This window comes from Vitis riparia, chromosome 7, assembly GCF_004353265.1.
Source record: "Vitis riparia cultivar Riparia Gloire de Montpellier isolate 1030 chromosome 7, EGFV_Vit.rip_1.0, whole genome shotgun sequence".
NCBI lineage: Eukaryota > Viridiplantae > Streptophyta > Magnoliopsida > Vitales > Vitaceae > Vitis > Vitis riparia.
This window is the reverse complement of record NC_048437.1, coordinates 23,610,088-23,731,983: the sequence shown is the minus strand read 5'-3', so window position 1 is coordinate 23,731,983 and position 121,896 is coordinate 23,610,088. Positions and strand designations below refer to the sequence as shown.

General features: G+C 32.6%; 7 protein-coding genes and 1 long non-coding RNA gene across 10 annotated transcripts; 4 read left to right on the top strand and 4 right to left on the bottom strand.

Moving 5' to 3' along the window:
- The first annotated feature begins 2,218 nt into the window (after positions 1–2,218).
- LOC117917905 (CRIB domain-containing protein RIC6-like) lies at positions 2,219–4,322 on the top strand. 2 transcript variants are annotated; one of them, XM_034834375.1, is made up of 5 exons: positions 2,219–2,504; positions 2,625–2,701; positions 3,027–3,112; positions 3,354–3,408; positions 3,522–4,322. In XM_034834375.1, exons 2-5 carry the CDS (start codon positions 2,644–2,646, stop codon positions 4,004–4,006), a joined length of 684 nt encoding a protein of 227 aa, XP_034690266.1. In that variant the 5' UTR covers positions 2,219–2,504; positions 2,625–2,643; the 3' UTR covers positions 4,007–4,322. The 2 variants fall into 2 exon arrangements, with proteins under 2 accessions (XP_034690266.1, XP_034690265.1); XM_034834374.1 differs by having other exon boundaries at positions 3,027–3,130.
- Positions 4,323–4,396: 74 nt separating this feature from the next.
- LOC117917904 (piriformospora indica-insensitive protein 2-like) lies at positions 4,397–6,240 on the bottom strand. Its single transcript, XM_034834373.1, has one exon. The coding sequence runs from the start codon at positions 5,986–5,988 to the stop codon at positions 4,591–4,593; it is 1,398 nt and encodes a 465-aa protein (XP_034690264.1). The 5' UTR covers positions 5,989–6,240; the 3' UTR covers positions 4,397–4,590.
- Positions 6,241–19,350: 13,110 nt separating this feature from the next.
- LOC117918877 (glutathione gamma-glutamylcysteinyltransferase 1-like) lies at positions 19,351–27,302 on the top strand. Of its 2 annotated transcripts, none has more exons than XR_004651967.1 (9): positions 19,351–19,570; positions 20,842–20,998; positions 21,825–22,063; positions 23,569–23,732; positions 24,362–24,413; positions 25,460–25,687; positions 25,801–26,307; positions 26,646–26,806; positions 26,915–27,004. XR_004651967.1 is itself a non-coding variant. In XM_034835835.1 (9 exons), exons 1-9 carry the CDS (start codon positions 19,496–19,498, stop codon positions 27,029–27,031), a joined length of 1,593 nt encoding a protein of 530 aa, XP_034691726.1. In that variant the 5' UTR covers positions 19,351–19,495; the 3' UTR covers positions 27,032–27,302. The 2 variants fall into 2 exon arrangements, 1 of the variants encoding a protein (XP_034691726.1); XM_034835835.1 differs by having other exon boundaries at positions 26,646–26,699; positions 26,915–27,302.
- A 1,193-nt stretch (positions 27,303–28,495) lies between these two features.
- Positions 28,496–35,145, top strand: LOC117917812. Its single transcript, XR_004651773.1, has 3 exons — positions 28,496–28,718; positions 29,724–29,789; positions 34,946–35,145. It is a non-coding gene; the product is annotated as an uncharacterized LOC117917812 (long non-coding RNA).
- Positions 35,146–42,291: 7,146 nt separating this feature from the next.
- LOC117919336 (long-chain-alcohol oxidase FAO2-like) lies at positions 42,292–45,814 on the top strand. The gene is made up of 3 exons (XM_034836509.1): positions 42,292–42,671; positions 42,828–43,100; positions 43,760–45,814. Exons 1-3 carry the CDS (start codon positions 42,438–42,440, stop codon positions 45,500–45,502), a joined length of 2,250 nt encoding a protein of 749 aa, XP_034692400.1. The 5' UTR covers positions 42,292–42,437; the 3' UTR covers positions 45,503–45,814.
- A 1,690-nt stretch (positions 45,815–47,504) lies between these two features.
- LOC117918693 (succinate--CoA ligase [ADP-forming] subunit beta, mitochondrial) lies at positions 47,505–64,409 on the bottom strand. Its single transcript, XM_034835524.1, has 12 exons — positions 64,210–64,409; positions 63,692–63,802; positions 63,268–63,379; positions 62,889–62,953; positions 54,900–54,977; positions 50,575–50,649; positions 50,311–50,463; positions 50,072–50,206; positions 49,745–49,909; positions 49,223–49,345; positions 47,951–48,022; positions 47,505–47,844 (listed from the first exon to the last, which is right to left on the bottom strand). The coding sequence occupies exons 1-12, from the start codon at positions 64,309–64,311 to the stop codon at positions 47,764–47,766; spliced, it is 1,272 nt and encodes a 423-aa protein (XP_034691415.1). The 5' UTR covers positions 64,312–64,409; the 3' UTR covers positions 47,505–47,763.
- A 15,094-nt stretch (positions 64,410–79,503) lies between these two features.
- Positions 79,504–82,768, bottom strand: LOC117917637 (thioredoxin-like fold domain-containing protein MRL7, chloroplastic). Its single transcript, XM_034833978.1, is given in 6 exon segments — positions 79,504–79,926; positions 80,043–80,156; positions 80,250–80,361; positions 80,507–80,591; positions 82,032–82,524; positions 82,527–82,768. Coding segments are annotated over 5 exon segments (978 nt in total). The 5' UTR covers positions 82,714–82,768; the 3' UTR covers positions 79,504–79,926; positions 80,043–80,055.
- A 5,383-nt stretch (positions 82,769–88,151) lies between these two features.
- LOC117918861 lies at positions 88,152–88,932 on the bottom strand. The gene is made up of 2 exons (XM_034835810.1): positions 88,561–88,932; positions 88,152–88,519 (listed from the first exon to the last, which is right to left on the bottom strand). The coding sequence occupies exons 1-2, from the start codon at positions 88,816–88,818 to the stop codon at positions 88,391–88,393; spliced, it is 387 nt and encodes a 128-aa protein (XP_034691701.1). The 5' UTR covers positions 88,819–88,932; the 3' UTR covers positions 88,152–88,390.
- Between the last annotated feature and the right edge of the window lie 32,964 nt (positions 88,933–121,896).

The window sequence follows — 121,896 nt, the reverse complement described above, 5'->3', positions numbered from 1 at the left end:
TAAGTTGAAAACAAGAGTTGGCAATCAACTTTAAAAAGGAAACAAACAAAAAAAAAATGCAAAAAAGCTCTATAGAACATTTTCTAAGGAAAATAATTTTGACAAAACATCAAACACATGAGCCTCTCAATCTTCCTTTTAAAATCAGTTGAGACATCTCCCAAAATCTTTAAAATTAGAGAAAATGAAATTCGCAATGGGTAAACAAAGAAAATCCATAGGTTACAAATCAAGACAACACTCACATCATGTTCTTAAACTTAATGGGCTCCAAATAGAAAATTAGTCCAAGAAATAAATAAATCAAAACTAGGCAAGGCATGAAGAACATCCAAATATCAATTTAAGCAAATAAACAAACATTTAATGAGCATCCAAAGTGAAAAGAATGGAGAAAATCATATTGGCCCCTAAGATGAAGAGAAAATACCCAAAATTAACCATATGATCTTTCAATACCCACAACCCATGTAACTATCATCTAAAGAATCAATAGACAAACCAAAAATGAAGTCGGAATTAAAAAAGACTTACCAAAGAAACTCCCCCCAAGTATGATACTTGGCTTCTAGTATGCACAAATCTTCTTCTTCAAGCCAAGCTTACCTTTAAATCTTTCAATACTCTCTTATCTTTCTTTTCTCTCTTAAAATGGGTAGAGTTTCCCCTTAAAAGAAAAAGAGATGTTGAAAATGACCCCCAAGCTCATATTTATAAGTCAAAGGAGGGTAGAGACCTTGACACATGTCATTATCTCTACCCAAGCTCAAATTTATCTTTAAAACTTTTTCAAATTAAAACCCAACCAAGGAAACCCAAAGCCTTAGGTTTAGACCTTCAAAATTCCCCCTAAAAGGCTTAAAGGACCCATTTCAAACAGATGAAGCCCTATCTAAGCTCCAAACACATTGAAACTATGGGGACTCCTAGGATGCCACTAAAATCATACTATGGATCCAAAACTTCCTCCAAAAGGTCTCTAAAAGTGACTCAAAAAATTAGTATCAAGGCCGAGTAACAATTAGACCACTAAGGAGTACAAGAACAAACAGGAAAAAAAAATGGAATCCTACATGCATACTAAGCAAGGGCACAAAGTAAGTGGACACCAGGTAAGATAAAAAATATATGTTATGAAGACAAAATGAAGGATGTACAACACTAAAAATATTTTGATGTAAAAAATAAGTCACCTCTCCCCAAAAATTAACACCCTCAAAAAAAATAATTTTGATATAAAAGATGAGTCACCCTCCCCCAATTAAAAATAAAAATTAACACCTCCTTAAAAAAATAATTTTGATATAAAAGAGTCAAAATAGATAAATTAAAGAGACGGGTTATGAATTAAAAATTAAAATAAAATTAAACTCTCCAAAAAATAATATTGAGATGAAAAGAAAAGTTATGAATTAAAAAAGCAATTTAAGATGAAGAGAAGACTTGTAATTAACATTTTGATTTTATAAAATGAAAATTTTCCTTATTATTTAATAAAAGGCAATAAATGTAATTTTTAGTGAAAAAAAATTATTTTGATGTAAAAATATTAAAAGGCTCCATATAAAAACCAAACAAACAAAATTAACACCCCCAACAAAAAAATAAAAATAAAAAAATAAATAAATTGATGTAAAAAAAAGTTAAAATAGATTAGATGAAAAAAGAGTTATGAATTAAAAATAAATAAAATTTAAACCCCAAAAATTAATTGTAAGATTATTTAATAAAATAAATAAAAAGATTGATTTTATAAAATAAAATAAAATTTCTTGTTATTTAATTAGGTCATAAATATAATTTTTTTAATGAAAAAACTCATTTATATTAAATAAAATAAATTTTAGTCTTTTATATTTAAAAACTAAAAAAAAAAAAAAAAAAGGTCCTCGTATTTTTTCAAATTTTTTATACCATTAATATATGTTTTTTCCTTTTGTTTTTTGTTTTTTGTTTTTGGTTTATTGGCATGGAATTTGATCATAATTAATGAACTTATTTTTCATGTTAGTTTTTTTTTTAAAAAAAAAAAACACCAACAAACCAAAACCAAACATCCACCAACAAGAGTCAAACAATCTATACCTCCCAAACAAATTGAAGACCTGTTAAAACTTTTCTAAACTTGTCTTTTAAAGATATTTTCCTTCCATTATCACACCTGAAATTTCGTAAAACTTCTGGTTTTGATTAACGGGCATTACCGACTAACAATTCATCGCCTCCAAACAATCGAAAGCTTTGCTTTAAACACCATTTCTCTTTGCTATTCCATTCCTTTTCTCATCATCATCATCTTTTTTCCTAGCATCCAATCACACTAATGTAATTCTTTTTCTATTTCCTTTTTTTCTTCCCCTTCTGGAGTCGTTCTCCCACAGTAAACCCAAAAGATGAGCATATTTGTTGACCTCAACTTGCTTTGTGAGACTTCTCATTGAACTTAATCTGAACTTCTCTTCTGCATCTCATGGATTCGTTTTGGACCCAATTTTCTTCTGCAGGTGTGAATTTTTTTTTTTCCCTTTTTTGATACTTTCTTAGATGGGAAAATAATAGAAAATGGAGATTATTTTCTGTATTCTATAATTTTTTTTTCTCTTATTTTTCTTTCTGGGTTTCAGATTTAAATCTTCACATATCATGAGCACAAAGATGAAAGGCCTCTTGAAAGGCCTGAGATACATTTCACAAATATTTGGTGTGTAACTTCTCTTCTCTTCCTCTTCCTTGCTTCTACTTTTCTCTCTCGAACCATTTCATAGAGGGCAAAATGGTCATATTTGGTGATTTATGAAAATTAAAAACTATTTTTTTAAAGTTTAATAAGAACTTTTATAAAAATTATATTTTGAATTATGAAAGAATTTATTTAATATTTAATAAAAATTTTACAGTACCAATATCATCATTTAAAATTACGACTTTGACTTCAACTTCAGTTTTTCAATTCAAATATAAAACTATCATGACATAATCGAAGTTTTAGTACAAAATCAAGACTAAAGTTTGTAATTATGTTGCAGATAATGAAAAGGAACAAGAAATGGAGATCGGATATCCCACAGACGTAAAGCATGTGGCTCATATAGGCTGGGATGGCGGTCCATCGGTAAATACACCTAGTTGGGTAAATATTTGTTTAAGCTCAATTTATCAAGCCCTTGGAGATCATAACATTTTAAGCAAACAATATCATCAATTTCACTTCTTTTTTGGTTTGTTATAAGTGATAGTTTAAATGAGTCTTACGATATAGCCATGAGGTGAAAATTGCTTAACTCCATGATTGGGCTGGAAAATACAAAAATGCCCCCTATGTAGTTTGAATCACAGCCTCATAAATTGTGCAGATGAATGAATTCAAACCCACATCGGAAGCGGAAAACCATGAGCCAAATCCCGAAGGTCTAATGCTCCTTCTTTTTGCTCCCATTTATTTGTACCGTATTTTTGGAAAAGTAGTTATGGAAGTTTAGGTGGCAACACCGTTTTTTGAATGTTTTGACGTATGAGCGTAGATCCTGGATTGAAAGACGGCCAACCTCAAAATTCTCAGGCTCCACGCTTACCGGACATGCCCAGGTCATCGAGACGCCAGTCATCCACAGGCGCTTCTGCCTCCGTCACCTCCGAGCAATCAGACGTACAGAGGCGATCGAGGAGACATCATTCTAGCTCTTCAACTAGTTCCCTACCAAGGGAAGCAACCGGTAAAACCAAACCCAGGCAGCCCCGGGAGGGAAGCCAAGGCAGTGAGTCGCCCTCCCGTAACCCAACTGATATACCCAGGAAAAACCGACAAAAGAAATCAAAGGACTCGTCCAAGGACGGTGGGGGGTCGTCGAGATCGAGAGCGAGAGCGAGATCTCAAACTTCTAACACTTACGCCCCATCACCCTTCTCGGATCCAGGGTGTGGAACCGAGTCTAGATTCCTGAGCAATGAAACGTCATCTGGTTTAGAAGAAGTTGGAGAAGAAGGGAAAAAATGTAATGAAGTTTGATGAAATCCTCATGCACTGCAAGAAGAAGAAGAAGAAGCCCGAATGCTTGAGGTGAAGGAGGGTTTGTTTGGATGCCATGGGAGAAGCTTTGGATAAAATCAAATGTACAGAATGGTGTTTTCCTCGACTGGGTTACAGCCTGCAGTTCAGAATTCCCCTGGGCTTTGTTCATAGTTTCAATCCTTAGCCACTCTGTGTATATTTCATGGTATTTTCAATTTTGGCCCATCACTTTTTGTTAGGCGTCAATTATTAATGCTTCTTCTTCAAAGTCTTGTATCATCAATGGTTGGAATTCTCTCATTTTTGGCATGCTTCTTTTTACGTCCCAATTTCCTCTACCAACATGCCCCATAATTCTTTCTATAGAACTTTGAAAAATTACAAATCTAAAACCATGCACACCATTCAATATTCATGTCATATATATGCAGTTGCCATTAACAGATTGCATAATTACATATTTGCCCCCCATCCCAACTCAAATGACTTACAAATCCCAAAAATCCGTATATAATATTGTCATTTCTGCTAGACCTAAAGCCTTGGAACCCTACTCTGAACACCCTAATTCTAGCAAGCAATCATGCCAACACAAACAAAAACCCTAAAACCCCTAAAAGCATCAACTGATAAAAACAATACAAGTGAATTGTAGAAGAACCCCCATGAACCAGGACAGGGCTGGGAAGATCTGGCTTGCTGCAAATTTTCAAAGTCCCCAAACTACCCCTACTGCCCTTAAAAGTGAGGGTACTCAGTCCCTCATCCACACAAAGCCCAATGTTCCCTTTTAGCCTTAGCTTCCCCCCAATTCTAGAGGCAAATTTGGAAGAAAATGGGAGCCTGCCGCTGAGCCCATTGTTCTCCAAATTCAATTCATTCACTTTCTCCAAAAACCCAAACTCCTCAGGCACTGTCCCTTCAAGCTTGTTGTTGTCAAGGCCTAAGTAACTCACGTTTCTCAGAAATATCCCCATTGAAGCTGGGATTTTACCAATTAGTCCCATACGAGACAACCCTATTCCCAAAATGCCCCCCAGCTTTTCCCATATTTCCGGGATCTGCCCTCCAAGCTTGTTCCCACTCAGGTATACCTCCCTCAACATGGGCATTTGCCCTAAAAATAAAGGCAACCCAGGACTGGAGAACTCATTATAGCTCAAGTCCAAAAACGCTAACCTCTGTAAATGCTTTATATTTTCTGGGATTTTTCCGGTGAATCGATTCCAACTTAAGTCCAGCTTCAGAAGCTGCGACAGCCGCCCTATTGTATCAGAGACGTTGCCTTGAAAATGGTTGTGACTGAGATCGAGAATCTTCAGCTCCTTCAAGTTCGCTAGGTTGAGGGTGAGTTCGCCGCTGAATTTGTTTTGGGAAAGTGTGAGCTCTTCGAGGCTGGTCAGGTTGGCAACCTCATCTGGGATTTTGCCATAAACCCCCGTTCCCGTCAGAACCAGCCTCCTCAGACCGGTGAAATTTCGGATCATGCCACTGAGAGAGCCGACCAGAGATGGGTTCTCGACGAACACGAGTTCTTCTAACGAAGAGCCGAAACTGTCCGGAATTTCGGGGACCGAAACGTTGGTCTGGGTGAAGCATTTGTAGAAGAAGAGCTTGCGAAGGTACTTGAAGGAGGAGAAGATGCGTGGGTTGAGGGTGGAGTAGGGCGAGCAAGGTGGGTTGGGGGAGTAGTCCGAAACGTAGCCAAAATTGAGCTCGGTAATGTGCGGCGTTTCAGTTTCGTTATCGCCTTCGCCGGAGAAGTAGTCGCAGACGACGCCGTGCGGGGCGGAGGAACAGAGATCATCGGGGAAGATAGAGCGCCAAGGAAAGTCGGAGTTGATGGAGTCCAGGACCTGGTAGACCGAGTCTTGCTCCTCCGAGTTGAGAGCGAGTTGGGACTGCGAAACGGCGAAACTGGAAATGAGGGTGAACAAGAACCCAAGACCACAAACAAAAACAGAAGAAGAGAGAGCCATTGGAGAAGCCTCTTTGCTCAGTGGAATGTATGTGGATATTTATGAAGAACCCAGAAGATCCAAAAGGGGTTAGAGAGAGAGAGATAAAGAGAGAGAGAATAGGGGAAGGAAGGAGCAGAGGAGGAGACAGTGGGGGAAGTATGGCTGAAAGGGTGAAACAAAAGATTTTAGTACAAAATGGATGAAGCATGAGTCGATTTTGTTTTGCCTTTCCACTTGCATTGCCTGCCTCTCCTACCATTTTTGGCTCACTTACCAAAATGGCCTCGTCTTTGGAGGGTAGGGTAGCGGCCCTTTGGAACATCAGAAGTGTCCCATTTCCATCTTCTCCCCACCTACCTCTTCCCACACCATTCCATTATACAGCACAAAACGAGGTAATTATAAAAAACAACAAGGGCATTAAGGACATTTCATTCACAAACATCAGAGCTTCACAATTCCCACGTTGAAACAGTGATGTCTGGGACCATCAACCAATGATCAGCCACCCTCGCTTAACCCCCGAACACATTACTGCGCCACCCTAGAGCTAGAGCTGTCCCATATTTTTTAAAAACGCCCATAAAACCGGTCGAGCTTTAACCTCCCCGAAAAAGATGGCTCTGTGTTGCAGAAAAAGGCGCCGTCGGAGCCGACAGAAACCTGCGGACAACGCAGCCGAGAGCCGACAGCGATGCGCCGGCAGCCGCCGACTTGTCGCAGGGTCCGGAACGAAAGCGACGTTCAACTGTTCAAGTGTGGAGGGGTATGACGGGACACGTGTCGACAGTCGAGTGGGTTGCAGTGGACACGTATACAGGAGCATGGAAAAAGGATTCCCGGGATTTGACAGATCATGCGAAATCCATTTTCCAGGGACAGCTTTGTCTCTGTGTCCAATCAGGGGCCCAGAAGTTGAGTGGGTCCCTTGTCAAAAATGCCCTTTTAACTTTTTGACCTTTTTGTTGCAGAAGGGGGAGTTGTACAGGGGCTTACTTGTCCGAAAAGAAAGGGTGGGAAAATAATTAGAAAATGGAATTTGATATACAAGACTAATCACAGAACCATCAAAATTAGCTTTCCCGAAATCGTACTTGGGAGTTTTCACGATCGAAGGTCTGACATTTACATACGAGTAAGTGAAAAATTTTAACTTATAGGATCAAAATAGTAATTCTCCTTTGGAGTGAAAAATGATGCTAGGACAGTTTACCATGGTGGGGACATTGGGTGAAAAAGTGAAGAATTGATGCAACATCATGTTAATTGTTGTGAAATAGTAATCTTCGATGCAAATAATTATATAGACGGTAGAGTTTTATCGGAATTCGATTAATCATGACTACATCAATAAACGAGAAAGAATCTTTTCAATATATTGAATATTATAAAAAACAAAATCAGATAAAATTATTGAATTTCCCGAACATCTTATATTTTTTTACTTCTTCTATCCATATCCTTAACCATAAGCTCTCTCGCTCCCCTTGATTTCTCACATTCTTCCTCATATTTTTATTCACCTCATATAGTCTCTACAAACTCATTTCTATCTCACAACTTTTTCATCTCGTGATCTAAAATATATATAAAGATATTTCCAACAATTTTTCTTTTTCTACAAAAAAATCTAATATTATAATAATATATCAAAAAATGTTTTATACAATATTATTTATAAAAATGAATCTTTACTAATTTGAAATTTGGGACACTTTTCAACATTAATTAATATTAAACAACATTTATGGTTCATAACTCGACCATAAATGTGGACGAGTTTTGATGTTATAACACCGTGTTCTACATGTTTTCCTAAAAAAGTAAGCTAGCTTGCAAGAACAAATTTCTCTCCACTAAAAAAAGAAAATTTTCTCTTTATTAACAACGTCAATAATAATGAAGAATTATTGTCTTAGCTATCTCATCCAACTCAAATTGTTATACATTTCGATTTTAATGTTGTAATCTCTTATCAAATGCCTAAAAGTTGAAGTGATAGTAAACCACACATAGTATACCTATCAAGTATAATTGTTTCAATCATATTTTTAAGAATTATTTAATTAAAAGATATGAAATAATCTTGATATGGTAAAAATAATGCTTCACATATTTCAACTTGAAAATTAATTCATTTTTTGTATAAATGGTCTTTGATATTTGGATTGTTAGAGTTATTTATTTGAGCTATTTATTTATTTACTATATTAAAATTATTATCTTTCTTTTTAAGAGCGAGGATAAGTTAGTCTTTTTATTTTCTTATTTTATTTTATTTTATTAGGTCTATTTAAACTCTATTTGCATTATACTTATTTTTAAGAAAGCTCATAATAAGAAACTGTATATTTTATTTTCTTCATTTTTTTCTTTCTTTCATTCTTTTTGGATTTCACATGGTATTAGAGCAAAATTGATTTTTAATGGAACTTTTGATTTATGATTGAAGAGAGTTTAGTCTCATACATTGTTATTGTAGTTGTTTTTGTTCGTCAATGACATCTATCTTAGTTGGATGTTAAAAATGTCATTTTGAATAGTGATATTTAGGAATAAGTCTACATGGTCCCCCTTCTTAGTGTTTATATTAATCGAGGAAAAGTTTTCATGCTCAATAAATCTTTGTATGGTCCCAAACAAAAATCTCATACTTGGTTTGCAAAATTCTTTAATCTGGTTACTTCTCTTGGCTTTCGCCTCAGTTATCATGATCCTACACAATTTATAAAATGCACTTTTGTTGGTTGTATTCTGCTTGCTTTCTCTATATGTTGATGACATGATTATTACAAGTGATCATGTCAATGAGATTACAGTGTTGAAATCATATTTAGTTTCCCATTTTGAAAAGAATGATTTAGGCTTTCTACAATATTTTTGGGATAGAGGTTTCGATCCGCTACTATAGAGCTAGGGATAGCTAGTCATCGGCGAACTAGGGCTATTTTGAACTAATGATTTTAGGTATTAAGGTAGTCTCTTCTCTGAAAGGTTACCTTCTCTCAGAATCTAAGTACACGGTTGATATCTTCTATCGTGCTCACAACAATTAATACTCCTCTTAAGGTTAATGTTCGATATTATTCTTTGTTAGAATTGAGCCCTTAAAAGTAAGACATGATGTGATAAGGTTAAACTTGATTGTTCTCTAACCATCCATTTTATGCATTGACATTAATTTGAGCATTTAGTCTATATCTCTTATATTGTACATAAATTAGGTACATTAGGAGTTGTACAGAAGATACGAGTCATAGATTCCTTGTAAGTAGATAAGTTGTTCGCAATCAATTCATGGATTTGGGTAATCTAATAGAGACTGTAGTGCACCACCTAATTGGAGGGATGACTTATCTTAGTTGTCGAGATGAGTTTTTTATGGTGAATACACTAGTATATGTAATGCACACTGGACATGACCTATAGTGAAGCATAACGTAAGATTATCAATTGTCATAATTCACCAAGTTACTATACTACATAAACTCTTTAATGGAGACTAGTGGTAGCAAATATTCTCAATAAAAGCATCATGATATTTCATAAAATTAAGACAATATGTCACATTGGGTGATTCAAAGGACATTTGATCATGAAATTTATGGTTGCAACAATTCTTTTAGTGAAATTTGACTTATGTTCCTTGGAGTTAAAGAATCTCAGTTAATCACATAATAAGTGAAATATGTAATTGAAGGATTAGAAAGGTAATCTTGATAGGTGATAGAAGTACTTTGTTAAATTATAGACATCAATTCATGAGGAGTCTGCATGCATTGGATAGTAGGTTACAAACCTGAGCTTTATCTCATTGTTATTTATATAGGGTACTAGAGTGTAGTTAATTATTTGTAATGAGATGTTGAATCAACTTTAAGATTGGATTTTGAGGGAGCCAATACTCCTATGGGTCTTAGTGATCCTTGTTTTAAGCTCATATACCATGTTTACACGGTTTATAAGAGTTAGATTGACTCTAGGTTTCCTCTTGTGCATAAGGGTGTTTTAGCAATTACACAAGGTTACACCAAGGATAGTGAACAAGGTCTTTGGATTTAGCGAATTGATAAATTAGACAATTCCTTATTAGGTTAATTAATTAATTAGGACCCAAGTTGTACTAGATTAAGTGACTCAAGCCTTGATAGGCTTAAGTCACTTAAACCTGGTGAGATAACCTTATAAATGCCCTTTAGGGGTTAGGGTTAGGATTTCCATGACTTTAGATAGTTGTCTTCGACCTCCAAAGAAAGAAAAAAAAAAGAGTCTAGATTTCCACCATTCCAAAGCCTACAATTTGGAGTGTCAAAATTATGGTTCGAGTCATCGGACAAAAAATCTTGGGTAAACAAGACCTCTAAACTATTCAAGCACGTTATTCACCATGAGGAATTAATCTAGGAACATCCAAACGTAGGTATGAGTACTATATCTTTAGATCTATAGTTAATAACGATTCATTACCATTTTATTATGTTACAATAGATTTAGAGATGTATAGAGACAGATGCATGCACCATACAAGATCTAAGGATGGGAAATAGAGAAATTTAGGGTTCCCAACATTCTTCTAATGGTAACCCCTTGTCAGGCCTTACTTTATATTATATTGTTGTTGGTAGCTTGGTCTATCTTACTATCACACATTCAGACATTGCTTATGTTATTCACATCGTTAATCAATTTGTTGTTTCTTCTACTATAGTTCATTATATTGTCGTTCTCTGTATTCTACAGTATCTTCAAGGCACTATATTTTAAAGTCTTTTACTTTTGTTCACTTCCTCTTTAGAGTTGCATGCCTGTTCTAATGATAATTGGGCCAATGATCCCAAAGATTACAAGTCTATTATTGAGTTTTATACATTTTTTGGGATTCTTTGATTTCTTGAAATGGTAAGAAATACATTATCATTTCTTAATCTTCCACAAAAGTTGAATATCGTGCTATAACATCTACCACCAATGAGATAGTTTGGTTACATTGGTTACTTATCGATATAGGTATTTCTTTTTCTTGTCTCACTCTGATGTATTATGACAACAAGAGTACGACTTAGATTGCTCACAACTTTGTTTTTTAGGAAAATACCAAGTATATTGAGATTGATTGTCACCTCACTCGCGTCATCCCATTCTCTTTTGTTCCTTTTTCCCTATAGATTGTAGACTTGTTTATTAAGTCACATTTGCTTTTATGTCTTCTTGCAATCGCATCATGAGTTTAGGAAGACATGATTGTTATTTATTTATTATTTCAAAATTATTTTCCAACATTTTAATACTTGAGTTATTTATTACCTATTAAAATCAAACCCAAATCAACATTTCAACGAGTTTAGGCAATTATTTTTAATAATTGAGTTGAGTTTGAGTTAAGTTTTTCCAATTCAAACTTAATTTAGGTTGGGTTTAGGGATAAAGATATAAACAACCCAACTCTAATTCGAACTTGATCTCGATTTAATATTTATAATTTATATTATCCTATATAACAATATTTATTTTACTTATTTAAAACATTAAGGACAAATATTAAATTATAATTATAGGATATAATATATATATATATATATATATATATATATATATATAACCTTTGGTATAAATATATAGAAAAAAAATTAAAATATTGTGGGTGGATTTTAAATTATACAACTTGATCGACCCAATGAACTTGAATCTAATCCTACTAACCTGAGTTGAGAAAAATGAGGTTGAATTAAGTTTGTTTTGAATAACTTTAGTCAAAGATTAGGTTAGGTTGAGCTCAAGTTAATTGTTTCTAACTCGAGTTGAACTTGAGTTAACTATCAATCCGACCCAATCCACTAAGTTGCAACCGTAGTCTTATTGGGTACAAGACCTAAAATGTACCAATAGAAAAACCCTCATCTTATTTGTCATTGCAATATCTCGTATGCCTTTTGTTTAAATAATCTTTTAAAATTAGGGAAGGCAATAAAGTAGGTTTGAGACAACTTACCCCTATTTCAACCATATTTTGTTTATTTATATTGATTCCTACCCCACCAAAATAAATAAATTAACGACTATTGGCGGGGTGGGGTAGGAAATTCCCATACTTGCCCCACTCATTTAATTTATTTTTTCAAAATTTTCAAATTTTTTATCTTAAAAGTTTTAAATTCTATTAATAATAAATATAATTTATAAATAAATAAGTCTTTGTTGTAAAATAATAAAATGGAAGAAGAAGAAAATGAAAAAGATAAATTAGAATGTAGGAAGAAAACAAAATGAATTTTCATTAGAGGTATCTCTCTTTTAAAGGGAAATATGAAGAGATATACATCAATATGGATGATCATCCACAAGTTCTCATAATCCGATAAATTCTCATATTTTATAACACTCCTCCTTGGATGATCATAAGAATATGCATCATTAAAACATTACTGAGAAAAACCCTAGTGAAGGAAAAAGAGTATAATATTATTTTGGATTATTATAACTGCCTCGTTAAAAACCTTGTCAGTAAAACCCAATGGAATAAAACCTGGACGAAGGGAAAAAGAGCACAATGTAGTGATATTCTTATCAATTAGCCCCCCTCATGTTGACATGATTGTATTCTCTTTAATAGCGCAGCATGGAGATATTTGAGTCAACATATTCCAATGAGCTTCTTGAGTATTGCAGTTGACAATGCTTATGTGAATAGATCTGCAAAATTATCACTTGATCTTACTCGTTGAATAATAATTTCATCACTCTTCTGGAGTAATGAAAGTAAAAGACTTGGGCAATATATGCTTAGTTCTATCACCCTTAATATATCATTCTTTAATTTGCGCAATGCATGCAACATTATTAACTTGGTAACATTACCTCTAATAGAGGGGTAGTCTATATGCTTCCATTATTTACTTGATTGATCTTCACAATATTGTTGTACCACCATAGATAAATACATATCTCATTTGAGATCAAGCTTTGTGGGGGTTTGAAAGATAATCAACATTCATATATTCAAACAATTAAGATTATGATTCTTTGTAATAACATAGACCCATGTTATTGTAGTACATGATTGTTTTATTCCAATGTCTCTGAGCTGGTGCAAAACTATATCTCACAAGTAAATTAACAAGGAATGCAATATTTGGTCATGTGTAATTTGCAAGATTCATCAGTGTACCAATAACACTATAATATGGTACTTCTAGACCAAGTAGTTCTTCATCATTTTCTTTAGGACAGAAGAGGTCATTTTTCACTTCAAGTGAATGAACTATCATCGAAGAAATTAATGGATGTGATTTATCCATATGAAAGTGCTTCAATATTTTCTTTGTATATGTTGACTAATAAACTAATATTTTGTTTGAAAACTACTCGATCTACAGGCCGAGGAATTTTTTTTTGTTTTCTAAGATCTTTCATTTTAAATTTACTTTTCAAATAGTCAACTATTTTTATAAGCTCTTCAGAAGTTCCAACAAAATTCAATATTCCACATACTATAATAATTACAAATATTCAACAATGAATATGCATAAACAAAGAAGGTAATATATACATATTTCTCACTTCAAATATTCATTGAAGTCGTCGTACCACATGCCTTTGGATTGCTTAATTGATACAAGGATCTTTGTAGCTTAATTGAGTACATGCTACAATGTTTTGAATTAGTTGCTTTAGGCATTTGAAATCCTTGAGGGATTTTCATATATATGTCATCATCTAAAGATCCATGTAAATAGGCAGTAACGACATCCATCCATGAGATGCAAATTCAGTCTTTCTAAGACTGCTAAACAAATTAGATATCGAAATATGGTTGCATCTATCACAAGAGAATATGTTTCCTCGTAGTCAATACTAGGTTTCTGTAGGAAACCTTGAGCTATGAGTCACGTTTTATATCTCGTGATTTCATTTATATCCAACAAGTTTGACAACTTCAGGCATTTGGACTACAGGTCTTAATAATTTTCATTTTTCCAACGAGTCTAATTTTTTTGTGATGTATTCTTTCCATTTTGGCCAGTCTTTTCTATGTTGACATTCATTCATAGTTTCTACTTTGGGATCCTCATCATTTCTTATAATGTCAATAACTATTTGGAAAGAAAATATATTGTCAATGACAATAGTACTTCAATCCCATTTTTCTTTATAAATAAGTAAATAATTGAGATCTCATCAATATTAGGTACTAATACCTTTTCAGGAGCTAATTGTAAAATACATGCCTCTCACAGGGCTACTTGTTTAAACCGTGTCTCTTCAGGGGTTGCTTGAGACTGATTAGTAATTTTAATAACTCACTTTATATGCAACTTTTTCAAGAGTGCCACATTTCATATATATTTCCATGTGTTTTCCTCTTTTAGGGAATGTGTTTACTTTTTTAGGGTCTACCATGCTTCAAGTGTGCCTTAGACTTATTATTTAATTGTTCTTCAGGGACATCAACTCATTATTTAATTATCCTTTAGGGACATCAACTCATTATTAACTCATTATTTAATCATTTTTTAGGGACATCAAATCATTTTCAAGCATACTTTAGACTCATTATTAAATTGTTCTTCATGGACATCAACTCATTATTTAATTGTCCTTTAGGGACATCAACGCATTATTTAATTGTCCTTCAGGAACATCAATTCTGACTAGAATATTCTAGGTCAGTGAAAATGATTTTGTCACTTTCTTTGCATCAATGAAAGCATTTGGTAGTTGATTTGCAAGTTCTTGCTAATAAATAATCTTTTAAACTTTCAATTCACATTGATTAGTACGAGGATCAAGATAAGTCAAAGTCAATGCATTTCAAATAATTTCACGTCGTTCTTCTGGAACTGGTTCTTCTCTCCCTAACGGCGAGAAAATTGTCTCATTAAAATGATAATTTGCACAATATGATATTCTATCTTTCAAGTGCATAGGTGAACTAGTTATTAAATAAAAACTTCCAGTTTTATAATAAACACCCATACGACTTTTTACCCCAGTGGACCAAGCTGGTCTTACAAGATTCTTCTGGATCTAGCATCATATCAAGTGTCATTCACATGGAATCAAATACTACTAGTGACATAGTATAAGCTCTCGTGGAGCCTTTAATCAAGTTTCAATTACCTAATATAGTATTAACATTGTCTATCATCAATGTTGTGTAATTAATGAGACAAGAGTTTCATCGAAATAACAAGTCATAAAACATGTCATAAAGACCTCGCCTTTATAGAATTGAAAAATTATTATTATAGAGAAAGAGTTAAAATCAAATGGAAAAATATTAGTCATCGATGATGATTTAACTTAATAAGTTGTGTAAAAGCAATAAAAACATATATAACACAATAAAATAAATATAAAAAAGATAATTTAAAGTTATATATTTCTTAAATATCTCATACATTTGATTTTGTAAGTGTGGAACAATTTATACATGAAATAACTAGGAAGTATTTCAATAATCAAACTAATTGTAGTGATAGATCAATAATTTTATTAAAAATATTATTATGATCTAAATTAATGTGCAAAAATTAATTCATAAATCAAAATTTCAAGAGAACATATATATCATGATTTAAAGCATCTTGTTGTCTTAAAACTTTAATTGAAATACTACAAATTCATATAAACATATAAATAAAGATATAATATGATATATTGAGAACAATAGTTGAACCTATTATAATTTCAAAATTATTTTTGGATAATGAAATTATTGCATTAATAAAAATACCACATGTGACAACATGCAATAATATATATATTATTTTATATAAATAAAAAAAATTTCAATCATAAAAACATGTTATAAAGAAAATTGACACGCAAAATCAATTTATTAATCATATGACCAAGTCATATATTTCACATGTATTCAAAAAAATCTCAATTTTCTAAATCAAAATATTATTGTGTATTATACAACTAGAATAAAAAAATATTCTAAACTATCACCTCTAATACAAAATATCATACTTTCATGTAATCCAAAATTCCACGTCTATATGTAAAAATTTCTACTAATAACAGGATAACTTATACTAATAAAAGTTCACTAAAAAATATATGAAGCACTTACCTATTTGTATAGTTTGATATACAAAATATTAAGTTTTTGATAATATGTAATTATTATCTATATGCTTGTTATCATAACTTTAGGTTATAATATATTTCATTATAACTTTTGGTTATATAAATTTCATAAAGTTGTACAAAATTGTTAGTTAATAATTTTGTTCTCTATAACTTCTAGTTATAAGAAAGTACATATTAACAAATTTGGCATAACTTTTGATTAGCACAAAGAATATTAATTTTCTTATTTTCTTAACTTCGGTTTATGAATAATAATATTTATATAACTTCTAGTTATATAATATAAATTTATGATATATCTGGCTATATGAGTTTTAATAATTATTAATTTATTAAATTTTTCTTCATAGCTTCAGGCTATGAATAATTAAAATTCAGGTAATGTTATAATAACATTAAACAAATGACAATTATGTTATAATATAACTTTTGGTTATATAACAAAATTAAAAAAAAAATTATGTATCTTCTAGGTACATAGTTGTTCATTAACAATTTTGTTTTGTATAACTTCTGGTTATATAAGAGAATTAGAAATTACATGCATAGCTTTTCTATGAAACAATTGTTAATAAAAATTATTTTTCATAATTCCTGTTGTGAAAAATAAGTGAATACGAAATAAAAATTAAAAACCAATATTTTTCATAACTTTAAGTTATGATTATTTTGTCAAAACAAAAATATATGCAAATTTGTATATAGTTTCAGGCTATAGACTATTTTTTATGTAAAGTTGTACATAACTTTAGGTTATGAACTGTTTATGTATGACTTTTAGTTGCACAATATAATTAAAAGAAATTAATGAAATTAAAAGTTAATATATTTTATAGCTTCAGACTATGATTATTTTGTCAAAACAATAAAATATTTAAATTTGTACAAAACTTCAGGCTATGAATTTTTTTTTATGTAAATTTGTGCATAACTTCAGGTTATGAACTATTCATTGTGTAGATTTGTGTATAGCTTCAAGTTATGAACTATCCATTTTATAGCTTCTGGCTATATAATATTATTTTTTATAACTTCCAGTTATATTGTATAATTAAAAACAAATAATTATGAGTTATAAATATAGCTTTTGGCTATGTATTTGTAGTTTTGGATTTGTACATAGCTTCAAACTATGAACTATTCATTATATAACTTTTGGTCATATAATATTGTTTTATATAACTTCCAATTATATAATATAATTAAAAAATAAGTAGGGATCTTATGCATAACTTCCGACTATGTATTTGTAATTTATTCTATAACATCTGGTTATGAAGATTATGCATATTTTTCATAACTTCTAGTTATGAAATTTTTTTCTATATAACTTATAGTTATTAAATAATTAAAATCTATAATTATATGAAATATGATTCACATAGCTTATAGTTATGAGATAAAGTAAATAAAAATTATAATAATACAATGCATACTATTCATATTTTATTCGAAGAGAATAATGATACATACTTATAAGAAATTTTGTAGATAAATTCTTTTATTTTTCTTTTCTACCTCAAATATTCTTCTCTTTTTCTATATACTTAGAGCGACGTCCTATAAGAAATTTTGTAGATGAATTCTTTTTTTTTTTTCTACCTTGAGTATTCTTCTCTTTTTCTATATACTTAGAGCGTTGTGCGTAGATAACATGTTGTAAAATAATAAAGTGAAAGGAGAAGAAAACAAAAAAGAGATATTAAAATGTAGAAAGATAACAAAATGAATTTTCATTAGAGGTATATCTCTTTTATAGGAGTCACAAATAGATCTATACATCAATATGGATAATCATCTGCAAGTTCCCATAATCTGATAAATTCTCATATTTTATAACAGTATTATAAATATTTATAATTTATTTTATGATAAAATATATTTTATATATGTTAAAAAATTGAAGAATGAAAAAAACCGGTTAACATATTTTTTAAATTTAATATTATATATAATCAAAGCGAAACAAGACGAGATAAAGTCATACTCAAATATGTCCTAAGGTTTAAAAAATTATCCATGCATCTCGGATAACAAAAATTAAAATAAAAAATCAAATTTATCTTGAATCCATTTATATTTATTCCAAACTCATTCCATTGGGAATGAGGTAAAATAATTGCAACATTGTTGTCATTGCTTTAAACTATAAATAATAACATTACCTTATTAACACTTATGTCATGCATGGGTTAGTCTGTTCTACCAAATTCTAAAATCAAACAACACCACAAAACTTTAATACAATTATCTATGGATAAATTTAAATAATTAAATCATTAGAACAACCTACCATTCACAATGAATCCAAATCTCCTTCCTTCTGTTCCTGGTCCAGCTAGACTTGAATTTTTAAGTCAAAAAGCAGGGGCAAGCAAGTTATACTAAACTCAATTTAACAAAACTAAATTTTAATCACTTGAAATTAACTTTGCTTACCAAAACAGAAAGGATTTTGATAAATATACATTATTTTTTAAAAATATTTTTAAAATAATCATATTTTAAGATGAAATTAAAATTTATCTTTTAAAATAATAAATTTTAGTTTGATTTTAAAAGTATCTTTTTAAAAATAATTTTTAAATTGATTTTTTTATTGTAAATTTGAAAATATTTTATAATTATTGTATTTTAGAAAAATATTTTCTAAAATTAATATATTTTTTCAAAATCATAACATGATGTGCAACCAATGTTTTCAAAATCAAATCAATTGATAAATCGAAAAAAATTATCAATTTATGATTTAATGATCAAACTGAGGTCAAATCAGTGATATCATAAATATAATTTACATATTATATAAATTTAAATATATATAATTGAAAATTTTAATAATATTTTTTAATATTTGATATACCAAATTATATAATAGAAATAAATATAAATGTAATAAATTTTATTAAATAGAATATATATTTAAGATGAAAAGAAAATTATATTATTTAATTGTATTAATATGTTTATATATTTTATTATTTTAAAATTTTAAAAATTAATATATTAATTAATTTATATTATTTTCATATTTATAATTTAATAGTTGTTATAAAAATAAATGTAAATATAAATATCTAAATGATTGTTTGGGGTGTATAAATGTATGGTCTGCAAGCCTTGGAAAGATCAGTTGGGCCAATTGGGCCTAGTAGTTGATGGAAATGGGTTGTTTGTGATGAATAGCTAAATGATTCCGCCTAAAGAAAATTTAAAAAACGAAGGGAAAAGAAAGTATCCAACTACTTTTCAGAAGTTTTGACCGATACGCCGCCGAAAGAAAGACCACTTGTTTGGCATCGCACTACTATGACATTCCGCAATGATGAAAGGAGAGGAAAATTTTAAGGTTTTACGCGGGCGTAACGTAAAGTCCTCTAGAGAGAGAGAGAGTAGAGAGAAACAGCAAAGCTGAGAGCGAAAACAAATGGCCATGGCGGGTCTCTACCGGAGGGTCCTTCCCTCTCCTCCGGCCATCGATTTCGCTTCTTCCGAAGGGAAGGTCTCTTCCTTTCTTCTTCTCTTACTCCCTTCTATTATCATTGAAACTGTTTTTTTTTTTTTTTTTTTTTTCATTTTTTGTTGATTTAGGGTTTGGTTGTTGGGGTTTTGGAGCTGGGAGACTGAATTCTTTGTGTTGATGAGATTGTTACTTGAATTATGAAATAATTATGTTAATGTATTTTTTTCTTTGTCTTGATCGAGGGTATGGCCCTAGTGATGGTGTAAGTTGAACAGTGAGAAGGGGTTTGGATTTTGAGTGATGAAGCCGAAAGAGGTGGGAGCTTGAGGGTTTTTCTGAGCTGGGTGAAATGTTGGGAAAATGTGCATATCTGGTTGCCCAATTCAGTGTTTTGGTGCTACGATGGTTTTTTTTTTAGTTTGAGAGTGGGTTTATGGCGTGCTTGGTCATCCCTTGGTTTTGAATTGTCCCATTTTGTACGCGTTTGTTGTTGTTTTTGGGGTTTTGGAGTTAGCTCACATCAGGTGATCGGTACCCTTCATCTACCAAAATGATTGGAAATGTTTTACTATGGGGGCTGGCCATGCCTGAAGTTGGTACCTTAACTGTTAGGGGGGTTTATGCTTTATGTACAATTGCATCATTTTACTTGGGTCCAGTTCTGAAAAGGGGCTGGGAATTTGTAATTGTGCCTCTTTTGGCATGTTATATGACCATATAATACATTCAGGATTAGAATTAGGGGTGTGATTGAGTAATGTCTGGATGTTGAAGGTCTGCATTCTGTTTTTCTGTATGTAGTTGTTTTTACAATTTCATCATGTTTATTGAGGGCACCATGGAAATGGCAGTGATAAACTCAACTGATATGTTACACTTGAAATAGTGGCATTTTGTGAAATATTGATACGGATAAAGCAGCACAATTTTTAGGTTGGATGCAATTTTCTTTAGTGTCATTTAAGATGTGATGGGTTTATGACATGAAATGCTATGTGAGATACAATGGGTTTTCAGTGATTATGGGACATCCATACATACTGTCAGTGGTTGAATTTATTGTGAGGTAGCCATCTGCCTATCTCCTATTTCAGGCTATTTCTCAATATCACAAGGGTAGAAGGAAGTATGTCTATGAATCGTTTGTTTTAGTGCAATGCTTTCTTTAATAAACTTATTTATTCATTGTTTGTTTGCTTCTTTTTTTTTGTTTTTTTTTTTTTCACATTTCTCTAAGGGTGATTTTTTAATGGCTTAAATATTGAAGATTTTTATTGTTCATTAAGCTCTTCTATGTTATGGAATTGCAGCAACTTTTCATTGAAGCCATTCAAAGTGGAACCATGGAAGGTTTCTACAAGTTAATTTCCTACTTTCAGACACAATCAGAGCCTGCATATTGTGGATTGGCTACCCTTTCCATGGTCTTGAATGCCCTTGCCATTGATCCAGGAAGAAAATGGAAAGGTAACTTCTAATTACATTTGTTAGAAGTGGATGCTTGTTTCTAGTTGTTTCCTCTGTTAAGAGAAAACTCTAAGATTCGTTGTCTCTTTCTTGAACTCAAGCCCTTATTTGATTTTAAGAAAAGTTTCAAGAGAACTCAAACCATAACAGTTAGCAAGTAATTGAATAAGAATCATGTGAACCTGTACTTAAACAGTTATACAGCACCTCATAGATTTTCAATTTTATTGGAGCTGATGTAATCATTTAAGCAGGGCCTTTGCTTATGATTGTGTAAGATGTGATGCTTCATATCTTTTAAATATGACACCAATCCACACATCATTTAGTGAATTTTCTCATTTTTTTTTTGGTTAATTATTTCTAGTTTTAGTATAAGTTTAGAATGATTTTGTGGTTTTAATAATTAGCATCTGTTGCTTATTGGATGTTAATGGCTCAACCATATTAATAAAGGTCCAATTTGCATAATTGATCACTGTTAATTTTCCAATTGGAATATAAGAGGCCCATTTCATCAAATACAAGGCTTATTTCTCCTGTTATAACATCATATGAAACTCCTAGGTTTGAATTTATGTATCTATTTGTCCTTTTGATACATGGCTTCTTGAATATGGTTTTATAGTTTTTATTCTTTAAGTGCATGCATCATATGGTTGCCACAGTTTTTGCCCCTCTTAATTTTTTGTGGTGCCCTTAGGTGTATGTTGTATACTTCCTGTGTGCTTTGGGATGCTCTGTTGGCATTGCCTTTTTTATAATATTCTTTTGCTTTACCTATCCAAAAACATAAAAAAGAATGTTGCCACAATGTTTCTTATAGGACCTTGGAGATGGTTTGATGAAACTATGCTCGACTGCTGTGAACCTTTGGAAAAAGTTAAAGCTGATGGTATCTCATTTGGGAAGGTTGTCTGCTTGGCTCACTGTGCTGGGGCAAAGGTTGATGCTTTTCGGACAAATCAAAGCACCATTGAAGAATTTCGTAAGTATGTGATGGCGTGTTCCACTTCTGATGATTGTCATGTGATTTCATCATATCACAGAGGAACTTTCAAACAGGTATTATCAAGTTACAACTTGTTTGTTTTACCTTTGCATAATTATTTTTTGATGGTTTTTTATAGACTCGCTCTTTTGTAGAATTGTATGTAATATTTTAGTATCATTTTCTACACAAATGGAATATTATACTGAAATTTTGATCAGGATCACAATTTTTATATGTTGGTTGTTCTCTTTATTTCCTATTAGAGAACAGGAAATTCTGAACTAGATTATGCATTGTTGACATTTTCTTTTGATAGGCAAACACAAAACTATGATAAAAAGTGCCTAACAGAAAGAGGGCACACCCTATACACAGGGGCTTATGCATTGTTGACAGTTATGCTGTATGAATTCAAAAGAGTGTTATAATATTGTTTATAACCTTTAAAACATTGTGATACCATATGAGGAAGTATTAGATACATTAGGCATCGGATGGAGGCAAGGCTAGCAAGTTTCTTGATTGAACTTTCTGCCAATTTGAACCAATAAATAATTTATTGAAAGAGTAAAGAAAAAAATATGGACTGCAGGCATATTTTCATTGGGCTTTTGGCTTAGTGTTTTTTTTCTTTTTCTTTTTTGTTCTTGGAAATGTAATATTTGCTTTGCCTTTTGGAGAAACTTGAGTTCAAATACTTAAGGAATTTATAAGCATCCTTCTTTTATGTGTGGCTTCTTGAGGATTTTTTAACACACACAAAAATGGGCCTAATGGGGAAGGCAAGGAAATGAAATTGTTAATTGAATGTCCTAGTAGGACAGGGTTTATATAAGGGCCAGGGAAAGCAAAAGAATGCCTTTACTTACTGTATTTTGAAAGCGCTAGGCACCAATCAATCTCCCTAACAGCGAAAAAGGCGAAAAGACTAGCATCGGATTTTTCTACTTCTCTTCCTCAACCAACCGGGGATATTCCCCTCACAGCAGATTCAATAGCTGCGGGCGCAGAATGAATTCAAGATGAATGGTTGATTAGGCCTATTGAGTAAAAAGTTTCTTAAAAATGCTAGAAATGTCTTCAAATAAAATTTGTATATGTCTTTTTTGCTGGAGACACATGCACACACACGGAGGAGCTTAGGGTACTTGGATGATGGTTTAGTGATAGTGACTTTGGACTAGAATACTTAAAATGAGCTTAGAGTTCAAGAGAGCAACATGGATCTAAAATGTAGTATAACTACCTGGATCATCCACCAACAAGAAGGATCTTTGAATGCTTCAAAAATTGAGCTTCTGGTCGTCTGTTCCATTTCTGGCTTCCTAATTGCTTCAAATGTCTTCCAAGTGATTATTTGGCCTGTGTATTGTTTTTTGATGATATTAATTTCTTGGCCTGATCCAGATCAAGTTGATTATATTGTTATAAAGTTGAATCTGTGTTAATAAATTAGGGTCCATCATCTGCATTTCTGTGCACTACTCAGTCGTTGAAATAGCTATAGAATGTTGTTCAGATCCTTCCTCATGTGCTTAAAATGCTGATAGGAGAGTCAACTAAACTTTTATTGCAGACGGGAACTGGTCATTTTTCACCTATTGGTGGTTATCATGCTGGAAGGGACATGGCACTTATTTTGGATGTTGCACGCTTTAAGTACCCTCCTCACTGGGTTCCACTCCCACTTCTTTGGGAGGCCATGGATAATATTGATGAAACAACCGGGCATCGTAGAGGGTGGGTATTTATTTAAGCTTTCTTCTGTAAAATATTTTAATTTACTGTATCACAATGGTACAAGAATATGTATTCATTCTGGAAGCACTGTATCCAGCTAGGGAATTCCTCCCCAAAGAAACTGTGTTGATTGAATTTGCTGTCTATTTTTCAACTGATGTTCATTATCCTCTAAATTTTATCTCCCTGGTTGATGATTAGCATTAAGGCTGCATGAATACACACTCAAAAGCAGTTGATCACACAAACTAGAATTTTTAGGAGTTCATTGTAGAGCAACGTGCCACAATGATTGTGATGCCGAATGCTGAGGCACATAAGCAGTGATTGGAGATCAGCACTTGTTTGATAGATAGTACAACTATTGAAGTCTCAAAATTATCTCAAAAAGAACATGTTGCTGTTTTAATGTGCAATTGGCAATATTATATTTCAGCCAAGGCATTTTAACAATTAAATAGTCTGGCTGTCCAAATGAACAACTGCATGTGACTCTTTTCTCTCACATATATTGTGCTCTTTAAGTCCCTTCCCAGTGGATTTGCTTTCTTGATTCTCATGATAGAGGTCAATTTTGATTCTCTTAAATTTGCTTCTGTCTGCTTCTCATGTTTGATCATTTCTTCCAGGTTCATGCTTATATCTAGGCCACGAAGAGCGCCAGCGCTGCTTTATACCTTGGTATGGTCCTAATTGGTGGTATGCAAGGATAAAAATATCAGTTTTTGTGAAAATATCAGTCGTTGAATTTTACAAATATATTTGGAAATATCGATTGAAATTTTTAAAAAAATATTAATATAATGAAAATTGATCAAAACTCATAAAAGTATTGGAAAAAACACTAAAAATGAAAGAAACAAATAATATACATTAAAATTGTTTTATTGAAAAAATTGATATATACAAAAGATAATATACATATTTTAAATTTATTTATAAATTTATATGTTTCATATATATATGAATTATAGAAGATCTAACATTAAAAGTGGGGTAGCCTGGTTATCAATTGATCAAAAAAAAAAAAAAAAAAGTGGGGTAGCCTGGTTATCAAGGTGAATCTTTTCAATGGAAGTGGTTACAGGTTCAATTCCCTGCTCCCTTAAAAATTTTGGAGCCTTTTGAGCTTTGATCTTGATGTTGAGTCGTTGACCATTGATTTATCCAATCATATTGGGAAATATTGGAATTTATCCGAAAAAATCCCTATATATTGGGAAATAATCCTAAAAACCAGATGGGAGATATTTCTTTTCACAAAAATCTTTCCAGTTCCATGGATATCCAATATTTCCCTGAAATTTCGGTGAAAAATCGGGATATTTTTGTCCATGGTGGTATTACAATGTCAAACTTTGCAAAGGCACACACGCAGACACTTAATATGGAGGTCTAATTATTTATATTGTCCTCATTAATCAGTTCCCATGAGGTAGAAATTAAACCTTTAGGCATGAAATTGCTGGTCTTCCTGTGAAAATAGTCTAGGGACTGATGAAGATAAGATGAGAATTATCAATGAATGTATCTGGTTGGAGCTTACATGTATTAATGAGTGTATTTGTTTCACACCTGCATATGCCTCAATTGTTGAGCTATCATGTAGTACGTGTGACTGGTACATTCTTCATCCTTGCATATGATTTATAGGCTCAGTCATCTCAAATTGTGAACAGCTCATGACAATTATATTGATAAAGGATATATCATGGAACTTTCTGCAGAGCTGTAAACATGAGAGTTGGGTCAGTACCGCTAAGTATTTAATGGATGATGTTCCTGTTCTCTTAAGGTCAGATAATGTGAAAGATATTGATAAAGTTCTCAATGTCGTTTTTACGTCTCTCCCTTCAAAGTTCGGGGAGTTCATCAAGTGGATTGCAGAAGTTCGGAGACAAGAGGATGGTGGTCAAAATCTAAGCCAAGAGGAGAAAGGAAGGCTTGCTTTCAAGGTTTTTGTACATTTTTTTTATGTCTATTTCTGTTTCCACTTTAGCTCATAGTGAGCCAGATATTTATTATTTACGCTTCAAAAATCCAGAGCTTAATTTTTTGTATCTGACAGGCAGAGGTTTTGAATCAAGTACAGGAGGTTGGCCTTTTTAAACATGTAACAAAGTATTTATCTTCAGGAAATTCATGTTGCACAAAGCTACCATTTTCAGGCCATAAGGACAATTTGCCTGACATTGCGGCAAGTGTCTGTTGCCAAGGGGCAGAGTTTTTGGCTGGGAAGTATGTATCCTCTAATGGGTTTTGCTGTAGAGAAACTTGTGTGAAATGCTTCAAAGCCAATGGTGATAAGCCCATTACGGTTGTCTCTGGGACAGTGGTTAATGGTAACAGTGAGCAAGGGGTTGATGTGCTGGTTCCTTCATTTCCAACAAAAGTGGGTTGCTGTGGCTCTGGAAGTAATTGCACCGGAATTCACCCTGCAGGTGATGATGTTTTAACAGCACTTTTGTTAGCCTTGCCTTTAGACACATGGTCTGGTATCAAAGACGAGAAGCTGCTGCAGGAAATGTATAGACTTGTTTCAACTGAAAATCTTCCCACTTTGCTTCAAGAAGAGGTATGGTTTACTTTCTTTTGTTATTCTTGCAATTTGTTGCAGTATTTGTCCAGAAAAAATAAGACTGCAGATTGTTTTTATTCCAAGCATCATAGTCTTGAGACATTGAAAAATAAAGCATATCTTTCATATTGACAGAAAGCCAAATCTGAATCTATAGATGGGCATACAAATCAAGTAAAAATTAGTTTCTCCTTGAAGTATGGCAATGCATATTGATCAGTTAATACATTATGGATCACATGTGGCAATGTCTTATAATATGTAGCTGCTAAATGCTATTCTTGATCTGACCTATACTTGGTGGATTTTTCATATTCAAAACATCTTTATGGCAGGTTTTGCACTTGCGGGGTCAGCTTCTTGTTCTCAAGAGATGCCAAGATAATAAGGTTGATGACGAACTTGCTGCACCTCTCCTTTAGCATCCTGTGTCATTTTATAGTCTATTTATTCTGATACTATAAGCATAGAGCATACTCTATCGTCCAAGAATCAAGTATGTATAATGTTCTAAGTGGCAAAATATTTTATACATACACTGCAGAAATGCTATTGATTGCCCTTTTTAGATTACACTTAGAGAAGCAAGAGGTGTCTCTGTCAGGTTTATCAAGAAATAAGAGGTGTCCCTCAAAGGTCGAATCTACAAGGAACCAGGAGTTGCCTCCCACAGATAAGGAACCACTACATGCTAACATATTGGAAGAGGAACTGCCTTTGATGTTATACATCAGCTCAACTACAAACTTCATGTCTGGTCCGAGGGTTAAAGCTTCTGGATTATTAAGCCTATGGGCTATGGCTCGCTCACAATTAGGTTTGTGGAAGGAGATATTTGTTAATTCAGTGCATATATTTTATCAGATTAACACTCATGTTGGTTCTTCATACTCTTCTCTTAGTTGTTGGGACTTCCCAATGTATGTTTTTTTTTCCCAGTCGGGTATGAGAATATTTTTATGTTTTAGTAATTTTGACACAGTTTGAGGCAAGAGGTAAATCTGTTTATCTCCTTCCCTGACAGCAACTCTGAAAACAGAAATACGAGGCTGAGAAGAAGAGAAAGCCATTAGAGAAGCCTCTTTTCTCAGTGGACTGGATGCCCAGATAAATGAAGAAGCTAAAACCCAAAAGACCCAGAAGGGTTTTAGAGGGAGGGAGAGTTAATAGGGAATGAAAGAGCAGAGGAGTCTGGGGAAGTGGGGGCGGTATGGCTGAAAGAGTGAAACAAAAGATTTTTTAGTGCACAATGGATGAAGCATGAGTTGATTTTGTTTTTTCCTTTCCGCTCTCATTGCTTGCTTCTCCTCCCAGTTTTTAGCTCACTCACCAAAATTGTCTTCTCTTTGAAGGGCAGTGGCCTTTGGGACTTGGGAAAATGTCCCCTTTCAATCTTCTGCTCGCATACCTCTTTTCCACCCATTCACTACAAAAATTAAAAAAGTTATATTCCGTAGGCATAGTTAGGAATAAGACTGTTAATATATTGGGATTTATTTAATTGAAAAGTTACTTTGAATGGTGTTTATAATTAAGCAAACTTGGTTTTCTTTATAAATCATTAGATTAATTCAATAATTTATTGATCTTGATTAATGTCTTTGAAAAATTTTATACACAAATTGACTATTGGAAAGCTAGAGTAGATTCCAAAAGTTGCAGCCATCTAATTCATTTTCAAAAGCATTAAAAGTATAAAATAAAGTGGATGTTGAATCTTGATACTTATTATTTAATGATTTAAATTAATTTTAAATTAAATTATTTTTTAGTTAAATTTATTTCTTATTTTTTTACTTAATATTGTTTGATAAAGTTAATTTACAATTAATTTAAAATGATGAAATCGACATATTTAACCTTTAATTTTAACTAATATAATATTTCATTAATCTTAAATAATAAATTTATTTGTAAAATACTAATATTTCAAGTATTGTATATGCCTAGTATAATCGCAAAATATTTATTATAAAAAATGAATAATGTATGTGGAAGCAAAACCGAAGTTTGCATGACTGAAGAGATGTCCACTATTTCAATTTTTTTTTTCTTTTTCATGCACTATATACTATTTGTAATTGCATTTCCGAAAATACCCCTCCTTGCATCCCTATCAGCAGCCAGCCCACTCTCCATGTCACCGGACCTTGTGCGTTTAATAAACACAAAAATCTAAAACGTAAAAGTTATCAAATTTGCAAAACCCAGCCAACCCGATAAAGTTAGAAATTTGGGAAAACACTGTCACTTCCTCTAATTTTGCCCTAACCCATTTGCATTTTCCGAAAACCTTCAACAAAGCCAAAGTTGAGCCATTTCTTCATCTTTGTTCATCAAAGGTGCAATATTTTGAAGGTTTCTGGAAACCGAAGTGGAGCTTCCTCTTCCTTTTGGATTAATCGCAGGTGAGTATTCCATTTAAGGATTTGTTTGGCTGTTGAGAAGAAATTTGGGTTGAATGTTGTTTTGCATTGTTGACGACCCTGTGATTTAGAATATTTGGGGTTTTTATTTTTTTTAAATCTTAAATATTTATGTTTACAAGAAGGTTGTTTGTGGGGAATCGTTGAGGAAAAAAATTTTGAGAACTACCAGTGTTTGAAATATGGAGAAATATTTCGGTATTTATGGGTATTTTATTCCATATTTTCAGGAAATTTCCTGATATGTCCTACCAGCCGAGGCCACGCAGGATGCAAAATCTGTCCAAAGTTTTGTTTTTTTTTTTTTAAAAAAAAACGTAAGATGCTATTTGGTAATCTGATCACAATTTGTAGGCAAATCTGGTATTTTTCAGCCTGGCTAAAAAATCGTGGATTTAGGTTTTGTGAAATTTAAATCCAATGGCACAAGAGCAAATAAACTCCTAGAACAAATCCAGAAAACACAGGGAGGAAAAAAAAAGCAATTTTTTTTTTGTTTTCCTTGGGGGTTTGCATGGATTTTCTTGGAAATCAAACGAGGATGAATTATTCCGGAAATAAAATGAGGGATGGATTTTCTTGGGAATCAAACGGGGGTTTCAAAAAAAAAATAAATTAATAAGGTGATTAGATTAGTACCTGTGAGGATTGAGAGTGGGAGAGGAAAATAGGGCCTTTTTAGGGATTCTGTCGTTTGGAGGGCAACTTCAGAAAATGGCTCCTTCATGGCTGAGCGAGAGAAGTGGGTCACCCTTTTGAGTTTTAGATTTAGTATGAAAAAAAAAAAGGAAAGAAATGATGAGAACTATTTGCTCCATATAAATAATTATTATTTATTAATTATCCATCTTAATTTTTATTAAATCAGCTGATAATATATTGTGTCTTTTGCTTTTTTTGTGGTATAGATTCTGTTGGTTTTTTATTTCTCCTTATTTGGTTCATTCTATATTTGTCTGTTCAACTAAAGCCCTGGTTTCCACGCAGAGGGGTGCATCAAACAGCAAGTTCCTCAACTATTTAAACAAACACATACTACCTGTTTTTGATAAGGTAATACTTTGACCTTGTGTTCTCTGATGATATAAACATCTTGACTTGGATTTTCTAATCTTCCATGTGATACCTGTTTTGTACTTTTTGTATTAGTTTTGAAATTTGATGATTCTGTTTGCACATTTTTTTTGGGTTGGCAAACTTTTGAATGCAACTATCATGCAAGGGATATTGAACTTTTTAGTGTCTATGGAATAGGTACTGTCTGAAGTGTTTGTCTTATATTTGATAGAAACTGAAATGGATGCATGAGCCATTTCTATTTACGTTATGGTAATAGCTATAGATACAATATATGTTTTTCTAACTACTTACAAGTGTTCAAAGGTACTTAGAAATGCATACACAATTCATGTTCATGCTGCTGCAAATGGTGTATTCAATTCTTTTTCTATTATATACATATATTTTCCCTGGGAAAGGATAGTACAATGTATTCCATAAAGAAAATGAAAGAATTCAACTTACAAGTGGTTTGCGCTGTCATTAAACTGGAGTAAAAGGAACACTAGATGTATAAACTACAAACAAGAAGAAATTCCTTGAAATCCCAGCTCTTTAGAAGCCCTTGTGGTGCATGGACAGTTGTTCCTGTTTTGAGGGAAAAAAAACATGAGAAATGCCAAAAGCGCCCTAAATTACACAGGGAGTGTACAAAGGGCGCCTAAAGCACCACCAATAAAAACAAAGGGAGTTTATGAGTCATAGGAACAAGGTTCCCACATGGTAAACCTTGTTGTTTATGAGTCATGGATTTTCAGAATTCCATGTCATACCCGGTATAAGTGTTTCTTCATTGATAGATGTTTAATTATTAGTGGGACCTTAAGGTCACAATCATAGTCATCACCCACTGATTCCTTCCAATAACAGCATTAGCTGAGGATTCTTGTAATGTGTATGTGTGAATAAGACACACCCATCAATTTATGATCATGGATTTCAAGCTTAGTGGGTGAAAGCTAAGATTGAAATTATTTTTAGTCTAGAACCCAATTATCTATTAGACCATTTTGTACATTGGTGAAAATGCAAATAGATGATAGTATGATAAATAAATGGTGGAGAGGAGTGTAGATTTGTTGACAAAGATTTTAGGGTTATAGGATGAGTTAGTGGACTTTTTGCGCATGTAGGGAGTTGGAAGAGGTTTATTTGGATACTGCATCTTGCACTCCTACACAACTGCATATTTGTCAACAATTTCTTTAGTCACTTCAAATAAGTGGAATGTAGTAAGTGCACCCAAGACTTTTTCTCTTCTTCTTTCTTCTTCTCCTCTTCCTTCCTTTTCTTCTTTTGTTTTGATAGTGAACTACCATTCTCTGCATTATTGCTTAGAATCAGTCCCTAATTCATTCACTTCATTCGTTGTGTTTGAAATCAAAGTAAATTCATCGAAGTCTTAATTATGTTATGTTTGGTTGTCGAAAAAATAAACATGCAGAAAAATTATATTTTTTGTGTTTGGTTTTTGAAATATGAAAAATTAAATATAATTAAAATTAGTAAAGAGATTTATATATTTTAAAATTATTTAATTTTCATATAAATGAGGAAAAATGATAGTTATAGTTTTGATATATATATATTTTTTTATATATATGAGAATTTTCGCTATATTTTGAATATTTTTTTGTGGAAATTTATAATTTGAGATAGTAAAAATATTGGATATCTCAATTTATTTAAATAATTTTTAAAATCATTACATTTTTAAGAACTTTTGTATCTCATATAAAAAAAATATTAATATTTTTTATTTTTAAAATTTATGACAAGAAGTATAATTAGATGGATATTAAGTTAGGGGTGCAACTTGGGCAGAATACGAACCCAACCTGTAGACATGGACAATCATTTTCAGTTGGGCAAAAATTAGGTTTTTTTTTTCCCGAACTTAATCAAGGCTGGGTTTGGGTCAAGGTTCAAACAACCTAAGCCTAACTTGAACTTGATTTAATGTTTTTATAATATTTATAATGTTGTGAAACAATTGCCAATAAGAGGGCACTTCCCTAGTACTTGTGATGTTCATTGCTCTCAACGTGAAAAATAAATAAATAAAAGAGAAAATATTAGAGAAAATAATTTATAATCCATTAGATATGTATATCTCATTGCTCTCAACAATATCATTAAATCCTTTTTATAAAGGATAACGAATGAGGTGGATATGTTATTTCAGTTATTATTTTATTTAATTCTGAAACGAAGATGAGAAATGATGGGAGGTACAATATTATATCGTATCTCATTGTTAATCAAACATGGCATAAGGTATAAGTTCCATATAAAGGCCCCTCTCAACCTTTGGGCACCCAGGCCATTCTTCCGATAAATTTAGGTTGTGGCACCCATGGCATACCAACCGTTGAGTGAGCATTTTCTGTTTACCAAAGCTGATAATAATAATCACAGAGGTCATTGTTTGGGAGTTCTAATAAATACAATACTACACATTGATATTCATAACACATTTCTAGCACCTATGTTAAGCTAGATATTACAATATGCAAAACACATACTACAAAGAAGCCAACAAAGAAAGTGATTACATATGGATATGAAATAATTTGGAAGGAATGTTGATCATCATCTGGAAGTTCAAACTTTGGTTTGCCAGGTGCTGAACTTTCATCACATCCCTTCCATCTCGGTGCATAGAACACCCAAGCTCGGACAGCTTCCTCTCTAGAAGTATATGATTTGTAAACACTCCCCTTATAAAGTAGGACATTCTTTTGACATTCAACCCATGAATCGTACACTCCATGTCTACAACCGACAAACACTACATAGTATGTTTGATTGTTCGTCATTTGATGACATAAATGCGGTTGGTTAATATTTGATAATGAAACAAGATATTTATAATGAAAATCATAGTATAATGAAATTTATAATGCAATTTATAATGAACGTATGTACTTCACATATGTGTACAACATTCGAGGATAATAACAGTCATAATAGGTAAAAAATTTAAAAAAAAAAATTAGCACATAAGGGCCCTTAAGGTAGTATCTAAGGAACAGTAGCAAAAAACCATTGGTTGACAACTTGAAGACTCAAGAGAAGCACATAATGGCATGGTCTAAGGGTCACAAAGGAAAACCCGAGGCTTGGGAGAGGTTGAGTTGAAGTTTAGCTAAGGTAGTACTTAGGGGCCTTTAAGGTAGTACCTAAAGGCCACTAAGGTAGTACCTAAAGGCCACTAAGGTAGTACCTCAAGGCCACTAAGGTAGTACCTAAGGTACAGTCCCTAAAAAGCACTTGGGAACCACTTGAGAGCTCCAGAGAAGCACATAAGGGGATGGTGTAAGGGTAGGAGAGGAAGGCCTGAGGCTTGAGAGGGGTTGAGTTGAGGTTTAGCTAAGGTAGTACCTAAGGGCCCTTAAGGTAGTACTTAAAGGCCACTAAGGTACTACCTAAGGTACAATCCCTAAAAAGCACTTGGGGACCACTTGAGAACTCTAGAGAAGCACATAAGGGAATGGTGTAAGGGTAGGAGAGGAAGACCCGAGGCTTGGGAGAGGTTGAGTTGAGGTTTAGCTAAGGTAGTACCTAGGGGCCCTTAAGGTGGTACCTAAGGTACAGTCCCTAAAAAGCACTTGTGGACCACTTGAGCACTCGAGAGAAGCACATAAGGGGATGGTGTAAGGGTAGAAGAGGAAGGCCCGAGGCTTGGGAGATGTTGAGTTGAGGTTTAGCTAAGGTAGTACCTAGGGGCCCTTAAGGTAGTACCTAAAGGCCACTAAGGTAGTACCTAAGGTACAATCCTTAAAAAGCACTTGGGGACCACTTGAGCACTCAAGAGAAACACATAAGGGGATGGTGTAAGGGTAAGAGAGGAAGACCCGAGGCTTTGGAGAGGTTGAGTTGAGGTTTAGCTAAGGTAGTACCTAAGGGCCCTTAAGGTAGTACCTCAAGGCCATTAGGGTAGTACCTAAGGTACAGTCCCTAAAAAACGAGACTACTTCCCAAAATTACCTTCTAAAATATTATTGTTGTGCCTAAACTTGAGGTGGGTCATTGGATGAATGGTTCTATAATTGAGAAGTGCTCACCAAAATCATCAAATCAATTTTGACCTCATATGTAAAAGAGAGCCTTTATTTATCTACTTTCCTAAAAATACATTGAAATGTTCATGTTGTTCCAAAACTTGGAAGTGGGCCTTTGTATGGATGGCCATGTATCAGAGAAATAGTCAACAAAATTATCTAATCTAAGACCTTTTTTTCCCATAGATACAGTCAGAAGTTTACATGGGTCATTTCATGAGTAGCCATGTAGTTAAGAAATGCTCACCAAATCATCAATCAGATTCAAACCCATGTGAAAAAATGAGACTGTCTCCCAAAAACACATTCTCAAATTTACTCGTTATGCCAAAACTTAACCTAGGTCATCGGAAGAATGGGCTAAAAATGTTGAATTGTTCATCAAAATCCTCAAACCCACACCTAAAAGGGAGAATTTTCCCTCAAAGTTTTGAGGAAAACAATGTGGAGGCATCCAATAAAGGAACAAGAAAGAAATAGGAAATGGTATTGGAAATGACTCAACAAAAGCAGTAAGAAATCATAATATTGGAATGTTCAGCAAAACTATTTTATGTAGGCCACTTCCCCCTATGACTGGTTAGCCTGTTGGATGCCTGCCTATAGAATATTCATGAAGAATCCATATCCATTTCGAAACTGACAAAAATCTTCATATTCTACTCTACTTATGCAAAAGTAAAGTTTATTATTTTTCTAGATTATTTGATATTTTGGGATGCATTGCTTCCAATGATATGTTCACAGGAAACATGCTTGAGAAATGACCATAGATGATTTCTCAAAATGGAACTACACATGAGGAAATGATTTAGAAACAAGTATGGAACGATGTTGAACTATCTAATATGGATAAGAAATCTGGAAATTACAGTGAAAAAGCTAACTCTTTTATTTTGCTATCTTTTTATCTAGGTTGTGGTTTAGTCTCATGCTTCAGGAAGAGTGTTCAGTTAATTTGCAACCAATATTTACTTAGATAAGCTTCCTTTTTTGTTACACAATGAGGATTCGGTTTAGGGAAACTTTAAGAATATAGCGTTCAAGAGTGTTATGACTAACAAGTTAAGTGTTCTTTGTTTACAGGACCAAGATAGTGAGTTGAAAGGGTTATAGAAGAGTCTTCTGATTTGATTTGGGGATGAAGTGTTGAATTTAAATGGTTTTCTGCTAGTACCGTTATTATTAATTTTTCCTAAAAAAATGTGAAGAAGAAGATAGGATTACTCCTTGAAGGTGGAAATTCGTACCAACATAAATGGTCTTCTTCTTCACCTTTTTTGAGGGGCTTCTTCTCGGTTTATATTTGAGTGCTTATTACATGGAATATTTTGGAGACCAATGGCTGCTTACATGGAAATCGTGGTGGCTGTTGACAAGGAAAACAAAAGGGCAATTTTGGAATAACTTTTTAAAGCAGTATTTAGTGCATAAAAAAAAAAATCTGATCATTAATGGACAAAGCCCATATTCCACTTTCTATGGGTTTCATTCCCATATAACCTTCAAATGGGGCTCCCCAAACACAACTTCCCCATACATTTTTTAAAAAGGGGTTTTCTTGCTTCATCATGGTCTCCACTCTCAAGTAGCTAGTGTTGCCGGAAAATATATGTGGTGCCTTGTTTTTGTCTCAGCACTACAACAAAGGCAATAAATATACATAACTATATATATCATTTAATGATTTATTCAAATAGATTTTAGCATTTCCTACTGGGATGTTATTTTATGAAGGGTTAATTCTCGAGGTTTTGATTAAATACATTTTTAGTTTTTATAGACATGTAATTTTATCATGCATCTCCCTTAATGAAAAGGACGAATGAGACATTTAATGAAATTTCAAACCTATAACGGTTAAATAGTTGAAACCTTAGGGAATATGAATAAAATTAATCATTTCATGAAAGATTTATAAAGAATTTTGGATGTAATTCATATTTTCCACTGCATGCATTTTATTTTATAAAAATATTGAATTTGTGGTTTTTATCACGGTAAACATTAAAGTTATGTTTGGTTCGGAAAGAAAAAAAGGAAAATGATTTTCTCATATTTGGTTGTCCTATAAAATATTTCAAAGAAAATTAAATATAATTAAAATTAGTTAGAAATTTATGCATTTTAAAATTATTTAATATTTATATTGATGAGTTAAAATAAATAAAATGAGTTTGAAGTAGCAAATAAAAATAATTTATCATCTCAAACTCTTTTTTATTTTCCTTCATTTTTTTTTTTTTTTTACTTTTTCTCTCTATTTTCTTTTCTTTGCATTTTTCCTCAAATTTTCCAAGTACCAAATATAACCTTAAAGAAATGTCATGCTTTATAATGTGAAAAAGTTTGATTATGCTTGCTACTTTCAATACTTATATTTCCTATTGCAGCTTGGGGATTAGACTTGGTGTCGTTCAACTCACACTTAGAAAGTAAAATTTTACTTGATGTCTATGAGAGTGACTTATACCCGTGGGTTGATTGATTTAGAGTGCACTTGACCATATTTCTATTTAAAATATTTTTAATAAAATAATATATATCGAATTTTCAAAAATTTTGCAAGTGGATTTTAAATTTTATGAAACAATTTTTTTTTTTTTTTTTTACTTAAAAATGTTGTTTAAGAGTATTATCAAATATACTTTTAGTACGGAGACGATAGGGTTAGGCTTGCCCAAGACAACTTTTGTATCGCTTCTTGTTGATGAGCCAACCATATACTTATGTCCTAATATAAATAGATTAAGATAAGACATTTATATCTTATTATATATCATATCCCAAATAGATATGGATTTCCCAATATGATACCTTTAAATATTATATCTCATAAACATTAAATCTTAAGATGATATATGCACCGGATATATTATGTTATATTTATATTTAGTTTGTAAAATAAAATGGAATATATATTATTTTTTAATGCCTATATTTGTTTAAAATAAAAATTATATTGCATTTTAGTATATGGACTTAAAAAAATATGAAAATTTTCTTGTTAAACATATTCATGATTAAAATATTTAAATTTTATAAATAAAATTTTTTATATTATGTTATTCAATATATAAATAATAATAATAATAATAATAATAATAATATTATTATTATTATTATTATTATTTTATAAAGATTTTTTTAGTTCTTTTTTAATCACAAATTTAATTTTTAATCATTTTTTTATTTTTTTAAAATAATTAATATAAAAAATAATAAATAATAAAAATAAAATGGTTTATGATGCATGATATATATATATATATATATATATATATTTTTTTTATAACTTAACTTGAAATTAACATATCAATATATTCAACAAACATGATATCATAGACTAACATAACCAATAGGATATATAATATTATATTTATATTTAGTTTGTAAAATTAATAAAAGATAAAATAGAATATGTATTATTTTTCAATATTTAAAATAAAAATTATATTAAATTCTAATATTTTCTAATAAAAAATGACTTTTATTTTATAAGATTTAACAATATTCATGATGAAAATATTTAAATTTTATAAGTAAAAATATATTAATATTATTTTACAATATATTTTATAAATATTTTTTAATTCTTGTTTTTAACAATAAATTTAATTTTATAATATTTTTTATTTTATAAAATAAGTAATATGTAAAATTAAAAATTAATAAAAATAAATAAATTTATAATACACAGGTGTAAGACTTCAAGCGCTACCAACTTTCAATTGGTGCCAGGAAATGCGTATATCCTAATCTTATAGTACATTTACATTTACCCACAACATTCGAACACAAGGGGAATTAATGAACGTGATCAATCCTCTAATCTGCCAACAATGGGAAATATACATCCTATATTTTAGTTTAAAATTAACATATTTTTAAATAAAATGAATATAAAAAAAATGTGGATAATATATCTTACCACTTATTTTATCTCATATTTAGTTGAACACAAGATAAAATTAACGATGAGATAATTTATTATATTCTATGTTATATCTAACTAATCAAGTATGATTTTAAAATAAAAATTATTAAAAAAGTGAGATATTACAAAACTTTTACTCTCTCAAATTAAAAAAAAAAAAAAAAAGTAATTTCTAAGAAGTGATATCTTAATTTGAGCCAACCATGGGATTAAATATTGTGTTGACTAAATCAACATGTGAAATAAGAAAATAATTTATGAAATTATTGATGGATTATATGCTTTTGTGGAAAATTGGAATGGGAGACAGCCCACTTTGACTGGTCCTTGTAGTGGACATATGGAGGGGGGAAAAACAAATTTGCATTGAAAGACATTTGCTCATATTAGAAGAACCCTTCATGATGGCAACATTTTTGGCAATTTTTTCTCAGAATAATAATAAGGTTGTGTTTGGTTTTAGAAAACTTTTGAGGGAAAGAAAAGAGAGGGAAAATAGAAGAAAGGAGAAAGTGAAATAAAATAAAAAAATAGATTTAAATTTAATAAATTATTTTTATATATCTTTTCAAATTTATTTTTACTTATTTTCTGTTATTATATAAAAATTGATAATTTTAAAATATAGAAACATTAATTATATTTTAATTTCTTTTATGTATTTTATGATAAAATCAAATAGGAAAAAATCATTTTTGTTAATTTTTTTTCTTAATATTTTCTGAGAAACAAACATAACTTAATAGTTTTAACTTTATTTTAATATTTTTGAGAATTTCATTGAATAAAAATATTCTTTCTTACATGATGTTAAGGTGAAATCTTTTTATCATTTCAAAAACCTAAGATGACAATTTTGCTCAAATATTCATTCTCTGAACTCTGAATTCTTCACCTTATTGGATGGCAACCATACAACTTGTTTGGAACAACAATTCTTCTATCATTGTTTTTTAGTTTTTTTCAATATTAATGAATTTTGATTAATTTTGGTTCCACCAATTTTTTTTTTTCAATTTTTTAATGATATATCCTAATATATCCATAAAATCTAATTACGTATATATGGCATGGAGGCAAACATAAAGATTTGTTTAAAGAGGAAACAAATGGAAAAATTAACCTTATAGAAAGTATATTTTCCGATTGTACATGAGGCCGAGGGGGAGCATGTGCCCTTCCTAAGCGTAAGCTACCTCTCGCATTACATATATACATCCAACAATTTAATAATTAGGACTATTATACATAGGAGGAAAAAAAAATGAGAAAAAACAATTTTTTTTAGGAGTGGTTGGTTTAATTAGGGATGCAACTGGAGTTGAATGGTCGAGTGAATGACTATCCCGAGCTCAATTTGAATTAAGAAATAATTAACTTAAGTTATTTGAATTCTAATTCGATGTATTGAACCTTAACTTAATTCAATCTTATTTTTCTATTCTTAGATTAAATTCGAGTTTGTTAGTACTTTTTAATTTTTTTTTATTTATAAGAAAACTTGAATGGTAAATAAGACAACAGTTCAAAATAACAAACTAAAAATAAAAATAAATTAATGTATCTTTTTTAAAAAAATGCTATAATATAATTATAATTTGATGTTAATTATTATATAAGATAATAAATATTATAAAATATTATATCGGATTCGAGTCATTTTGTGTTCGGATAGATAAAACTTAACCTAAAAAAATATTTATGTAAACCCGTCTCAACATCCAATTGAATCCGGGGAAAAGGTTAACCGAAACCGAGGGCTTAGGGGGGGGGGGGGGGGGTTTCTGGTTTTCTGGTATGGTCTGCGGAGCCAAATTTAGAAATGAAGTACACCCCCCTCATGCCTTCACTTTATTATATAACAACAAAACCGACCCCACTTGTTTTTTTCCCTTCTTTCTACTTTCTGCCTCTTCAATTTTCCCTTCCACTGAATTAGAGTCTGGCTGACAATACATTACCCATCCCTTTTATCACCTTTATTTTTAAAAAATATCATTAAAAATATAGGTTGGATATTGTTTTTCTACTAGCAAATTTTTTAATCTAAAATAGTTTTTTAAAATATAAATTTATTTTTATATTAAATTTGTCTTTTAAAAAATAAATTTATTTTTTAAAACAACTTTCCAGATTCAAGCTCACTTATTTTTTTTAACAGACAAGTTATTGAATTATTATTATTTAAAAAAAAAAAAAAGAATTTCATATAGAATTTAATTTCACACAAATTAAAATAGTTCTAGAAATATTTTTTGTTAAACAGTCTGCCAAAGGCTCCATTTACCACATGTGCCAAATTCAATGATTAATTTTATTTTTATTTTTTTAGTATATTTTTAGGTCTCGAATTTGGATGATTTTACAAGGAAAAGTTATAAAAATAAAAAATAAAAAAAAAATCCCCGAGAAATCATTTCCTTCAAAAGTCATCATGTTTACAAATTCTTATCAAGTTGTCGGTGATGATCTAAAAAATTAACTCTTTCAAAAAATCTAGATCTATCATTTTTTATTTTTTATTTTTTATTTTCTTCTCTTTTATACTTTTTGGGCATTATTATTATTATTATTAAATATTAATATTACTCTTATTATTATTATTTATGATATTAGTGTTTTAAATTATTCATATTAATATTATCTATTATTTTTATAATTATTATTAATATTTTTAATAAATTAATATTATATGTAAGTTATAGGTATGATAAAAATGCATTGATGTAATATTTTTTTAATGCATTGATATAGAATACTTTCTAATGCTATTAGATTTATTACAAAATATAGGTACAACATTTATGTATTAAACTTACAACATGAATATGCTAAAAGTACAACACATTACAACATACCGGATTTTAATGGTTGTAAAAATATTTTTTAATTATAATATTTTTTTAATAATTATATTTCTAAAACTAGTAATGAATTTATGAAATCTATATAATAAATAATATAATGACTTTCTATTTTTAATTATTGGAATGAAACAATCATTTTTAAAATTATTATATTATATATTATCATTATTATTATTTTGGATAAGTTATTTATAATTTTTTAAAATAATAATTAAAATAATTAATTGTTATATTATTTATATGTATTATTATTAATAATTTTTTTATTTGATAGGTTATTGATGATGACGATAATGATGATAATTAGAAAAGAAAAAAGACGTGAATGGTAGTTATAACACTTATATATTAAACTTATAACATAAGTATACTAAATGTACAATACATTACAAAGTGCATTTATTTCATTTTTTAACAATAATAAAAATAATTTTTTTATTATAATGATTTCTTAATAGTTATATTATAAAGTTAAAAAATTTAAAAAAAAAAATAAATCTATTTAATAAAAATATAAAAAAGATTGTTGTAATATTTCCTTACAAAATATTTATAATAAAAATATAATAATTTATGATTAATTATTATATCATTTATATATATATATATATATATTAGTATTAATGTTATTCTTATTTAATAGGTTATGTAATATGATGAGATAATAATAATAATAAGAAAAGGAAAATAAAAAATAAAAAAAAGTCAAAATTAAAAAAATACAAAGTAGAAATATGCTTGATTTTAAGAGTTTTGGGTCAAAATGACCCTTTTAAAAAAAAATTGTAACATCTATCCACTATTTCATATTTATGTTTAAATTTATCTTTATCGAAATAATAGTATACTTTTAAGCCGCAGTTGATAACTGAAATTTCAATTATAATTTTTTTTAACTTTCAAATTTAATTAAAAACTATTAAATTACAATTTATGACAAAACTTGAATGGTAAATAAGACAATTGTATATATATCTTAAATTAAATATCATAATACAAATAAATTATATTATTTATATGTTATATAAGTTTATTATTTTAAGATTATTAATTTATTAATGAATAAAATATTCATTTATAATATCTTCCATTTATCAATTTATGTTTATTGAAGTAATACTAGATTTTTAAATTTAAATATAAATAATTTATTATTTAAGTATATTTTAAAATTTAATCATAAATTATAATTTAATAATTTTTAATTAAATTTTAAATTAAAAAAAAAAATAGTTTTCAAAAATAAAGCCGTAGTTAGCAATTGTAGCTTTAACTAAAATGACGAAAAAAAATATTTTTAATGATATGACCATGATATAAAGAGGTCAATTTAAATGAAAGGGTGGATCGATGTTACAATTTTATTTTTTTTAAAGGTCCATTTTGACCCAAAACTATGATTTTAAAATCAAAAGTGGTAGAAAATATTTGACTTTTTTTGTATTTTAAGGAATTTGAAGAGTTGTAAAATATCATCGTTATCACAACCAACCCACCCAACACGGAAATTCTGGCAGATCCTTTATATTATGAAAGGACATAAAATCAAATTTATTAAATTATTGCAATAATAAAGTTGTCGTCATCAATGGAAGATGAGTCAGACGCAGTGAATAGGCCAAAAGAGCAGGAAAGGAACTTCTTTCTATATAAATTATAAAAAACAGCTTCAAGAAAAAGAAAAGAAAGTTTCAATTTTGGTATGCTGGCATTTGTTTTCCCAAACATTTGAGGAGGAGATAGTGAGGAAAAATCTGAAGAGGGTGTTGGAGAGATGGGGAAGGAGAGCAATAGAGAAGAGGGGCATGGCCATCCATTACTGAGAGGTGGATGGAGGAAAGGCAGTTACAGCCATGGCTTCTCTTCGTCTCAGATTCAGGCACTGGCTTCCATCTGTGAGACTCTCATTCCTCCTCTGCATTTGGAATCCATCAGCAAAGAAAACCCACCAGAGGCCCTTCATTCCTTCTACAAAGCTTCTGGGTCTCAGTTTCCAGTCCCGGATGAGGTGAAAATTCATAACCCAGTTCTTTCTTTTCTGGGTTGGTGTTTTCAAAGTCTAAAACTTTCTGGGCTGTGGTGAATTTGCCTGTTGAGACTGGGTGTGTTGTTAGTTATTGAACTTGAAACTCTTGTTTTTTTTTTCCTTTTTGGTGAAGAACAGGCTGCAGAGCTTTTGAAGAAGAGGGGTTTGCCAGAAGGTGTGATGTTAGTGAGCATAGTGCTGAAGATTCTCTCAACCAGATTGGGGACATTGTTGCTTTGTGGGTTTCTTTGTTTGGGTTGGAAATGGCCATTCATTCTCAAGTTCTCTGAAATTTCCTTGGAGAAGAGAGAACAAGTTCTCAAGAATTGGTCACGCCAAAGGTTTCTGTTTCCCTTAAGATTATTCTTTGCGATAATGAAAATCTTCTGTTTCTTCATCTTCTTCTCTCGGGTAATGCTTCTGATCTATGCCCATATGTGTAACTCTTTTCTGCTTTATGAAGCTAATTCCTCTATTCTATTTTCAATCTAATTACTTGCTTCTGCATAGCCTGCAATTTCCATGAAACCAAAGATAGAAGTATACTAAGGAAAAGCCTTAAGTGTAACTTATTTCTTAGTATATCCAATCTTCTTATAGGTTTGTGCTTAATTTTGAAATTGATTTACAAGGGTTATCATCAACTTGTGTCACCCTCATCAGGTCGCTAATAGGATTATTTGTTTTAGGAAATATGAAGAGTGATTTGATCATGGTATATTAGAATGAGAATGGAACAGATATAACCATGTGTAACTCCTTCCTCTGATAATTGATAACTAGAGGGGGTACCGTGGGATGAAGGTTGCTAAACATGAAATTGATGTGATGACAAAATACAGAAATGGGACTGTAACCGTTGACCGATAATTCAGGAAAAGGGAGTTCAAATGAAATGAATAATTTATTTCAGAAATGTGTTAGATACCAAGCCCATGCATGCCAGTACACTTCACTAAATGAGGGACTCAATTTGTAAAAGTTTTCATGTTTGTGTGAAGGGTAGACTTCAATGTTTCGTCTGATCTGTTCTTTGTTTGTTTGTTTTCCTTTTCTTCTGTTCATGGCAGACTGATGATAATTTGGAAAACCCTGCATGGGAAGCAATTGGATACCATGTGGAGACCAAAGAATATGCAAAGAAACCTCCAAAGGAGAGGCCTATTCGGAAGGGGATTGTAGAAACTATGCATGAAAATGACTCTACCCTGGTCCAATCCCTCTCCCAGAGAGGTATCAAAGTTATAGAAGATCAAAAAAATATCTGCAAGATCAAATGTGATGTTGTAATCATTGGCTCTGGTTGCGGGGGAGGAGTTACTGCTGCTGTTCTTGCAAGCTCTGGCTATAAAGTCCTCATCCTTGAGAAAGGGAACTATTTTGAACCAGAAGATTATTCGTCTCTGGAAGGCCCCTCCATGAGTGAGCAATACGAATCAGGCGGGATTATGTCAACTATTGATGCGAAAGTGATGATCTTGGCAGGATCAACAGTGGGTGGAGGCTCTGCTGTAAACTGGTCTGCAGCCATTAAAACACCGAATTCCATTCTCAGGGAGTGGTCAACAGATCATAAGCTCCCTCTTTTTGGGAGCTCTGAATACCTATCTGCCATGGACACTGTGTGGAAGAGGATTGGTGTGACAGAGAAATGTATAGAGGAAGGGTTTCAGAACCAGGTTCTGAGAAAAGGGTGTGAAAATCTTGGCTTGGACGTTGAATCAATTCCAAGGAATTCCTCGGAGAATCATTACTGTGGTTCTTGTGCTTATGGTTGTACAAGAGGAGACAAACAAGGGACTCAGTCTACTTGGCTGGTTGATGCCGTGGGCTGCGGTGCAGTGATCTTAACAGGATGCAAAGCTGAGAAACTCATCTTTGAGGAGAAAAAGAATGGTAGAAAAAGAAGGAAATGCTCAGGAGTGATTGTAGCATCTTCTAGCAAGAATGTCACAAAGAAACTGCAAATTGAAGCTAGAGTAACTGTTTCAGCTTGTGGATCTCTATTAACACCCCCTCTACTTCTCTCCAGCGGACTGGAGAATCCACACATCGGCAAGAACCTTCATCTCCACCCTGTGCTAATGGTTTGGGGATACTTCCCAGAGTCCCAATCAGGAATCAAAGGCAAATGTTTTGAGGGAGGACTCCTTACTTCACTCCACAAGGTGGTTTCAGAGGAATCCAGAGTACAGGCAATAGTAGAACCTACTGCACTGGGACCTGCCTCATTTGCTGCAATACATCCCTGGGTTTCAGGACTTGACATGAAGGAAAGAATGGTGAAGTACTCCAGAACTGCTACACTTTTTGCGTTGGCTAGAGATAAGGGTGCAGGAGAAGTAAAGGTGGAACGCAGGATAAAATATCGGTTACATCCAGCTGATAAAGAAAATATGAGAGTGGGGCTGAGGCAGGCTTTGAGGATTTTGATAGCGGCAGGAGCTGTTGAAGTGGGCACCTACAGGAGTGATGGACAGAGTATCAAATGTAAAGGGGTTAAAGAAGAGGCTGTGGAGGAGTTTTTGGATGGGGTAGTGGCTGGAGGAGGGCCGTACTCGCGGGGAGACCACTGGACCTTGTATTGTTCTGCCCATCAAATGGGAAGTTGCAGGATGGGTGCTACAGAGGAAGAAGGTGCAGTTGATGAAAATGGGGAAACTTGGGAGGCAAAGGGCCTATTTGTATGTGATGGAAGTGTTCTTCCTAGTGCAGTTGGGATCAATCCAATGATTACCATCCAGACAACTGCTTATTGCATCTCAAAGAGGATTGCAGAGTCCTTGAAGAAACAAGAATTTCTGGCAGACTGAATGACTGATTGATTTCATCCCTTCTTTTTTCTGCCCTTCTTTGTCCTCTTTTAAGGGTTCTTGATTGTAATAAGCTGATTGCATTATCTTAAGAAGTAAGGTAAAATAAAGGAGAAGCCTAAGAATAAGCTAGTTGGGAAAAGATTGTTCTGCAACTTTATGTATCACTGGTGTCAATAATCATAAATTCTATGCAACTTTTTAGAGTTTTTGAGCAGGCCATTGTCTTCCTCACATACGATTCCTAGACTCTGAAATGTAACTCCCATGCATGTTCCAAGGTAGCACTTCTACTTCCAAAAGCTTGGTCTATGCCCACTTCCTAGTTTCAATTTAGATAAGTGATGGCTTTATTGAATAAGAGTATCCTAAGAAATTTATAGAGAGGCACTAGAATGTTTAGAGTGATTTTAATTAAGATACTTTTATTGTGATGCCATGAGAAATGTTTTTAAAGAGGATCACTTGGGTGGTGTTTGGTTTTTTCCTTTAACTCTAAATACAATTTAATAATATTAAGTATTAAGTTATTTGTTTTTTTATTATTTTATTTTTATTGAGTATGAAGTATGTTGATATTGTGTTTTGATTATTTTAAATAGAATTTTAATGCTTAATAGTATTAAGTATTAGATTATTTGTTTTTTTAATATTTTATCTCTATTAAATATTAAAAAGAAAAGAAAAATCAACATGTTACTTTTTCTATTTAAAAAAAGTTAAATATTTTGACTTTTTTTATTTAGAATTTTTTTTTAATAAGTCATAAAACAATAAAAAAAACAAACGACTTAAAGCTTGAAAGTAAATTACTTTCAACAGAAAGCTAAAAAAACAAACGCAATATAAATATTTTTGTTTTTTTATTTAATAATTTTTTTTAAAAAAGTAACAAGCAAAAAAAAAAAAGTTAAAAACAAATCATTTAAAATTTGAAAGCAAATTACATTTAACATGAAATTAAAAAGCCAAATACCAACTTAATAGCCACTTACTTATATTTCTTATTTTTTGTTTTTAAAAACAAATGATAGCAATAACTTCTATATAAAAAGTAGAACCTATTAAATAAAAATATAGACTTGCCTTGTAATTTTTGAAATTTTGAAGAAAAATCATATCCCAAGTGATTTTTTTTTGTGTTTTTGAAGCAAGTGTTTTGTGCTTTTAACCCATTTCCAAATCCCTTCCAAACACGTCTTTAATCACTTTCTTCTCAACTTAGAAGAATCCTAAAAAATATCTTTTAACATGACTTGTATGTTACGTGATGATGATATATGACATACAAAAATGATTAAAATGAAGACCATCACTTGTGTTTTTCTCTTGCTTGTCTTTTTTTCTCACTTGCTTCTCCATGTTGATGATAGGAGGAGGTGGTACCAAATTGTGGGTCACAAACATTTCATGTCCAAGTCATTTTTCCATTTCTTCATCAATTAAAATATTAGCAAAATTGAAAGCTCTACTTTCTTGATCCCTTTGGTAGGTAATACCTCAATTCCCCATGGTTTCGTGACCAGACACCAGGGCCTAATTGCACGTTACATTTAAAATCACATGATATAGTAGTACTACTTTCTAAGGGTATCAGCTAACTAGTCATGCTACGACTTGTCTTACTCCTAACCAATCATGATTTTAATCATGTGGAAAGCTTTTAAGCCACATCTAAATATCTAATCAAAGATGGGTTATTTATTCAATCAGTCAATAGAACATGTAAATGGATTCGTTCCTTCAACAGAGCAGGCTACACGTGCTACATGTTGTCCGAATTAATGGCCTCAGACCTAACACCACTAAAGGGTTCCAAAAATGTCCAGACTAAAAGTTGGGGGAACTTATTCTCTGAAAGCTGTTTTCCAGAAGCATCTCCGGATTCCGAATATGTTTTGACGGGAATGATTTTCAAATAGCAAAATCTAACTTTGCCAACCTGGGTGAACGAGTCTCTAAATCCACACAGAAAAGATGAGAAGGAAAAAAAGATTCAAAATAGAACATGAACAGAAGAATTCCCCTTTATAATGGAGATAAGGGGCCAGGCTTATTCAAAAATGCTTTGGGAACAATTACAGCTCCCATTGGATCTTTTTCTCGTTATCAGTTTCCGTATTGTACCATTTGGTTGAAACTAATGTCTATGCGTGTTTTCCACAGAAACATGCAACCAAATCAGATTGGATTTACCAAAAAAGAATCAAACTCAAGCCAAATAAAAATGTAACTCAGGTAAGGGACCAACAGTGGCATCCTCAACAGGTTCCTGATGCTTTAACGGCTTTCTCAGCTGCATCATCCAGATCTTCTGCTGTTATCAATGCCATTCCACTTTCCTGCAATATCATTTGTGATCAACAACTCGTATTATGTTTCTGATTTTTTTTCCTTTTTGGAAACACTCGAAATAAAATGAATTCCATCCAAAGGTTTTGCATTTACCTTCAGAATTCTTTTTCCTTGGTCAACATTGGTGCCTTCAAGCCGAACAACCACCGGTACTTTTAGTGAAACCTTCAAAATCCAATCAAACAAAAGTTAGAACATATTTGCAGAAAATTAAATTATCTAAGTCAAACTTAGGTCAGAGGGTACCAAGAAACTGAACCTAAATGAAAAGTTGGTATGAAGAGCTTTTGGTTCAAATGATGAAAAATTCTTTTGTATGTAATTTTTGATCTTGGACTAAGTCGGTTATAGATGAAGGACCTTTACCTTTAATCAACCTTTTTTATTAGTTGGGTTCTAGATGAGGGTTGGTGAGATGTTTTGTATCCCCTCTTCCTTTTTATTCTTGCCTTTAGACGCCTCTTGTATACTCCTTGTAACACCCTTTCTTCTTTTTATATATAAATTTTTTTTTGTTTACCAATTAAAAAGAAAAAACTGAACCTAAAACTTACACAGGAACTCTATCCATTAACAATAACCAAGCTACAAGAAAGTTTGCTTTTCACTTTTTTTGTTTTTTATTTTTTATTTTTTATTTCCTTGCCTATAGTTCTATTCCTTATAATTATAATTGTTAAGCTTTCCTACTGCCAATGAATTTCTCCATTGTTTAAATTGGCAGTCAAATCTTCTCTTAAATTGGCAAAATTTTCAGACTTCTCAAAAACCATCTCATGATTCAACAACTGTGGAGCAAAGAGGACAAATCATTGAATCTCACCGACCACAATTTTTCACCAAACTCTTAGGGGCAGTTTGGGACTATTTTTTAAACTATTCTATGATGTTTTCTAGAACAAATGCCTATTCAAGAAATTGAAATATTCTCAACCTATTTTTTGTATTTCCAAATATTTCTTAAAATAACTTTCATTCGTAGTGTTTTATTTTCAATTATTCTCCATATTTATAGAATTATTTTTCAAAATAACCCCTAGAAAACAAGTAAAAACAATTAAAACATGTTCTCAGAAAACACCCAATTTCCAAAACGAGTTCTTAAAAGCCTGTTTTCTATCAAAAAAATTACCAAACGTGTTTTTGAGTCTAGAAAACAGTTTTCCCCAAACAAGCTCTTAAATTCCCATCCTGAGTTGTTTGTGAAGTTCATTTTAAATCAGATCTAATCTAACATGGAAACAAGGATAAGACTACGAACTAATACTAGAAGACATAATTAGAGAGCATGACAAGATTTAATGGCCACTATGAGCAAAAGTAGGTAATCAACAGAATCTGAACCAATCTTGATGCAGATCTTACCTCTTTAGCAGCATTAACAATTCCACTTGCTATTATGTCACATTTCATTATTCCTCCAAAAATGTTCACTAAAATTGCTTTGACCTTATCATCAGCAGTCAATATTTTGAATGCTTCCACCACCTGTTTCACATAATTTAAGAATTAATAAATATATATCTTTATTTATAATACAGTAACTTGAGTTGTATTTAAGTGCATCAATGTGAGAGAAAGAGCAAGAGTTGTCAGCCTTGAAATATTTGCAATGCTAAAAACAAAGTAATATTAATGTAAAACAACCAGGATTTAAAAAGAAGATCTGAGTATAGAGCAGGAGGCCAACAACATAAATGCATGCATTCAAAGCATGAAGGAGACAAACAGAGAGAAACACTTCTTGGCCTTGAAAATTGAAATATTTACAATTCTAAGAACAAGCCAAGAAATATCATATGGAATAAACCAAAATAAGAAAAGGATTCTAGTACAATAAGAAAGCCAATGCCTAAATATATGCATCAGAAGCAAAATTCGCATTACCTGACTTTCAGAAGCATTTCCTCCAACATCTAGAAAATTGGCAGGAGTTCCCCCATGTAGCTTGATTATATCCATGGTAGCCATTGCTAAGCCAGCACCATTCACCATGCAACCAATTTCTCCATCTAAGCCGATGTAGTTCAAATCTGCTTTGGCAGCAGCCACCTATTGTACAGTGAAACCACAAATGGAATATTACATATTGTTCTTTAGTTTTACCTTGTTGTTGTGAAGAGAGGGGGATTGCCTTTATGGTATGTACATGTGCTACTTTCCACTTACATCACAGATAAAACAGGGTCAAGAAATTAAAAGAAGTAACCCAACCTCTCGAGGATCCTCCTGTGTTGCATCACGAAGAGCAAATATATGTTTCTGACGAAAAGCAGCATTATCGTCAAAGTTCAACTTTGCATCAGCAGCTACTAATTGGTTATCTGAAGTCTCTGCGATGGGATTGATCTGTTCAAACAAAATAGAATAAGATTCTTTCGATAAAAGAATCTAACATTATCAAACAAATGGTCAATTTTCATGGAGTTTGAAAATAGGGAGTTTATGCTCACTTCCAATAGTGTGCAGTCACATTCACAAAATAGCTTATATAATTTCTTCACTTGCTCTATCGAAGCATTTCTATCTGCCACCTTGGGAGCCAAACCATCTACAACCTTAGCAGCATCTTCATCTGTAATTCCTTGAAAAACATCAATAGGTACCTGATCAGAAATAAATGGTGAGTCAACTGTTTTAACAATATAACAGGGTAAAGAAGAAACTGTCTCGATAGCAATGTCAAAGCATGAAAATAAAGCATTGGGGACAATAACCTTGACAATCATGTCAGGGAATTTCTCTGCAAGGTCTTCGATGCTGGTTCCTCCCTTTCTACATGCAATTATGATCTGGAGAGCAGAATATGTGAGTAAACATCTTAAATTTAGATCAATATTTTCTAGTGTAATTTCATGATAAAATGGTAAAACACACAAATATGGGCAGGACCAAAGCACTGATATGAGCCATCTGTATGTGGTGGTGTACAAAATTTGTGTCTAAATTAAATAATCATACAAATAACAACACATCCAGTATAAGATCAATCCAGAACAGTGCTATTGATTCCTATCTGTAACCAGTTTCAAGGGTTAAGGATCCTCACAAATTTATAACACAAACAGCTTGTAGATCAGTTCAACTGGAAGTCATCATGCAAACTAACACTAGCCATAATTTGTTAACAGGTAACATCAAAGCATGTTTGGTGTATAATAAAAATGATATTTCTTCTATGGAGGAGAAAAGAGATTCCAACTAATTAAAGGAACAGAGATCATCCCTTTGGAAGAGATTACTACTAATTAAAGGAACAGAGATAATCCCTTTGAATTCCATAGGACCACAACCACTCCTTGCTTGAAATGCAACAGTAGCCAAGAATGCAGTAAACATAGACTTCACGAACCTGCAGACAAATGCAGCCCATGAATAACTTTATTCATATAAGCCATAGGCCGCCAGACACCATCCCATGATTCATTCAATCTAAGGCCAAGTTAAACTACCAGGTCCCAACATGAAGTCTGTCCTGACACCCAAAAAAACTACAGCAAACAAAGCAATCTGCATGCCCACTCTTGGCTTGCACAAGAAGAGGCCAAGGGGCATCTCCCACTGTTGTCTTTGCACAACAAGAGGAGCAAGCTTAGTTTACCCTTGCAGAATTCTTAACAGATCAAAGTGGCTTCTCAGCCTTGTCTATCCATATAGGTTTCAAGGGTGCAGAAATCCTGATTGTCTCTTCTAATTCTCACATACCTATCAAATGTCATTTGAAAGAAGAAGATTTTCAACATCACAAGATTGCTACACAAAATTAGTTCACTAGCAACATAAATTGCTAGGCTTTGAATTAGTTGAATGTGGGGCAATGCGACCCAGTTTTTAAGCAAAATGTGTTCTCAAGGGTACTTCTGGCATGATTGTCTCAAAGCTTACTTCAACTCTCTAGATATTATAGAAATTAATTGTACAATAGTTGGAATATTTGCTTTATTAAGCTCAATATGACTGTTTGAGCAGTGGTAATGATAGTATTTCCAGATAAGGAGAAATACTGTTAATTGGCAGCCAACCTCCAAACTACCATGTTTTCACATCAACAAAATCACCCCCAAGGCGATTTATGGGTTTTGGGCATTCTGAAAGGCATTCCTAATCTTCGTATTACAAAAGCCCTATAGGAGGTTGTAAAAAAGGCCACAGAAATGCCAACACTGTGCATAACACTCAGAACCAAGGGTTGGATATAGTTTCTTCATGCGAAAAATAATACATGGTGAATACCATGGCAACTCCAATAACAAGTATGTGGACGTGCCTTGCTTGAGTTTGAATAGCTACACTTGAGAGTCCTTCCAAACCATTCTATCACCTTCATCCCTTCTCATTAAACTCATGTTCAATTTATGAAAAAAGGTCTCAACTCCTCCAAGCTCTCAATCATGGAACCACCTTGAAAAAAAAGGACTTCAAAAGCCTTTGTCCCTAACCTGTTCCCACACCTCTGCTACCAATGAATCTTTTGCAATGGTAGTAGAGAATAACCCCATAAATGTCAACATGATGTTTGCATAGCAAAGAGGAGCTACCATGGATACATGCTCTCAGCCAGATTCTTGGTTTTTGCCATTACATATTTATGTATCTGGCTTCTTCACGTGATAGATGTATCTGTACTGGGTCACAAAAGTTGCATGGTGTGCAAGGAGGAAGTGTAGTCCTTTCAGTGATGGAAGTGAAAAAGTCATGGTGGAGGTCCTGCTCAGTTCAACACAGCCTGGCAGTAAGAGCTGGTGTAATTTGAGGTATATGATATTGATGAGGATGAATTTTCAAGATATATATCAAGAAAGGGAATTAGTATTAGTTGTAATTAAAGTAGGATTAATATTACTTGGAATTAAATTAGGATTAGCTAGTTGAGTTATAATATAATTAGAATTTGAGTCATGATAGGTTATTAGAATCCTAGTAGACTTTGGATGCTATAATTAGAATTAGAATCATAGGTTATTAGAGGCCTAGTAGACTTTGGATTTCTTAGAGAAGCCTATAAATAGGCTAATCAATGTAAATCAAAGAGATAATTTGATATGAATAATATCATATTTTCTTTCATTGCAAGGTTACAACCCTCAATGGTGAGACTCCATTGATTTTCTTCTAGGTAAGACTCCTAGAAGGCCTTAGTGAGACTCTAAGGTTTTCCATCTTTTCTTCATTACTTCTTCTTTTCTCTCTATTTCTTATCTTATAATTTTCTCTACCATAAAATTGATTCTTTGTTCCTCTCCTTACACCCTAAAAATAAAACCCTAGCCCACCTACCCTTGAGTGTAGGCAACCATCCTAGGGTTGTCCTACATCAGATATTGGATCAGAACAACACTTTATTGCTACAAGCTAATTGATGCACAGTAGTGACCCAATAGGTGCTGTATGCTACCAGCTTGGTTGAGGACCTTGGGCTGCATTGTCATGTATGCTGTAGGCCATCGAAATATGGGATGCGATCAACTAGACAAGTGTTGGAGTAGGATATATTTTTTTTAAAAAAAGCACTCAATAAATAATATATGTAAATATAAAAAGAGATAATACAAAAAGGCCCGCAGCTAAGGCATGCCAAAGTACACAAGAAGTAAGGGCACCAAGCAAAAAAGAACAGCATAAGAAGGGTACACCACATAGAACCCATTCCAATTAGCAAAATCAATCTATTTGAAAAGTGCATCATCCAATGTAACCTGAACACAGAGAAAACCAACTATAACAAATTTCCTGGTGAAGCACAATGAAGAAGCATGTGATCAATGGATTATTCTTCCTTCTTACATGTGTAACATCTATTCCCTAAAGACACCCCTCTCTTTTTCAACTGGTTTATCATCTACATCCTTCCAATGTTGCTTCCTATGCCCAAAAAAAAAAAAAATGAAAGAAAGAAAGAAAGAAAACCACTCTTGTCGAGACCATGCTTTCCAAATAACTCCAGTGGCAAAAATCTCTGAACCCCATAGTGCCAAAAAGGAGTAGAAAGCTTTAATTGAGAACTTACCACACCTTGAGTGCAACCAATGCCAAGCTTAAGATTAGATAGCATCTATGCACCTGGTAAGCAAGATGCATGATCCATGGGACTCATTAGAGAGTTCAAATGTTGATATTCTGTATGATCTTAGAAGATACCCCAACAACCTGACCTTGACTTCTACAAACCAACAACAACCAGGCATTTCACTCCAAAAGACCTTCAAGCCATCCCAACATTCAAGGTATCATGTTTAAACTGACATCAAGAAGTGGAATCTTGTTCCCAGTTTCCTGGACTTACTCCTGAACCAGGTGTAAGATCAAGCATCAAGGTGCCACACCATGTTGCATGGCACTTTCAAGGATGCCTGGGTGGCATAGTAGAACAATATCCAACCTAAAGGCAGTCATTTCACTCATGCAGGCATTTCATCAAAAATGAGCAATGAGCATACAACAACAAGGGAGCAGATCGAAAAAGCTTAGCTAGTAGGATAATGATGGGGTGATTTGGTGCCCTACATTGTGTTCTCCATCTAATTCCATGTCATAAGTCAGACAGTGTACATATTTCTTGTTACATTTCTGCCAAAATCCAGAACACAGGGGCAATAGAAATGAAATTAGATGCCCATGACAATTTATCCATATAAAATGGAGAATTAGCCAATGGCCTCTTTCAATTTACAATGGTGCCACTAAAATGAAAATTCCAACCGTTATTATACTAATTTTTTTCAAAGGCACACAGATCTTCTAGCTCGTATACTTAACAGGGAAATTAACCATCAATCTGACATGATCATTCTAAAAATAGTGGAGTTCAGAAGTCACTCTTTCATTTGTCCCTATAAGAAGTTACAAAAGAACATTCAGATTATTCATCCAATGCCATTCATAACTGTTATTTACAACTTTCAAAAGGCAAGTATTAACATGACTTGCAGAAACATGAAGATACAGAAAGAGTGGGAAATATAATTTAAACTTCCTATCTGAAATAAAAAAAATCATTCACAAAAGCAGACACAAAGATCCAAAACTGAGTTTGGGAACGTACTGGACCCGCAGATGAACGATCCAGAGTGATAGCAAAGTACATCTCATTGACAAGTGACATCTTTTCACACAAGTAAACCTGCATAATAAAAAAAAATCACTAAACAATTTCCTTCACAATAGTCAAGTATCAATTAAAAACAAGTTTCTTTATGATAGTTGATTACAAACAAAATGAGGTTTCTATGCTGCACACAATGTGTAACAGAATATAAAACAATAAATATAACATAAAAATAAATAAAATTGATCAGAAACAATCAATAAATATAACATAAAATGAATCAATCCAGATATAGAATATGCTTCAAAAGATTCAGGAGATACTCAAGGCATGATGATGATGCCATAAATAGCCATCAATGTAATTTCATAATCTTAATTTTTCCCTGGAAAACCAAGATTAGGAATTTCAAATGAAGCCTGGCAGGTAAATATGCCTTAAAAAACTAACAAAAAAAAGCCTATTTAATCAAATGTACATCAATATGTTCTAAAGGACCAGTTGTTACTTAAGAGTAAAGAATAAATCATACAATGTTTTAAAGGGCAACAGTGGCCTTGAGGTATGTTTCCCAAATGAGGCAAGGCATAAGCTTCACCATCCGAAAACCAAAAATAAAAATAAACAAATAAATCATATAATAATACTAATAAAATATCATAAAATAGATAGAATAATAATAAATCATTTTTAGTTTAGTTCCTTTTTCACTCTCCCACAATCGAACCCTCTCTCAAGGCTCCAGCAAATAGCTCTTAGTACCACCATCATTATCACTATTAGGATATTCTCAAGAATCATTATCATACATGATTGTTCTATCATCCTTCCATTAGTTTCTATATTCTCCCTTTCCTCTTCTTCATCCACCAATTACAGTGGTCTCTCTCCTAAATCTATCAATAACCTTCCTGTAACTGTCAATAATTAAATGATGATTATGTATAAGTATATAAGTTAGTAAATTGAAAAATAAGTCTAAGTTAATTTATAAATTATACTCATAGGGTTTCATAAAAGCCCAAGCCCTACGTATCAAAAGTTGAACACCCATTAAACTAATGCATATTTAAGGCTTAAGCCTCAATTCCTTTGTGTTAAGGCTACAGCACCTCATCTTGAGGCATGCACCTAAAATGCCTTTTGGAAGGCAGGAAATTACCTTAATGCAATGAGCATACAAAAGTTTGAAAGTATTACCCATAAATCTATTGGCAAAAGTTCAACATTAGAAGTGCAAGAGAAACTGTAAACTTTCAAGTTAATATCTCTAGACGCTTATACAGATAAATTAAAGTTCTAATGAGGATGTTAAGAGAAACAGCAATTTTCATCTTTGTCGCAGAACTCAAACCATGGCATCACTCATCCACAAAAAATTTTCCATTTTGAAATGCTTTAGTAGATCAAGCTACAATAAAAATTTCCCATAGTGTACAATGACAACTTCACAGCAAAAGCAGGAAAACAGTTAACTTGAGTCTCATGACTCTCGTCTTCACATTCCTCATGCACCATCTATCAAAAAAAAAAAAAAAAAAAACATTCCTCATGCACCATTCTCATTGAAGGAACTAAATAACATTGTAAAATATTCAAAACTCTTCAATAACATTGCAAAATATTCAAAACTCTTCAACAAGTTCCTTTTCAAGTTAATGGGGAGAAGTCGTTTTGTGGTAGAGTCCAAGTTGTTTGAGATTGAGGTTGAGGAGTCGGGTGGAAAGTTGAAAGGATGCATATGGGAGAGATGCAGGGGCTTTGATTCTTGGATTAGATTTGGGGAGGCTAGTCTTCGTTGTCTGTTGGAAGGCATTGAAACCTGTTGTAGAGAGGCGGATGATCAAAGATGGGCTATTGAATGGTTGGAGGGAAACAAAAAGTTTAGAATGGAACGACGGATGAACAAGGCAGGGAGGTTCATCCTATGCTCAGTCCGATATATGGAAGCAAAAAGATACAGCATCATCTTCCCTGAAGGGAAGGGTTAGGCCAGTGGATGGAATTTGTTGGCTGTGAGGTTGAGAGGTCTGGGAGTGACACCGTCAGAAGGATTAAAGCTCACCAATATGCCAGAGGCTCCGTTGAAGCCGAAGGGAGTCCTAAAGGTTCAGTGGAGGGAAAAGAGGGTGGAAATGAAATCTTTTGCAAATGCTGTTAAATCGACCCCGAGAAGGGCGGGTGAGTCAGTGTGGTTAGAGGTAAGGGAAAAAGAGGTGCGTGGTAGACTTGAACATCTGAAACATTGTCTAATAAGGAGGTGGGGTTCCATCTCAGCTCCATTACCTGAGTTGGATTACGTTAGATTTTGGACCCGCCAAAACTGGGAGGTTAAGGGGAAGTTGTCGATTGTCGGGTTGGGTAGGGGTATTATGTTGTTTGATTTCGAGCAGGCTCAAGAGGCTGAGAGAGTTTTGGCCAGAGGCAAAAGAAACATTAAGGAAAATTGGCTTATCTTGGACAGATGGAATCCTGAGGTGGGGTGTTCCCTTAAGGACTCTATTGCCGCAAAGACATGGGTTAGGGTGGTCGGGCTCCCACTCCATCTCTGGAGTTTTGAGGTGTTTAAAAATATTGGAGATGGGTGCGGAGGATTTATAGCAATGGATGAAGGCACCAAATCCATGTCTGAGTTGCAATGGGCGAGGATTTTGGTGAAGCGTGTGGATTGGGAGGTCCCTAGCTCTGTTCATATAGTTTTGGGGACGGGGTGCTTTTCCCTTCATCTATGGTGGGAATCTGCACCTTGGTTCTCGCAGGTGGTTCCGACGGGAAGCTTATCCGGGAAGGGCTGGTTAAGGACAGGTGAAGAAGACGTTGGGTCTCATCGGGTGGCTTGCTGTGGGAGTCAAAGGAAGGGGGTAGAGCAGTTGGGGGTGCAGGTGGAGGTACAAAACGTGGCGCGTAATGAAGGAAATCCCCTCTTTCACTCTGATGAGGCCTCTGCAGAAGGGACTGTTGAGAGGAGATGGGTTGATGGATCAGTCGTCCTAGTGGGAGGGGGTAGGGAGTCCTATCCTATCAGTATGGACATTTGTGGCAGTGGGCTGGCAGGCCCAAGCAGGAGCTGCGGCCCTTCAGCTTTAAGCTGTGGGGAGGCCCAAGACTGTTGTCTTGTTAGCCGGGTGGACTTGGGTCGGGTTCCAAGGCCCATTCCCCTCTCCTTAAGAGATGGAGTGTCGAGTGTGGCCTGTGGGCCTGGTGATGGGGCCTTTTATGGAAACGAGTCCCCAGTCTCGCTTCCTAGGGCTCGGGTTCTGCAGCCACATCCCACATCCAAAGGTGCAAGTCAAGATGCAAGAGGAGATGTCGATCCCCTCGTCGGGTTGCCGCGGGACTTGTTGACGTGAGATTCCTCTCAGTTGATGGATCGGGGGCTCTTGACTGACAAAGCTCTATGCGAAGAGGCTTCCAGGTATGTTGATCTCTATCATATTCCTATGGGGGGTCGGGATCTCTCTTCTCCTTCTCCTTCTTCTTTCGGAAGGATGCCGTTGAATGAGGGGTCCATCGGTGTTTCGGCTTCTGAGGTCAACGAAGAGGAGCAGATTCCGTTGAGTATCATTCTGGCTGACGGCAGCAATGGGGTGCTTGCCTCTAGGGGAGAGAAGCCAATGGCTGGAGAAGGTCCGGGGGGGGAGTTTGAGGGGATGCTTCAGGATCTGGATGGGTGCCGGTGGAACGACAGTTACTTGGCGAGGTTTAGTAAATTCTTGGGCTTCTCCACGGACGGTTTTGAAGGCGAAATTCTAAATCTGCTCCTAAGGACTAAGAAAAGAAGAGAGCAAAATTTGAAGAAGGGCACGTCAGGGACCACTAAGTTTGATAGGGAATTGAAAAAACTTGAGTGGTCTATCAATTACTCTGGGGCTAGAAAGGAGAATTCTGTGGCCAGAGTTGGTGGGGATAGAATCTCGACAGTTAGATGAAGCTAAAGATTCTATCTTGGAATGTCAGAGGGGCTAATGACAAAAATAAAAGGAAGGTTATCAAGGCCCTAATCAGATCGCAAAAGGTGGATTTGGTGTGCTTGCAAGAGACCAAAATCCAAGAAATATCCCAAGGGGTCATTCACAGTCTTGGCGTGGGAAGATTCTTAGGATGGGGAGCTGTGAATGCAAGAGGGGCAGCTGGAGGGGTGGTGGTGTTCTGGGATAAGAGAGTGTTGGAGTTAGTAGGCCTGGAAGTGGGAATTTTCTCAATCTCGTGTCGATTCAAGAACTGCGAGGATGGGTTTATGTGGTTTTTCATAAAGGTATAGAGAACCTTTTTGGGAAGAGTTAGGTGCAATTCGAGGTTTGTGGTCTGATCCCTGGTGCATCGGCGGGGACTTCAATGTTATTAGATTTCCCAGTGAGCGGAGTAGAGCAGGAAGACTGTCTGGCTCTATGAGAAGGTTTTCGGAGGTTCTAGATGAGCTGGCTTTAAGAGATTTGCCTCTTCAGGGGGGTCCTTACACGTGGAGTGGGGGGTTAAATGGCCAATCCAGGTCAAGACTGAATCGTTTCCTGATTTCGGAGGAGTAGGAAAATCATTTTGGTGGAGTGACTCAGTGCACACTCCCGAGGGCTGTGTCTGACCATTCCCCAATCCTGTTAGATGGGGGTGGAGTTAGGAGAGGTCCTATTCCTTTCCGTTTTGAGAATATGTGGATGAAGGAGGAAGGATTTAAGGAGCTTCTGAAGGGCTGGTGGCAAGGCTTTAACTGCGGTGGCTCATATAGCTTTGTCCTCTCAGAAAAACTAAAGGCTTTAAAAGTTAAGCTGAAGAATTGGAATAAGGAAGTCTTTGGTAAAGTGGGGGTGAACTTGAGGATGGCTTTGGGCAAAGTTTCTTTCTGAGATGAGCAGGAGAGGCAGAGAACGTTAAACGAGCAGGAGTTAGAGGCTAGAAAGGAGGCCAAGGAGGAATTTAAAAAATGGGCGATTATGGAGGAAATCTCGTGGAGGCAGAAATCAAGACAAATTTGGTTGAAGGAAGGAGATAAGAACACGGGATTCTTTCATACGACGGCGAACTCTAACAGTAGAAGGAATTGTTTGAAAAAGATTAAAGTCGAAGGTATCTGGCTTTCAGACGATCAAGATATTCAAAGGGGAGTGGTGAGGGCCTATCAGGACTTGTTATCGGACCCTGGTGGCTGGCACCCAAGTATGAGTTTGATAGAATTGGTAGAGAGGAGGCTGCCAGGCTGGAGGAGATGTTCTCCTTGGAAGAGGTGTATCTGGCCCTTTCGGAGCTGAACGGGGACAAGGCTCCTGGTCCGGATGGATTTCCTATTGCCTTCTGGCAGTTTTGTTGGGATTTTGTCAAAGACGAAATAATGGGATTCTTTAAGGATTTTTTTGAGAGGGGGAAATTCGTTAGAAGTCTTAACTCCACGTTTCTGGTCTTAGTCCCCAAGAAAGGTGGGGTTGAGGATTTACGTGACTATAGACCCATTAGCCTGGTGGGTGGGCTATACAAGATTCTCGCCAAGGTTCTAGCCAATAGGCTGAAGAAAGTAGTGAGTAAGGTGGTGTCTTCTTCCCAAAATGCCTTTGTTGAAGGAAGGCAAATCCTTGACGCAGCGTTAATTGCTAAAGAGGCCATAGACTCGCTGCTGAAAGGGGATGAAGCTGGTGTGTTATGCAAACTTGACCTGGAGAAGGCTTATGACCATATTAACTGGGACTTTCTGATGTCAGTGATGCAAAAAATGGGTTTTGGGGAGAAGTGGGCTGGCTGGATCAGGTGGTGCATCTCCACTGCATCCTTCTCAGTTTTGATTAACGGCTCGCCAGCGGGTTTCTTCCAGAGCACTCGAGGGTTAAGGCAAGGGGACCCCATTTCCCCCTATTTGTTTGTCTTAGGAATGGAGGCCTTAAGCTGCCTCATTAACAAAGCGGTTAGGGGGACTTTCTTTCCGGCTGCAGATTAAGGGGTAGGGGTGGAAATGGGATTCAAGTATCTCATCTGTCATTCGCGGATGATACGCTGGTCTTTTGCAAGGATTCCCAAGACCAAATGGTTGTCCTAAGTTGGCTTTTAATGTGGTTTGAAGTCATTTCTGGTCTGAACATCAACTTGGAGAAGAGCGAAATTCTGCCGATGGGAAGAGTTGAGAATGCTGAGGTCTTGGCTTCTGAATTGGGCTGCAAAGTGGGTTATCTTCCTTCCACCTACTTGGGGCTGCCTCTAGGTGCTCCTCACAAATCGGTGGTTGTGTGGGATGGTGTGGAAGAAAGGATGAGGAAGAGACTTGCTTTGTGGAAGAGGCAGTTCATTTCTAAGGGGGGGAGAATTACTCTCATTCGGAGCACTTTGGCTAGCATGCCGATTTATCTTATGTCCTTGTTGCGTATTCCAAGGGTTGTAAGATTGAGGCTTGAGAAAATCCAAAGGGATTTCCTTTGGGGTGGGGGTGCGTTGGAGAAGAGGCCTCATCTTGTAAAATGGGATGTGGTTCGCTCTCATAAAATGAAGGGTGGCTTGGGGATCAGAAATTTTTCTATCCTCAATAGGGCCCTGTTGTGTAAATGGAGCTGGCGCTTTGCGGCTGAAAGAGAGTCTTTTTGGAAACTTATTATCAGCACGAAGTATGGGGAAGAAGAAGGAGGGTGGATCTCTGGTGAGGTTAGGGAAGGCTATGGGGTGGGGTTGTGGAAGGAAATCAGAAAGGATGGCGGGCTGTTGTTTAAAAACGTTTCCTTCACCGTAGGGGATGGTAGAAGGGTGAAATTTTGGAAGGACATTTGGTGTGGAAACATTCCCCTTTGTGTGGCTTTCCCTTCTTTGTTTGCATTTGCGGTATCCCAAGATGCGTGGGTAAAGGATTGTTGGGATTCTATGGGGGATGCAGGGGGATGGTATCCTTGTTTTTCTAGATCTTTTAATGACTGGGAGCTGGAGGCGGTGGCGAGCCTCCTTTCGGTCCTTCAAGGTAAGAGACTCATTGTTGGGATGGAGGATAGAGTGGTGTGGAATGCTTCTAAGAATGGGATTTTCTTTGTAAAATCCCTTTACAATACTCTTGATTCTGGTGGTGCAGTCCCGTTTCCATGGCGAATCATTTGGAGCCCTTGTGTGCCTACTAAGGTGGGTTTTTTTGCTTGGGAAGCTTCTTGGGGGAAGGTACTAACCCAAGATCATCTCAAAAGGCGGGGCTGGTCTCTAGCAAACAGATGCTTCTTATGTTGTGATGATGAGGAGACAATTAACCACATCCTTATTCATTGCCCCAAGGCGAGGGTGCTGTGGAATCTTGTGTTTACGTTGTTTAGAGTTAATTGGGTCCTTCAGCTCACGGTTAAAGACACTCTCATTGGCTGGTCCGCTTCCTTTGTAGACAAGAAGCGTGGGAAAATTTGGCGGGCAGCCCCCCTTTGTTTATTTTGGACGATGTGGAAAGAAAGAAATAGGATAGTGTTTGATAACGAGGCTTTGTCGATCCAAAGATTGAAAGTCTCCTTTGTTTGTAATCTTTTCTCTTGGACGAAGTCTTGGTTAGATGGAGAGCCCCGTTCCATAATTAACTTTGTAGATTGGTTGGGCTCTAATTGAGGGTTGGTGAGTGTTAGCTTCTTTGTGCTTTTTGTTTTTGGGTCTTCTCGTGTATACTCCCTGTATGCTTCGGGTTGCCTTCTTGCTTCCCTCTTTTAATGAAAATTTTCTATGTTTATCTATCAAAAAAAAAAAAAAAAGTTCCTTTTCAAGTTCAATGATATCTAGATCAATTCACACATTCAGCCGAAACTGAGAAGACAGTAACCACATGAAAAGTGATCAACAGAGTCTAAGCATCGTCTTTTCAACAGACAAGAAAAACTAAGAACCTGGATCCCAAATATTTTTCAACTACTTAACTAGTTGTATGATTTTTCTACTAGAGGATAGTTAACAGTGATAATTGATTCAAATCCATGTTATGATGAATGTGCATAATGCATGAGACAGTCAACATGTCAATATATAAATGAAATAATAAATAAATAATCAACATCATACCTTGCTGACAACTTTGCCTTGGGGGCCAGTTTGTTTGGTGACAAGGATCTGGCCTAGCATCTTGCCTGGAAAAAAATAAGAACATGAGGAGAAAATAAGCATACTGCTAATAGATTCAATTTTCAAAAAGTCCCATGCATATTTATGAAGCAACATATCAATAAGTGAAAAAAAACCACCATTGAGAAGTGAAAACACAAGTGGAAGGCATGAAAATGGCAATAAGAAGGTAAAAAATGTTACAAAACCAGAATCTCCAGTAAACAAACAGTAGAACTACCTTTACATGATAAAAGAGATTCAAAGGAAACAAAGCTAAGGAAACAAAAAAAAAAAATTTATGGTGTTAAAATGAAAAATAAAATACAATCCTTATTACCAGCTAGCTCCTCAACCTGGTCAGTCTTAACAATGTGAACTCCACCCTTAAGACCACTTTTGAATGTTCCCAAGCCTCGCCCACCTGCAAGAATTTGGCTTTTTACCACCAACTGCACCAGAATCAAAGTTAGCATTGCTTTTTTCCCATTATTTGGTTGCTGAGGAAATTTAGAGAAAGGAAATGAACAAAAACTTAAATATTAATCTTCAATAAGTTGAGACCCGAAATAAAAAGCCTCTATTCAGCAGGACCCAGCACATCAGTTGGTTGAGTTGAATTTACATTCTTTCATAAACCAAAAAGAACATATCGCCTAATGTTCAAATTTCACATTCTTTTTATTTCCCCCAACCAATTTCTTCTGAAATCTCAGTCATTGGCATATGGAATTGACAAATTTCCTAAAAATTTAAGCAGTTACCTCATTTTCCTTAGGAAACACATCCTGAATAGTCTTCCTAACTTCTTCAATAGAACCGACAGCAACTCCTTTTGGAACATTGATTCCATATTTGCTCATCAACTCAGCCCCCTGATTTCACAATTCCAAGAAACACAAATCATCGAATCCAATCATCAATCAAAAGACATCAATTCTGTAACAACCAGCACGAAGATCCCGAAAAAAATCTAACAAGAAGCGCAAAAAGTGCTAAATCGACACATCACGTAATTCTTATTCCACTGTTGAAGAAACATGGGAAAAAACAAAAACAAAACACATAAACACTTCTTCAATCATATTTTCAAACCAAGCCTAATGAACATGGCTGATATAGCCTTCATTTTCCCGAAGCCAAAGCAGCCTAAACACGAAACTGAAAATTCTCATTTTCACTTTAATTTCTTACGTTTCCCCAGGAACGAAACAAAGAAGGGAACATCAGAGACCACAAGATGAAAAATGGAACAAAGATGGAAAAAGGAGAGAAAAGGGACCTGATACTCGTGAATGTTGAGACGGCGGAGCTGCTGTTGCTGCCATTTTCCGGCGACGTTGAGAGAGCGAGATACAAGCTTGTTGACCAATCCTCTCACCATTCTTCTACAGAGCTGCGACGATCAAGAGATTCCGAGAAGCAAGATCCAAACCGAACCCTAGAAAAAGAGAGAAGAGAAGCTTCAAATTGCCTAGACGGGGGCTTCCGTTAACTCCGTTACAAATTCCTCCAATTTCCACAATTATTTTTTATATAAAGAAATTGTTATTTTTACAAAAAAAAAAAAAAAAAAAAAAAACCCAAAAAATAATGAAGACATTTTTTAAAAAATATGGCTAAAAAGGGATGAAGGATTAGGTTCTAGTAATTGTTTTCGAAACAAATTTAATGTTATCTAGACAACAACAAAAAAAGAAATATACATTTGGCAATCAAATTTTTTTTCTCTATTTTTTGTTATTAAAAATAGAAAACTAAATATTTTTAAATAATATTTTAGTTATTTTCACTTATTTTCTAAGAATTTTAAAAAAAAATAATTATACAAACGTATAGAATGATTAAAAATAAAACAGTAAATATAAAAATTATTTTTAAAATATTAAAAATATGTTAAAAATATTTTAGGTTTTCAAATATACTTTTGCTTTATAAAATATCAAATAACAGTTTTTTAAAACTATTTTTAAAAACTATTTTTTAAAACAAAACTTAGATTTATAAAAATTGAGTTCTCAATATCCTTTTTACTTAAATAACCCTATACTTTTTTTTTTCTTATTTATACCTTGGATTCTAGGAACACTAAATATAAATAAATTTTAAAAAAAAAACTTATTTTTCCATAATGTATTTTATAATCTATAATTTTTCATTTGATGTGTTTTGTCATTTGTGTTGTTAAATTTCCTTTTTTTCACCTAATTCTATCCCCTTTTTTTGGCATTTTATGAATATACCTATATTTTTTATTCTATCCAACGATTCTTTAATTTTACATGCATAAAATACCAAAAAGTACTTTTGATAGCATTTTTAAAATAATAATCTTATTTTCTTGTTTGTTATTTTATTTAAAATCTTATTAGATTTTATAAGTTTCTACCTATTTAAATGCAAAAGGTAAATAATTTAGTGTTTTTTTCAATACATTTTTTTAAAATAAAAAATATTAATAACTTATATATAAAATATGATAACTCTAGTATAAAAATTATGGTTTTACCTTTGTGAACCCTGCATTTTTCACGTGTGTTCTCACTCAATCGGCGAAACTCGCTTTTATTGGTGAAAAATTATTTTTGAAAAAGTCGGAGCCACTTATTTTTGTTTTATTTTAAAGGAAAAACAAAATAAGAAAGAAAACCCTAAGTGTGACTCTGTATGTGAAAAAGACAGTCCGTGGAAAACCAAAATTGGGTCTGGGGTCAGGCTGCCTATTGGAAAGGTACGATGGTGAGTCGTAGCACCCCTTTAAGCCCTATAATAAGGTCTCTACTAAATAAGGTGAGATAAATATGATAATTGATAAGGAAATCAATAGATACCAATAAAATAATCAAATAATAAAGCGAATTATACATAAGAATAAACATAGTGAGAGTGAGAACGTACCTTAGTAGCAAGTAATAGTGCGTTATCATGGAAACAAGGTTAACTCAAGTATAAAATTATCACATGCATATCAAAGATTATGACAAATATCAAACAATATTCATTAATCACAACAATTGACAATCAGAAGAGAAAACTCATATGTAGGGTCCCGACCAAAGTCCAATTGATTTTGCATGAATTAATCCCACAAATTCCATTGTTTTGGAATTATGAAAATTATCTTCATGTTTATTAGAAATCAAGAAAAACAAAAAAATTATTTTAAAATCAAAGAAAAATCATGAAAGTGCTTACCTGAAAGGAAAGATAGCAAGTTTATTTAAAAACGGAATTTTTAGTAACTTAAAACCCTAATGAGAAATGAAAGTGATAGAATTAAAAAAAAAAAAAATTGAAAACTGGAGTGAAATTAAAATTATTTGAAAGAAAACTATAGTTTTGAAATTTGAAGTTTAAAAAATTATTTGAAAATTGGAGTTTTGAAAATTAAATTTAAGAATTGGAATTTTTTAAATTAATTTTGAGAAATAAAATTTTGGAAATCAAATTTGAAAGAAATTGGAATTTTGGAAATTATTTGAGAATTGGAGTTTTGGAAATTAAATTTGAAAGAAATTGGAGTTTTAAAAATTAAATTTAGGAAATGGAACTTTGGAAATTAAATTTAAGAATTGGAATTTTGGAAATTACATTTGAAAGAAATTGGAGTTTTGGAAATTAAATTTAAGAATTGGAATTTTGGAAATTAAATTTGAAAGAAATTGGATTTTTAAAAATTAAATTTAGGAAATGGAATTTCGGAAATTAAATTTAAGAAGTGGAATTGTGGAAATTAAATTTGAAAGAAATTGGAATTTTAGAAATTTAAATTTGAAAAGAAATTGGAGTTTTAAAAATTAAATTTAGGAAATGGAATTTTGGAGATTAAATTTAAAGAAATTGGAGTTTTGAAAAATTATTTGAAGATTAAAGTTTTGAAAATTAAATTAAAAATTGGAATTTTAAAGAATTATTTGAAAATTAAAGTTTTAAAAATTAAATTTTGGCATCAAAAGATGAAGAAAAAATAAATAAATAAAATGACATATGGCCTTTGGGTTAGTGAAAACCGGGCCTTTTTTCATGCATCCAAGGTAAGTTTGAAAGTGTGAACGCTCTTTTGCTAAGAGCAATGACCGACAATCCTTGGAATTTTATTTATATGCCAGCATCAACTTTAACAAAGAATTCAAAGTCAAAAAGTGCATAGGCAACTTTGAAGAAAGCTAACATTTTGTATGAGAGCTTACTGCACTCCTCAATATCTAATAACATGAAATCATCATATTGTGCAACCTCTTTTCTGAGTTCTGCCATCTTCGCTTTATTGTTAGCACTACCAATAACAAACATGAATGTCGAACCAGTAGCATCTTCTAGGCGTTGCAGTCCTTACTGATCCGCGGGCATCCTCGACTTCCTCAGCGACCGCCACCGCCCCACAGACCCGAACCCAGTCTGAATCCCCATAAACCCCATCACCTTATACCTCTCTACAACTCATGCGTTTGGATAAGAACCGAAAACAGAGGAAGATTCTAGCAAGGAAACGTTTCTAGAAACAGAGCATAACATAATAAACAACACAAGACATCAAATGGAAACTCCACTTCATAGATTATCAGTGAACTTGCTAACCGGGTGGGGGAGATTAAATCAAACATGAACGGAAAATGATTCTTGAGCATTTCACAACAAAGCTAAAACAAGTTGAGGTTACTTTCCAGCAAGAAAAAAAAAAAAACAGGTAACGTGAGGATAACAATGGCAGATAAAGCAATGTTAACAAATCCAAAGTCATCTTTGGGACCAACCAAAAGACCAAATGTGTGGCTCAATATCCACACCACAATTGAGCAAAACATATTGCACAAAAAAAATCAGTAGAACAAGGAGCAGACGAGAAAACAAAGACATGAAATCAAGATTAATACTTACCTTATGTTTTTTCTCTTTCTTTTGCTCTGTTTTTCCTCTTTTCCAGTTCCTTTCCAAAACTAATTTTTCTGCAACTCCCTCATTCCTGAATGCCATTTCCTGACTCCTACCTCACACTCCTTTATTTGAAAAACTCTCTCCCGAAACGCCCTCAATCCCTTCTTCTCCAGCTATCTTCCCTTCATTGCTCCTAGTTCAACCAAAATATCACCACCAGCCCATTGTTTATGTCATCATCTCCTGCAGCTTGCTCAAAGACGTCTCTATCCCCCAACCACCACCATGGCAAACTGGTGGTGTGCTTGGCCATGCGTCCCAGACATGTGGCTCCAAAGGAAACCGATCCCCACTCTAAGACATGTTGCCAACAAAGTGCTCTAAAAATAATAAAAAAGACTTAGGCCAAAATGAGGGTTTACAAATATGCCCTTCTTCGGTAAAGATCACAAGTGAAATGAATGGATCACGAATACATGAGAGGCTAATGGAATGAAGTGAATTGTACCGAAGAATAGAAAAGATCCTGAATTTTGGTCTAAACACATAACACGATAAGCTCAAGATCAAGGACACATACTAGGAAAGTGAGACTCTAGCCAAAGATTTGGATGATGCGAAAAGTGTATATGTAATGAATAACACTGGACCATGATGCAATGAACGACTCAATGATAAGTAAGATAAGGAATGATTGATCTTAAAAAAGAATGAACTCGAAGAAAAATATGTGACTCAAGATCGAACAAGACTCAACTAGGTAGACACAACTCAAAGATAAATAAAAGTCAACTCAATCGATAAGACAATGACCGATCGATATAGGTGCGGTCCAAGAAATTGAAACTGAACTGACGTGAAGAATGATTGATCAATATAGGTGCGGTCCCAACTCGAAAACTGACACAAAACTAACATGAAGATGATCAATCGATATAGGTGAAGTCCTAACTCGAAAACTTAAACTCAAATTGACATGACGATGACCGATCAATATAGATGCGGTCCCAACTTGAAAACTGACACTGAATTGACATGAAAATGATCGATCGATATAGTTGCGGTCCCAACTCGAAAACTCAAACTCAAACTCAAACTCAAATTGATAAGACGATGATCGATCGATATAGGTGTGGTCCCAACTTTAACTCAAACAGACAAGATGAATGACCGATCGATTTAGGTGCGGTCCCAACTCGAAAACTCAAACTCAAACTGATAGGAAGATGACCGATCGATATAGTTACAGTCCCAACTCTAACTCAAACAGACAAGATGAATGATCGATCGATATAGGTGCGGTCCTAGAAACAAAAAATGAACTGACATGATAATAAGATGGTCGATCGATATAGGTACAGCCCCAAACTCTAATTGATAAGACGATGACCGATCGATATAGGTGCGGTCCCAAAAACTGAACTGACAAGACAATAAGATGGTCGATTAATATAGGTGCGACCTCAAACTCTAACTGATAAGATGATGACTGATCGATATAGGTGCGGTCCCAAAAACTGAACCGACAAGACAATGAGATAGCTGATCGATATAGGTGCGACCCCAAACTCTAACTGATAAGACTATGACCGATCAATATAGGTGTGGTCCCAACTCAAACTGAGCACAAACTGATAGCAAAATGGCTGATCGATATAGGTACGGTTCCAACTCAAATTGAACACAAACTGATAAGAAGATGACCGATTAATATAGGTCCGACCCTAAAAACTCAAACTGAACTGACAAGAGATGACCGATCGATATAGTTGTGATCCCAACTCGAACTGAACACAAACTAATATGAAGATGACTGATTGATATAGGTGCGACCCCATAAACCCAAACTTAAACTAACAAGACAATGACTGATCGATATAGGTGCGATCTTGAAACTTAAGCTGAATTGACAAAACAAGATGAATGACCGATCGATATAGGTGCGGTCCTAGAAACTTGAACTCAAATTAATTGGACAATGACCGATCGATATAGGTGATGTCCTAATAAACTGAAACTGAACTGATGTGAAGAGTGACCGATCGATATAGGTATGGTACCAACTCGAAAACTAACACGGAACTGACATGAAGATGATCGATCGATATAGGTGAGGTCCCAACTCGAAAACTCAAACTCAAATTGACAAGAAGATGATGACCGATTGATATGAGTGCGACCCTAAAAACTCAAACTGAACTGACAAGACGATGACCAATCGATATAGGTGCGGTCTTGAAAAACTCAAACTGAATTGACAAGGAAATGATCGATTAATATAAGTGTGATCCTAAAAACTCAAATTGAACTCAAACTGACATGGAAGATGGTCGATCAATATAGGTGCGGTCCTAAAAATTGAACTAATAAGATGAATGACCGATCGATATAGGTGCGGTCCCAACTCAAATTGAATACAAACTGATAGGAAGATGACCGATCGATATAGGTGCGACCCTAAAACTCAAATTGAACTGACAAGATGATGACCGATCGATATAGGTGTTGTCCTAAAAAACTCAAACTGAACTGACAAGACAAATGATTTGATCAAGTGGCTCAAAACCAAATGATAACTAAGATAACGATGCAAGCAAACTCAGTTGGAGGGGATATGCCTCAGTATGACAACTCATAAGGATCGACAACTAGGTAAAAAGATAATGAAGTCTGTGAAAGGCACGATGATCCTAAAGAAGAAGGGTATGTCTCAGTATGTAACTCGCAAGGGTTAACAACTAGATCAAAAGGTGAATAAAAGTCTGCTGAAAGGTCTGGTGCTCTTAGAGAATGTGGTATGCCCCAGTATGTGATGGTGAACAAACTGAGATACAAAATGCCTCAAAACTACTGTGCTCTGAAATATGCTCATCCATCATGTAATGAAAATGCCCAACCTTAAATAGGTATTGCCAAATAGGACCATGTATCGTGATACCATACTAATAAAACAAAACTAATTAATGAATAAAAACAATGATGACCAGTGCTCAAAATGCAAAGAGCAAGCAAATCAACACTCAGCATGCCAATTGTCAAAATGAAAGCATCATCACTAATAAATCAACAATTTGTTAGGCCCTGCCATCATGGAAGATGTTGAACATAAAGTCCACAAGATATATGAAAGCACAACCAAAGAAATTGATGACTGATCTACATTTTCTCATAATCGAGAGAGGAGTGTGAGGTCATGTGTCATGGTGATATGTGTGGGATAAAAGAAGGTAATGATCAAGCTATGGTATGATAGAAAACATGAAAGTTTCAAGGGTGAAATGTTTGAGTACAAAATGAAAGGTAGGCAGGTATCCGAGATCATCCAAGTATGTTGAGAAGACTAAACCCAATGTGTTAATAGCTCCATAATCCATCAAAAACAACAATCATAAACAGAAAGTCAAGTCTCGATGTCAAAACATCTAACAAGGTGGCTATGGCCAAGTATGCATGAGGACAACATGAAATAATTCAATAATCTCCATATCACCCATCAGATGCTCCAATGTAAAGAATCAATCTGATATCTCTCCAAAAGATGGATATGCCCCAGTGTAAAAGATTCGATATGGCGGCTATACTCCAATGAAAAATGCTCTCCATCCCGGCTACACCCTAATATAAAGTAGTGTACCTGAGTTAACAACTGCTGAGGAGGACCATGTGTAGTGTACGTCAACAAATCAATCAATCTCTACTCCTGGTACAAAAAATGGAAACATCTCAACATAATCCATATGAATCAGAATCCTTATGCTCTATAAGTGATAATAAAGTGGTTATGCCCTAGTATAAACCATCTGAAGTGTCTATGCTCCAAGATAAATCAAAGTTCATCGCCAATGAGAGAGTTATGTCTCAACATGTGCAATCCCTGAAGTACTCTCAAAATGAACCATCATCTCAAAAATCAACCATCAATGAGTGGAGTGTGTCCCAATGCAGAATATCGAGTAGAGTGATTGTATCTCCAATAAAAGTGTTCTTTGAAATGTCTATGCCTTAGTGTAGGGTCATCCCATAACTCCTAATCCATCATAACCCAAGTGAAGAGGAGAACTGACTATGCCCCAGTATAGGCTGTCATCCCAATAATCCATCATCAATAAGAAAACTATGCCTCAGTATAAGTCATCAACTTAAAAATCTATCATCGATGAGTAGAGTATGCCCCAATGTAGATCACATCACCTCTGAAAATCCATCACTGATAAGAGGGGTATGCCTTAGTGTAAATCGTCATCTCGTCTCCCCATCCATCTTGCTCCAAGAAATAACATCCAACCAATCTTGAGTATTGCCCATGTGTGAGCTGTCAAATACAATGTGTGAAGTCATGGTCTCAGGGTGGTCTTAAGACACGGGACGTGGCTAAGATAATAGGGTGAAAGAAACAAAAGGAAATTAGGCTCAAAGATCCTAATAATATAATCCTCATACCCTTCATGCATGAGATGCAATGCATAGAAAAACCTCATGAGTCACGGACCTAAGAATCCTCACACAAAAAGTGATGATAAAGGAATGAACACATTGAATAAGCAAGAATAAAGTGTGGATGCTGAACCCAAGTCAAACATCAAGCAGGATGGGAAAAGAAATGAATCAGATGAGGTAGAGTGAAATTGAGGAATAAAATAAAGATAGAAGAAGACAAAAAGATAGAAAGGTGAGTGATGGTCAACTTGCATTAAAGCATGGAGACAAGTCACATGAAAATGGATGTAATGACGAATAGGACAAGGATCTAAAGATCCTAAAGAAAAGTTGCTCATCTCTCTCACAAAAATCGAATGGGCAACTCATACTCTTACCTAAAACATATACCATGATAGAATCTTAGAAAAAAGCTCTCATACGAACTCTTTCTAACACATAAACTCAATGAAGAAAACTAGCATATCTATACATGTGCTTAATGGAAAATGGTATAATGAACAACGCATTTTTTTTATTTTTTTATTGTGCATACTCTGATCAATAATGAATGACCTCCCATGAAAATACATACCCAAATGATCAAACTCTTTTCACATATGGATGTAACATGAATCCCCACTAATAAGACAACCTCTCAAACTGAGATCTCTAAGCCACTACCCATGAGGTGAACTGCGGAAAGGATGTCACTATCCTCCATGTAGTGACATGTGAAAAACCACCACTCAAGGTGAAACAAGGATAATGTCGAGTAGGCAATGATGAAAGAAAAGACAGAGAATGAATATCACAAGTGGTGATATGTGATGTTGAAAAAAGTGATGAGATAATGTCAAAGTGGAAAATGTCACACTAAAGAGTGATGGATGAGACCTGAATATGTATGTTAGGTCTAAAACTCAAGACGTATCTAATCAAAGCATACAATCACTAAAGGGTCCCCAACCCAGTGTAATAGGTAAATGAAGTGATGAAAGAAAAGACTATGGTACTCGTGTGAGGCTCAATGGGCTAGCAACAGGTAACTCTATATGTAAGGGTGATAGAGTAAATGGGCTCATAAAATGATGGCCACCTATCCTTTAACCATTACCTCGAATATCGTGCTTTCAAGATCTCATGTGGTTAATACTAAAAATTGGCATCTATCAAACATAGACAAGTCAACTCCTCTGAAATCGTGTAGAAGTTCTCACTGATGCTTCGTGATAATCATCAAAGCCCTTTGACAATCACCTTACTCTATCATCATAAGCCACTCACCATCATCTCATAAAATCACCATTTTTTATCATACCAACTCTTTGAAGTCATGTGCAATGGCTCAAATTTGGATGCTCCATGATGATCCATCTACCTCGACAACATCATCAAGCAATCGAACCACTCTCTCATCGTGATCCATTTATCATCATGCAGAGCTCACCTCAGGTCTAACTCGGACTCTACTTGGTCAGATCAAATAAGGGATGAAAAGAATAGGCAATGGTGTTGTAGTGTGCTAAGACGAACAAGAATGGTTAGGTCATATAGTGGTACCATGGGGTGGTGGCATGTCAGACTCAAAACTGGGTAGGTCATCAAGTCTACAAAGTTCGAATATGGATATAGGTATGGTGTTGCTCTGATCAGAAAGTGAAATGGGTCATAGTCTCAAACTCACTAGTTGATATTCTAATCCTAGGTTAATAAGCTCAATATCCTTCATGATATGTCAGACCAGAGTGATCATGATGTATAAGTGAAAAGATGTCTCATATTGAAAGCATAACACACATCAACACAAGATATGTAAAGCATACTCATGAGAAAGAGAATGACATATACTCAGAATAAAAAGATCAAATCACTAAATGAACTAATAAGTACATCATGTGTGAAGCGATAAAAGACTACAAACGATCGAACTCTCAACATGACCTATAAACAACGACTCTGAACCAAACTGGACTCAACAAAACAAAAACAACTCTGATGAACTAAAAATTGGACTCAACAAAACAAAAACGACTCTGATGACACCCATAATCAAAATGAAAAGTGTTCTAAGTTGAACTGATACAAAGTGATGTACCCATGTTGACTGAACCAAGTCCTCAACCCGGAATATCTCAAAAGACCATATGTCATCAGTACCATCAACATCCAAATCAATCTATTAAAAGCTAGGAGGATGAGGAACTGCATATGTAGAATGCGTAGGTAGGGGATTAGTGGTCACACTTGACCTAGACAAATTGACCAACCCTGAATCAATCAAGTCCTGTATCGCATGATGGAGTGTCGCACAACGCTCAGTATCATGCCCTTAAATCTGATGATATAGGCAATGCTCATGTGAGCGGAATGAGGAGGAATAAGATGCGGCAAAGGGAATGGCGTCAAAAGAACAATCACACCAGCGTCTTTGAGATTCTCAAAAGCTCTAGTCAAAGTCATGCCCAATGGAGTGAACTGTCTCACGGGTCTCTATGCATATGGTTTAGGCGACGGGGGAGTAGTGGCTCTCGGATGTGGTGGTTGTGGCTGCATGCTACTCTGAGCAATGTAAGGCTGCTAAACATAAACTGGCTGATATTGATACTGTGGATGAAATAAATGAGCTCTGACTGTAGGAGGTCTGTAAAGTGAGTGATGTACGAGCCTTTGATGCTAATAACTAATAGTGTCAACCTCTCCAGACCTACTAGATGATCCAACCGACTTATTTCCCTTACTGTCAAGGAATGAGCAGTATCTATCTATAATCCTCGAGCAATGACCTTCTCAACACTGAAGGCTGCATGAACTAGACTCTTAAGATCCTAAAATGGAATGCCCACAAAGAGTCTAGAAAACCTCAGTTGTAGGTTCTGAAGAACCATATCAATCTAATTCTGCTTCTTAGGCCGGTCTATCATACCATCCACATTTGCCCTCTAACGATTGACAAAAGAAGAAATAGACTTGTTTAGCCTCTGTCTTGTGGCCTCCAACTCTCGTCTAGATACATCAATGTTGGCACTGAAAGCAAAATGAGTCAGAAACTCACGAGCCACATCCTCTCAAGTGCGAAGTTTCGAAGGCTCAACTGAGGCAAACCATCTTTGAGTTGTCCCACTAAGTGGCATGGGGAAAAGGGCCACCAACTGTGCATCATCTATTCCGTGTGCTTTCATGACTGTGTTGTATAATCTTAAGTGGATCTTAGGACAACCAATTCCACTATAACGCTCAATGTCTGACATGCGAAACTTGGTGGGCAAGCTAGTCGTCGATATGCTATTTCTATCATCCTAAGTCAAACCTCCATCCTGTAATCTAATTTGCCTCATCCTGGACTCGAGCCTCTCAACCTTGGCTTCCTGCTCGACTAATCTAGTATATCAGTAGTAGTAACAATGGGAGGTGACACTGTGGCAGCAGGTGGTGGGGCAATCTCACAATGATATGATAGATGGAATAAAACGCCATGTGTAGTCCCAGGTGGAAGAACCTGCGCTGTCTGAGATGCATGGGGAACTGTCTCGTCGGTGCTAATGTTGACTGAATGATGATCCTGGCTAGAACTCTTTATCTGATCCAAACGTCTACTAACCCCTGCCATGAACTCCTGAATAGAAGCAAGTGTGGAAGCTAGCTCGTTTGATATCTCAACTGAACTATCTGAACTCTGATGTGAACCTGCTTTGATCAATCGACCCCCAACTCTCCTCTAAGAACGTGACTTCAGACTCAATCAACTCCTAAAATGACTCCTTATAATGCTAACGAAATGGATGAAAGACACAAGTTAAGACCTTAAAAGACAACCATACAATATGCAAACGCATGGTCCTGAGGTGGCAATCCGAAATCTAGAAGTATGATCAGAACTTTGAAGTCATAAAGGTGTCCACTGTGAAATGTCTACAAATGTGACTAGAAAATTCCTATCAATAATCCAAGATGAAAAAGATGTGAGAAACACGCTATCACGAGATCGATACTTCATCTATAACTGCATATCCTTAACTCAACCTTCAACTCAAGCTCCATAAAAGAAAAAAATGAAAAGGTGATTAAGGCGAATATCTCAAAAGAATGTGAATGTGAAAACATATCTTTCAAAAGGTAAGTTTGAGAGTGTGAACACTCTTTTGCCAAGAATAGTGACCGACAATCCTTGGAATTTTATTTATATGCCAGCATCAACTTTAACAAAGAATTCAAAGTCAAAAAGTGCATAGGCAACTTTGAAGAAAGCTAACATTTTGTATGAGAGTTTACTGCACTCCTCAATATCTAATAACATGAAATCATCATATTGTGCAACCTCATTTATGAGCTTTGCCATTTTCGCTTTATTGTTGGCACTACCAATAACAAACATGAATGTCGAACCAGTAGCATCTTCTAGGCACTGCAGTCCTTGCTGATCTGCGGGCGTCCACGACTTCCTCAGCGACCGTCGCCGCCCCATAGACTCGAACCCAGTTTGAATCCCCACAAACCCCATCACCTTATACCTCTCTACAGCTCATGCATTTGGATAAGAACCGAAAATAGAAGAAGATTATAGTAAGGAAACGTTTTCAGAAACAAAGCATAACATAATAAACAACACAAGACATCAATGGAAACTCCACTACATAGATTATCAGTGAACTTGCTAACCAGGTGGGAGAGATTAAATCAAACATGAACGAAAAATGATTCTCGAGCATTTCACAACAAAGCTAAAACAAGTTGAGGTTACTTTTCAGCAAGAAAAAAAAAAAGATAGTAGGTAACATGAGGATAACAATGGCAAATAAAGCAATGTTAACAAATTCAAAGTCATCTTTGGGACCAACCAAAAGACCAAATGTGTGGCTCAATATCCACATTGGAACTGAGCATAACATATTCCACAAAAAAAAAAAAAAAAAAAAAAATAGTAGAACAAGGAACATACGAGAAAACAGAGACATGAAATCAAGATTAATACTTACCTTATGTTTCTTCTATTCTTTTTGCTCTATTTTTCCTCTTTTCCAGTTCCCTTCCAAAACCAATTTTTCTGCAACTCCCCAATTCCTGAATGCATTTTCTCGACTCCTACCTCACACTCCTCTATCTGAAAAACTCTCTCCCGAAACGCCCCCAATCTCCTCTTCTCCAGCTATCTCCCCTTCATTGCTCCCGGTTCAACCAAAATATCACCACCAGTCCACTGTTTCTGTCATCATCTTCTGCAGCTTTCTCAGAGACGTCTCTATCTCCCAACCACCACCATGGCAAGGTGGTGGTGTGATTGGCCATGCGTCCCATGCTTATGGCTCCAAAGGAAACCGATCCCCACTCTAAGACATGCTACCAGCAAAGTGCTCCAAAAATAATAAAAAAGACTTAGGCCTTAATGAGGGTCTACAACCTTGTATCCTTAAAAATTACTCTTAAAATTTTAAAAATTTGAGGTGATAATTTTTTTAAAAAATCTCAAATATTTAAACATATTTTAGAAGTTATTCTATTTTTAAAGTAAGTCTCAAAGAGTTCTATATTTTCTATTTTTCTTTATATGTTTGTTACTTTATTTAAAATCTTATTAGAATTTATAAATTTCTTCCTATTTAAATGCAAAAGGTAAATAATTTAGTGCTTGTTTGAATAGATTTTTTGTTTTTGTTTTTTGTTTTTAAAAGTTGAAAAATATCAATAACTTCTATATAAAATATGATAACCCTGGTATAAAAATTATGGTTTTACCTTGTATCCTTAAAAAATATTTTTAAAATTTAAAAAATTTAAGGTAATTTTTTTTTAATAGCTCAAAATTTTGAACATATTCTAAAAGTCATAGTATTTTTAAAGTAAGTCTCAAAGAGTTTTTTAATTTTATATAAGAGTTACTATAGGCCTATATGGTTGTTGTTTTTTAAAACTGTTTTGAAAAACAGTTTTTAAGAACAACTTTTGGTGTTTTCAGAAATAAAATTGCATTTAGAAACTAAAATCTAAAAAACAGTTTTTATTCTTAAAAATAAAAATAAAAATATGTTTGGTTGAATTAATAAAAAATTAAAACAGGGAGTTTTTTTTTGGAAGTTTTTTTTAAAATTATTATTTAATGTTTTCTTTATAACTCCTCTCAATTCATGAAAAAAGATATAAAAAAAAAAAAAAAAATCAACAAAAGATAATATTGGTTGCAGATTTTATTAGTTGTGCACTCCCAGGTTGTGATGCATCTCTCTGAGCAAGCTTCACTTGCAACTGCCAAAACAGGGAGCATCAATGAAATACATGAAAACCCAACACAATTAATCCACACTAGAAGAGAGAAGATGCGTTTATTTACCTGAAGCTGCAACAAGGAGAGCAAGGAGGAAGCAGAAGATGTCCTTCAGCTTTGCCATCTTAATAGAACAAGGCTGCAGCAGCTTCAGTGCCGATCAAAACCATATGCCCATATAGCTATACCAGTAAGAAGCAATGAGCCTAGCTGAAAACAGTGTGCTACTGCTAAATGACCCGAATTTGAGTGTTAAACCATTAGTTATGTGTATGCAAGAATGGGACAATGAACTTAAAAAAGAGTGGATAGGTTTCTTGTGGGATTCAATTAGGGTATGCCAACACTGGTTCACTTTCTGAGGCATGGCTTTCCAACTAGGACAATGCTAAAAGTGGCTAGGGTTGTGACTTTTCTCCATTAAAGAACTCAGTACAATTGCAGCTCTTGTTTTGCTACAATCTGTTATCATTTTGAGTTCTATTAGGGCAAGCCTCTTTTCTTAGTGGAGTTCTTTGCTTGCAGACAACTGGCTATTTGAACCATCCTCCTAAAGAAAGGAACCTCCTCTTTCCTGGATATCTTGCCAAATTTCTGGCCCTCTTTGACTTGTATAGCAGTCAACTCGACTTATGTTTTAATTTAGTGAGAGTTTAAGCTTATAAGTTTTCTAATATCTAGACTTAAAGATAAAGCTTGTAAGTCACAGGTTCAGGGTTTAAGCCCTCCTGTCCATACATCTCCAGCTATTGAGGCATACAGAAATAAGAGAACAGTTCTTATGCTTTGTGTATGCAGAAACCAAAAACCATGCCAGTTAATAGCTCAAGAAACTACAAGAATGGTCTGAGATAAACATGTATACAACATCCTCTGTAGCTCATGATACAAGTACTATTGATAACCCTAATTCATATTCAACTGATTAGTTTCCAGTAGGGCTGCCAACAACTCTGATGCTATCTATTGATTCCTTAAAATGCTGAGTAGTTGCGTAAAAATGCATAAGAAATTTGCAACAAGACAGTCAGCAGAATCTTTTGCATGTGGAACATTTGCATTATTATAATCCAACCAAATCTCAAAAGTATATCATTAAATTAAAAAAGAAAAAGAAAAAAAAAAAGGTAGAGTTGTTCAAGATGTAAATTACAGAAGCAAAGAACATTTAACTTTTGACTTCCCTTCAAGGGGTTGATTCTATTGGATACCTAATATTTCCTTCTTTGACTTTCATGTTGTTATCATCAAATGGAAGAATTGGATGTACAGGGTTCTTCCACAAGAGTTCAATCCAGTTGAACCTTTCTGGAGCATTCAGATCCATTGGTATTTTTTTCCACTCAATTGAACCAGGAGCTGATTGGAAGCACAATGGTATAGTGCTCCAGGTCAACCACATAGACCAGCTTGTTCAACTTTCTCTGAGTCACACTCCATGCCTGTCACCTGCATTTACGACACACATGCTTGTGAACATTTAGAAATATGCATCATGAGGAGCTCACAATAGCAATGACCATGCAATAAGTTATAAAATTCATGAATTGTGTTTGGATGGGCACCTGAATTGAACTGCTAACGTGAAAACAAAGCTGAATCACTAATACATGAGGGCTTCTTCGCATTATAGTAAAAATACGCAATCATGTGGACCAACTCATCTGCTGTTCGAAAATCTGCACCAAGGCCTATGTTATTTGGCAACTAGGAAATCTCAACATTCCTATGTTACAGTAACAACAGAAAGAATGTCAGTTAAAAGATTTTACCTTTCTCCCTGTATAAGATCCTGTTTCCTCGTAAAAATAAAATCTGCGGACATTCTTTGGCTTGAAGAGCATATGCCATATCTCTCTCAATGTTGATGTCTATCTTAACAGTCTGTTTTGAGGAAATCCAATTATATCCAGTGAATATATATATATATTTGATCAATAATTATATCCAGTGAATATAAATGATGAGGAAACTCAATGTTACATTAAATGAATTTATATTCACAAGACAAAGAAGAAGATTGGAATACCCGAGGTGGCAATCGATCTTTGGCACTCCAGTATACCTTGGCTGCCTTCTCTAGCTCCTTCAAAACCTTCCAGTTATCACTCGCTCTGAGGATAAAACAACAAGCAACAAATGGTTTTAAAAATACCCTCATGACAACAGTTTTGCCTCCCACAGCACAACCATGTGCACTTCCATCTGTTACATAATGCTTCTAAAACGGCTCAAAAATAAACAACATACCCAATTTCAATTCAATGCTAACTGAACCAATATTCAAGGAAGCAACCTTGGGACAGTCCATACCCAATTTCACTAGCATAACTGAACCAACATTCATAAATTATGACCTGGAATGTTATCTCCCTCCCTTTCATTTGCCCGTCACCTCTTCCCCCCGCCACACACACACATGTTTTTAATATATTACTTCCGTCTTCCACTGGTTAATGGTTTAGGATATTCAGAAATACAACACATGCATCATTACTTCCAGGATTATTTGTATTGCATGTTCAAAAGTAAAACTCAAGCATCATCACTTCCAAGGAACGTTGCCTATTCAAACATGTAATGGTACAGACACTTCTTAAGGCACTGACTGTCGATCGAAAGAAACCTAAATTCTTTAAGTACTTTATTTAATTAAAATATTATCATCATGCAGTTTAGAATAGCTCATTCAAATAGCAGTTTTCATGTGGATCACTTTATACAAACTAAACTAGCTGTAAACCCATTCTCCATTATAAGTTGTATTTCTGTCACACCATGACATGGTATAATGTAAAATACATATATACAGACCATGTGTTACACCCATATGCACAATCATCATCCAAATCCAGCCCAGTTAACTACATGAACACCGCTCTTTGATTGCCCAATGCCCAATGCCATCTACTCAGCAGATAGATAAAGCCACAAAGTGGTTTCCCGCAAGTCATTTTCTTGATTAGGTCCCTATTTCCAGATCAAACTAGTTAATGACCTTTGCAGACAAGAAACCATCTGGTGTGATTCATTAATTTAGTTCTGGCCTTCATACATTGACTTGTAAAACTAAAGAAAATATTTGGAAACCCATCTAAGCCTCATCTGCATCAGGTTGAAATTCTATTACAGGCTTCCAACTACAACAAAAACCTAAAACTCCTCAAAAGTTCCACTTTCTAAACTGTCCCACATCTCCTTGTACTCTTATTCAATCCTCTCCTCCCAAACAATCATCTAGACCTCCCTATACCCATTCATTACCAATTATTTCTCAGCTCTCCTCCACAATTGAAATAAGCACAAGCTGCACAACACCACCAACTGAAAACAACCCTTTTGTTTTTGGTACCAACTCTGAAATTGTACATAGCAGAAACTGACTATCAAATACAATATTATCCATTCTATGCAGTTTACTGTAAGATTATAAGCTCAAACAACATTTCAATATTTTTGGAGCACTTTTTCAAAATATGGAAAACGTTTTCAGAGAGCGTTTGGACTGATTTGGAAACACAATATTGTTGTGGAGAAACGAGTGTAAAGTTCACCTGTTGTATCTCTCGAAGACGAGAACAATGAGAGGGCTTGGATGGAAAGCGAAACTCTCCCACTCCAGACAGTTGATCTCCTTTACCCACCCGGTTTCGAGCTCGCCTTCCCAATCAATCTCTACTCCATCTTCGCCCACCACATTCTTGATCGGATGCTGCTCGAAGTACTCCGATGCCCTAATCCCCCACCCCACCTCCGCATCCAACGGCCAATTCGAACTCTCCTCCTCCACAACCACCTCATCACCACCATTATCCTCATCCTCCTCATCATCTTCATCATCATCATCATCATCATCGAGTCTTTTCTTCATAATCTCCGGAGTCTCTGAGTTCTGTTCCCGGATTGCCGCGAACGTCCGGTCGAGAGTGTCGCGCACGAAGTCCTCCACGGCGACCGCCTCACTCCGGCGGCCACGCCGCGGCTTTCTCGGGATTGTGGCCGGGAAGGTCCGGTTAGGATTTGCTTCATCGCCGTCGTTTCGGGGGCTTTGGTCCGTCGTTTGGGTTTGGAGCCAGGCTCGGGTCTAGGTTTGGGGTTAGGTTTGGGATCGGATCTCGCTGAAACGACAACACGAGAAGGTGGCTTTGGAGAGTGAAGAGTGGATGAGAACACCAATTTCGAATGGAAGAGAGGTGAAAATGATTTTGGAAGCAACGTAGTTTGAATAGGCAACATTTTGCTTTTGTTTTTTGAAACTAGAAAACAGTCCCAACCCAACGACAAGGGGAAAAGGGTTTTGAAAAGGGGGTAAGCCCACCTGGTATGTTTGTAGCGTAGAAAGTAGAAACTAATAAAAAGTGAAAAACCCTCATTGCCCCTCAGTCACTTTTGTTTATTTATTTTTATACACAGGGATTTGGAAACGTTTTTGAAACACATCTTTTCTTGTTTTGGCTTTTAAAAAACATAGACATGTGGCTCGAAGCCGATTAGTTTCGGTCGGCTCGACCGCTTCATAACTATTTAGAGCAATCACTCGGCGGTATTAATGGATATTATCGATATTAGAAACATTCATTCATCGTGATGTTGATGTTAAGTACATGTATTTGGCAAAATATGAACATATTGTATACAAATATGATCATTGGGCATAAAATTATAAATCATTTTATAAGATTTCAAAACCCAACATTGAAATTTAAACCAAAATCATATTGAAATTTGTATTCAAAATTTCAATATTCACTTCGAAACTTGTTGGATATGGAAAGGTCACTAAAAATGGGAAGATACTTGCCCAAATTTAAACCAAAATCGTAACAATATATGTATTCAAGATTTCAATATTCACTTTGAAACTCGTTGAAAATAGGAAGAAACTCGCTAAAAATGGGAAGATACTAGCCAGGAAGTCCAATGGTGATGAAGAATCTTATCAAATTGGGATATCATTGTTAGAAATGAAGATAAGGTGATTGAAAAAAAAGCGAGAACTTGTTGAAAAATGGAGATTGACAAGTGGGATGATGGAAAAATGACAACTTCCCAATAATGGGGGAATCTTACGAAAAATGGGATGTTGCTATCCAAAATAAAAATAAAATAATGAAAAAACATGAGTCCAACAAAATGAAGATTGATCGACTATAGTGATCGGGAAAATGATAACTTGGCACACATTTCTCGTTCAAGTAAACACACAAAGATGAGGATGGTCATACTTTTGATTTTATTTGTTATTTAAGAATGCAAAGTCTCTTTTTTGAATTAAGCTTAAGAAAATCTTAATATTGGAAAGTTTTTCAACTTTTTTTTTTTTTTTTGAAAATAATCCCTCCATGGTCTCCTTTTTGGAATTTCCCTATTTAAAACAGCCTTTGAATCACATTTGGCAAATACAAATTTTGTGAAAATCTAAAATAGAAACAATCTGCATCTACAAACTAATGTTTTAGTACAAATTCAAAAAATACATATCTAAAAATTGCAGTTTAAATATAAATTCAAAAATCACATCTTGAAATTACGTTTTTTTTTTTCTAGAGATTTTTTTTTTTTTTTTTTTTTTTTTTTTGTGGAACTAAGGTTTGGTTAATTTTGGTTTAATGATGACAAAACTAAGTTTTAAAACTAACAATTATATTTCAAGTGTGATTAGGTAAAAAAGATCTTCAAATGGATAATTAAGAAAACATCAAGTCAAAAAGAACATAAGGAGAAAATGACGACTTAAAAGAGATGGTATTTCAAATTAATTTTTCTAAGATCTCTTTATAAGATTGTTTGTGTACTATGATCATTATGCATTATATTTTTCATTTTTGCTTCAAACTCTTGTAAATCCATCCCAATGCTAAATTAGTTTTATTCTTTTATAAATTGGATGAAGATTTGTTTAAAATGAAAATCACCATTGATTAGTATTATTCATGGTAAAATTGAAAAATGATAAGGAGTTTATCTAGTTGGGTTTCCCAAAGGATTTTGTGTATAACATGCAAAAATTACAAAAACTATAAAGCTCTTTCATGTATTTTTAATGATTTTTATAAAAAAAAAATGAAATTAATTATTTCAATAATATAACCCTTATTTTGACATGTATTTCATCATTAAAAATGGTTTTTCAATCTTAAGTTTTCATAATGAAACAATTCAAGTGGTTAAAGGTCTTTTATATATCAATTTTCCATATTTTGTGTATGTTTAACTATGGTTTGATCGAAGTTGTTAGTATAGAGCCATTAATAGTATGATATGAATTGTGATGTAACATATTAAGATTTCAATTATATATTTATATTATAATTTCAATTTCCATTTTACTATCTATGATTTCATTATTACTTACCTGAGCATTTAGACTTATATCATTTACATTGTATATGACTTAATTGCATTATGATTTGAGTGACTTAAAAGTCGCATGAAAGATTTAAGTCATGAGTTTCTTACAAATTGATGAGTTGTTCATAACTAGTTTATGAATTTAAGTCATTCATTTGAGGCTATAATGCATTATCTTCTAATTAAAAGAATGACTGGTCTTAATTATTGGGATGAATTTCCTAGGATGAGTGTATATTAATGTGTATGGTTCTACATTAGAGATGACCTACTATGAGTCATGATATTGGTTATATGATAATCAAGACTTCATTAAGCTATTATATTGCATGAACTCTTAATCTTGAGAGAATATCGAGTTAATGTTAGGGTCTTTAGTGACTTTAACTCATGGGTGACACCCTAAAATAGTCATATATTCTCTATAGATTGTGTTACTATTAATTGAAGTAGGTAAAAACATGTATTCTCAAGATAGACACTATAAGATAAACAATGTCTCCTCTTAGGCAATTCTAAAGACTTGTGATATGAAATTTATGGTTGTAATAATTCATTAAGTAGATTTGACGTATGAACTTTATGAACTAGAGTATGTCCTTCAATCACATAATAGGAGGTATTTAAACTGAAGGATTGTAGAACTAATTTGAGAGATTGGTAATTTCTATCTCATCAGATATGAATACTAGTTCACGAGGAGTTTGTGTGCGGTAAATAGTTGATCATAGACTTGAAAATTTGATTAAATTGTATTTAATCAATTTTATTTCTAAATAATATCACAAGGCATTGGAGTGCAATTGATTCTATTTAATAGAATGTTGAATCAACTTTATAATTAGGTTTTGAGGGAATCATTATTCTATGAGTCCTAGTGGTCATAGCTTGAATTCATAGTCTTTGTTGGCACAAAGATTTTAGTGAAATTGGGTTTAATTAATCATGTGTATGTAAGGGTGTTTTGGTAAAAATGTAAGATTGCACGAAAACTTTTGATATGGGTATTCCAGATTTGACTAATTAATTAATTAAAACTCATAGACTGGATTAAGTTACCCAAATTCATGGTAGACCTAAGTCACTTAAGCCCATAAATAAGGTTATATATAAATCCTCTTAGGGTTTTGGGTTAGTCATCGATTTATCTATCCATTCTCCCAAAGAAGATCCTAGCCTCCCATTTCTCTCAAGGTTGGGTAGCCACTTTACATAGATGCCAAGGATCAGAGACCGAGTCATTGGATGCAAGACACATAGTTTATGAGATCCTTATGTCAACTAGAGATTGATTTAGAAACATCTAGATTAAAGGTGTGACTTCACCTGATTTAGGTTTTCATTGCAAAATATTTTTTGCTTCCGCTATAATTAAATCTAGTAGTCCTAAGATCTTAAATGCATATACCCATGGTCTCGTTCCTAACATTGGCTTAACTAGTTATTGTTTACTTAAACAACAAGCTGAATCGATTGGGGAGCCGATTGAATTGATTAAAACAAGCTTCTATGACCTAACAGTCACTTTGTTAATGCACAAAAAACCCAACTACTAGTAGTCGATTCTATTGGAAGGTTGATCGATTGACTTCAAAATATGTCTAATGATCAGTTTAAGCTTTTAACTCATATTTAAAGGTACCAAACTTCTTATATTACATGAAAAATTATTCAAAATCATTCTAAATCCTAATTTTATCTTTTAATATTTAAGTTTCAACTTGTATACTAGAGTTATATTCTTGTCAAATCTATCCTTGTATACCTTATGAGGTGGACTCAAGTGTGGGATAACATTTGGGAGATTTCGAAAATATGTAGTATTTAGGGGATTCAAAAGTTGTTTTCTTGAGGTTATGTAGATATTTATGATGTCATTTATACGATTGCAATTTAACCATCAATCTAATAATTGAATTATATAATGGCTGGATTGGTGCAACTGCAATTCAACTATAGGTCTAATAATTGAACTATATAACAATAATTTTCCTAATTCAATAAATAATCTAGGACCAAAAACATGATTAAAAACCGTTTAAAAAAATCCAGTTGTCAAAAAATTTTCATTTCTCAAATTTAAAAATTTTTAAAAGTAGTTTTTAAAGATATAAGATAAATTTATATCTTTTTACATGATGCTCTACTTTACATATAATTTTATTTTATTTTAAAAATAAAAAAACAAGAATCATAACACTTAATTCTTTTTTCAACCACTTAACAACAAGAAGTTATTTTTAAATTACGTTTACAAAATATTTAGAAATTTTCATAACACATTTGTAGTCTTCTACCATATTAGAAGAAGAAGGTAGTAGGTTGTAACTCTCATGTCTTATCCTTGAAGATGAAAAGAAGTAAAAGCAAAAATCTTTAACTCTAAGACTATGGTTAATTTCATAAAAGTTTGAAGAAAAATGCAAAAATAAATAAATAAATAAAGAAAAAGAAAGAGTAAAAGAAAAAAAAATAGACTTAAAATAAATATATCATTTTATATATTATTTCAAACTTATTTTATCTATTTAATTACTTCTCGAAAACTAAACCTAACCCAATGTTACAAAATTTTGAAATTGAAATGAAATTTCATACAATGTGAATAGGACAAAGGGTTGCCTCACGAGAGAGAGAATGAAAATGGAAAGGACAAAAAAAGAAGCAATAAAAGTCATAAAGTCTGAAGACATAAATTTATTAAGGAACTTTAGAAACTGCATTTCTATTTGCTTCTTAACCACGTCTGACCGTCTCTCCCTCCTACAAAAAAGAAACTTCCCTATCCAATATCAAATCAACCCGTCAATTCCACACTCCTAACCATACACTCATTTAACTTGAATAGCAGGGCAAAGATTTACACCACATCCTAAATAAGCCAAACCCACAAATAATAATAATAATAATTTCTCATATTTTGATTTACTGTTAAAAATGTAAAATATAAAAAATAAAAAATAAAATATACCTAAGAATATTTAATAACTTATATAATTATAAAAACAATGAGTTTAAACATCCTATAGAAAATAAATCTATTTTTTTGTTTACTTTCCTTTCTCCTCCTCCTTTTCTTGCGTGACTGACTCCCTCCTTCAACCAAACATGTCCTTAAAAAATTTCCCGGAAACCACGTGGAATCAATTAGAAATACCAACATGCAAAAGAATTTCAAAAACTACTCCCTCCATTTCTATGGTTGATAAAAACCTGAAAGCTGTGAGAGGAGAGAGATATAAACAAACAAGAACGATGTACAGAAACCCAAGGCACTTCATCATTCAACAATGAAGAAGACAGAGAGAAGAACCCATTAATTGTTGCTTCGTAAATGCCTGCATGTTCTTCCTATCCCTTCCATTCTTGGCATTTCTTGGGGCTAAACGGATCGGGTTAAAGCGATCTGAAAATTCTTATCTATCGGATTTAAATCGATGTTGAGATACAAAACAAAATGTTGCTTACTGTGTTTACAAAATCCAATGGATGGTGAGAAGAAATCTAAAGTGGAGACGACCAATGGTCTTCCTCCACGTGTCTATGCTGCCTTGCTGAGATGTCACATGTGCAAGAACCGTCCGAGTTGGGTCGGGTTCACTATTCCAGGCAAATGGGCCCCATCCCTCTTCAGCAAATCAGCTACTTCCACGTACCTGGTATACGCCTCTGCGCTCGGCTCCGCTCTGCCCTTCCCTTCCCCTTCTCCTTCCTCTTGAACTCGACTGGCACCGGCGCAGCATCGGCTCGATCTGGCTCCCATTTTTCGCCCAGAAGGGTTCCCTTGGTGAGGAATTCGTGCGCCAGATATCCCGCCAGAAGCTGGTTGCGATAAGCCGGCTCGTAGGGTTTTGAGGAGCCGGCTCTGGAGGCGGCGAGTTTGGGTATTTTTGGAATTTCAGGGGCGTAAAAAACCTCCCTCTCTTTACGCTTATCTGACGCTGCTGGTGTCGCCACTCGCCGGGGTGGATGTTTCATCGTTTTACTCATTGCTCATTTGGCGCCACGTCAGCAAACCAAAAAAAACAATAGAGACGGAAAAAAAAAAAAAGAGTATAAAATAGCAGTGTACAAAAAGTGGGTTTGGACAGCGCACAGACGGTTACCGGTAAAACAAGATCAGAAAGGGGAGAAGGGTGGTGGGAAGAGGCCAAGAGGCCGGAATCTACGGTCTCGCCACCGCTAAGGAGGATTAGAAAGAGAAAGAGAGAGAGAAGGAGAGAGAGAGAGAGAGAAAATAAGAAGATGGGCAGAGAAACATCATGGTTGGGTTTGGTACATTTATAGTGCGTGTGTTAATTGATTGCCTCTCTATTTGGTTAAAATTACAGGTAAGCCACCTTTTTAAATGACAAAATAGACCTTACCTCTTATCCAAAATGTTTGTTGTACATATTGCGGATCTTACCTCTTAAACCTAATATTTTTCTAAATAAAAAATTAATTTAATAGAGAATTTTCTGTTACTTGCTCACTTCTTCAAGATAGGAATATTTTTTGTAAATGTGTGATATTAAATATAAGAATCTAAATCAATTATCATAAGAAAATTTCAAAGATTATTTATTTAATTGCCCACTTATTTTTTAAAATTAATAGATATTAACGTTCAAGAGAATTAAAATTTTGATTTATTTATTTTTTTGACAGATGTATTAAATCGGAGATTCTCCTACTTTACTAAGAAAAGGTGGCATTATGTGGATTGAAGAAAGGGTTACCCCATTTTCATCACTAAGAAACTCTAACTATTGTTGAGCTTAACAAGATTTTTTGCAAAGCCAAAAAGATTTTTTATAAAAGATAAGAATGTGACGAACAAAATTATGAGAGGATTTTGCCTAATCCAATTGGATCATTCTTTCAATCCCTTACGTATGATGCATTGGCATCATCTCATTAGAAGTCAATAAAGTAGAAAAGGAGTTTATACTCGGATGAATATTGTAACAAGAATAAACTTAAAGTGTACCCACATGGGGCACTAACTATTCGATAAAGACATAAATAAAATCACTTGTTAGAACAAACAATCTATACCATAAATAGAAAACTCGTATTGTAAGATCGGTCTTATAACTTGTGAAAACTATAGTTTTAATTCTATGAACCCATCTCATATTAATACGACACCTTTTAAGAGAAATACTCGTTAATCTAATACCTTAATATTAATAAGTTTATCTTAATTAATTTATCAATCGATGATGATATTTTGAAGAATCTAACATGGAATTATTGCACCTAGGTAACAAGACTTAGCCTCCTACTAACTACCAAATGGTTGAAAAATATATTTGTGTGACTTCATAGATATTGATTGAATACAATATTCAACATACTTTCTATAATTCTTGAAATTTTCTATCTATAAGTTTACAAAATTCTATTTGGCACATTAGTCATACAAGGTCAATATTATATCTTTAATATCTTCTCATCTTATGATATTCATTCTCTTTTACTTTTTTAACCTCATTTTTAAGTCAACTTTTTTGAATAGATTTATGAAAATTATATTATATTTCTAAAACTATCAAGAAATATTGTGGAAATACCAAAGTCATGATAGAAGCCTTGCACATAACAATAAAAAAATGTACTATTCAAAGTTCATACAAATTTGTGACTTTACTAAAATGAATAATACCCATAGATATGAAAAACAGTTTCTTTATTAATATTACTTAAGATTATATATATATATATATATACAAAATATTATAATATCATTAATGCTTAAGCATTTGAGTTTCTGGTCAAAGTAACATGTTTTTGAAAAAAAATTCTCAATCTAAACCTATGTTAAAAATGTTGTCATTGTATACCATCGAGTTCAACTTTATTATTTACAATATTTTTTTTCTTCAAAAGCATTATTCTTTGATAAATATTGTAACAAGAATAAACTTAAAAGAATACCCCATGGGGCACTAACATGCTATAACAAACAATTTATACCATCAAAATAGAAAACTTGTAAAACTATAGCTTTAATTCCATGAACCCATCTCATATTAATATGACGTGCTCGTTAATCTAATACCTTAATATTAATAAGTTTAACTTAATTAATTTATCGATTGAGTAGGATATTTTGAAGAATCTAACATGGAATTATTGCACCTATGTAATAGGACTAGGCCTCTTACTAGCTACCAAATGGTTGAAAAATACTGATTTAGCAATCACAATTGAATACTTGTCAACACAAAGTAATATGTTTCGAGCTCCTCTTAAAAAAACGAGGGAAAAAAGAAACCCTCAATACCTTTGTGCAACTTCATAGATATTGAGTTGAATACAAAATTCCATGTATTTTCTACAATTCTCAAATTTTCTATCTATAAGTTTACAAAATTTTAATTGGAAAATTAGTCATACAAGGTCAATTTCGTTGTCTTTAGTCTCTTCTCATCTTATGATATTCATTTTTTTTTTTACTTTTTTAACCTCATTTTTAAGTCAATTTTTTTTAATAGATTTATGAAAATTATATTATACCTCTAAAACTATCTAGAAATATTGTGGAAATACGAGGTCATGATAGAAGCCTTGTACATAACAATAAAAAAATGCACTATTCAAAGTTCATACAAATTTGTGTGACTTTACTAAAATGAATAATACCCGCACATATGAAAATAATTTTCTTTATTAATGTTAGTTAAGATATTTTTTTATACAAAATATTACAATATGATTAATACTTAAGCATTTGAGTTTCTGGTCAAAGTAACCTGTTTTTGAAAAAAAAAAATCTCAATCTAAATCTATGTTAAAAATATTTGTCAAAGGAGTGCATCTGCATACCATAAAGTTCAACTTCATTATTGGTTTTTTTTTTTTTTTTTTTTTTTGTTTAAAATCACAGTCACCAATTTTTTACACTCAAAACCAAAAAAAAAAGAAAAAGAAAAAAAAAAGGTCATGTGAATGAACATGTGATCACAAAGACTAGATTTGTGAATATTTTGGAGGGGTTCTACTTCCATTATTTTTTTCTTCAAAAGCATTATTTTGACCTTAAACTCTAAGCATTTGTTATTAAATTTATGTCTAGCCAATAATGCCAATAATAATGGTTTGATTGATAATCATACTATAATAATTACCATTTAATAGAGATTGAAAATAAATAGTGATTACGTGTAAACGGACCATTTGAACAACACTTTTCTTGTTAACTCCCATCATAAATAACTTTTATATTTGATTTGTAAAAATTTTAAAAGAAGAAAGAAAATAGAGAAATACTCATAAGGAAAGAAAACATAAAAAAAAAATAAAAATTAAAGTTGATAAATTATTTTTATATATTACTTCAACGCATTTAACTTATTTTAACTCTTCATATAAAGATTAAATCATTTTGAAAAAATATTTTTTCTTAGCATTTTTTCTTTTTTCAATACTTTCCTAGAACCAAATATATCATTAATTTTTGCCCATTTATAATTATAATATAGCATACACACCAATGGATTATGTAACATTGAAAAATTATGCTAAGGGTTAACTCAAAATTATGAGGTACTAAAAAATCTTCAAAGTTATTGATTAAGCAAATGAGTTTTTGGATGAGTATGCAACTTGATAGTTGATGTTATGTGTGATATAATGACTACTTGTTTATACATATTTACTATGAAGTTACATCTATAGGAGGATATATAAAATGGTTTTTAAATTATTTTGTTATTTTTGTCTTTTTCAATATTTTTCAATGAATTACTTAAAGAACGTATGTACAAAAGGATAATCCTTAATTAATTTTCTTCTAATTATTTAAGATGTGATTAAATCCAATTTTTGGTTAGCTTTAATGCTAAAAGTTCTTTATATATAGATGAAATTAATAAGAGTTTTTCTTTAAATGAAAATCTAAATCTAGAAAAAAAAAATGATAATGTTAAATTTAAGGAAATTTATTTTTATTAATGATACAAAAAATTGTTTTATATTTAATAAAAATTTTATAATATTTTTTTTAAATCATGACTTAACTTAAAATAGAAGAAAAATACATTTTAAACTAATTTTGATGTAATTATTAAGAGAAAATGGTTAATCATACTAAATTTAAAAAAAAAAAAAAAAAAAACCTTTTCATTTGATGAATAGAAATGCTTTTTATTACACTCAATCATTAAAGTGGTTTGTTGGAAGATTACTAAATTTATGTTTTATTATGATGGATCTTCTCATTAAATATCATTTCTATTTGTAATATTCATATTAGATCTCGTTGTGCCACCTAGGATGGGAAACTTGAACCACTCCACAAGACCAATAACTCCCTTGTCAAGCTGTCTAGTGACTCCTATCAAATTAGGGTTCTTGCAAAAATGATATACAAAATGAGATGAAAGAAAAAATGAAGAAAAATAAAAAATAAATGTAAAATCAATAAATTATTTTTATATGTTTTTTCAAACTCATTTCACTTATTTCTTTCATTATATAAAAATTAAATAATTTAAATATATATAAGTTTTTAACTATTTTCAATTATATTTTATTTTGTTTCATATTTTTTCATAGTGAAAACATGATAAAACTATTTTTCTTAACACTTTTTTTTTTTTTTTGTCCATAGTACTTTTCAAGAACCAAACATAGATTTCACATTCCTCTACAATACTAAAATAATAAGTAAAGGTTTGGATGGGTAAAAATATGAAAAGGGGATGTAGGATGATGAATGCAAAGGTTGACTTTTAGAAGATAAGAAGGTGAGAAAGTCAAGGGTGAGTAATATGCCTCTTTGAATGTGTGAGAATGGAACATGATGACTTTCCCAAAGTTGAAACCCTCTTTGAGTTTGTTATAACTTATATTACCATTTTGACATCACGCAAAGGCCTCATGTGATAACGCTTACATGTTTGAGTGCTATAGTAGTAAAGTGGCATGCCATGCTCTAGACAAGGGGACTAGTAAGGTTAAGGATCATGTCATATAAGGGGAGTGATGTTATATATGAGTGTAAGGTGATGACTTAGTGGTAGCTTTAGGGTGGAAACTTGTGATTCTAGCATGTGGTGACAACATGTAGCACTTGGTATGCATATGCAAGGCACCATATGGGTGGCTGACATAGCATATATTCAAGTATGAGGTTTTTGGGAGTTGATATTTTTCCTTCAAAGGTGATGCCTTGCAAAGGTTTCCAAGTGGAAAAATACTTTTTTGAATTTGAGAAAATTTATTATGCTTATGGTCGTACCTATGCTTTAGGAATAACTTAAAATGCTATTTAAGGAGAGGGTGATTCACTTAAAGGTAGTAATGGTGGCACGAACCATGCCACATAAAGAGTGCAACATGAAAGCCTCAAACATGAGCAAGGTGTGATGGTGAGCTTTGTTAGCATGTATGTGTAAGAAACTTCGAATTACCTCATTCATAAGTCTTAGATCATGTAGGCTTCTCTATGGGCTTAAGTAATTTGAGTCTAACTTAGGCTTGGGTCACCTAATTCAACCTACTTGGATCTTAATTCATTAATTAGTATTATAGGACTTTGATTAATTAAAGTCAATCTAGAAAGTGATTGCATAAGATCTAGTACAACCTTACATTTTACCAAAATGCGCTTATGCACACTTCTAAACTACAAACTCAAAATCCCTCAATGAAACATGCCACCATGAATCAGGAGGTTCGAGTTGAGACCATTGAGACCTATAGGAAAATACTAGTTCCTTCATAATCCAATTCTGAAGTTGGCTCAATCACTCCATTAAAAAGATTCGATTGCATTCCAATATCCATGTAATTACAATGAGACAAAAACTGGAGTTTGTGATCTAATATCCATTATATATAGACTTCACATGAATTGATGTCCATAATCTAATGAGGTAGTACTATCAACTTCTTAAAGTTACCTTTTCGATTCCTGAGTTAAAATTTCATTATGTGATCAACTTACATACTCTATCTCACAAAGAGTATATGTCAAATTTTACTTAAAAATTACAGTGACCATGGGTTTTTAATTACATGTCATTAGAATTATCTAAGAGGGCATGTTGTTGTTTCATTCCTATGAAGATATTATGATGTCTCTATAAAGAATATCTATTATCGCTAGCCTTCATCAATAGTGACTCAATTTGTAGGGAATATATGAACACATTAAGGTCTTACCCATAGGTTAAAGTCTCTTGTTGATTAAGTGCAGACTCAATATCCTCTCAACGTTGAGAGAATATATAGTATGGTAGTTTGGTGAATCATAATTACCAATGGATTAAGTCATAATTTATCATTAGTCTTGTTTAATGTGTAATTGTACACACTAGTACACTCACTATGAAAACCTCATCTCAATGGCCAAGACAATCATCCTTCCAATTAGGAGATAGTGCACTAAAGTTTATACTAGATAACCCAAATCCATTAATTGATAGTAAGAACTTATCATCTTTCAAGAAACTCATAACTTGGATTTTTTATAGAATTCTTAATGTACCTAAGTCATGTATAATGCAAGTGATATAGGTTTGAATGTTCAAATCAATATCCATGTAAACGATGGATAGAGAAGTGGAAACACAAGGCAATGGAACAAACATGAGTCATAGGCTAAGAAGAAGACTAAGCACTCTTAAGGCAATGTTGCATAAACATGTGGACTAAGAAATCAAGGCTTGGCACATATAGATTACTTAAACACAAAACAGTGGGTCGGATGACACTTTGAAGCTCAACAACATGCAACACTTGGCATTAGGGAGAACCTAAACAAGGCTAACACTAAGGCATGACACATAAAAGCATAAGGGATTGTCACCTTGGCATTGAGGGAATCCCAAGCAAAGGCTAATGGCACAACATGAGCATGACACCTAATAGGTTGAGATTTGCTAGACACTTGACACAAGTAGAGCAAATCTCTACAATAAAGGAGCAAGTGGCATGAAGAGGGTGAAACTAAGTCCCTATAAAACTAACATGACAAATGAGTGGGCTATTGAGTTTAGGAACAAGCGACAAGATTAAAGGCAAGTAATGCATGCAAACAAACAAGTGGTAATAGTTGAAACATTTAATTTCAAATTTGAAAGAGTCTACTTCTTAAATAATAAGAGTTAGGTGATCTTTTATCACCTAGGTAAGGTTCAAATGCATATAAATAGTATACTATGTTGGACATTCTCTACATGAACTTAACAAAGAGTGTTGTGAAAGCCTTGTTTAGAGAAGCCTTAGTTATTTTTTGTAAATCTCTGGAGAGTAATACAAGTTGGGGTATTTTCTTGTATTCATGTGTGTAATGTACTTTTCTCTTAGTGCATCTCTTATTGGTTGAAAAATCTTAGCTCACAGGGTTTCTAAGTGCTACATAAACACAACATTTTGAGGGAAAACTTTTATTTTTGTGACACCTATCATGGGACCATGATTAGATAGGTGTCAATTGCAATTAAGGGAAAGACCAACAGGTCACAATCTTATTGGCTAGCTAGTCCATTCCATGTAGTAGATAACACATTATTAGGATGCAACAAAGTAAACACATGATGGAAGGCATGTATAATATCTCTTTATACCCTCCTATTGCATATTAGTTAGAGCTTCTTTGTTAGTACTTCTTAAAAGTGTTGTTAACCTTAAAAATACTTAAAAACATTTTTAAGGTAAAAAGTAGGTGTTTGACAATATTTTAAAAGATACTTTTGAAAATTTAGAAAAACATTTGAATTGATTTTTAAAGTAACACTTGGAAGGTGTTTCTTTTAAAAAAATACTTTAAAAATTTTCAAATATTTCTAAAACATCCCTAAGTATTTCCCGATACCATCATTGTCATTCTCACTCTTCTCTTCCTTTTTTACTTTTCTCTTCTTCCTTTCTTCTCCATCTGAGTGGAGACTTTACAATTAGAAATCTCTCATCACTCTTATTCAATATTGTTGAACTCTATTTCAAGGTACTCTCTGTTCTAAATGAACAAGTTTTGTAAAGTGAATCATGTGCAAGATGTAGAAAAAATATCTATTGGAAATTAATACCTACAAGTATGCCTATCTCATAAAAGGAAGGAAAGTAACATATGTTTATAATGGACATATGTAGGTACATGAACCTACGGATTACACAATTTCAATTATATTTTATAACCCAATCCCCTACCCCGGGCAAAAATATAACAAGGGGTAAAAATTAACATTGGTTCTTTCAATTTTAGATAAATACCATTTAAGAAGACTTTTGAATGTCGAGTAGTTGTCACTATTATTCCATGATTAAATTTCTTTTTTGTTTTTAATATAATTTATAATAAAATAATTTGTTTTTATTTTGAAGAAATGTTGTATCATGATGTTTATTTATTAATCCATTTTTTAAATACATTTCAAAATTTTCCTATAATAATAAAAATAATTATTTTTTATTTTTTTAACAATATAAATATTTATATATTCATTTAACATAGACGCTTATATATTTTTTTTAATGAAAAGTTCCTAGTTTATTATAATATTTCCTTTTTATAGTTAAATTGTATGTCTTTTCAATAATTTATTAATATTAAAAGTATTTTTGTACTTATATAATATATTATCAAAAATACTATTAGAATTAATTTTTAAATTCCTCATAAAAGTGTTTTTCAGGAATATTTTAATTTCATGTCATTACCAAAGACATGAAGATATGGTTTAATAGATTTTAAATCGAACAAGAGTGACAAAACACATGTGCCTTGCACGTGTATTAAGAAATGTGTGGAGTGTGTTGAACACGCGTTTTGAGGTGCTTGAAAGATGGAAGACTGGAAGGTATAAAAAAGGGCAAAGTATAACTTTTTCTTTTTACAAAGATACCCTCCTTTGTCCTAACCAAGCCATAACAATATTTTATAGCTGTTTGGCATTTTTTTTTATTTTCTTAAAATTAATTCACATATTTTTTATTTTTCCATTATTTTAAGCAATAAAAATTATTATTATTTATATGGATAAAATATATTTAAATATTTATTAATAAATATATTAATATTTAACTCTTAATTATTAATATCATGTCATGTAAAATATATATATATATATATATATATATATATATATATATATATATATTTGTTTTTAGTTTAAGTAAAGAGGATACAAATAAGTTACTTACACGATTAAGTGATAAGTGATACCAATATTAGTATATGAATCAAATTCTTATAAGAAGTATGACTTATAATGATTAAAATAATAAAAAGATAAATTCAGTGTTCATTTGGAAAGGCTTCTAATTTTCTATTTTACAAACAAAAAATTTAATAATTTGTATATAATTTTTTTTTTAAGGATTACATTAAAAGGATGATGGTTTTTAAAATCAATTTGAAAAAAATTAAGGTATTACCTCAGATTTTTAAAAAATTTAAATTAATTTTAAAGAAAAAAAGCTATAATATTTTTGTATAAGAGGTCTTACTTTTCATATGAAAGTTATTACTATTTTTTATTTAAAAATAAAATAAAATTACCCAAATGACATCTTAGTAATTAGTAATTAAGTTTGGGTATATGTTTGATTTTTTTTAAAAAATAAAATAATAATAATATATTTTATATAAAATATAAGAATTCTTACAAACTACCCAGGTTTAATTTTTAAAAAAATTTAAATTTTTAAAAAATACAAAATAAGTTTAAAAAACTAAATTTATTGACTATAAATCCTTCCTTGTCTTAAGAGAAAATTGATAAGATGATATCATGTTGGGAGATCAGATAAGTTAAAATCTGGGTAGTTTGGACTTGTTTCGTGTTTTGGGGGTTTATTTTAAATTTATTTCAAATCCATCCAAATCATTGAAAAAAATAAAGTTAGAAAAAAGGGCAATGTCATCTCAACTTTTGATCCTTTTGTCAAAATACCATTTTTTTGATAGTGGGAAATGCTTGGCTATTGGGTAGCCCAAGAATAATAATATTCCAAAAGATATAAGGAAAGATAATGGGTGGACCACGTTGGATTTGGCATTTCTTATATTATGAGAAAGTAATAATACTCCCAAAACATAATTTTTGGGTCGGGTACTTACAAATAATATCTACACAATTAAGAATGTGTCATTATAAATGATATCAAAGTTGATCCTCAATTTCCATACAAACTTCTGTTTGTTGGACCCTATAAAAGGTATTTGTATGTTTGACCCCGCAATCTTGTAAGATATATAAGAGCATTGTCTGCATAATAAATGATTTTGATATTCCACATTGGATAAGAGAAAAATTTTCTAATATTACATATATATATACTCTTCTTAATAATATAGATATTGATTATTACAAATTATATTAAAGTCAATCATTGACCTCGGTGTGGGGATTTATTTGACCCTATGAAGGGTATTTGTCTATTTGGCCCACAATCTCATGAGACACATGCATGAGGGTGATTATAATATCCCACATTGGATGGAGAAAAAAGTTCTTAATGTTATATATGTATGGACTCCCCTTAATTAAGTAGACGTTTTTTAAAGTTATGAGAGGTCACAATAGACCGCTTTCAACTTAAATCAATTTAACTACCAAATTACTACAAGGATTTGGGATTTGTCGTGAAGATATACATATTTTTCTAGTATATATTATTATAAAATTCACAATAAATTATTAATAAATTTTTAGATCACATTTGGAACACTAAAATAAAAAACATAGAGGAAAAATCAATTTTATTTTTATTTATTAATGTGTTTGAATTATTGTTTTAAGGAGAATAAGAATAACAAAATTTATTAGCATGAAAATCAAATTCCACTTTTATTAGGATTTTGATTCTCTTTTCTATATGGTATTATAATTCATCTCTATTATTATTAGATTTTATTCCTATTCCTACATGTACCAAACTCATAAAGTTTTTGAAAAGTAATGTTCAATTAAAAAGGTTTACATTAATGCAAATACAAGAAGCATAAGAAATTATGAAATGGCCTCTAACTTTCATTGATGAAACTTTTATATAATATATACCTGCCCTAGAAAATAAACTAATTGATGTAAAGGATACATAGACTACCTAAAAAGACAGAAAAGGAAATTAATTAAATATAAATCGAGGATATCAATATCTTTTAATCTTACTGTGAAGTTAAGGAACACTAGAAGTAAACAGGACCATCATTTAATCCTCTCTGAACTGCTCCAATGATAAAATCTTAGTAATCAATATGTCTATTATATATATATATATATATCTTATGTTATCTTTGACGTTCTTTTAATGTATAATTCTAACTTCTAAGTATGCATTGGGAAATATAAAGAAATAAAATAAACATTTTAATTCTTAAAAAAATTGAAAGTACAGCATGACTTGAGGTTTGATAGATGCATGTGAATTGCATGGTGAACGTGAAAGTAGGTTTTGGGAGATATAATTAAGGAATGGGCAAACATAGAAAAATGTCACATGTCTACCAAATCAACAAACCCCCTCCTAATGATTCAATTGGTCTTCTTCTCCATCTGCCCTCCAATCCCATGGTTTGGTAAAACCTACCCAACCCCAAATTTCCAATTAATAAATTGGGCCCTATACATAAATTATATGTGGAGCTTAATTTGAAGATTATGAAAACCCATAGATTATATATCTTATAATTATAAAATAAATAAATAAAAACGAATTTTATCATTCACATAAGGTTGGTCTGCCCACCATTGATGCAAAGTCCTAATAAAATACCTACATTTCCCCTTTTGGTTGCGTTTTGAAATTGGGTGGTGGAGAAAGATGAGTTTGTACGTGAAAATGCAAGCATGGGAAGGGAAAAACGTCAAGTTATCATTCACATGTGTGCACGTGAACCTAGGTTTCCTTAAATTTGGGGGTTTTTTTTTTTAAATATTAATATTAATATTATGTTCCAATAGGAAGTATTGTTAAAATTTTTAATATTTGAAAATTTTTATTTTTCAAATAATAGAAATATTACAAGAACTTCATTGAATCATTGTTAACCGTACTCTATATTTCAGTAACATTTGAAATATTTGTTCATTTTGATGGAAAATATTAAAGAAAAATAATAAAAAAAAATACAAAAGAAAAGAATGAAATAAAAATTGAAAATATGTTTTAGAATTAATAAATTATTTTATATATTTTTCTTTAAACTTATTTCCTTTACTTTAGCTCTTATATAAAAGAATGAATAATTGAAAAAATATAAGTTTTTAATTAATTTTAGCTATATTGATTTTCTTTTATATTTTTCTTAATATAATAAAATATAAGTATATTATTTTCCTTCCTTAATATATATACATTAATGTTGTAAAGAAATTAAAAAATGGAATATTAGTGTAAGTGTTGGTTTTAGTTTGATATTAATTTTGGATTCCTTATTAATAATTTAAACTTTTGGGTTAAATTAATAATTTAATACAATACCAAAGCTCAAGTTAATTAGATTTAATTTTTTCTTGCTATTTATTCCATGATCCACAAATGTCTTGGTATAAAATTATATACAATTCCCACATGTTCATTGTTCATTGTGAAGAGAGAGGGTTTGAAAGGTATTAATTGGTAGACTAGGCCCATGACATTGGGTAAAAGGCCCAGCCCAAGGCCCAACCAACTGATGGCCCAAGACCATTGGATTGGATCCATCAAAGTAACTATTTATATATTCATTTATAGATAATAGAAGAAAATAAATAAATAAATAAATAAAATATAGGCAACATCAACTTAAGTCAAATCAAGAAAATTCCTTCCATAAAAGCTAATACTATTTTAAGAATAATATCACTATCTTCTAACTCAATTTTTGACAAAATATAAAAGCACTTTTAATTTTAGTTTTACTTGTATGTCAAGGCACACATTATTACATTTATTTTTCTCTAAAAGTATGAGTCCAATTCAATTACATAAACTATAGTTTTAGCAATAGCATTGTAGACATCAAAATTTTTAGTAAATTAAATTATCACTAAATTGGTTTTAAAAAAAATGTGGCTCCCAATTCAACAAAATTTGAGATCAATAAGTGATAAGTCCTACATACGTTTGATGCTAGACTTACACTAAAAAGGTGACACGTGACAAAGTTGGAAATACTAACATTTAGCTTTGCAAATAAAATCAAATCTTCCAATAGTTATTAAAAGATAATTAAAAATAAATAAATATTATTTAATTAGACAAATTTCTAAAGGAAACAAATATTCACCTTTAAATTCAAAAGAAAATAAAATAAAAAATAATTTTTTTTTGTTGACAATTTTCCTTGATGAAAAAGATAGACAAATTGTTAAAATCAAAAAACCAAATTTTTGAATTAAACAAGTGAATCTTAGGAATTCCAAATTTTAATTTCCTAATCTCACCTATAAATAAGGGTACCTTCCTTCAACAAGTGACTTCTTGGATTCATAAAAATGACTCTACACAGCAAAAAAAAAAAAAAAAAAGGTTTCACATAAGAAAAAGTTTTACAAAATCTCCTTATAAGTTTATGATAGAATAACTATGAACTCACATATATTAATAATTGTTTATGATTAAGTTATCTATACATATTCAATTTGTATTTATTAAGTATGGGTCACCTTTCTATGTAGAGCCCAAGTCACATGTGTCTTACATGATAGACCTAAGACACATGTGGCCAAACAGTCAATGGGTATGGTCCCTAAGGCATAGAGGAAATTAATAAAAAGGATAATGAAATTGAAGTTTGGCATCTTTTTAAGTTTTCTTTTCTGAAAATACAAAAACGTTCCATCTCTTGCCTTCCATCACAAGAGAGAAAACGGAAATGTGGTTTCCTTATCTATTGCCTTAGAAAAACCATACTTCTTCAAGACCAACAATGGATTCAGGTTTGTCTACATTCTCTAATCTAATCGGCATGTTTTCTTCATATGATTTAACATGAGATTTTTGGTTTTGGGATGATAATGAAGTTTACAACAAGTAGTATCAGAGCCACACATGTTGAATCATTAAGAAATGCATGTTGATTCAAAGTTATATGATTTTTCTCCCATATGGCTTATTAGGGCAAGAAATTTCTTGACAGAATCTAGAATTTTTTTTTTTTGGGTTGGGTTCATTTTCTGAATCTAAAAAAAAATCCAGTGCCAACAATTGTGTCGGCGAACCCAGCCAGCGATTGCACCAGCAAACCCAGCCAACGATTGCGCTTGCAAACCCTAGTGGTGCTTGAAGTGTCGATTGCATGGTTCTCTAATTGTGTTTGGACACGTGGCTCTTGAATAGACAGACACCACTTTTGAGGATATGATTCAATAATAGTTGAAAAGTGTGCAGAGATTATGACTATGGAATAGTCTGAACTATCATTGCATATCCTTGGAACTATAATCCATTTTACTTTTTGACTTGGATATATTTACTGTATAACTTTGGGAATAAAATAGCAAGACAAGATTTTTTTTTTTTTTTTTTTAAAAAAAATTCCTCCTTAAAACAAAGAGTACACGTAAAAGCCTTAGACTCTTGAAATCTAAGGACAAAAAAAAGAAAAAAAAAAAAGTAACGACAAGTGAATTAGATGCGAGACATGTAGGCTTCTCTTCGTGGAAACGTCATTTCTGTCGTCGGACGTCCAAAAGATCCACTTGGTAGAAAACGGGAAGGATGAGTCGGCGGCATTCGCAGACCTTGCTTTTTCTTGCTATATTTGTGTTTAATATTTTAAAATAAATGAGTTATGTATATTTGTTGCCAAAGTAACTTCTATTATGTAATTTTATTTATTTTTGAAATATGTAAACATGTTATTATTATGTAAAATAATCGGCCCAAAGAAAGATTATTTTAATATAATAATAAATAAAGTAGTCATAAATGTGTGACATATAAAGTTTACCTTGCATACTATATGTCAATCCAAAGAAATACATATTGCTTCGGTTTTATTGTCAATATTTATGAACTAAGTTTGTAAAAGAGTACCAATTACAAGTTAATATTTTGTCCAAAGACTAAATATTAATGTTTGTGTTAGGTATCTTGTTATGAACCCACATGCATATATATATATATATATATATATATATATATATATATGTTAATTTTTATTTATTCATATATGTATGATATTTTTTGTGACTAATTGTGAGTTTTATTGTTATTGTTCAACATCTTCTATATTGCTAATGTTAATAACATTCCTGTGCTTAATGACACAAACTTCAAGAAATGGAAGGAGCATGTTATGATTGTGCTCGGGTACATGGATTTGGACTATGCATTAAGGGAGGATCGCCCTGCAGACCTTACTGATGCCAACACTGCTGAACAAAGGGTTGTTATGAAAAAATGGGAGTGATCCAAGCACATGAGTCTAATGATAATGAAACACTCAATTCCAGAAGCTATAAGGGTGCAATACTTGAGGAATCATGAGCCAAGACATTCTTGGACTAGATAGCAAACCGATTCGCTACAAACGAAAAGGTCGAGACAAACACTATTCTTAGTAAGCTTGTCTCCATACAGCACAAAGGGAAAGAGATATAAATGAGTACATAATGGAAATGTCCAATCTTGTGACTAGACTCAAGCAATAAAGTTAGAGTTATCAGAAGACATACTCGTGCACTTGGTTTTAATCTCTCTGCCTACACAATTTAGTCTATTCAAGATAAGTTACAACACATAAAAGGAAAAATGGACTCTGAATGAGCTTATTGCTCAGTGTGTGTAAAAGGAGGAGAGACTGAAACAAGAGAAGATAGAAAGTACTCACTTGGCTTCCACATATCAGGGACATGTATCAACAAGAAAAAGAAAGAAGGGCAATAAGAAAAAACAAATTGCATATTCTGAGACATCTGAGCAAAAGTTGTAGAAGAAACAAGATAAGGACATCACTTGTTTCTTTTGCAAGAAGACTAGTCATATGAAGAAGCTTGTACCAAATACGCCGCTTGGCGTGAAAAGAAATGTACACTTCTCAATTTTGTTTGTTCATAAATTAATTTAGCTATAGTGACTATTGACACTTAGTGGATAGATACGGGTGCAACTACTCACATAAGTGTCATGATGCAGGGTTGCCTAAGGAGTCGAATGCCAATTGATGGTGAAAGATACATCTATGTGGGAAATGACAACAAGGCTGCAGTGAAGGCTATTGGTCTTTTTAGATTACAGTTAGATTCTGGTTGTACTTTGAATTTAGAGAGACTTTTGTGGTACCGTCGTTTAGACGAAATTTAATTTTTGTTTATGTTTGGACAAATATGGATATTTTTATTCATTTGGAAATGGAATGGTTAGTCTTTATCTAAATTCAATTATTATTGGTACTGGTAGTCTAATAGATAAGTTATACAAATTGAACATAAATGCCTCTAATGGTAATGAAACCTTGCATTCAAGTAATTATGGCATTAAGAGAAAGTTAACAAATGAGAATTTATCAATGTGATGGCACAGGCGTTTAGGTCATATTTCAAATCAACGTATTCAAAGGCTTGTGTTAAAATGAATTCTTGATCCACTTGATTTATCAGACTTTCAAGTCTGTATAGAGTGTATTAAGGGTAAACAAACAAATGTGAGGAAAAAGGAAGCCAATAGGTGTGGTGATGTCTTGGAATTGATACATACGAACATTTGTGGTCCATTCCTACACCTTCTTAGAATGGACAACGATATTTTATCACTTTCATTGGCGATTACTCATGTTATGGCTATCTTTATTTGATTCATGAGAAGCCTCAATCATTGGATATATTCAAGAATTTTAAAGCTAAAGTTGAGAACCAACTAAGCAAGAAAATAAAGGTCGTTAGATCTGATTGTGGAGGTGAATATTATGGTAGATATGACGGATCTGATGAACAACGTCCAGGGCTATTCGCCAAATATTTGATGGAGTATGGTATCATCCCTTAGTACACCATGCCAAGGACTCTAAGCCAAAATGGTGTAGCAGAAAGACAAAACTGTACTCTTAAGGATATGGTAATAAGTATGATCAGTCATTCCGCCTTGCCAGAATCACTTTGGGGTGAAATTGTCAAATTGTAGTTTACATTTGAATAGAGTCCCAAGCAAAGCAGTAGCCAAAACCCCATATGAGCTATGGACTAGCAAGAAACCTAGTATTAGGCATTTGCATGTATGGGGTTGTCCAGCTGAGGCTAGGCCTTACAAGCCAAATGAGAAAAAATTGGACTCTAGAACTGTAAGTTGCTACTTTGTAGGGTATTATGAAAGGTCGAGAGGTTTCAAGTTTTATGATCCCTCAACTAAGTCTTTCTTTGAAACAGGCATGCTAAGTTCATTGAGGATGTTAAGTAAGTGGGAAAGAGTCATTAAGAAATGTGGTCTTTGAAGAGAATCTGTTAGTATTCCTATTATTGCAACTGACATGGTCATATTATTTTGATGACATTATCCAGAATGTACAACCAATAACAAAGATTGTAGACGCACCTGAAATTCTTCCTACTCAAGTTGTGGAACCAATTCAAGTTCATGAAGAGTAACTCAACAACTTCAAGAACCTCAAGTACAAGTGCCACTCAGGAGATCCACTAGAGAAAAGAGAAGTACAATTTCAGATGATTATGTTGTATATCTCCAAGAACATGAGTTTGATATGGGTCTGGAAAATGATCCAATTTCAGTTAACTAAGTCAAACAAAGTTTTAATTCTAAAAAGTGGATAGAAGCCATGAAGGATGAAATGAAATCATTGATAGACAATGGTGTTTGGGACCTAGTAGAGTTGCCTAAAGCTGGTAAAACCGATTGGTTGCAAATGGATTTTTAAGATCAAGCAGGATTCAAAAGGCAACATTGTAAAGTATAAGGCACACCTAGTCGCAAAAAAGTTTTACTAAAAAAAAGGCATTGATTATAAGGAGACATTTTCATCGGTTTCATCAAAGACTCCTTTAGAATCATCATGACACTTGTGGTTCATTATGATTAGAGCTGCATCAAATGGATGTTAAAACTGTGTTTCTTAATGGTAACATTGATAGACAATATACATTGTGCAACTAGATAACTTTGAGTCTAATGATTCAAAACAACTTGTATACAAATTAAAAAGGTTCATATATGGTTAAAGCAGGTATCCCAACAATGGTACTGAAAGTTTGATTAGGTGATTACTTCATTTGTTTAAGGAGAACACTGTTGATCAATGCATATATCTCAAGTTCAGTGTGAGCAAATTCATTATCTTGGTGCTATATGTAGATGATATTCTACTTGCAAGTAGTGATGTGGAACTTTGCATGAAACCAAGCAATTTTTATCCAGTAAATTTGACATGAAGATCTTGTAATGCATCTTTTATGCTGAGCATACAGATCTATAGGGATCGTTCAAGAGGTATACTTGGGCTATCACAAAAGTCCTACATCGATAAGGTGCTAAGTAGGTTTGCATAAGCAATTGTGCACTAGAGACACACTTGTGGCAAATGGCGATAAATTAGTTTCACCAATGTTCGAGAAATGAATTTGAGAGGAATGATATGAAGAGGTTTCCCTATGCCTCGACAATAGGAAGTCTCATGTATGCACAAGTTTGTACGTGTCCGGATATTGCGTACATTGTTGGAATGTTGGGCAGATACTTGAGTAACCCAGGTATGGATCACTAGAAAAAGGCAAAACAGGTTATGCGGTATTTACAAAGAACTAAAGATTATATGCTCACATATCGAAGATCTATCATTTATAGATCGTGGGATATTCGACTTCAATTTGCAGGATGTCTTGCTAGCAGGAGATCCACTTCAGCTACATCTTATGTTGGCTGGAGGAGCAGTTTCATGGAAAAGTGTTAAACAAACACCTATTGCTTCTTCCACTATGGAGGCTGAATTCATAGCCTACTATGAGCATCTAACCATGGATATGGCTACAAAATTTTATCACTGATTGTGCATTATTGATGAGATTGAGAAACCATTGAGAATCAATTGTGATAATAAGGTCGCGGAATTGTATTCTAAGAACAACCGAAGTTTGTCAAAGTCTAAACACATTGACATCAAGCTCTTGGTTGTGAAAGAAAGAGTTCAGAGTCTTCAAGTATCAATCGAACACATAAGTACAAACTCCATGATTGAAGATCCGCTTACTAAGGGTTTGCCACCCAAAGTATTTTATGAGCATGTCACACATATGGGTGTTATACATATTAATGATATGCCAGTATAGTGGGAGTTTGTATTTAGGTTTTGTGTTTGTTTTCTTGATATATTGTTATGTTTGTGTTATCTATATAGACTTTAGTTTTAAAGGCTATTGTGTTTAAATACTCAAAATTGAAATGATGACTTTCAAAAGCAGTTTAGCATTAAGTGTTGAAAGTGGAATTTGACTATTTTTAATCATAAAGTAGGACCAATTGGAAATAGACATATTAAAGATCACATTTTATGTAATTTCCAGGCTACACATCCATACTTGATCCATGTTGCTAATTTTGTCGATGTTGTTATCATTGATGGGTCTAGTTATAGTTATGATTAACAAAGGTCGCTTTGATCCTGTGTTAGCATAATTAGTAGACCGGATTGTTTAAGATGAGCTCAATAAAGTATTATCATGAACATTATTCGATAATATATGTGGTCGAAGTGGGAGATTGTTAGAATAACTATGGACTCACATATATTAATAATTGTTTATGATTAAGCTATCTATACATATTCAATTTATATTTATTAAGTATGGTCACCTTTCAATGTAGAGCCCAAGTCACATGTGTCTTACATGATGGGCCTAAGACACATGTGGCCCAACAGTCAATGGGTATGGTCCCTAAGGCATAGAGTAAATTAATAAAAGGGATAATGAAATTGAAGTTTAGCGTCTTTTTAAGTTTTCTATTCTAAAAATACAAAACGTTCCATCTCCTGCCTCCCATCACAAGAGAGAAAACATAAATGTGGTTTCCTCATCTATTGCCTTAGAAGAACCATATTTCTTCAAGACTGACAATGGATTCAGGTTTGTCTACATTCTCTAATCTAATCGACATGTTTTCTTCATATGATTTAACATGAGATTTCTGGTTTTGGGATGATAATGAAGTTTACAACAGTTTAAAGAAATGACAAAATACTACACACGTGATCTTCACTTTTCAATGAGTTCATTTGAGAACAAGTCACTTATTGCCTTTGATTGATCTCTAAAATTAAGCAAACAACTTTATTGTCATGTTCCAAATTGTGATCAAGGTAAAAAGAATTAGAGAAATATATTATTTTGTAAAAAAATATTACCAAAAAAATTGTACCCTATAATTTATCAATTTTAATAAAATATTTTATTTCACATATTTTTCCTATTGATTTGTTCGCTTCCACCTATAAATTATACAATTTTAATTATTTCCTTCAATTTTATTACATAATGTATATACATTTTTTTTTCTATATAATAAGATATGACGTATTTGATATTTTGATTTTTTTTTTCATTCATTCTATAGATGATAATTATCAAATCAATTTATTTATTTCTTGATAGAAATGATTGTAATTAATAGTGGTCAAATTTATCCCTCATGTGTTTAGCCATTTGATGAGAAATATTATTCATTTTCTAAGTTCTAATTATATAATTTTATTACCAATTCTTTGGTCTCTTTTTTATGATTAAAAAAGATATTTAATCATATTTTGATGATTTTTAAATAATCTATTTTTCATAAATAGTTTTAAAATAATTTTTAGGAGTGTTTGGTATACTTGGTTGCACTTTCTTTTCCTATTTTGGGTTCTCCTATTTTGGTTTTGGAATTTAAAGCTTGAAACCAAATTTGGTAGTTGGTCTATATTTATTTATTTATTTATTTTTGTGTAATGACCTTAATAGTAAATATTTAAGAAAATAAAGTTAAGGTATTAAATTTCCAATTTTAAAATAGAAAATTAGCAACCACTATTCACTCACATTTTATTCTCTTTTAGATTTATTTTTCTTCTAGAATTAACGTCCATGAAATTGATAATATTAGAGTATGTTTGACTGTATAATTTAAAAACAGTTTTTTGTTTTTAAAAATAGAAAACTATTTTTAAAAACTTTTAACACTATCTGACAGTTGTTTTCTGGAAATTTTTTTTAAAAACAAAGTGGAATGGATAACGGTTTTTAGAGAACAAGTATGAGTTATTTTAATTAGTTTTTAAAAACAAAAGAAAAACATGGACCCATTTGACCATGATTTTTTAAAAATTGTTTTTGAAGTTTAAGAATAAAAAATAATTTTTAAAAACAAGTTTAAGAAAAGATGCCCAAACGAAACCTTATTATCTTGAACATAAAAAAATTCATAGAAATTATCAAGGAATATTATTTGGACTTATTGTTATATATATATATATATATATATATATATATATATATATATACCTTTTAATTTTATTTTTAAAGTAAAAAAAAAAATTAAAACTATAAAAAAATGTTTATTAAATATATGTTTCTTTACCTTTAAAATAGTAAAAACAAAAACCTTTTGCCCCATTAGAAAATTCAAAATGCAAGCACCCTTTGTAAATAGGTTGAAAATTAAAGTAGATATTATTATTATTATTCATATATTTGACTCTATTATCATTGAATTGTTTTTTATTAGAATTAATTGGTTAAAGGGATGAAATAATTTTTATATTTGTGAATTTAAACTCTTCCATGCTTTTTTTTTAAAGAGTAATCTATTTTTGACATAAATGCCCTTACCTATTTCCAGCATTTATAAGTAAGTTTTAAAATAAAGAGTTATTTTTACAAGAAAATAATATAAATATTTTTGTCAAAATGTGATAAATAAAAAAAAAGATGAAATATTAGATTTCCAAATTTGGGTTTTTAATGACCATTTAATCAAATAACCATTTTTATTAATATCTATGTATGGGTCATAATTCATGTTAATGGGTACAAGTTCAAGTTATATTTTAGAAACTCAATTAAATATATTAATTCAAATATGACATGAATAATAATCGGGTTAAAAATATAAATCTAAATACAAACTAATTTTTAAACAAATAACATATGTAATCTATTTAATAATCATGTGTTATTTATGTACCCACAAATTTCATGAAATCCTACAAAAAAGAAAGTAAAATTATAGAAAAATTTGGGAAACAAAAATTTATATTAAAATTAATAATTGTGAGTTACAATATCAGTGTTAATATTCTTTGTAAAAGAATATTTTTTTCCTCCAATTTTTTCTTGATCACAATTCAAAAGCAGGTGACAAATGTTTTCATGATTTTAAAAGTCAAATTAGGGTCTAAAGTGGTTTATTTTCAAATGATTTTGTCAAAAGACAAAGAACACAAATAGTTACTCAAGGGCTTACTTCTAATGTCCCCACAAACTCACGATGCAGTTGCAAGAAGTATCGAGAGCTTGCTAACCAAAAACTAAAAACGCAAAAATGGATGTGATTTGGTAAATAACTTTGTAATCATACTGTTGAGAAATATCTTAACAAGCAACTAATCGAGCTTTATACTATTTAATCGAAGTACCAAATACTAATGTTTGTATAAAAACTTATATGTGTCATCCAAGAAATGATCAATGTGAACAAATTTCAAATATAAAGACATTGTGAGACTCAATAACTTATTCCCGAATGACTTTGTTGAAAGACGAAGAACACGAATAGTTAATCGAGGGCTTAGAGTAACTTATAATCAAATGATTTCTCTAAAGACGAAGAATAGTCAATCCAGGGTTTAAGACAACTTATTCTTTGTCGAAAGACAAAGAACACGTGTAGTTAATAAAGGGAATAACTAATTTTCAAATGACTTTATGGAAAGACAGAGAACACATGTACAATACTTTTGAGATTTATTTGACTTTTAGGAAGATTTCGCAAAACATTATATATATATATATATATATATATATATATATATATATATATATATATATATATATATATAATATATATATATATATATATATATATATATATATATAATTTTTATAATTTAGATTTTAAATAAAACTAAATAAATAACATTTAAATTATTTAATAAAGTGTATACAAATTGACTTAAATCTCATCAATGAAAATTAATAATTTTTTTTTTTATTAATGTACGAATCCGCTTTACAAATACGATGAGATCCACTGATTTCTACAACATTTAATAAAGATAAATTCGAGTATGGAGTACACCAATCATCTTCCTCCACGTATCCTCACGACCTTGCTGGCACATCACATTTGCAAGTAACGCCCTAGTTGTGTTGGGTTGATTATGCCGGGGATATGGGCCCCATCCGTTTTTAGCAAATCTGATACTGCCACGTATCTCTTTAAAGCCTCCATTTTCAGCTCGGCTCCTCCCCTACCCTTCTTCAACTCCGCTGGTACAGGCTTAGCCTCGGCTCTAGCCGAAGGACATTTTTCGCCGAAAACAGTTCCCTTAGTGAGGAACTCGTGGGCCAGGTATCCAGCTAAGAGCCTATTGTGCGAAGCCGGCTCCAGGGATTTGGGGAGGCGGTGACGGTGGCGGCTTGGGGAGTTATGAACTTGGGTATTTTAGGAATTTCATGGGCGTCAAAACCGTCCCTCTCTTTTCGCTTATTTGACGCGCCGAGCGTCGAGAATCGACGAGGTGGTGGTTTCAGCTTTGTACTCATTGCTCATTGGCCATATGCCACGTCAGAAATAGCAAAAAGCTGGAGAAAAAAGGGTCTGGAGGTGGAGACCGGCGGAGCCGGAAACTGGTTGGTAGAGAGAAGATCAGGAATAGGGTGGCAGAGGTGGGGTCTGGGTGACCGGAATCTGCCACACACGGCTGTTTAAGGGCGTCACCGCCACAAGAACAGGGAGTGGGAGAGAGAAATTTTTAGGAAACGGAGAGAGAATATGGGGAAGGAGGGCACGGTGGGTTTGGCTTATTTATAGAATAGGTATTAATTGATTACCCTTCTATTTTGTTGAAATTACAGGAACAGAAGATGTGAATGAAATGACTAAAGAGCCCTTAATCATTCCACTGCCCTTTTCTCGGATTTTTTCCTATTAATCTTCTTAGAAGTTAGAAGGTTGCGATCAGCTTGGCTTTTTCCAGATTGCCAAGCCAGCAATTAGTCAATTTCTTATTTATCTATTTATTATTATTTTATTATTTTTTTAATTTAAAAATGGAAATGAGGTCTTTGTTTCCCATAATGTATATGATAACCAAACCCATTATATGATGTCCCCATTAGAAATTAAGATTGGATTGCTAGAAAATTTTGTTGGTTAGATATTTTAAATAATCATATTTAATTGTTCCATAAAAAAAATAAAAATAAAAACAATTCGTTTTACCTTTCAACCCTTGGAATGAGAATCAACAACAATGTTTTTAATCACCTAACAAGAAAATCAAATAAGTTAATCATTGCAAATTTAATATAAATACTAAATGTGGTTTATTAAATGTCAACTTTGAAAAGATCATCATTCCATTTAGCTATTAAACCTTATTTTATAATTGAAAGGTGCTAATATTTAAATAGATCATTTTTTTTTTGTCAAGAAAAATAGGTAGAGTATATCAATAGTTGATATATAATTGGTCTTGTAATTAAATCATTTGAAAAGCAAAATAGACTATAATTATTATTGATATATTATTAACTTCTTTTCTTTAACAATGAACGGGGTTTAAACATTATGTGTTTTGTGTTCAATTATTTTGAATATGTAGGCTTGATAATAAGTGAATTAAAACATGCTTCAAATATACAAAATAGGATTTATTACATTTTACCCTCCAACTCATACCGTGTTTTTCATATTACATCATTATATTTAAAATCAAACAATATATCATCCATACTTTATAAATACATGCAATGTACATAGTTATAATGAATAGAAAGCGCATACGTTGAACACGTGATATGTTTAAGTGAAGGCAAAATCGTTATTTTATTTTAAAACCTCCAAAACCCTAACCCAATCCTCCTCCATTATTCGATTGTTTGGTGGAAATTTCCTAAATCCCCAAATTGCAAATTACACTTGAAGCCCTATAATGGTTACTATTGGAGAATGCTCTTGAGATTTAAAAAAAAACCTTGCCCGATTTCCAAACAATGAGCACAATGAGATTTTTTTTTTTTTTTTTAAAATCTCATTTATCATTTCTCCGTTCCTCTTGTTTCTTGAGAAATTCGTTTTTTTTTTCTTTTTTTCTTTGAGGAAGGTAAAGGTTTGGCTTATGAATGTTTGCTTTTTCCCACTAACCAAATAAGAATTTTTATTTTTAAACAAAATTAATTCATTCCATAAGTATAATAAAATATTATTTTTAAGGCAAAAGAATACAATCATTTGGTTGATGGAATTGAAGTTTTCATTTATTTTTTATTTTGAGAAATAATTCATCCCAATGAGCTAGATCCACAATTTATTTTTATTTTTCTCTTCCCAGGGTTCTGAGCAATCAAATGAGGTTTGTTGTTGGTTTTTTTTTTTTTTTTTCCCTCTTTAATCATTTCTTGAAACACTTGTGAAAATGATTTTTTAGATGGGTTTTTGATCAAGGATTCTGCTTCTCAAATAAAAGGTGCCTCTTTTATATCCATTTCTAATCTTCTCTTTTATTTTTGGTTGCTTTGTTTGATTATGTAATTTTAATTGATTGTTGTAATTCAGTTTTGATAAACCGAAAAAGTCTATACTTTTGAGGCTTCAGTTGCAATTTGGGGATCTAGGAAATTTCCACCAGACGATATAGGGAAGGAGGAGGGTTGAGTTGGGGTTTTAAAATGAAATGATGATTTTGTCCTCATTTAAACATGTCACATGTTTAGCTTATGTGTCTTCCATTCATTACACCTAATACCGTTGCACAACAAATGTACATTGCATGTATTTATGAAGTATGAAGGATACATTGCTCGATTTTAAATGTGAGGGGGCAATGTGAAAAACACAATATAGGTTGGAGGAGGAGGGGGAGGTAAAGTGTTATAAATCCTACAAAATATGAATATTCAATTTGAATAGGTGTGTGGACATGCATTTTTCATGTATGTTCCTATTCGACGACAACACTTGCTTTTTATTATAAAAATGATTTTTTGAAAAGTTAGAGTTGCAACTTATTTTTATTTATTTTTAAAAAAGAAAACAAAATAAGATATAAGACCTTAATGTGACTCATTATTGAAGGACAAGAAGAATATGTGAAAACTGAGTCTAAATTCAGATTCGATTACTTATTGAGAAGGTACTATAAAATAGTATCCTCTAAGCTCTAAAAATATCTCTACTAAACAAACCAAGAGAATTGCATCAATCAATTAATTAATTAATCATGAATACAAAAAAAAAGTATGATACAAATATATATCATAATACAATATGGAAAACAAAATACAATAATATACAACATGAGTAAAGAAAATGTAAAGATTAATTTATTAGACTAATTAGAAAAATGATTTGATTATTTCCTAGTTTTATAACATTTTCAAGAAATTTCAAAAGAATTTATTTACATTAAAAATAATTTCAAATTATTAATTCACAAAGTTTCAATTTATTTATAACAAAAGATTTGGATTTTATTCACATTTAGATTTAATTCCAAAAGAAAAGACTTTTTTTTTCTATTAAAAGAATTTATTGAATGTAGTTACACTAAAAATATTCAATTTGAGTTTATTTACATTTTATTTACCTTTTTTTAGAAAAAAAAATGAATTTTATAATTTTATTTTTAATAAAATATTTCAATTCAAATTTTATTTAAAAATTATTTTTGTAGATTTAAGAATTATTTGAAAATTTTATTTACAAAAGAATATTCCAATTTGATTTTATTTATAAAGTAATTGATTTTTATTATTTTTATTGAAATCAAGACTTTTACAATTTTATTTAAAACAAAGTATCAACTTAACTTTTATTTAGGAAGAAGTGATTTTTTTATATATATAAAAAAAGGTTTTCATTAATTTAATTACAAAAAGAAGATTTTAATTTAATTTAATTTAATAAGATGATTTTCTACAAATTTATTTACAAAAATATTTTCAATCCAATTTTTATTGAGAAAATGATATTTTATAAATTATTTGGACAACAAAAGAAGAAAAAAAAAATTACAAATTCATTTACAACTTTTGTTTAAGAAAAATGATTTTTACAATTTTACTTAGGAAAGGATTTTTACAAATATATTTATAAAAGATATTTTCATTTTTGTTATTTTTATTGGAAACAAGATTTTTACAATTTTATTTACAAAAGAATGTTTCAACTCAATTTTATTAGTAAAAAAGATTTTAATAGGAAAAAAAAAAAAAGAAATTTCAAAATTATTTACAAAAGATAATCCAATTTTTTCATTACTAAAAATGATTTTTTATTTGATTTTAAAAAACTATTTTTATTTATTCACCAAAAAAGAATTTTTTTTTTCTTATATTCAAACTCATAAAAATATTTTATTCTTGTTTGGTTTAGGGAAATGTTTTTCAATTTTAAATTAAAACTTTACAAATGATCTCAATTCAATAAAAAATATTTCAAAATTTATTGTTAAAAAAAGTTTTCAAATTTTTTTAAAATACACATTAGAAAAGATTTTATCTTTTTTTTAAAAAAAAAAAAAAAAGAAATTTTCAATTTTATTTTAAGAAAAAGGACTTCTTAGTTTTATTTTTTAAAAAAATTTATATTTTAATTAAAAAGATGATTTTATAGCTTTAAAAAACTCAAATGAGAATAATTAAAAATGCCCAAAAGAAGTTGAAATGCAATAAATGAAGCCCAAATTAAATAAACAAAGACTTAACTGTCTAAGCCCAATTCAACAAGCCTAACAACAATAACAGAATCTCAAATGCAATAAATGAAGCCCAAATTCCCATGCAAATATCTAAAGCCTAAATAATTAGGTCGACAAACAATATCCAATTATGTAAACCACAAGCCATGAAGATCAAAGGTAGCTTACCCATTTTCTTGAATGAAATCTGGAATGGAAGATGAAGAAGTGATAACTATGGACAATGCAGCAATGGGTGGCCAAAATGAGAGAGAAAAAGACGAAAAAATAGAGATGGGTAAGAGAGAGGATGAAGGTGAGATAGGAGTGGGTATGGAAGAAATAATTGGGTATGAGAAAAGATGAGAGAAAAGGAATGAGAAATAGGGAAAGAGAGAGTGAGAGGGGGAAGGGGGGTTGGTCGGCTACTGGTCGGTGACTAGTAGTGGTCGGTGGTGCTGCTGGCGGTGGTGAGGTGTGGTGATGCATAAGAGAGAGGGATGGAAGAGAGAGTGAAAGATGAGTGAAAGAGAGTGTGTGAGATGAAAGAAAAGAAAGGGGGGTTGCTGCCAGCGTCATGTTATCGACAGTGGTGACGGTGATTAATGGTAGTGGAAGGTAGTGGTGGCAAGTATGGTAGCATGGTGAGGAAGGGAAAAAATTAAGTATGAGGAAAATAAAGAGAAGAGGGAAGGAAGAGGAAGAAAATGGAAAAGAAGGATGGGACGATTATAGAGAGACAAAAAGGGAGTGAAGACATGGGGTCTTAGGGTTTTTGGTGGAAAGTGTTCAAGTATCTCTACTATTTATAAATTATGGATTTTCAGCTATGAATAAGTGTATAATTTAGGTGGTTTAGTCCTACATATATAGAGGAAGAATTGAGTATTCATTTTAAATAATTGAATTAAACTTAGTTGATTTTTCTTTTTTTCTTTTTTTTTTCTTTTTAAACCAAAACTCAATTTCGACTCGACACCTACCAAGTGTTCAAGCAACTTGAACTATATTTAATATTTTTTATAATATTATAATTTATATCATTTTATAGGATAATATTTATTTATATTTTTAAAAATATTTTTATTTTTAGAAAAAAAATATCAACTTATAATTATATTATGTATTATATCATTTTATTAAAAAGAAAATAACTTTATTTTTTATTTCTTTGTCATTATAAATATATTTTTTCACAAAAAAGAATCACATCTTTTTAAATTTTCTCAGAAAGAGAAAGAGGGAAAGATTTTTATTTCTAATTTATAGTGGTAATTTTTGGGTAGTTATAAAACTCCCAAAATTTGCTTCCCCCATTTTTTTTTTTATTCATTGAGTCGAGTGGGGTCAACTCGCTTGGGCACCCAAACCCATATCTAACATCTTAGAGTTGCACAAGATTAGTTGAAATAGCTTAATCAATAACATTTTATTCCACTTTTGAAGGTCATTCATAAAGGTCAAATTGTTTACAAAAAATACAAAATTAAACCAAGGTGGGAGCCTTCATTAGATTTACAAATTTCCAGGTAACTATGGGTACAAAACTTGAAAGCCTTAGAATTAGCACCATTTCTTTGTAGCATGATGGCTAGAACAATCAAACAAATTGTCCATGGAATGATCATGGACCAAAACATGCATTGATCCATTTTTCAATATACAAACTTCATTTTCCTTTTTCAGACCATTCAATAATCTAGGAATGATTTGCTTCGACCTATCATGCATTGGAGCATTGTATCACAAGAAGAATCCATATCCTTCATATCTTTGTACCAAAAATTAAACACATATAATAATAAGATGTCTACAAAGAACAAATGGTTAAGAATCAATCTGGAAATCAAAACATTATTATCTTATGTTTATCGCATCCTAGAAACCTTCTCCTCGATTTAGATTAGTCCAAGATGTTATAATACAAGTCTCCTTACCACAATAGCAATGAACAAGAGGATCCTCCATTACTTTTTCTAGTTGCATTTTTTCTTCACTGAGCTTCACTTTTGAGATTCTAAGGCTTTGGAGATTTAGGTTTCAAAACGAAGAACGGGGGGAAGGGAGAACTCGGTTTGGGGTTTTGGATGATTGAATCTATAAATCTACCCTTACTTATTCAATCATGTATACATGTGACATTTCTGTCCATTGAATCTAACATTGTCCAACAAAAAAGGTAGAATATTGGTATTTAAAAAGCTTAGAGTGCAATGTGTTTGATTTTAAACCTAAGGGAGTAATGTGCAAAACACGTGAAAGGTTGAGGGGAAATATAGTATTAAACCCTATTTTTAATAACCATAATCCTCTAATATTTTTATGATTGATTGAATTTCAAATTTTCACACTTCGTAAGTTAGGAGAAATAAAGAGCATTGTTGTTTGTTTAATGACATTCTTCACAAAACATACTCACTAATGTTCTTTAAAAAATTCTACTAAGTCATTCAAAGACTTATTTTTCAAACCTTTAGGCCTTGTTTGAATGATTTCCCATATATTTTTTAAAATTTTAACATTAAATTCAATGAATGACATTTGCAAAAATCGCTTCTTATAACTTGGTAGAAAAATATATTTCACTTTTTAATGTCTCAATCATATTAACGACATGATCCACATGTTAGACCTTTTTTTTTTAATCTTAATCTAATTACGTTTTGAATAAATCAACATACTACAACTCAAAGAATTTATATTAGACACTATGTCTTAATCATAATCTAAATAAACAAAAAAATACATAATTTATTATATAGTCAACATAATTAGATAAGGGGCTTAAAAAAAACTTAAAAATATTAAGTACACCTTTATATATATATCAATGAAGTGTGATTATATAAAAGGAATGAAAAAAAAAAAGAAAAAGGTTAGCAACTTATTGAGTGCTTGCCACTAACATGCATTCCATATATGATGTTTGAGTCCATAAGACTAACTTTACACATCATTTTTTTTTTGGCCCACTACAAGTGGGCCCTTATAGTGCAAACATTAATATCTCATAATGTAATCATTGATATTGCTGGTTTAAATATGACTTATGTATAATTTATCAATCCCTTGAGACTGATGGATAGACTAATGCACATAAAAGTTTTATCATGTTATTATTTTTGGAATATCTCATACTGTAATAATTGATATTGTTGGTTCATATGTGGCTATGTATAATCTTGCAATCCCTTGAGACTAATAAATAGATTGATGCGTATAAAATTTTTATTGTATTATTTTTTCTTTTTTAAAAATTACGTTTTTATGAAACCATAACAATAATTTATATATATATATATATATATATATCCGAAAAACAATCAAAATAAAACTCTACTACTACCAACTTCTAAGATGTCCAAGGATCTTGATGGGTTGTTTTAATTAAAAAATTTCTAGTTGGGAATGAAACTATAAATAAGAGAATCAATTTATTTTTTTCATAATACAAGAGTGTTGACTCTCATTTTCACGGAGAAAACAAAAGAACCTTCAAGAGAGGACTTGTTTTAAAAAAAAAGATTCATTTTCTTAAGAAAAAAATTTCTCAAAGAAAGGGAGAAATTAATTTTTTTTTTCTAATTTATAATGGTAGTTTCTAGGTGGTTATAAAACTCTTAAAAACTACTTCCCTATTTTCTTTTGTTTATTGGGTCGGGTAAACCCATTTGGGCACCCAAACCCATTTAAAACCCTTTCAAATGTCCAAGCAATTGAATATTCAATTAAAACATAGGAACATTATTCACATTGCCTACTTGTTGAAACCAAAAATGGAATGAGTGATTATTCATTGGATGAAGTTTTTAAGGCGTACAAAATTACCTTATACTTTTTAGTTCATAAATGAAGCAACTTTGGATGAAGAGCAAATCTCTTCATTCTTTTGCTAAAAGCTTACCAAGAGATGTTTGGTGAGGTGCAATAGTGAGTGAAACCCTTGATTTGTGTTGTTGGGATATATGCTAAAAGGTTCTTACAAACAAAGTGAGTCAAAGAGTTGATGAGCTGAGTGATGCGCTCTAATACTTGTTAGCTATCAATATGACCTAAAAGTTTAAGCTTCATGTAAATTCTTTTTGTTTTTTTTGTTTTTTTGTTTTTTAACATGTGCAAGTAAGGGTTTTTTTTTTTAACACCGGCAAATAAGTATAATAAATATAACAAATAAGTTATAAGGCTCAAACTAATGATCTCTTGTAAATAAAGCTTTGACACTATATTAAGTTACTAATTAACTTAAAATCTTAATTTGTTTTTCAAAAGTGAATTGACAATGTATACGATTGAGAATCCTAAATTTTATTAAAGAGGATGTTAACAATAAGATTGCGACTCATTTCCCATCGAGAGGTGCCTCGTGTTGATATTTTATACTCTATTAAGGTGCTAATATTAGTATACTACCATAAAGTTATTGAAAATGCCTATAAGGGAAGTAGCATGTGGGAAGTTTAAGACAAACATTGAGTACTTTGGCATAGGAGTGTACCTCTTTAAAATGGTTTAAGAGTCTTGATTTAGAAATACTCATCTAGTTTTAATCATAACGAAACAAAGAAGAAATTGTCTATATTTATTAGGCATCGTACTAGCATAAAAGTTTTCACATCTTCTTGATATTGATGAAAGTTTTTCTAAAGACATTATAAGGTGCTTCCTTCCCGAGCAAATTAAGACAAAATTCTACTTTGATATGTTGAAACCATATTTTTAATTAAGGCATTTTACATTCTTTAATTTGCAAACTTTGATTTTGCTTAACAATCAAAGTTGATTTAAGCATTCTATGAGAATGAATGCACTTAATCCATTACTTGCACGTAATCTTTAAACATAACAGTTGTTTTTTTTTTCTTAGAATGAATATAGGGTTGAATTTCCTATTTTTTACTACACCAATGACAAATAACAACTGAATTTTAATTTCAAAATTATTTAAAATTTCTATTAAAATATAATCATTCTTTCATAAAATATTCAAAGCCACGTGGGGACCCTGATTCAACGGCTATATTTGAATTTGAATATGATTTGATGGTCAAGCACATGCATTAATAATAGATAATTGACTTTCCAACAACTACATTGACTCAAATTTTACTTATAAAATCATTTCTTTCACATCTCACTTCAAATCTACCTCTCTCTCATTTACTCAAACTTTTATTGTAATTTTTCTTTAAATTTCTTAAATTTGGGAGTGGTGTTTCAATTGCATATTTATTACTAATCAAGAATTGCCAATCATTTAAGGTATG

Bases quoted from the DNA above. Each gene is read 5' to 3' on its own strand.
- LOC117917905 (XM_034834374.1), top strand. From the start codon at position 2,644: ATGAGCACAAAGATGAAAGGCCTCTTGAAAGGCCTGAGATACATTTCA. The intron at 2,702-3,026 runs GTGTGTAACTTC...ATTATGTTGCAG, and splicing joins ATACATTTCACAAATATTTG to ATAATGAAAAGGAACAAGAA. The intron at 3,131-3,353 runs GTAAATATTTGT...TAAATTGTGCAG, and splicing joins CGGTAAATACACCTAGTTGG to ATGAATGAATTCAAACCCAC.
- LOC117917904 (XM_034834373.1), bottom strand. From the start codon at position 5,988: ATGGCTCTCTCTTCTTCTGTTTTTGTTTGTGGTCTTGGGTTCTTGTTC.
- LOC117918877 (XM_034835835.1), top strand. From the start codon at position 19,496: ATGGCCATGGCGGGTCTCTACCGGAGGGTCCTTCCCTCTCCTCCGGCC. The intron at 24,414-25,459 runs GTATGGTCCTAA...AACTTTCTGCAG, and splicing joins CAGCGCTGCTTTATACCTTG to AGCTGTAAACATGAGAGTTG. The intron at 26,700-26,914 runs GTTGATGACGAA...TGTCTCTGTCAG, and splicing joins AGAGATGCCAAGATAATAAG to GTTTATCAAGAAATAAGAGG.
- LOC117919336 (XM_034836509.1), top strand. From the start codon at position 42,438: ATGGGGAAGGAGAGCAATAGAGAAGAGGGGCATGGCCATCCATTACTG. The intron at 42,672-42,827 runs GTGAAAATTCAT...GGTGAAGAACAG, and splicing joins AGTTTCCAGTCCCGGATGAG to GCTGCAGAGCTTTTGAAGAA. The intron at 43,101-43,759 runs GTAATGCTTCTG...TGTTCATGGCAG, and splicing joins TCTTCATCTTCTTCTCTCGG to ACTGATGATAATTTGGAAAA.
- LOC117918693 (XM_034835524.1), bottom strand. From the start codon at position 64,311: ATGGTGAGAGGATTGGTCAACAAGCTTGTATCTCGCTCTCTCAACGTC. The intron at 50,207-50,310 runs GTGAGCATAAAC...TTGTTTGAACAG, and splicing joins GTGACTGCACACTATTGGAA to ATCAATCCCATCGCAGAGAC. The intron at 49,910-50,071 runs GTTGGGTTACTT...ACTGTACAATAG, and splicing joins CACAGGAGGATCCTCGAGAG to GTGGCTGCTGCCAAAGCAGA.
- LOC117918861 (XM_034835810.1), bottom strand. From the start codon at position 88,818: ATGAGTAAAACGATGAAACATCCACCCCGGCGAGTGGCGACACCAGCA. The intron at 88,520-88,560 runs GTGCCAGTCGAG...GGGGAAGGGAAG, and splicing joins ATCGAGCCGATGCTGCGCCG to GGCAGAGCGGAGCCGAGCGC.